At 46.3% G+C, this 143,046-nt stretch overlaps 4 protein-coding genes and 2 long non-coding RNA genes across 9 annotated transcripts; 2 read left to right on the top strand and 4 right to left on the bottom strand.

Moving 5' to 3' along the window:
• Positions 1 to 4,978: 4,978 nt before the first annotated feature.
• LOC120737860 lies at positions 4,979 to 19,903 on the bottom strand. Of its 2 annotated transcripts, XR_005696856.1 has the most exons (6): positions 16,447 to 19,903; positions 15,112 to 15,240; positions 13,617 to 13,730; positions 9,612 to 10,171; positions 6,143 to 6,203; positions 4,979 to 5,022 (listed from the first exon to the last, which is right to left on the bottom strand). It is a non-coding gene; the product is annotated as an uncharacterized LOC120737860 (long non-coding RNA). The 2 variants fall into 2 exon arrangements; XR_005696855.1 differs by lacking the exon at positions 4,979 to 5,022 and having other exon boundaries at positions 5,563 to 6,203; positions 16,447 to 19,902.
• Positions 19,904 to 26,917: 7,014 nt separating this feature from the next.
• On the bottom strand, positions 26,918 to 43,220 carry LOC120737861 (CHRNA7-FAM7A fusion protein-like). The gene is made up of 4 exons (XM_040038763.1): positions 42,855 to 43,220; positions 39,560 to 39,646; positions 38,799 to 38,908; positions 26,918 to 27,949 (listed from the first exon to the last, which is right to left on the bottom strand). Exons 1-4 carry the CDS (start codon positions 43,156 to 43,158, stop codon positions 27,365 to 27,367), a joined length of 1,086 nt encoding a protein of 361 aa, XP_039894697.1. The 5' UTR covers positions 43,159 to 43,220; the 3' UTR covers positions 26,918 to 27,364.
• Positions 43,221 to 43,823: 603 nt separating this feature from the next.
• LOC120737862 (neuronal acetylcholine receptor subunit alpha-7-like) lies at positions 43,824 to 67,235 on the bottom strand. Its single transcript, XM_040038764.1, has 3 exons — positions 65,599 to 67,235; positions 56,544 to 56,683; positions 43,824 to 45,536 (listed from the first exon to the last, which is right to left on the bottom strand). The coding sequence occupies exons 1-3, from the start codon at positions 65,654 to 65,656 to the stop codon at positions 45,459 to 45,461; spliced, it is 276 nt and encodes a 91-aa protein (XP_039894698.1). The 5' UTR covers positions 65,657 to 67,235; the 3' UTR covers positions 43,824 to 45,458.
• Positions 67,236 to 72,862: 5,627 nt separating this feature from the next.
• On the bottom strand, positions 72,863 to 92,154 carry spg11 (SPG11 vesicle trafficking associated, spatacsin). The gene is made up of 40 exons (XM_040038749.1): positions 91,785 to 92,154; positions 91,107 to 91,294; positions 90,802 to 91,032; positions 90,025 to 90,235; positions 89,546 to 89,683; positions 89,010 to 89,416; positions 88,571 to 88,716; positions 88,265 to 88,397; positions 87,794 to 87,949; positions 87,536 to 87,711; positions 87,251 to 87,427; positions 86,781 to 86,852; positions 86,539 to 86,666; positions 84,275 to 84,483; positions 84,011 to 84,206; positions 83,567 to 83,770; positions 83,235 to 83,341; positions 82,989 to 83,134; positions 82,713 to 82,877; positions 82,559 to 82,625; positions 81,946 to 82,108; positions 81,628 to 81,836; positions 81,260 to 81,368; positions 80,870 to 81,029; positions 80,445 to 80,726; positions 79,947 to 80,147; positions 79,725 to 79,832; positions 79,246 to 79,411; positions 78,945 to 79,159; positions 77,934 to 78,669; positions 76,964 to 77,109; positions 76,646 to 76,850; positions 76,424 to 76,564; positions 75,866 to 75,999; positions 75,424 to 75,543; positions 74,237 to 74,405; positions 74,054 to 74,130; positions 73,735 to 73,890; positions 73,357 to 73,508; positions 72,863 to 73,275 (listed from the first exon to the last, which is right to left on the bottom strand). The coding sequence occupies exons 1-40, from the start codon at positions 91,997 to 91,999 to the stop codon at positions 73,101 to 73,103; spliced, it is 7,296 nt and encodes a 2,431-aa protein (XP_039894683.1). The 5' UTR covers positions 92,000 to 92,154; the 3' UTR covers positions 72,863 to 73,100.
• Positions 92,155 to 92,325: 171 nt separating this feature from the next.
• Positions 92,326 to 100,405, top strand: ciao2a (cytosolic iron-sulfur assembly component 2A). 3 transcript variants are annotated; one of them, XM_040038750.1, is made up of 5 exons: positions 92,326 to 92,577; positions 94,138 to 94,302; positions 96,563 to 96,612; positions 99,130 to 99,175; positions 100,071 to 100,405. In XM_040038750.1, exons 1-5 carry the CDS (start codon positions 92,454 to 92,456, stop codon positions 100,169 to 100,171), a joined length of 486 nt encoding a protein of 161 aa, XP_039894684.1. In that variant the 5' UTR covers positions 92,326 to 92,453; the 3' UTR covers positions 100,172 to 100,405. The 3 variants fall into 3 exon arrangements, with proteins under 3 accessions (XP_039894684.1, XP_039894686.1, XP_039894685.1); XM_040038752.1 differs by lacking the exon at positions 99,130 to 99,175; XM_040038751.1 differs by lacking the exons at positions 99,130 to 99,175; positions 100,071 to 100,405 and adding an exon at positions 96,978 to 99,121.
• Positions 100,406 to 108,161: 7,756 nt separating this feature from the next.
• LOC120737871 lies at positions 108,162 to 118,361 on the top strand. Its single transcript, XR_005696859.1, has 3 exons — positions 108,162 to 108,171; positions 111,075 to 111,080; positions 118,177 to 118,361. It is a non-coding gene; the product is annotated as an uncharacterized LOC120737871 (long non-coding RNA).
• Positions 118,362 to 143,046: the final 24,685 nt, after the last annotated feature.

Below are 143,046 nucleotides of genomic sequence, written 5' to 3'. Positions count from 1 at the left end.
TTTTAGGTTTTTCAGTTCAAGCCAATTAAATAAAATCCAAAAATTCAGCCCCAACAATCAAATGATCCCCTATGAGCAAGCACTCTGGCAACGGTGGAGAGGAAAAACTCCCTTTTAACAGGAAGAAACCTCTGGCAGAACCAGGCTCAGGGAGGGGCAGTCTTCTGCCATGACTGGTTGGGAGGTGAGGGGCAAAATTAAATCAAACATAAAGGAGAGCACAGCGTATTTATGACAGGTCAGTGGACTGTGGCTCGGGTTCAAAAGATGCTCGAATCCCGCCTGAGGTGGTATGGACAAAATCAGGGAAGACATTAAGACCATCAACGCGTCACCTGAGGACGCCTTGGACAGAACCAAACGGAGAAACCTTTGCTGAGGAGCGGACCCTGCACCAGCGGGAACAACGCCAGGATGAAGGTGGACTGTGGCTGGAAAAGATCATTACTGTTTTTAAAGGGTAACTGGTCCACATCCACAATGACAGTAGAGCTGTCATTGTGGATGTGGACCACAATCCACAATTGTCGATGGGACGTGCGCATGCAAGCATACGCAAGCGAATGTCCCGCTCTGTGGGGTCATGACAATAATCATGACCCCACAGAGCGGGACATTCGCTTCAGCCGAAAATCTTAGAGGCGACCCAGAAAGCTGCAGGAAGCGCAATGACACATCCGGCAACAGTTAAACCTACTTTAAGTAGGTTTACACCCCACGAACCAGGCGATTCTCTTTCTGTTGTCTGTTGTTCATGTACCGCTGGGCGCTGAAGATTTTCCACACTTTGTCTGAGTTCTGCGATCTCTTGCCTCAATTGTGCGTATGCTTGCCCGAATTGTGCGTTTGCTTGCCCGAGTTGTGCGTTTTCTTGACTGAGTTGTGCATTTTCTTCCCTGAGTTGTGCGTTCCCTTCGATGAGTTGTGCGTTTTCTTCCCTGAGTTGTGAGTTTTGTCCACTGAGTCGTGCGTTTCTTCGACTGACTAGTGTGATATGTTGACTGAATTCTATGCACGTTTCAGTGAGTTGTGCGTTTTCTTCCCTGAGCTGTGTGTTTTCATTCCTGAGTTCATCTCTCGTACGCTGCAGGGGGTCTGACGGATCTCCTCTTGCCTGTGACATTTTTGTAAAGGTTTAAAGCTCAAAAGTTAAATCTCTGAATGATTTGAATGCAAAGGGTAGCTGTGTCTCAAACAACTGTCTCTTTCTGAAGTAAACTGCTGAACGAGCTCCTATTTAAGGACTCGGTGGGTGTGGCAGAGAATCTGACGTCGCTGTGACATAACAATGATCGTTCGAGAAGCTCAAAGGAGCGCTGTGGATCATTCTGCGCATGCTCAGATGAATGAACGGGAGAACTATTTGTAAATACTTTGCTAGCTAACAAAGATGCTTTTAGCAACAGCTGGTGGTGATTCATCGTTATCAACCCTTAAACTCGTGAACTGGCTCTCTAGCTTTTCGATTGCTACTGTTGTCTATCACATATGTATTATTTGGAACCCAGCTTACCTGTAAAAACAGACAAACAGCAGGTAACAGGAACTACTCTGTGCGCCAGCTCGGCACCACTAGGCTGTGTCCCAATTCAGGGTCTGCACGCTTGAAGTACGCGCACTACGCACGGTTCGTACTATAAGTATGAGAAGTGCGGAAGTGAGAGGCTTGTGAAATGGGACGGTCTTGCCTTCGTCGCGCTGGTCAGGTTGCCTAGCAACCATGATACTAACCGCGAGAAACGTTTCATACAGCTTTGTGTGACAGAAACGAAGGAGAACAGATTTTGTTCATTTGAGACCAAAGGACCGTAAAACATGATTGTTGGGCTTCATTTCTGTGCTGAACAGTCATTTAAGATTAGCTAGTAAATAACAATTAGCTAATGTTGGTCATGAGACTAAAGTCATCTCACTGTGGTAATGTAAATATAATATGGCCAATATTAAAGTTATTGTCAGATTATTATGACATATTACAGCAGTGAGCTTGAACTCTTGCAGTTGTTTATATGTCCTATCACCTTAAATCTTCACTCAAAGACGAGTATCTGTGACAGTGTGAATACAGATGTATTATATATAAGAGACAAATATTGTTCGTTTAATATGTTGGCATTATTACATTTGGCTCAATGCTTGCATACAGTGGGGCAAAAAAGTATTTAGTCAGCCACCGATTGTGCAAGTTCCCCCACTTAAAATGATGACAGAGGTCAGTAATTTGCACCAGAGGTACACTTCAACTGTGAGAGACGCATAATGTGAAAAAAAAATCCATGAATCCACATGGTAGGATTTGTGTAAAGATTATATTCGTAATATCAGGGTGGAAAAAAGTATATTGGTCCCCTCACACAAGTAGCTAATTGGCTCTGGCGATCTTCTCCGCAGATGTTTTGGGGCTGTCCGAACACGGACTTTCAACTCCCGCCACAGATTTCTATGGGGTTGAGGTCTGGAGACTGGCTAGGCCACTCCAGGACTTTCAAATGCTTCTTACGGAGCCACTCCTTTGTTGCCCGGGCGGTGTGTTTTGGATCATTGTCATGTTGGAAGACCCAGCCTCGTTTCATCTTCAAAGTTCTCACTGATGGAAGGAGGTTTTGGCTCAAAATCTCACGATACATGGCCCCATTCATTCTGTCCTTAACACGGATCAGTCGTCCTGTCCCCTTGGCAGAAAAACAGCCCCATAGCATGATGTTTCCACCCCCATGCTTCACAGTAGGTATGGTGTTCTTGGGATGCAACTCAGTATTCTTCTTCCTCCAAACACGACGAGTTGAGTTTATACCAAAAAGTTCTACTTTGGTTTCATCTGACCACATGACATTCTCCCAATCCTCTGCTGTATCATCCATGTGCTCTCTGGCAAACTTCAGACGGGCCTGGACATGCACTGGCTTCAGCAGCGGAACACGTCTGGCACTGCGGGATTTGATTCCCTGCCGTTGTAGTGTGTTACTGATGGTGACCTTTGTTACTTTGGTCCCAGCTCTCTGCAGGTCATTCACCAGGTCCCCCCGTGTGGTTCTGGGATCTTTGCTCACCGTTCTCATGATCATTTTGACCCCACGGGATGAGATCTTGCGTGGAGCCCCAGATCGAGGGAGATTATCAGTGGTCTTGTATGTCTTCCATTTTCTGATGATTGCTCCCACAGTTGATTTTTTCACACCAAGCTGCTTGCCTATTGTAGATTCACTCTTCCCAGTCTGGTGCAGGTCTACAATACTTTTCCTGGTGTCCTTCGAAAGCTCTTTGGTCTTGGCCATGGCGGCGTTTGGAGTCTGACTGTTTGAGGCTGTGGACAGGTGTCTTTTATACAGATGATGAGTTCAAACAGGTGCCATTCATACAGGTAACGAGTGGGGGACAGAAAAGCTTCTTACAGAAGACGTTACAGGTCTGTGAGAGCCAGAGATTTTCCATGTTTGAGGTGACCAAATACTTATTTTCCACCCTGATTTACGAATAATTTTCTTTACAAATCCTACCATGTGAATTCATGGATTTTTTTTTCACATTCTGTCTCTCACAGTTGAAGTGTACCTCTGGTGCAAATTACTGACCTCTGTCATCATTTTAGGTGGGGGAACTTGCACAATCGGTGGCTGACTAAATACTTTTTTGCCCCACTGTATATGTGTAAAAAGCAAATGTACGAGCTGTGATAACTGTGTCTGACAGAATGAAGAGTAGACTGATATATGAAATATTCCTTTATTGGGTGAGAAAATCAGACCATGTCATAACTGCTTTAAGTAACACAGAATAGATATCAGAGCCTTAAACAGGCTGACGTCTGCTAAATGGGTCAAACTGGGCAGAAAGTCTACAAACACATAACATCCTTATAGAATATGATGTAACACTATAGATCAACTTAGCTCAGAATATATAAAGCATATAAACAGTTACAGCAATATGATGCAACAAACACAGCAGCTACTGATCCAAAATACTCAAAGCTTCATAGAACTGAAACCAACATTTATTTTAGCTCCATTCTGCTGCTGATACATACTTTAGGTTTCTGAACATTAAACTTGTTGCTGCCTTTCATAGTGTGTAGCTTGAAGGCCCTGAGTACTTTCTCCCACACTGGAAACACTGGGATGATAACATTATTTGAACATTACCTAATAAGACTGATTCAGCACAGACAGTTATGTTAAACTTTCCTAGCAGTCCTTCATCAGACCACATCAGACCACATCAGTCCAGCTGTGAGGTCTTTACACTGGCTGCCTGTCCGTCAGAGGATAGACTTTAAAGTTCTGATGCTGGTCTATAAAGCTCTGAATGGTTTAGGACCAAAATACATCAGTGACCTCCTGACCCAGTATGAACCTTCCAGATCCCTCAGGTCATCTGGATCCGGTCTTTTATCAGTTCCCAGAGTCAGAACCAGACACGGAGAAGCTGCATTCAGCTTTTATGCTCCTAATATCTGGAACAAACTCCCAGAAAGCCTCAGATCAGCTGAAACACTCAGTTTATTTAAATCCAGGTTGAAGACTCACCTGTTCTCAGCTGCATTTGAATAAAGCACCAAATCCACACTTTTAAGCTTAAATTTCAAAACTTACATTTAACTACTGATTTTATCTACTGTTCTGATTTTATCTGTTTTGATTTTATATACTGTTTTGTTTGTTTGTTTGTTAATTAGTTGGTTAGTTTATTTGCTTGTTTTAATCAATTTTAAATCATGCTTTTTATTTGTTCTAATGTCTCTGTAAAGCACTTTGAATCACCTTGTTGTTGAATTGTGCCATACAAATAAACTTGCCTTGCCTTGCCTTGCCTTCACAAACAGGGAACAGTCTGTCTATTCTCTCCATCTGTCAGCTGCTGCTGGCTCTTCCTCCTCCTCTTCCTCACACACTGCTGAGTTTGTCCTGGTGGATCATCAGGGCTGCAAAGCCTCACAGATGATGTGCAGCAGTGGGTCCCTCAGTCTGTCCTCACTCTGGACACTTGCAGTCGTCAACACATGGAAATCAAATGTGTGATAAGCTGCAGGATTCAAACACAAGTGTAACTTATAAACACATGTTCATACTTTTATTCCACACTCAGAGAGAAAGAAACAGAGAGAGAGTGCAGGACAGACAGACAGGTGACAGTCTCAGGTGTACACACTGCTACACAACAGCACCAGAGAAGCAGGATTTAGTGTTTGTGTTATTACGAGTGCTAAACAAGAAGAGTTCCAGATGGTGCAGTGGACACATGTGTGACTGCTGTGATTAAAGCATCTTTCTTTCAGCTTAACGAGTGAACCGTCAGCTCGTTCAAACACACGTTAAAGTCCGTTTGGCTCGACACCACCGAACAGAGGCAGCAATGTAACATAGCTCACATTAACAGTGCAGTGGATCCTGCTTGTGCCGTGATGTTCAGGACTGCAAACCGAGCAGCATCACTGACTTTCAGCTTGTTGTGTTTGTGGATATATGACTGACTTTAATTATCCATGAAATCATCACATTCTCTGCAAGATTAAGGTCGACGATATATATATTTATATATGGGGCGATCGTGGCGCATTTGAAGTACACTTCGAATTGGGACATCCGTCATTGTGTGGCGGTGACGTAATCTCACTCAAAACGCATACTTCAAGTGTGCGGTCTCTTAATTGGGACACAGCCCCACAATTATAAAATCAGCACCACCATGTTTGGAGAAAGACCAACGAGTGACACCACAAACGTCTCTCAGATTTCTGTAATACCAGAGGCGTCGCCCCCTGCTGGCCACTAGAAAGAGTGCAGGTTTTAAAGTAATTTCCTGGATCGACTGCACTGATCAGACTCACGAGTTAAGAATAAATTAGGTTTTTAAGTTCATTCACAGCTTCTAAGTATTTTTATCCAGCTGTGTGATAAAACTGTCTCAGTTTAATGTTGGCTTACGAACCAAAGTTCACATCAGCGTAGGCGGCGCTGCCACAGCCAAGCGAACTTTCGCTTTACCTCGACGTCTCCGCTTCGGCTCTTAAAGTCGAAGTGTCGTCATTAAAAAGAAGTAGACTCTGCTCTACTTCAGCGCTCCCACAGAGACTTTTGGCACACTCGAAACAACTTTTTTCCTGAAGTGTTCGTGGCTGCTCGGTGAAACTCGGCTGCCGTACCTTCAGAGTGTAGGACACCTTCTCCTTCTCGGAGCAGATGCGCAGCAGCTCTCGCACCGACCTGAGAGAAACATACTCGTGTTAGTGCCGGCTCGTAGCGCTCAGCAGGTAACGAGAGAGCGTGAGGAGGCTGGGACGGGTTTGTCCTGCTGGTCTCTGTCTCCTCTCTGACGGGAAACTCGACCTCTGTCCGCACTGAGTTGCAGCTTCTCCTCATGAGAGAGGAGGAAGAAGAGGAGTTTCAGTGTGGTGAGGTTCGGCCAACGTCTGGGTCTGTTGGCGGTAATATGGGGGCTAGCGGCAGCATCAGTCTTAGTGACCAAGTGTTTCTTTCGGAGCCAGAAGACTTTCAGAATGGGTTTTATGTCAACAGCGGAGCAGGGGTGCTTACTGGGAAACAGCAGAGTCAGAACTCTGCAGCCAGGGAACAAGACCAAGAGTCTCTCAGTGTGGGGAAACTAAGTGACAAAAGTAGCGCAAGTGAACTCTCTCTGGGTGAGGACTCAATGCGGGATCGAACCAGCCTGAAATCAGCTGACAGCAGCCAGGACCTGAAACACACCAGTGAAGGAGAGGAGGGAGGAGAGCTGGAGGAAGATGAGGGGCCAGATGCTTGTGAGGATAAAGAGGGGACAAATGACCCAGAAGTCTTCAACCTTGAGCTTACTCTTTCTGGTTGCACAGAAGCTTCAGGTGCCACAGTTGCCATTTTAGAGGGTGAGTTTGTGAATGGGATGACACTGGAAGAGACAGAGAAAGAGATTGTGGAAGGACAAGACAAAGAGGATGACCATGATCCGTCAGAAGAATCTGAGGGAAAAGAGCACAAAATTCTTCTTGATACAGTCTGCAAAACAGTTAGATGGCTGTCAGCGAAACTTGGACCAACAGTGACATCTCGATATGTAGCCAGAAATTTGCTGCGATTGCTCACAAATTGTTACATTGGACATTGGACCTCATCAAACATGGATGCACGGCTGTCAGGAGGCACAGGTTTGTCTCAATGGGCCCACACAGCAGATCATGTTCCAGGGAGGTAGACGAGGGTATTCACAAAGTTTATTCCCAGCTATGTAGACAACCCTGTACTAAATTCAGCTTTGAGGATCAGCTTCTGAAAACATTTAAACTCTTCCAGTTTATGCTCCCTTGACTGTCTTTCAGATGGAATTTTAAATTTGAGTCTTTCTTTGTACAACATTCACACTCAAGAGCAACTTGGGGTCAGTATCTTGCCCAAGGATATTTGGCATGCACGCTGGGGGAGCCATCGATCAAACTACCAACCTCCCGATCCGTAGAAGACCTCTACTGGTTCTACCTCCTGAACTACAGCCACTAGGTAGCATGTCAGAGTCTCCTCCGTTATCAAAATTAACCAAACAAATCGCACCACCAGTTAAGAACGGCCATGCACCACCACCCACTATTAAGTCAGCTGTAAGCTGGTGGTGTATGCAGTGTTTTGGGGGGTTTACGCCTCAGGATACTCCAGCACGCAGGCTGAAGGAACCCGGGGTTGAACCACCGACCTTCTGATTCGGTTTTAGTTTTGGTGACTGTAAATGGCTTCAGAGAAGAGTCGATTGGAACGTGTCTGATAATAAGTTTCTCGTATTGGTTTTCAGCGTTCAAGAGAAGATGAGTTAAACTCCACGGTGTTGCACGGCCTTACGCGACGAAGGAAGAAAAGAAACATTACTGAAACATTGATGAAGCCTCTGTTCAGCACGAGCCTGTGTCTGTATGCCAGCAGGTGCAGAGGAGGCTGAAACACTTCATTTATTATATATCAGCGCAGGCTTTCCCCAAACAGGTAACCCTCCTGCAGCCTGAAGCAGCCGAAACAATAGACGCCTATTAATTATGCAATCTATTCTCTATGCTCTGTGAAATATTGATATAAATATTTGATTCAGTACAGGTGTATTGATTTGATGATGGCAAGGGAGATGATCTTATTCCAGGTGGGGGGATAACACCAGCAGCTTACAGTGTGGACCATAAATATTTGGACACGCAGACATTTCAGGGTTTGTTTAATATCAAACACTTTCTGTCTTTCACCGTCTTTGCACCGATACTAACGCTGACTGTACTGTTCAATTCTGCAAAAAGCACCGTTAACTCGAGCAGGTCTGCATAAATGTTAAACACGTCATGCCTCAGACGGTTAGCAGCCACCCAAAGTCTTTCACCGTCTTTGTCCTCTCTGGTGCTGCTTCAGTGCAGACATCTCAGCCTTTGTTGGGTCTTTTTGTCACCATGAGGTTTCGGACTGTTCTCCAGCGAGTTTTCGTGAATTTATCTGACTGACCACACAGAACAGTCCTGTTTTATGCTGCTTTTATCGAATCCTCTGAGGTTCTGTTCAAACTCTTAAATACGCTCGTTTACATCTTGCTCGGCAGATTATTTTTAAACCTTTGAACAGGTTCTAACGGCCATGCTTCACATGCAGATCTGTAAATGAACCTTCTCAGGTTACAGCTGCGTTTTGGTGCTTTGTTCTAAGATCTTATAGAGAACCTGAAGCACTAAACTGGATGTATGTACCTAATGTTCCTACTGAGAACGGATGACCTGATGTTGCCCATCATGGTGTACGTCTTCCCTGAGCCCATCTGTCCATACGCCAAAATACAGACGTTATATCCATCCACACAGGAAGTTATCACAGGCAGAGTTCCTGCAAACACGACTTCCTGCAGAGAGCAGGGACAAAATCTGCAGATAATTAGTGCTGGCTAGAAAAAAAACAGCATGACGGGCATTCGACCATCTGAGGTTTGCTGCTTGGATTTTTTGGGCATGTTCTGGTTTTCTGGATGCAGATCCACGCTCCCCACAGGATCGTCAAATGAAGCCTCATGCCAATTTGTTTATGAGGCATTAAACAAAAATTACAAACCAATCAACGTTAATAAGCTGAGTGCTGCGAAGGCCAAGCGCTCGTTAGTGCCCGGGCTTCATTAAAATCTAGAGCAAATTAACGATCAAAAACAAACCTTCCCGGTGGGAAAATTAATGACAGAGCTGTGGTATTTAATAATATGCAGGATTGCTTTTAACTGCTAAGTTTTCTGTTAATTAACACAGACACTGTAATATAATCCAACCTCTTAACCTCCCCCAGATCACCAGCAAGCAATCTAAAGTAAGAGTTTGTGTTCAGAGAGCATCCGTCTCTTTGTATCGAATGTTCAGCTACCTGCAAACAGAAAAGCTCGTAAAGGAATGAAACTGCTGTGCCAAAAAAACGAGTCTTCATCTGAAAGGTTTCATCTTCTACTTTTTGAGCATTTATCTTTAAGATGTGGTTAAAATGGGCTTCCAGTTGAGTGTCGGTAGGCCAACCACTGGCTGCTTCTGTATTGTTTAAAAATAGGCATGACTGAGGGAGGAGCTCCTGTCTGAAATCGTAAGTTTGTGTGTTCAGAATTGTGGAAGAAGTCTAAGCCTTTACCTGTGTGCTGCTGGGAGAGTAGACTTTGTCAAACTGGAACTTCTTTCTACTTCCTTTCTGGATGACGACCACCTCCTGGTCATCCAAGCAGCTGGAGGCCGAGCTTTTCCTGCAGCGGCAGAGCACCCGGGTGTTCCCCTGCAGCTCGAGCAGCTTGTTGTACAGGCTCTTCCTCTCCACCGCCTCCTTCCTGTCGAGGGATCGTAGCTTCTCCACCTCACTGGTTGCCTCCTGTTCCGCTTGAGCCAACTTCCCCAGAGGACAATCGAACTGCCCCAGGTGGCTCTTAATGTCAGCGAGTGCCAGGTGAACTACGGAGCGAAGGTGCTTGTTTGAGACGTTCGGCTCCCGGGTCAGCCGGCGCAGTTAGCCGATGTCCACAGCAGGCTTGATGACGGGTTTGGCAGGTGGGACGGGAGAAGCTCGGCGGTTCAGGAGGGATCAGATCTTCTCCTGGAGCTCCTGCTTGTCAGCCTCGAGCTCGGCGAGCTTCTGATTCAGGTGCTGAACAACATCAGTCAGATAGCAGACTTCCCTCACTCTCTCTCTCCAGGAGGGCTCTGTAGGGTTAAAGCAGCATGTTTGATCACATGGTGCTCAGATATCTGATAAAAATAAAGATAATATAACGTCTTCTGACTCAAATGTTCCCAAAAAGCACCACTATAGCTTTGGATTTGTATGATTTTCGTTCCACTTCTCACGTGTGCACCACTTTGTGTTGGTCTTTCACGTGGAATTCCAATAAGATTGATTCATGTTTGTGGCTGTAATGTGACAAAATGTGGGAAAGTTCAAGGGGGCCGAATACTTTTGCATCCACTGTAGATAGCTCTACAGAAGTAGCATAAAGGAAGTAATGTTTATTAATAGAATAGAATAGAATTCAACTTTATTGTCATTGCACATGCACAGGTACAGGGCAACGAAATGCAGTTTGCATCCATCCAGAAGTGCTTTAGTGATATAGATATATTACAATATATATTAGCAATAATTATGGGTCTATTATGGTATGTTATAATGTACACGGTATGAAGTATGTTGTGAATATTCTATAACTATAAGTATGTACAGGCTGTAGTGAGTACAAGCTATGTACAGGCTATGAACAGGATATAAATATGAAAAACTATACAGAATATGAAATAAATAACTTTACAGAATCTGAGATATACAGCTATACAGAAATGGGAACTATGCAAGTTGTAAACAGTTGTAGGATTAAAGATTATCGAATGTACAGAATTATTTACACAGAGCTATACAGTAGTGCAGTTAAGATAAGTGAGGGTGTGGATAATTTCTACAGAGGCTATATAAAGTGCTGGTGGTTGTGAGTGGTGGTTCAGTCCATGTTATTATTGTGTGTTTGAGGGTACAGTTGTCCATTGTGGGTGTGTGTATGTTCAGTCCATGAGTTAACGTGGGTCAGATGTCAGGAGGCAGAGTTCAGGAGTCTGACAGCTGTGGGGAAGAAGCTGTTCCTGGTACCTGGTGGTCTTAGTCCGGAGGCTCCTGTAGCGCCTCCCAGAGGGCAGGAGGGTGAAGAGTCCATGTGATGGGTGACTGGGGTCTTTGATGATTTTCCCAGCCCTTTTCAGACACCGCTTCCTGTAGATGTCTTTTATGGCAGGAAGTGGTGCTCCGGCGATGCGCTGGGCAGTTTTCACAACCCTCTGCAACGCCTTCAGGTCCAAGGCAGAGCAGTTCCCAGTACCAGACTGTTGTACAGTTGGTCAGGATGCTCTCGATGGTGCAGCGATAGAAGTTCACCAGGATGTCTGAGGACAGGTGGTTCTTCCTCAGAGTCCTCAAGAAGAAGAGGCGCTGGTGAGCCTTCTTGACCAGCTTGGAGCAGTTGGTCGTCCAGGTGAGATCCTCGGAGATGTGGACTCCCAGGAACTTGAAGCTGCTCACACGCTCCACAGCCGTCCCCTTAATGTGGATGGGTGGATGTGGGTCAGCATTCCTCCTGTAGTCCACGATGAGCTCCTTGGTCTTCTCGGTGTTAAGCAGCAGGTTGTTCATGTCGCACCACTCAGCCAGACGATCCACCTCTTCCCTGTAGGCGGCCTCATCGTTGTCACTGATGAGGCCAATCACCGTGGTGTCATCTGCAAACTTAATGATGGTGTTGGAACCATCAGCAGGTCTGCAGTCGTGGGTGAAGAGGGAGTAGAGGAAAGGGCTCATCACACAGCCTTGTGGTACACCGGTGTTCATCGTGATTGTAGATGAGCAGCGGTTATCCAGCCGGACATGTTGGGGGCGGTTGGTCAGGAAGTCCAGTAACCATTTGCAGATGAGGGAACTGATGCCCAGGTCTGTCAGTTTCCTGATGAGTTGTGAGGGGTGGATTGTATTGAATGCTGAACTGAAGTCTATAAACAGCATTCTGGCGTAGGTGTTGTTGTTGTCCAGGTGTGAGAGGACAGAGTGCAGTGCGATGGAGACTGCATCCTCTGTGCTCCTGTTCTGGCGGTATGCGAATTGGTGGGGGTCCAGGGTGGGGGGGAGACAGGATTTGAAGTGTGCTAGGACCAGCTGCTCTAAGCACTTAGTGATGATGGGGGTGAGTGCTACTGGGCGGTAGTCATTGAGGCAAGATGGGTTGGAGTTTTTGGGTATCGGGACGATGGAGGTGGATTTGAAGCAGGCCGGTACCACAGCGTGGGCCAAGGACAGGTTGAATATGTCTGTCAGCACTCCTGCAAGCTCCCCAGAACACGCTCTGAGAACACGCCCGGGGATGCCATCAGGACCTGCAGCCTTGTGGACATTGATCCTGCTCAGCACCGCTCCTACGTCGGTGGGGGAGAGAGTCAGAGGTTGGTGGTCTGGCGTCATGTCTGCTTTGGTTGTGGTTGTGGGGTTCCCTCGCTCAAAACGAGCATAAAAGTTGTTGAGCTCGTTGAGGAAGGAGACATCAGAGGATGTGGGGGAGGGTTTGGTGGTCCTGTAGTCTGTGATGGTCTGGAGTCCTTGCCACATGCGTCAGGGGTTGGAGTTGGAGAAGTGTTCTTCTACCTTCTTTTTGTAATGGTGTTTGGCTTTTTTGATGCCCTTCTTTAAGTGTCAGCTCATCTGAAATGCAGCGTTTCTAACAGCTCGACAAACATCAGCAAACACACAAACTGTGTGTGTCACAGTGTGTTGCAGCTAAAGGCCCAGCTGGTGTATCTGACAGGGAGAGAAAAGACAGAGAGCCAAGTTCACTCAGAGATGGAGACAGAAATTATTGTGAGTTGTGGCAAAGTCCATCTCTACAAGCAACAGAAAATAGTTATTAAAATTTAGACTGAAATAAAGTTTGTATTCGTTAGCTTTGCATACTTATAGGCGATAATAATGTTCTTTAAGGAGCTACTTTTACTTTAAATACATTTCAGAGTCGGTACTTTTTCACACAGAAGCACCACCTTTCTCCAAAGGAACATGAGCATCATTTGGTGTCCAAGTGGGATTGCTCCACAAACTGAGCACAGCATTTGTTTGCAGGCCAAGAAGCCAAACTCTGCCATGGCCCGGTAGATTAGCCGATCTCAGAGGCACCCGAAGGCTGATGATAAGCTCATCTAAGAGGTGCTTTGTGAGCTTCTTTGGCTCACAGACGAGATTATCAACAATCCAGATTATTCTTTCATAATATATCTGACAGCCAGTCAATGTCATCTATGTTGTCACTGATGCCTGCTTAGGGATATGAACATCCATCTTCCATCCCGGTGACACTGGCCGGTTGGGCTACACCTTGGGCAGGTCAGCAGTCCATCACAGGCAGACTGACAATGCTCACAACCAGTTTAGATTATTTAACCCAACATGCACGTCTTTGGACTGCGTGAAGAAACCGATGCAGGCCAGTGGAGAACAAGGAAAGTCCAGATAGAAAAGAAGACCACTGCGCCACCATGTCATCATTTACAAACACAATCTGATGTTAGGGTAACTCTAATAAGCAGCCGCCCACGTGGTTACATCTCCATGCACCATGTTCCTCACCGTGACTCGTTGGACTGGAGCTTTGCCGAACTCGGCGTTCTTCTCCCACTGAAGCGGCAGCAGCAGCCAGAGGCCCGACTCGGGATCCCAGAACCTGCAGATATTCCCCCTCTCCTGCACGGAAACAGCAGAACCAACAGGATTCTCTAAAGACAAACTCACATGCTTCTGAAACTGCAGAGCTAACGATAAGTGAACGCAGCAGTCGAGAGTAGGCTGGTGCACAGTTTACACAGCATCGCACAGTAAGTGGCTACTCCTGCAGTGCAGACTGGACTGTCTCAGCAGCAGGTTCACTCACAGACTTTAATCTGTCATCATGACTTTTCTGCATCAACATTTGTAAAGGCTTTTGTAAGTGCAGGCACAGCAGTGCTTTTTTTTTTTTTAGATGCTGCCGGTGCGGTCGTCCTCCCAGGCCGTCGGCTGGCTGCTGCCGTGAGCCTGCAGCTGACCGGAGCCCTGGAGGAAAGAGCGTGTCCTGTCATCACTCCCGTTTTCATGGAGGAAACTCTCGAAGTGCAGAGACACTTCTTCCCCCTCTGCCGCAGTTTCCTGGTATTAACACAAAAGCCACTCACTGCTCAACACTGTCAAACCCACTTTGGTGCAAATACACTGGAAGTGACAGTCGCTGAGAATCATCACAGCCTGCCAGAGGACAGCAGCTGGAGTGCTGGATGTGTGCGTGCTGTTCTGGTCGATCACAGAATATTATCAGCACTGTTACCGTTTACATGCTTTATGCCTCATTTCCAGCAGAGAAAGACTCTAATCATGATGGAAAATGTGAAGGAGGGCATCGATTTTCAGCTCGTCCTGCTGGTAAAGACCTCCCACATCGTCATTCCTACTAAACCGAAGTAATTCAGTAATAGGCAAACAGCTAAACAACCAAACAAACAAAAATTCTTCCCTGTTTTGTTTTGTTGGTAGTTTTTTGTTGTTTTTCCCCCCACATTTTAAATTAAGAACATTTCTATGAATTAACATAAACTTTCTGTAACTGCAGGACAGTCTGAGCAAAACCTTTTTTTATTTTACACATTCATTTCTTATAATTTTCTCAGATTGTCCCACAAATCGAGACCTGCTGTTGAAATGACACAGTTTTTCCTAATGTTGTGATATCTCAGGACTAAAGATGCAGTTAAATTAGTTTGCACTGACAGAAAGAGCAGTTTGGTCTGGTCGCACCTTAAAAGCTGGCTGTGAATAATTAGCAAGTAATTAGGGAGCATTGCAGGCCCCTGATTACTCCTGCAGAGGTCACACCCACTCACAGATACTGGAGGACCAGCAAGTCCTGCCATGAATAGTATAACAGAGCCCTGACCTTCATCTGTCTGTGTCTCAGGTAACTGTGACAGTTATGTTTTGTCAGCTGAGGCTGGGAGAGGACCATCAGACATCACAGAGGATCAGTGATGACATCATAACAGCAGCTCTGAGTCAAATGATCAGGACAGATGTTTAATGTTAAAAAGCTGCTCACGGTCACAGCTGGATCCACCACCGGCTGGGATGCGTCCTCCTCCTCCTCTTTGCTGGTTCCTCCATCACTCTTTACACAATGGACGTCCACAGTGTGACTCTCAGCTTTGCCTTCCCTCAAATCTGCCTGCTAACACACACACACACACACACACACACACACACACACACACACACACACAACCCCGTTCAGCTATCTTAGTGAGGACCTTCATTGACATAATGGTTTCCCTAGCCCAGGGGTCACAACCTTTAACACCCAAAGAGCCATTTGGAGCCGGTTTCCACGCAAAAGAAAACACTGGGAGCCGCAAATACTTTGTGACATCTAAAATGAAGATAACACTGTACATATTGTTTTTTACCTTTATGCTTTGTGTGAACAACTAAGGTGTGCTGCTTATGACATCCATAAAGTGCTACAGAGAAAATTACATTTTATTTATGTAATTAACACATTTTGAACTCTTAAAGAAATATAACAAAAGCAAAGCTGAACTAAAATGATCCAGCAAACAAAAACTGTTATATCGCCTTTGGGCTTTTGGAGCTTTGACCTGACTTATAAAAATAACTGAAAAAAAGCACTTTGCTGCTAAAGAAATGAAAAATAGATATTTACAAAATTCTGCCTAAATATGTATTTTACCTGGTTAATGTGTGTGGCGGGGCGTGGTCTGCAGCGCCGCTGCAGGGGAAGAGGACGCACCTGAGCGGGACCCGCAAACATGCCTCGCCGCCTTAACGTCTGTGCGATCTATGCTGTTGTGTTGGTGTGTGTCGGGCTGTGAGCTGCAAAGCTACAGCCGGCTGTGTGCGTCAGCAACTGTGTGTGAAAAGTGGTCAATAAAGAGAAGCTGAAAAACGTGTTCATGCAAACATCGTGGGGTCTGCTGTGATATGTTTACAACGGGACTTCTGCTCCTGAACCTCTGCGCACAGCGTCTGCAGGTCGGGGCTGTACGAAGTCACTTTCATCTTTACAGGACTGTAAACTGTCGTCTGTGAGGCGTGAGCGTGTTTGTTTGTAACATAGTTCACGGTGGAGCTGCTGACATAATGTGGATCCGAAGATCCATAATTGGCCTACCTGGGGTTGAAAGTCTCGATAAATGCAGGCGTTTCGGCGGCTACACCGGCTTCCACGCGTGTGACGCTTATTTTGAGCGATGAACAAAATAATAGAATATTGTGGTGGACCACTGGAGGGCTCTACTCACACCCAGTTCTCAGGAAGTGTTGTTGCTGTGTTTTGGAGTGAAAAGTATTCAGTTGTGTGGTGATGAGTAATAAACGAGGAGTGTTAATCGAGAGCTCTCGTGTCGTCTGTGTTTACCTCCACATTGGTGACCCCTGACTCGAACATGCTGCAGTGCGATGGTGGCACCGACTCCGCTCTGGATGCATCAGCAGCCGCCAGCCCTCTGCCTCCGGCTGCAGCTACGTTTGCTGTGGCGCTCGAGCTGCCGGACTTTTGGCTTCACGATCCCCCGTCGTGGTTCGTGCACGTGGAGGCTCAGTTCGCCCTTTGTGGCATCTCGGCTGACGACACGAAATATCACCATGTGGTGGCCTCTCTCGACCCGCCAACCACCCGTCATGCGTTGACTCTCCTCCGGGACCCACCCACCCGAGGGAAATACGCCGCCCTTAAGGAGCTGCTTCTTCGGCACTATGCCCTCTCCGACGCAGAGCGAGCCGAGAAGCTCCTCTCCCTCTCAGGCCTGGGTGGCGGTACGGCTCTCGAACTGATGGAGCACATGCTATCCTTTCTCGGACCAGACGACGGGGGAGATTCCTCTTCTCCCACATCTTCCTCCGACAGTTGCCAGCGGCCGTGAGAGCCGGCCTTGCCAACTCTCCACTTCTGGGCGCGAAGGATTATCGCTCCCTGGCTGAGGAAGCGGATCGTATTCCGCGTTTTGGCGCCGGAGCGCGCCGCTGCCTGCTGCCTTGCGCTTATCCGACCCTGGGACACGGGCCCTGCCAGCGTGCAGTAGCGGCCGCGACCGCTGCTGAAAAAAGAAAAACTGCTCTTCATAGAAGACTCGCGCTCCGGGAGACGTTTCCTGGTCGACTCCGGCTCCCAGAAGAGCCTCCTTCCCCCAGACCGGCGCCAACAGTTTAGCAACGGGCTGCGGACCGCAGCTTATTGCGGCTTATGTCTTGCGCGGGCTGCCTTTCGTCTTCGTGTACCTTGACGATATATTGGCGGCCAGCTGTTCTGAGAGTCAGCACGCGTCCCATCTGCGTCAGGTTTTCCAGCACTTGGCGGCACACGGCCTGATCATCAACCCTTCCAAGTGACAGTTCGGGTTGCCGGTTCTGGATTCCTTGGGCCACCACATTTCCGCTGACGGTGTGGTTCCGTTGCCGGACAAGGTCCAGGCCGTTTCAGCTTTTCCGCGTCCGACGTCCGTTAAAGTGCCGCAAGAGTTCTTGGGGATAATCATTTTCTACAACCGCTTTCTCCCCAGAGCCGTTTTTGACAGGGAGTTGCTGTGCAGTGATGTGCTGTTAACTCAGCGGTACAGTTCTCCTGCATCTTTACTCGCATCCTGCGGACTAGTCCGCTTTTTTCACCGCACAGCACCGGCGCTCCATCTGTTGTAAGTCCAACAAGTTTGTCCCAGGGCAGTTTCACGTCGTTACACTTTGCCATGCGTTTTTAAAAATGCCTTTTCCTGTCGTTGTCCCGTGCATCGATTTAATGTCCAATATTTCCTCTCCACGGATGAAGCTGCTCAGCTGTGCAGTGTCCATCATGTCTGTACTTTCATCCACAGCCGAGTATGCAGTGAAGTTTTTGCTTCTTTCACACAGCTGTGTTCTTAAATCAGTGACCATCTCACAAACCGATCAGCAATCGTATTTCTGCTCAGGCTCACATTTGCTAAACTCTGCGTTTTGTCTGGACACAAGACGTCGCACAGCTTCATCCTGCAGCTCTTGTGTGGTACCGGGCTGATTTGGCTCCTCTGCTACGATAAAACTTGCTTTCACAACAGCTTCACTTTGTGGTTTTGCTCTGGTGACGAACGTCTGCTGAAACGTCAGATTCTTCTTTAGCTCTTCTACTTCCTGTAGTTTCTGCGTTTCGGTTTTTCACCTTATCCTGACGTTTTGTCTCGTAGTGCCGTCTTAAACTAAATTCCTTCATTACAGCCACATTAGCTCCACTAATAAGACGCACGGTTTACCAGCATGTCTGTAAACATATATTCAGCCTCCCACCGGCGCTGAAAGGCTCTGCTTTCAGAGTCAACTTTTCTCTCCACCATCGTGAGCGGCTAGCTTGACGCGGGAATGTTCCCAGTTAGCCTAGCGCTCAGCAAGGAGGCTGCAGCGCTGCATCATGGGATCTGTAGTTTGTATATTACTAGCGCCTCATATCGCCGGGCCATGCATAACAATAATAATACATCTATATAAAATGATCTCGCGGGCAGGATGTGGCCCGCGGGCCTTGACTTTGACACATGTGCCCTAACCCTAACCATTAAAAATGAATGCCTAGCCCTAACCCTGACCCTAAACCTAACCATAACCTAATTGTAACCCTGACACTAAAACCACATTTTGAGCCTCAAAAAGGACTTCAAACTTGTGAGGACCGGTGAGTGTGTCCTCACGAGTGACTGTTGGTTCTCACAAGTATAGTAGGATGCAGATTTCGGTTCTCACAAAGCTAGCTAGACAGGAACATGCGCGCACACACACACACTCCTTCCCAGACTCCAGTGGATACAAACAGTGTGGAGGAAACATTACCTGCAAGGTGCCGTTGCTCCCTCCTGCAGGTGTGGAGGCCTCCAGGCTCCGCCTCTCGGGCTTCTAGCGTGCCCAGCTGAGGCTCCTCACTGACAGACGCTCCGCTGCCCATCACGACATCCACAGACTCAGAAGCATCCAGAGAAAAGGAGACAGAGAGGGAGCTGGCAGTGATGTCAGCCTGACAGGTGAGAACAGGTAATCCGACACACGGGAGTGTCTCCTGTCACCTCTGAGGATGACTTAAAGGGGTTTCCCTTCTCATGAGGTCTTGTTAATGGTTTTTTATGAATGATTTAAATGTGATTTCAGTATTTATCATGTGACAAACTGCTGGTTTATCAACCTGCTGTTGGTCATTTACAAACTCATTTCTCCAAGAAGCTGCTGTGAAGAGAAGATCTCCAAAGTTTTACCCTCAGTGTTCCTGCTCTGCACTGCTGAAGATCAACACTAGAGGGCAGCATCTACACACTAAGACACTGCAGGGAACACGACTCCTGTTACTCATCCTGGAGAAGGTCGATGGTGTTGATACAGGAACACTTTAGACTGCAGAGCAAACTCACCTGTTCAGCCTTTCATGACCTGCCCACTGAGGCCCTGACCGTCCGACAGCTCTCCTTTCTTCTGCTTTGTTCAACACCAGTATCGGTCATTTAACCTTGCTTTAGGGTTAATCTCACTGTCGTGACCTCAGTCAGCAGTTTGCATCCTTCACTGTTGCCCAGGGGCGTGTCTAGAAGTGGGCGTGAGGTGGCGCCTGCCCTCCCTGAAATCTGATTGGCCCCTTGGGACCACGCTGGGCTGGAACACTGCTCCTCTTTTAGCCCCCACCATGTTGGATGAGACAGGAACATTTACTCAGGTTTTATGTACTTTTTCTTCATTGAAGTATTTCCACACACTTTATATTTTGAGTGAAATCACTGCATGATCGATCTGCTAAACAATATATTAGTGATTAAAACCATCATCAGCTGGAACATTAAAGATATACACATCAGTAAATCTATAATTATAGCCCAGTAACATCATCATATATTTGAATACACAACCACTCAGCTATTAGGCTACTTAAAAAGATTATAACTTTTAATTAAGTAAAAAATTTTAATACTTTTTTGCACTTTGCAGAACACAAAAAACAAAAGCAAACACAAAAGAGTAGAGCATGTCTGCATGCATGCTGATTCAGCAGGGGTAATATTAAAGAAGGAAAGCAGAGAATATTTATTTGAAAGTGAAAGAGGATTCCTGAGAGCCTGACGACAGGAAGTTACTGATGCTCAGACTGCCGTGCCTGCTTACCAGGTCCCCACAATACTAGAGCCAAAGCCACACTTATCAGAGGGTGAACAGGCACGTCCACGCCAGTTCACCCCAAATCACACGTGCAGAGCATCAAGCTGTGAAGACGGTTTGAAATCCGCTCGTGTGCAGCAGATTTACCACAGTGGAGAGGTGGGAGTGCTCAAAATGTGCACAAAAACAAAAGTGTGCCTGTGTGAGTGGAACGAGCGTGCTGGAGTTGTGCTGCAGGGCTGACAGTTTAAGGTGTTTTAGCCCCGCCTCCTGCTACACCTGAAATGAAGCCTGAGCTTCTGGCTCACATGGATTATGTGCACAGGTGACCTCGTTATCAGAACTGTGGCCATGTTTAATGCGAACATCCACCACGGCAGCAGGATGCAGAGGAATAAATATATGTGAAAGGTTTACCCTCTTTTGTGAACTCTGGCTGATGCACTTTCTCTTCTTCAGTGTTCGGCTGCTTTGGATGTGTCATGAAATGTGTTCCCAGAACTCGCTTCAGGCCAGACAAAGTGAGAGCAGCTGGTGATCCCAGCAGATATATTGTATCCCAGTCTGTGAGCCATGGAGCAGTAAAATCCTCGCTGATTGCTCCTTTTAAAAGAGGTGGACGCGTTTCTGCTCCCGGAGGAGCTGCCGGCTGTTCTGGCAGCAGAGCGGCGGGTCGAGCGGTGAATAACAGCAGGACTCATTGTGCCTCGGCTCGGGCTCCACACCGCAGGCCAAATTAAAAATGACACGCAATGAAAGAGCAAAGGAAACGAGTTTCCCCCAGAGAACAATCTGGAAAATTACCCTCCATTCACACAGACAGGGAGAGTATTGACAGAGTGTCACACTCGCTCACAGCCAATCAGCTTTTGTTGCTTTCTATCAGAGCGGACTCAGAACATCTGCTGCTCCTCAAACGCAGCGCCTGTGTCTGCGTGGAGCTGAGACGCCTTACTGGAACAGGTGCTGAAGCGCGTCAGGTGACCTAAAGCAGCACTGCAGGACAGGAGGAGCAAACCCACAGCATGTTTGTCCTCGTGTAGCTCTACACAGGTAATGAAGTCACAGCAGCCATATTATTGTTCAGGTAATTGCGTTAAAAATTATCCAACAGGCTCCAGCAGCACAAACACAGTCCAGATGTTCAGACAGCTAGCAGTTACAACCGCCTGTGTCGCCATCCACCTGTCAGTCAAAGAGGCCATGCCCCTAATAATGCAGAGGTCAGTTATCAGCAGTGTTGGGTAAGTTACTTTAAAATAGTAACGTAGTTACATTACTAGTTACTTCTCTCAAAAGTAACTCAGTTACTTCAAGTTACTCGTTACTTTCAAAGTAACTAGTTACTAGGGAAAGTAACTTTGGTTTTACTCAGAATTCTCTTGTTAATGTGTTGCTTCCATAACTTTGCCAGTCTTCTAGCTTGCTTACTTGCCACAAGTGCACTGTGCCACCTACCAATAGAAAGGAAAAGATAATGTGCATATTTCCACGAGAGAAATCCCACGCCTGGACCGTCATTGACTGCTGCCATGATTCTAGCCTACGTCACAGCGTCATGTGCGCCTTTTACATCCAACACAAAAACTGCAGTCGTGGTGCTTTCGATTGTACTCAGAACTCGGAAATTCTGCCTTCTGAATAGGAAGATGTAGGCAACACCAGACTGCAGATGAGCTGCTTACAGGGCTGGACTGGGACAGAAAATCATCCCGGGCATTTTGACTAGAGACGGGCCCACCATTATAGGAAAAATCATAAAGCCTTTGAATGAAAACAAACGCTGTTGTGACAGTGATGTACACTGTTTTGATGGTATATATGTATCAATCTATCAATCGTTTGTTGTAAGATTCAGATAATTATTTATTAAAAGCTAGACATTTTAAATGAGAATAAGAAAGAAAAGTATTTCTTTGTGCCCCCCTCTCCCTGTTAATGCCCTACCTGCCCCCCTGGCAACACTTTGCTAGACCCGCCCCTGCACAGTTACCAGCTGTCAGCTACGTAGAAAAGGATCCTGGTGTTATTTGTCTCTCAGAAACAGTTCATAACTTCCCTTCAACTCATTCATGTCACCTAAAAGGTAAACCTGTTTCTCCATCACCTGTTCAGCTCTGATGATTCAGTAAGGACATCTCCTGGTTTCATCTTCATGTTTCCCTCTCACCAGATAACCAAACCATATCATGACCAGCAGCTTTACAGCTGTGGCTCCAGCAAACATCAGCTGATACTAGAAATTAATATTGAATAAATTCTAACAACAGCTGATCAAGCTTAAACGTGCTGCTGTTGTTTAGCGCGACATCCGCTGGTTTCCTCTTTCGGCGCAAAGTGGGCGATAAACAAACAAGAGAGCTGATCAGCTGATCATTGATCAGTTTCATGATTGAAGTAGAAACAGGAGAGGCAGGGGGAGAGAATGAAAGAAGAAGAGGCAGCTGTGCAGCAAAGACAGAATAACTCCAGCTTTGTGCCTTTTTCATTGTAGCTGAATTACAGGACAAACTGTTCCTTTTCACCTCAATAAGAAACGCGTAATATTTTCTCTGAATACCAGACGGGACGGTTGGCAACTCTAATAACTTATGAACAAAATAAAGTTCAACATCAGTAACATAGCACCCACCCAGCTGTATAGAAACTCCGTCATGCTAGCTAGCACGCAGTATGGAAAAGTCAGCATAACGAAAATAAACTCCACCTAAACTTGGTTCATATCTGACCCAGAGAGACTGCAGGTCATAACTTCTTACCTGAAGTTCAGTTCACACTTGGACCGGCGGCCGCCTCGGGTCTCTTTTCCTTCTGTGTCCCCTTTCTCTCATCCACCTGCTGGCCTCCACCACTTGCTAATGTTACTGAATCTGTGGAAGCTCCGCGATAGCCACCACACGAAGTAACGAGTAACGACCCTATCTAAATCCCAGTAACGACTAACGCGTTCCTGATTTTGGCATAATAACTAGTTACCGTGCTCGTTACCACAATAATAACGTAGTTACTGTAACGCGTTACTTAATAACGCGTTAGTCCCAACACTGGTTATCAGTTATAAAGAGAAATAGACTTTTAAGAGCAAAACAGTTTATCAGGCTGTAAACATGTTTATTTCTGCTGTAAAGTTTTCATTTGGGATGCGGAAAACGTCTCTATCGCCCCCTGGTGTCTGGCTGCAGTATAGGTCATAAACCCCGCCCCCTACATGTTAGCGGATGGGGCTGGGGTCAGACAAAAAAGTAATAATTCTCCTCAGATAAATTTTTTCCAAAGATTCTTTCTTTTGTTTTCAATAGTTCTCATCACGCTGATTTATGTCCAATGAGTCTCCTCTCTCATAAGTCTGATTCTAATTCCTACCGCGGTGATGTTAAATTGGGGTGAAACGTCATCATAGCAGCTTTGACTGGCAGCTGCCGTCACGGAGAAACTTGCGTATCTCTGTTCGGGAATAGCAGATAGAGCGTAGGCTCTGAGAGGAGGGCCAGCGTTTACGCTACGAAGACACGACCGATTGTTTTAACCTGACAGCCTGAGGTGTTCTTCAGTAAACTGGACTACCCGAGGCTGTTGGGGAAACTCATTTTGTAAAGTTTGTTTAGCTTCTTTTCTACAGTCACTGGGACCGACCTGCTGGAGCCTCTGCTGGACGTTAGAGGAACTGCAGTTTTTTGTCATTTCCTGCATGTTTTCCCTGAAGCGCTGACGTTTGGATCCGCTCAGAGTTCTAAAATCCCGCACAGGCTTCTTTCTGTATGAGGCCTTTTTCCAAACAGCTGCTTGTTGCTTGAAGAAAACATTTTCTTACTTACTAAATATTTTGCAGAAAGATCTAAACGTGAACACACCTTTTTTTTAAGAATGTGGTGAAAGAAGCATGCAGTGCTTTTTCTTTGGAGGAAACTGGCGCTTTATTGTTGTGGGTATACACACATCATGTGTTTTACATTCTTTAAAATGCTGTGAGTTTAAATGGCTGCTACCTTGGTCAAGCCTCTCTTCTAAGAGAGACGTGATATATAAAAATAAATAATGGGAAGCACAGTTTGAAAGGATCGCTTCTGGCTGCTATAAAAGGGAAGAACCTGGCAGCACGTATTCGTGGCGTTGTATACAAGGAGCATCATTTCTACATATTTTAAGCTTTTCTCACGTCTCTCTCTGGGACTGAGGAAGCAGAGATGGGGAGATGCAGAGTTCCTTCTGATACAAATGACTCACTGAAGGAATAAACTGTCCTTCGTACCGGCACTAAAATAAGTGAACTGGAAAGGATTGGAAAGGTTTGCAATTCATATATACTTACATGTTTGTTGTTGCATGCTGTTTTCCTTCCTGAAACTTAGTGGAAACGATGATCCGTTCAAGGACACTGTCCATTTAATGCCTCTGTGTATATCTATGATGGCACAAAAGACCTCACAAAAACTGCAGACGAACATCGTGTTTGGAGTAAAGACGAACAGGCAGACGCAGTAAAACAATGGTGTCCACTGCTGTACAGAAACGTTATCGCTGTAGGATCATTTTAATGCTTAATGGACTGAAAGAGCACAGATGATACAAGCACAACAGACTGCACATCTCACAGCATCCACCAGGTCACTGGTCAACCATCCAGGGTTGGTTTGTGTTTAATGTTGCGGGGAGGGATAGCTCAGTAGGTAGAGTGGTTGCCCCATGATGGGAAGGTCGGGGGTTCGACTCCACTGAACGGCTACCCTGAGGTACCCCTGAGCAAGGTACCGTCCCCACACACTGCTCTCCGGGCGCTGCATTGGTGGCTGCCCACTGCTTCACTGGGTGAACGGGTTAAATGCAGAGAAAGTAATTTCCCTACTGGGACTAACACCATTATTATTACGTCCATCACACTCAGATAAAGAAATCTCTGAGACTTCATTGGACGTCTAGCCCTGCACCTGGTGACCTGGTGGATGTTGACAGGTTAAACTATGTTTGTGAGAAAGTATTTTCCCCATTCCACATTATTTTGCATATTTGTCATACTTACATGTTTCCAATCAACAAACTATTTTTTAATATTGAACGAAGATAAACCAAGACAAGAGTTATCAAACCCACCTGCCCTGTGTGCGAAAGTAACTGCCCCCTAAATCTGATAACTGGCTGTTCAACCCTCGGCAGCAAGTCCTGCAGTCTCATGTTTGTGATCCATTCAGGGAGTCTTTCACATCACTGTGGAGGAATTTTGTCTTCTTTTCAGGATTATTTGAATTCAGACACACTGGAGGTTTTCCAGCATGAACGCCTGCTGAAGGTCACGCGGACGCACCTCAGTCTGACTGAAGTCCAGACTTTGACTCGGATGCTCTTGGAGTAATTTTGGAAGGTCGGTCACTCCTGGCACGGCTCAGCCCTGTTCCAGGTTTTCTCCATGTGTGGATAACGGCTCTCACTGTGGTTCACTGAACTTCTTTGTAAGTGATTTCTGACTCAGTGTGGCAGTGAAACTCAGCTTTACAGAAATGTGGTTAATCACAGTTACTTCATGATGTATTAGGACAGTTACTTTTTCCACACAGGGAAGGTAGGTTGGGATAACTTTTTTTAAATAAAGTTATCATAAAACAAAGTTGTTTGCTTCAAAGCACAGGCTGCTTGAAACCAAATCAGGAACATCTTTTCAAAAAGTCTTAATTCAGTTCTTCAATCGGGATCCTCAGTTGGTTCTAGAAAAATCCAGATTTCTGTTTCAGTTTGGAGCAAAAGAGACGTCCAAATTTGTGAGTGTGGTTGATTACCGTAATTGTCGGGCTATAAGCCGCTACTTTTTGCACAAGCTTTGAACCCTGCGGCTTTTAGTCAGGTGCGGCTTTTCTATGGATTGTCCATGATTTTTGTGATATCGTAAGAGGATTTGTTTTGTTTGTTCCGCTGTTGTACGGCACTACGTTGCCTGGCGGAAGGGCATGTGATCAGACACACAGTATCGGGGTTCAAGAGTGGTATGTTGGTCACATGTCCGTCCGCCAGGCAACATAGTGCCGTACAAGTAGCGCGAAAAACAAACTTCAAAGTAGCGCTACGCGTTCAGCGGGAGTCGTGGATGACGAGCGGGGATAAACTTGCGAAAAGCAAGTCATGCTCAACTCCACCGGTGGAATCTGACAGCATGGAAAAGTGTGAAAACATCCACGATCACCAGCGGATTTCGAAGGGCTGGACTGCTGCATGATGGAGAGGAGGACACCGCCACGGCCCTTCTGAGGGTGTTCGACTCTGACAACGAGGATTTGTTTGGTTTTGAAAGTGACAACAAAGGAAAGAAGCTGAGAGTGGATGACGAAGCCATCCTGAGCCTGTTCGTATCCGACACTGGAGGAGAGGACTTTGGTGGTTTTAACGTGCAGGAAGAAGAGAAAGATGGTGGTGAATGACTGACTTTTCTTCTTGTTAAAGCCGTGTCACTGCACCTGAGCCTAAAAGGTAGGCCCAATCTATTTTTCTGGTGTGCTGTAGGTTATTGTTATGCACTACATTTGTTACTCATTTATGAAGCACAGTACATGTTTCGTACTTGTAATTACCGCTACTTGTACATATACCTAAAAAGTTATGCAAATATGTACCCATAACTTGTTTTTCAAAATATTAATAAAAGGGGTGTGTCTCCAAACAGCCATCTCTTTCCTGACAATTCGCTTTGTGCATATTCTCTTACATATGATGAGTCAACATTGAAACACCTGCGGCTTTTAGTCAGGTGCAGCTAATGTATGTACAAAACAGGATTTTCCCCTGATTTTAGCTTGTGCGGCTAATATTCAGGTGCGCTTTGTAGTCCGGGAAATACGGTATTTTTCAACAGTTTCTTTAAACCTGGATTTTCTGCTTCTCCAGCGCTGGGAGACCCGCCATCACGAACTAAACTGAAGAGTCTGAAACAACAATGAGGTCTGGAGCGGCTGAACACGTGTTTGATATAAGTGAGTAAATGTCCAAAGGTCACAGTGGGAATCCACAGAGGTTCAGTTTTGAAAAAAGAAAAGTACAGCAATGACATATTTCTTATTTGAAGGATAATTGTTTCTACGAGGACACGATGAGGGTGAAGTCAAAGCGCTGAGACCAAGACGTTGGTTTTCGGTTTGCACGTGAGATTTCTCCATAAATATAAAAATAGAGACACTCGTTCGTCCTGTCTTCCCTCCTTAGCTGAAGAAGTCTTTGGAAATGGCTTCCACAAAGTTGGGGGCGGACATGAGGATCCCGATGGTGCAGAGGATGGTGAAGAGCGAGAACGCCACCAGGCAGAGCCGGTCAATCACCGCTGCGGCGAACTTCCACTCGCTGCAGACCGTCTCCTCCTCGTCTTGGCCGCGGAAACGCCCGGCGATGTATCTCACCTCCTCCAGGATCTGGTTCAGCTCCGTCTCCAAGGCCAAACCCCCAGATGCTCCCCCTGCTCTTCCTCCAGCTCCAATCCCTCCTCCTGCTCTCAGCACGTCTTCCTCAGCACCGACGCCACCTCCAATGAGCCGCGAGCACAGGAGCTCAGGGTCAGCGGGGGATCCGTAGTGGAGTCCTTCCACACCCCTGAAGCCGACGTAGAGGAGGTTGCTGTTATTTACCTGTGGGTTGTGCCGCAGCGAGCCCTGGCTGACGCTGAGCTCCAGGCTGGACAGGCTGCCGCGCCGACGCTTGGCGGCGTTGTGACACGCTGGACGGACCTTCGCTTCGCCGGGGCGCCGCATCCTCAGGAACCAGGCACACCAGTTCAACAAAATCACACGAGTCTAAAGAAGAAAGAGAAGAGAGTCATTATTTCAAAGTAAATTTGATTTATTTTTCTGTTATCAGAGTTCCAGTTTTGCGATTCTGTGTTTTGGTTCCTTGGAACTTATGATTAAGATGTCGCTTTGTGCGTTTGGCTTCTCATTCTCGTCTCCGTGTTTAGTACGAATCCTTCAAGTTGTTTCCTGTTTTATCATTATTATATATTTCTTATATATTTTATCTGGCTTCTTGATTAGGGCTTCCTTCCCCTGTGCGTTCGTCCCCTACAGCTTCAAACCCGTTTGGATAATATTTGGACTTTTTGTTCACCTTTTGGATGTCATGATTTTAAACTTATAAATAACCTCATTATTGGAAACTCCTTTTCTGTTTGCGTTCTCTCTGAGCCTGCTATCTGTTCCCACCTTAAAGATTAAAGGTCATCATAACAAGTGCCTGAGGAAGTTTGTGTTACTTGGTCTGTATCATTTAAATGTTAGCTTAAAAGTGCTTGTATGAAACATGTATGAATGGGTGAATGAGGCTTGTGGTACGAAAGTGGTTCGAGTGCACAGACAGAGTTGAAAAGCACCATTTAGGTGCGAGTCCATTTACCAAGTAGGTGAAAAACATTTTCTTAGGATTTTCTGCAGCCCCGTAAAGAATGCATCCTACGATTCAGTAGCTTGTAGAACTTCCTTCAGCCAGTCAGCGGTCGGAAGGAGCTCAAATCATCATCCCTCCATCACGCTGACAGTTGCCAGGAGGTGTTTGGTTTCCTCCAAACGTGCTGCTGTGCACTATGCTTTGTTCAGATGCAGCTTTGCAAACCTCAGCTGTTCTTTCTGTGTCTCAGGTTTAGTTTCTTAATTGAACCGTTCACAGTATTTTATTGTTCTCTGATCACAGGCATGAGGATGCTCACTAAGAGCACAACCCTGCATGCCCAGTGCGTCAGTTTGTCATTACACCGCCATGAGACTGTGATGGTGAAACAGAGCAGGGCGATATGGCCAAAAATATATATCACGATATATATATTTGAAAATTTGCGATAACGATATAACTGACGATATAATTTCTGCGAGACAAAATACAACTGCACAACTTTACTAGCGCAAAAACCCCCCATCCATTTAACAGTGCAAATGCAAATTCCTCGCTGAAAGTTTAACCAAAAGGCATTTCCAGTAGAAATGGGCTGACATAACCATGTATAATATCCACTGAAGTTAAAAAGAGGAGCTTCAGTGCAGTTTCATGTCGTCATTAAGACGATCAGCATTTAAACCAGGAGGCGACTGCTGTTCATCGCTGGATCGTTGTCTACCGCGCGTTAGTGAAGTCAAGCTACAGCAAGTCTAGTTAAGAGTGTTTTCCTTTGTGCGTCGTACTTAACCCTGTCTCCCTGTCTACAGAGCTTCCTGGATTTTCCCCCGTGTGATTCCCGTGTGTCGGAGTGTGAGCCTGTGATCGTGTGTGTGGATGATCTGAAGAACGCGTGCTTTCCCCCTGGACTTCCCTGGAGACCCCTTCTTCCCTCACTCAGCTGTATATAGCACCCCCCGCACCTTCTTGTATATACACCTGGTGAATTGTAAATAAATCTTTCTTGTGAGCATCAGAACCGGAGTCCTGCGCTTGAGTCCTCCTCCAAACCGTAACATAAGCGAAACAAAGCAGTCAGATAAATCAAACTTTATTCATTCTTCTTGCTTCCTCCACTTCTGTACCATTGATTCATGAATGCTGTATTCTATCACAGCGGCTCTGTTCCCGTGTTGTTGCAGTATATTAATGACTGACCTCGTATTGTGGATGGATGATCTCAGTTGTTCTCCTGACTGAAGTTTGGTGCGTTTACAGCATCCTGCCATGCGACTGTATTTGTCTCTAACCATCAGGAACCTTCACGTTAACTTTTATAAGTGGAAAAGTGTTAGTGTTCATCCTCCAGCTTCGCTGTGTTTATGCTATGCTAACATAGCTGTGTCGCTAGCGATCACATAGCACAGTGGTTCACAAACTTTTTTTGCTGGGCCCCCCTTTGTTTTAAAAATGTAGCCCCCCCCGCGCATGCACACACACATCCTCCAACCACACACATCCATATTTTGCTCCATTGCGGTTTATTTCACACCTCAAACATTTAGTAAACAATCAAGCAAATACAAGTAATCTGCAATAAATTACAGGTAGTAATAAATAAACTACTAACTCTTTTACGCTGCGTCCGCACCTACACGGGTATTTTTGAACACGCAGCTGTTTCGTCCACGTAAACGGTGTTTTGAATCACTGAAAACGGAGATTTTTTTAAAACTCCTTTTTTGCGTTTACATGTGGACGAGGAATACAGAGTTCGTCACGCAACGTCAAAGGTATGTGCCTTTTTTCACGTCACGCTGTGCGCCACGTTATTGTTTACATGAGATGAATTGCAGAATGGCAGATAAACAGTATTTTGTCTCTATCTGCAGTATTTACACGCTTACATACACACACAGCTACTGTCCCTCCATTTACAAAGGCAGAGGCGTCACGGTGGGATTATTTTACGTGTAGTTGTTTTTTCCTGTGTAATAATATTCAACGTTGCTGTCAATGCATTTTTCAAAAAATGCCTCTCTGTGCAAAATGGGTTCAAAAACATAAACAGCTGTGGGATCCTGTTTGTCGGTGATTTGAACTGGGGGATAATCGTGGCAGGATCAGCCTGATGTTATTCGTATCCCGCTGTAACTTTACTGTATAAAGAGCTAGTAGTAGTTAGTAGTTAGTCATTACAACAAGTGTTTGTGAACTAAAGATCAAGAATGTGGGATCCTGTTTGTCTGTGATTTGAACAGCCCAGCGCTGCTCCCGACGAAGGGAAAACCAATCCTGCAGGGAGACCTACCTCAGCACTTGTGCAGGTGAAACCAAAGGGAATGCTTCATCTCCTGCTTTGCGTTTGTGTGGGAGCCCCGACAAAAACCTGTCCATTATGCTAGCAGTGTCCAAGTGTTGTTTTTTTCCCCCCCCTTTTCATACTGCGCCCCCCCTGCAATGGCTCTGCTTTGGGAAGGTCTGACGTAGAACATCATTATATACCACCTAGTCCAACTTCAGTAACCCCACAAACGTCACTGCTGTTTAGTTCTGTCTTCATTCATGCTGGAAGTGATAGCAGAGCTGTACGTTTGAATGTTTTCAGAAATCTCTCAGTCAGAACATGCTATATCATGCTTAGGTAACTAGCAAAACTAGCGAGCTAACTTCCACTAACTTCTAACTCCGTTAAGTGTAATAAATTCTGTTTTCATGGATGCCTGGATGTTAAACTTCATAGTTACACCTGGGAAAGCAGCAACGCTGATCGTTTTATTAAAGATGAAAGAATTTAGACAGTTTTTAACTCTGTGATGTTCGTTTGACTTCGGGACCTAAAAGGACGGAGTTTAGGACCCAGATTACTCCCAGATTTACGAGCACCATAGTCCGACAAATACGGCAATAACGACGGCCGCTTGCATGTTCTACAAAAAAAATGTGCTTTGTTGTGTATCTGACGGACAAACACCAAACCAGTTCAGTTGCACCATTTTTCCAAACCAATTCTGGTTCGTCCGCTTCACTCAACTCTGCTTTCCCCATTCTCATTCTCGGTTACCGCTGCGCTCTTTCGGCACTGCGCATGCACGTTTTATCCATATTCTATCGCGATGTTTCATTTTCTTATCGTTGCCTAGCATTGTACCGGTATAATATGGCCCAGCCCTATGGTGAAACGAGGAAATTTCTTCTTCAGAAGAAAAATGAATTCATTAACAAGCAGATCCTTTATACCAAAATGTTTTTCCTCATTTGTTAATTACTGATCGGTAGTTTTGGATTTATTTGCTTACAGTGTAGAAGAGTTGCATAAATATCTGGGAAATCAGAAGCTCGTTAATATACAAATGCAAGCAGAGAGAAGCTCTGAAGTCTAATCAGATCACCTCCTCCATATGCATGTGTGAAGCGTCACATGTTCACACGTTCAGGAGAAGTCAGAGAGTAAAAGAGTCATGGAGAGGCAGAGTAATTACAGCGTGCTTATCTGGAAGTTGACTTTACAGGGTGCGTAAGTAAGGAAATATTTACGTGATTAAAATTCATTTATGCACAAACGTGTTTATGCGGAACAAATGTGCACGAGTGAGAGAGATACGAGCTCCGTGTGCGACGCAGGAGGAGTGGGCAGATAAAAATAGAGCATGAATAAAGTGGGAGGGGGGGCTGCTCGCCTCTCCGAGGAAATCTTCTCCAGCAGTCCAATATCTCACTGCACACACACACACTCATTAAATATTTAGCTGTCAAACGCAGTGTTGATGGACGGAGTCTGAACATCAGTCGGTCCTCAAACTGCTCAGTCTGAGTCATCCCGAGGAGCACGGACAGCACCTTAAATTACAGCCATTTCATTTCTTTCCTGTCCGCGTCCGTCACAGTCTGCCTGGATTTCCTTTCCTTTCACGTTCTTTAAACTTCTCTTCACTTCCCACAAAAGCACCGAAACCCTCCAGACTCAAACTTCTGCTCTGAAGCCGTTTCCTTCTCCCTGAGACTGATGGTCACAAAAACCTCCACAGCAGCCGCTCACATGGTTTGAATGTCAAACTTTCTGCAGGTTTAAAGAATAATGCAACATCTCGAACACCTCTTCTCGAAATCTGCATTCGTAGTTCTGCAAAAGCTGTATGAAATATTTTATTTCTAAATATCAAATCTGGAGTATTTGATTAAATACGGTGCGTAAATATTTGTTTCTTCCTGATTTCTTATTTTTGTATTTGTCACATTTTCATAAACAAACTTTACGTTTTAGACAAAGATGATCAGAGTCATCATGTTTTCACACTATTAAAAAACTAATATGAATTTTTTCCCGGCAGGAATATATTTAAACCAATTTTACTTCGACTCCTATCATACTGCTGACTGACAGCTGTGTTTGGATTTTAAATTCCTTCAACAGCGTTGGAATTGACCCTCCGGACCCCAGGAAGTGTCCCGGCGATCCCGAGAGGCAGACCGCCACTGCAGCCGTGTATATATGAACCATTTCTGTCCTGACGCCAGCCCTGTGCAGCGACACCAGAGCAAAATGTTAACAAGTCTTAACCCTCAAACGAGTCTTTGAAGAGATGTGAAGAGACAAGTTTTATAAAATGTCATCACTCTGACGGTCTTGCGTTCAGAGACATGATTCCTATAGAGACCTGTACCCTCCTGCGCATATGGGGTCGTGCACAAGTTATGTGACCTGTGCTTTGCTCCCATCTGCTCAGTCCTCGGACCAGTTACAGAACAAGACAAACCAATAACGTCGGGTTTGTTTGTTGGGCTCGGCCTCAGTCCGTATCATAGGTCTGACTGTTACTGATGAGAACCTGAAACCTGTCAAGGATTTGACTTAACCTGGCAGTCCAGTCAGGACAGAGCCCAGCAGGACTACATGCTCAGGCTGAACGAGGCACAGGCTGTTTCTAGAAGGCTCTACTCCACCTGGAAACCAAGCAGGAGACCAAGACAACAGCAGCGCTGCATCCTCCTCTGTGGCTCTGAGTGTTGACCCGTCACCAAGAAGGGCTTCACTGAATATGCGACATCTTCCATTCAGACCAGCGTTCAAAGACTGAGCTGCACAGAAGAACTGTTTGCAGAAACATCACAGCACTTCAGATTGTTCCAGAAGAACATTTGTGAGAACAGACGCTGATGTTGGACAAGAACACCTCAGTCTCCACTCTGATTTAATCTAAATGTGTTCTGTCGGGTTGGGGCCAGGACTCTTCTGCACCAAACTGACTCATGGACCTGGACCTTGCTTTGTGCTCTGGTGTGCAGTCATGTTGGAACAGGAAGGCAGCATCCCCAAACCGTTTCTACTTTCCACTGACTCTGCAGGAAGTTGGCGACCTCTGCGCCTCAGCATCTCCTGACCCCGCTCTGCGATTTACGTGGCCTACAGCCAGTGTTGGGAAGGTTACTTTTAAAATGTATTCCACTACAGATTACAGATTACATGCCCCAAAATGTATATTGTAACGTATTCTGTTATGTTACTCAATGAGAGCAATGTATTCTGAATACTTTGGATTACTTAATATATTATCGTGCTGTTTACAACTACATGAATGTCCTACTGCTGTGTGATTTATTACTGCAGGTTACTCTCCACACCAACACCAACTAGATGTTTAAATCTTAATATAAACTAGAAAGCGAAAATTTCTGAAGAAATTTTAAGTGTGCCTATGCCGCCGCTAATCAGTATGTCAGTTGCATTCAAACGGCGACAGAGCAAAAAACCAGCCGAGCATCCCCTCTCCCCATGAACTATGGTTAAAACACACCACGCCTCGCGCCTAAGTTTAAAATTTACTTACTCACTTTCTGGGTCACAGAAAATAAACTTTAACCCTATTTTCCGGCGAGGAGAAGTAGCTGTTTACATCATAAAATATTGCTCGGGTTTACTCAAGATATCGCATATTTGCCCAAAGCTGCTCGACGTTTCGGAGACGTCTGCTACCCCAACCAGTCGACCACTCAGCGGGGGCCTTCGGGGTTACTGATGCGGCAGCGAACGGCACAACTCCCGGCACATAATTTTCAGATCATCGCGGACTTTCGCTACTCGGGTTAAACGTAATATATAATTCACTTAGTCAACCTACAAATGTTATTGTTGGGCTTTTTTCAGTGTTTTGTTTGTTCGTGAGTAAATCAGTTTGGCTGAGATTAAAGTTATTAGATTAGATTAGATAAAATAAAACTTTATTAATCCCCCTCCTTGGTTTTTACACAGCTGACTAAACGTCAAACAGAAACCTGATTAAACATAAGTATGAGCCAGTCGAGAATTTACGCCAGTGTCCTGTTATATTTTAGATAGCAAGGAGCAGACGGCTGAGTTTATTAAACTCCACCGAGACAGCAGCGACGCTAATCTGAAGGCTAGACCGTCCAATTTCCCCAGTCGTTTACTTCCAGCCTACCCGACCTTCTGAGGAGGATGCAGCCCATGAATTTGGACACGACCAGTGTAACTGATTGTAAAAAGTCAGCACAACAAAAATATACATAACGTCTTACCTGACATTCAGTTCACCGGACAGCTAGCCGGCTAGCTGCCATGCGGCGCTAGCAGTAACATCGTGAGAGAACTAATATGGGACTTCTTGATAAAACGAGCAGATATTTGAAGTTTACACACCTACTTTCTCGCCTGAAAATATCTTAAAAGTTTATTTTGTGACCTAGAAACACGAATAAAAGCACTATAAAATCTAAGTAGTGGCCGCCATTGTTTGACTCCGTAGAGGCGTGCTAGGAATTGTGGGATATAGAGTTTTCCACCAAGCATACACCCTTGCGGTTACCGTAACTATTCAATGGTTCGCGCAACCTTAAAAATTCCAATGGCTCCTTAAAGCAGCGACGCTGTGTGCGCCGTTGATATTGTCGTCATTACGGTAATCCAAATAAGGGTAGACAGGCCGTACTACTGCTGGCATACCACTAGAGTGAGCAACACACCACAAATTAAGTGAGTGAGCCAACACACCACAAATTAAGTTTCACTTTCGTTTTAAGTTAAGTTTCACTTTCCGTCCCATTCATTTCAATGGGAAAAAACTTGCATTAAAATATTCATATTTAAAAGAACTATAGAAGTAATAAACACCAAAAGTCATAGCACACCATTCCTGATCCAGCCGCACAAAATGATATAACATATATGAAGCTTGTGTCAAAACTGTGGGATGAGTTACGCTGTAAAATTTCAGGCGGAAAAAGGAAAATAAGAATAAGAATAATAAATCCGAGCAATAGTAATAAGTGTGCCTTTTGGCATAGGCACACTTAATAATAAATCCGAGCAATAGTAATAAGTGTGCCTTTTGGCATAGGCACACTTAATGAGTAACAGTAGGTGGACATTAGGTAAGGCTGCACTTTTTGCAGCGATCTCGTATAGAAAACAGGTACGCGGCTCCGAACCGTAAAGGGACCTCTGGCTAATACGTCGGGTTCGTGTCGGGCTCGTAGCCGAAAACTAGCTTTACTTTGTTGTCTGGGTCAACTTTGCTAGCAGAGACAGAGAGAGGCGTTGAAAGGCTGCTGCAACGGAGCTTATTGTTTCGGAGGAAAACACGAACACGGTGTACAGTCGCGTCTTAACAGCTTAACTGGGCTCGTCAGGCACTCTTTTTGGCTGCAGTGGTTATTATTATATTTACATGCTTCCAGCTCCCGTTTCTGCTCGGTGACAGCTCGTACTTTTCCTTTCTCTCCCGCCTCGCTCACAGACACATAACGGGTATGACAGTCCATTCTCCCTGCAGCACGGACTACACTGCCCATCAGGCTGCATGCATCAGGGCGATGCCTGTAACTCTCTGCCTGTTTTCATATTAAATCATTTTGTAAATAATAATTTTAAAAAATATTTCTTCACTTCATTATGTGGGGTGTAGTAGAGGTGACATGGGCCACGAGACTGAGACACAGGCCTCTTAATGCGTGTTTTGTTTGGGGCGTGGAATTACCAAAGATAGAGAGACCATAGCCTAACATATGAAACAGGAAAAGACCGCCATGTAATCCATTTATTTCAACAAAGTAACTGTATTCTGAATACCACATTTTAAAAATGTTACTCCAACACTGCCTACAGCTTCATGGCTGGTTGCTGTTGTTCCCAGTCCCTTAATCCCACTAACAGCTGACTGACGAATATTTAGTAGTGAGGACATTTCCTGACTGGACTTGTTGCACAGGCGGCGTCCTATCACGGTACCACACGGCACATGCAGTCTGCTCGCCTAGTTTCTGATTTTATACACCTGTGGCCACGGAGGTGACTGGAACCTGAATTCAGTGATACTTTTGGCAATATTTGAATATTATCTTTGGCATTCATGTCATCTGAGTTTGAGAAACCTGCAGCCAAAACTCTGGCTTTACTTTGAACACACGTTCGGTGAGTTCTATGGGCTCAAAATGTGGTCATAAATATTTTGTACTTGTAAATCGGTTTTGTACTTGTTAAAAAGATTTGTATGTGTTAAAAAGATTTGTATGTGTGTAAAAAAGATTTGTATGTGGACTTAGCCCAAAAAAACCCCTGCAAGTTATAAGTACGAATTTTGACCCTATTTTTCTTCCTTTAAGCTGATTGGCCAATGTCATGTCAATCACAAATTAAACAATCCAATCAGAGAGCAGATGGGTTTGGCTGTCGGAGGGGCGCTTTTTTGAACTGCAGGTCCTTGAAGGGTAATCTCTATATAAATATCCGATAGCAGCTAGGTCCCCTAACTTTCAGCAGCTGTTGAAAGGATAAAGTTGTGGTATGTCAGTGGTTAGAAATACCATTATTACTTTAGGATTAGTGTAACACAAAGTCAGGGCTGACCCGGGACCATGGCTGTGAGTCACAGTGCGCAGCATAAAGGTCCTTTCACATCGGACGCAGGATGTGCTGCTAATGCTAATTGCTAACTAAAAGCAAAGGATCCAGAATTTGTTGCTGGCTGCTGGGCTCTGTGGGTTTTTGCAGCAGCTCTACCTGTACTAGATGCACCTGCTCCTTGTCTTTTCTATCTCTGACTTCATGTCCTCTACAAGAGTTTGTGGGGTTTTTTTTGCTAGTTCTTCAAATGTTCAATAAAAACATGTATGCTAATTCATAACGAAGAAAGCTTTGCAATGAAGACTGTCATTTCCAAAACACTGCCCCCCCCGCGGTCCGCAGCGCTGTTGAAAAGGCTGTGGAAGTCCCTGTATTAAACACGTAGTCCTGTGACACAAAAATCACCAAACTCGGACGACCACAGATTGTTTTCCTTCGTGGTGATGAAGGAAAACGCTGGGCTGGCATGTAAAAGGGCATTTATTCCCTTCAAAGACCTGCAGTTAAAAAAAAAGCGCCCCTCGACAGCCAGACCCATCTGTTCTCTGATTGGATTGTTACATTTGTGATTGACATGACATTCACCAATCAGATGAAAGGAAGAAAAATAGGGTCAAAATTCGTACTTGTAACTTGCAGGGTTTTTTTTGGCTAAGTCCACACACAAATCTTTTTTACACATACAAAACTGATTTACAAGTACAAAATATTTATGACCACATTTTGAGCCCATAGAGTTCATCTGTGCAGCTTTTTGTTTGCCTGTGTGTGACAGCCTGTTCTCAGGTGTCTGTTCTCCTGCACGCTTCATTCATTCAAACTGAAACAAACAAACTGCTGGACTCCTCGTGTGATCGCAGCGGACAGCCTCGTCCTCCTCACAGCTTCTCCTTCACACCTCAGCGGTCATCCCTCCTCTTCCTCAGCAGGAACATTCACATTCATAAGAGGCATCAGAGCGGGACTGTCACCTTCACACACGACCGTGACACACACACACACACACACACACACACACGCACACACACACACACACACACACAGGTAAGAGTTCTGACCTTCAAACTAAATTCTGCTTTAATGGAATCTTGTTCAGAGCCCCAAGTGTGTGTGTGTATGTGTGTGTGTGCATGTGCGCGCGTGTGTGTGCTGTGTGTGTGTGTGTAGTCGTTCTTTCTGAAGTTTCTGAAGGAAGCTGCTGTAAAATAAATAGGGTCTGTATTAATAGTCAATCAGTTCTTGGAGCGAAGCCTCTTCTTGTTCAGAGCTCGTTAAAGCACAGACCTCGTTAAGGACCTGCAGCTCATTAAAGCTGACTCGGCACAACGTAGAAACCAAACTGGACTCCTCGCTGAGAAATCAGCGCATGCTGGAGCTACATAATTAAAATGCAGAAGAAGAAAAGAAGTGGAGTGACTGACCCACTGTGGCATGTGTCCTCCGTCGGGGTCGTGGTGGTGATACTGCAGAACCAGGACCGTAGCGATGACCGACAGACCCACAATCACCATGGTAGTGGCAAAGTACTGCGCTGAAAGACAGACGTCCAGAGGACACTCAGTGCTGCTCAGCTTTTACATCTGCGACATCCTCTACGCTTACGTTTGTCTTATTCGTGTGTTGGTTACTCGTCGTTTTTAATCTCCCATAAATGTGATAATTGGCAGAATTATCAGTGGAGCTGGTCCTGCAGGCTGCAGCGAGCCCTTTCTGTTCATTTTAGGAGCCAAGTGGGGTAGTGTTGGACCAAAAACACCCAGCCCAGAAGATTTTAAGCTTAATTTGGAACTATTTTTAGGTTTTCATATATATATATATATATATATATATATATATAGTCCTGGGAACAGCTAAGATACTGCACAGGACCCTCAAGCTCCCAGGCCTCTGGTAGAGGACCCGAGCTTGAAGGATAAACCGCCCGCAGGGGCGAGCTGGGTGTTTATATATATATATATATTGTCCAGCATGAGTAAAATACATCATGGCTGTACTGGGAAACCGAAAGTAATGATGGAGAGTAAGTTTTCCTCAGCCTACAGCTCAGGATGGATTTTATATGGTGATTATGAGCAGCCAGCAACAGATTTCCTGTGCTGGCTTCCAATTATAACTCCATCACAGGAAGAGATGAGATGATGGAGGGATTAAGGATGAGCAGCATAATCTGAGTGAGGCTCACCTATGAGCGGAACGGAGTCCGAGGTTGCCGGCATGATCTCGGCCACGAGCAGCATGAAGACGGTCAGAGAGAGCAGCACGGTGATACCTGCAGGCACAAACCTGTCATCAGCTTCGTGTTTTTAGTGCGCTCATCAATTTCACAGTGTTCTGACATCTTTTATAATTGTATATTGAATACAAGCTTATTCGTTTTATTTTGTTTCGAACCGTTTTGGAAATGTGGAGGATCTAATGTGCTGGTTTCCATTAACGAGGCTCCAGGTTAGCATCTCTGTCAGACTCATCCACAGCTCAAATTCATCACTATTTGCTGCTCATTCATATAAGAAACGACTTTAAAGCTCGAGTAAGTGAAATCCATCATTACCTTTTCATGCCTTTCTGTTCTCACTTATGATGATGGGTTTGGATTGCAGCGATGGGCACAGATTATGACAAAGCGAATGAATCCCCTTGTAGCTCGGCCGCTGCTTTGAGAGGCTAAAACGATCTGCCGTGTCTCGCATGAATATTGTGAGAATTCTGTTTGGATCCTTGTTTCTTCTTATTAAACTCGGCCTCGCGCCGTTTCCTCCCAGGTGGAGTCCTTCCTACAGTCTGCTTTTGCAGAGACGATGTGTGAACGGTCCTGTTCAGGCTCGGTCGGATGAACTTTGGGAGATGTGAAGAGTGATGGCCCTCTTGACATTCAAGTTTGATTAAGAGCGTAAATTAAAGTTCCAGTGGAAGATGCCGTGTCTGCCGTCAGTAGCTGGAGGCCTGCTGGCACCTCCAACTCCCTGTTCCAATACGTTTTATGGCTGATGAATATCGACTCTGAGACATCAGTCATGTCAGGTTCAGTGGACGAAGCAGGTGTCCAAAACACCCCCGCCATCCCCCTGAGAGACTGAATACTGCTAGGACGGATATTTGTAAGGACCAGCCTGAAAAAATGACAGAAACATATTTTCTTATTCTTCCAGCTGTTCAGAAATCTCTCGTTTCTGCTCTGATGTGAGGCCTTCAGAAAGCTTCACCTGAACACCATCATCTCACACCTGCAGAGCACTTTACTGCTCTTTGTGATTTTCTCTTGGAGTCATACCGTGTTTGCTGTCGTCCCTCTGTGATGGCTGCTGGATCTCCTTCTGTGAGTGTTTTTCATGGCGGTGGTGACTGAAGGTCGTGTTAGTGTGATAGAAACCCCCCGGCCCTTTCAGGCGTCTCCCTTAGATGCCGCGGGACATTACAGGAGAACTCCACAGCGACAGTCTCTCTCTGGGGGATAAATCCATGGTACACGACCTTGTGGATGTCAGGAAAAACGAAGCGCACGCTTCTGGTTTCATTTGTCAGTTCAAGTGCTGCTTTCAACAGAAAGCTTTAAAAGATGCGCAGAGACGCAGCCCTCGTCAGCGATGACCCTCCGGTTCGGTTCACACCAACGAGGCAAACTGGAACTGATGACATACATCGCTTCACGTGTTTCATGTCCTCCTGTGCTGACATCCTCTCTCCTGCATCCTTCTTTCCTTATCGTTCAATCAATGATTTAACGCGCAGATTTCCAGGGAGCGATTTACAGAGAGAAGCTCAGGTATGATTTTTGTCCCTTAACCCTTTAAGACCTACCATAGAATCAAGTCTGCCAGAGCTTGTATTATATTTTTACATGCTGTGGAGCCATTTTTGGGAGCATTTCAAGTTGCTATACATCAATACAACCATTATAGCCCATATTTTAATAATATGTCTGCATTAAGTGCATAGAAATTACATAAATTGCAAGAAAGTGCAACAAACTACAAAAAAATTGAAAATTGTTTTTGTTTTTTTAACATGTATTTCTAGTTAGAGAAATTTAAGAGGCTTATCCCTCAAAACTGTAAATACAAAAAAGTTGCACAAAATAGTTTCCCACCACAGGAAATTTATTTTGAGTGTCTTCATAGTTTTATTTTTGAAATACACCAATTTTTATACACTGCAGGAAAAACAAAAATAAATATTATACTGCAAATTTGCAAAAAAGCAGCATATGCTTTAAAATAAACTATTTCCAGCAGTGCAATATGAGTCCTCAGCATCCCAGAAACGACACAGAAAGTCATAAAGTCAAAGATAACTTTTAAAAACACCAGTATAAGCTCATGAGGCCCTGATGGTAAAAAACTACATTTCAGTGAAAATGACGTCACTTCCGGTTTCAGGCAGGTAATGGCGGACAAGCGAAAGTTCGCGCTGACGTCTATTCCAACCTAGGAAGTGTTATTAACAGCTGATCGGAGCGGCAAAGCGTGTTTCTGGAATATTATGTTTTTGTTGCTGCAAGCGCTTTTTATGCAGTTTTTGCAAAGCTATATGTGGAAGGAAACCGTGACCGAGGACAAGCTGATGGCATAAGATGTAAGTACAACTCCTCCGGTTTCATATGCAAAAAAAATTATTGCGCTAGCTCACGTGGTTGCAGAGCTACCAGGATTTAAAAGTAGTTGCGCAAAACGGAGCGTGCCCGCTCCGACCGGCTTTAAAGGGTTAACTTTACTCATAAACAATCCTCCAGTCTCCAGTTATAGTTCTAGTGTTGGGACTGAGCGGCGTCTGTCTTTAAAGAAAGGTCCATGCAACATGTTCACAACAGAAGAAGGTGAATATCAGGTGGATGTGAACAGAATTAGCGGGCGACTCTCTTTTGTCAGGTAATCGCTGTTCCAGATGGGCGAGGGCCACTTCAGCGAGAGTATAATGGACCCGACTGTGCTAAAGTTATATTTGTAGAATATGTGCAGCCTCGGGTTATTTCACAGAGTTTATTTTTCTACACAGGATGTTTAATTGTGACATCGTTTTCTGACTGGTGCAAATTTCAGCAAAACGTCGAACTGAAGCTCAAACAGGAGAAGCAGAACATCTTACAGTTAACGACCTCGAATGAAAACATGTTCCATCTATATTCCAGTAATGTATTCTTTCAGATCAGAGCACATTTCTGTGCCTTTGTGTGACTCGATGTTTTGGGCTTTTCTCCATCCTGCTTTGTTTCCTTCGTTTTGGACTGTTCCTGCTGCTCTGCTCACAATAAGGTGGAAGCATTGAGTCTGTTTCTGCTTCTTCCTGTTTAAAAGGACTTTTCCTCCCTGCTGCCGCCGGGCGCTGCTCATTTGGTTTTTCTCTGTAATCTTGTGCCTTTGCCTCTGTTCACACTGAACACTCTCACAGTGTGTGAATTTTACTAGTCTGGAAAGTCTTTGAGGAAGTACTTTAAGAATCGGAGTAACTGTCATCACCGATAAAGAGAGCTGAGCGCTCACCCAGGGAGATCTTCTCTCCGGAGTCGGCGGGCAGCAGGAAGACGAGGAGGGCGAGGGTGGAGATGAGGACACAGGGGATGAGGAGGTTGAGCCCGTAGTAGAGCGTCCTCCTCCTCATCACCACGGTGAAGGTCACGTCAGGGTACGGCTCCTTACAGCAGTCGTAGAAACGCTCGTTCCTCCGCCCAGGAACCTCTGCGCACAAACAGGAAAACACCGACGGTGACGTCAAAGAAACCATAAACCTCGTTCCTCTGAGGGGAAAATGATCTGCTGCCCCTCTAACATCAACATATCTCAGCATGTCTTTGAATTTAAACCCATGACAAAAATATTCAACTGGAAATGATAAAATAACTTGTTTTCTATAATCATGAAGCCAAACGTTTAATGATTACACTTAGCAGTTTAATGCTAAAACTAAATCATTTTTGTATCCACGTTTTTTAAAATGTACCTTTTTACAAAGAAGCAGAAAAATTCAAGTGCTTTGATGATGTATGTTTTTACAGAATAAGAAACATCATTAAAACAGTTTCTCACAGGCTTCAGAGATATTAGTGTTTTCTTGTTTTTATCCCAGGTGATCTAATAAATGTGTTACAGTTTTTCTCAAATGTTAAAACACAAAAGCCAACCCTGTAACCCAAATGACCAGTAGTCTAAACACATTTACTAAATGTAGCCACCATATTCCAGTACCATAAACACATGTGTCACATGAAGACACAATTCACAAAACACAACCCTCTGTACTCATAAATCTAAACACATTTTTCCTTGCTAAAACACATGTTGCAAAACAACTCTGCTCATATTCTCAAATGAAAGCCCATGTGATGCAAAATGCTTGCCACAGTCACCAATCTTTGAACACAGGGAACACACCTGGCGTCAGTCACTACACACAACGACTCAAAATTGAAGACACTTGTTGCTAATGCTGTACCCACATGTAAAAGCCAGCCTTTCATGGCTGAGGGATAAAAAGTATAAAAAATACTGGAGCTGAAAATAAATCTCAAAACCAAAAACCCCAAAATTCAACTTTAACCTGAGGGCCAAAGACCATCACAGCTAATGTGTTTAAGGCGGTAAATATCCTCACTGCTCATTTGCTTTGTTCATTAATGAAAAATCATTTTAAGTGGAGTAACAGTTAAAGTACAGCGTCATTTTTCTGTGTTTACGCTCCTTTATGCTGCTCTGAGTCTGTGCGTCTGGGTACAAACAGCTTGTAAATGAGACGAATGCTCAACAAAATCATTGCAGAATAAACGTGAAAGCTCTTTCCGAGCCCCTGAAGGAAGAAATGTGATCCAGGAGGCAGTTTTTACTCTCACGGTGAGTCAAAGTTTCTCGTCTGCCAGGAGGAAACGAACAAAAGCTGCAGGAACACTGACATTAAAAAGCCTCCCAGCTCCCGCTGCAGAAATGTTTCTCCTCGCTTAAAGACATTCTTCCTCTTCACAATAAAACCCTGAACAATGACTCCAGCAGCAGCAGAGGAGGAGGAAGAGGAGCTGAAGCCAAATTAAATTAAGCCAAAACAGTCATTGGTCCTGGGAGAGCCTCTGGGGAGGAACCAACCTTTCCATCCGAGAGGAGCAGATTAGGCCGGATTAGTGCAGCGCCACCGTACAAACACACATTCCACAGGCCCTGATATGAAACCTAATTAAATTTGGACAGCTGTGTGAAATGGGCTTAAGGAGCTCTCTTAATGGATTCCTGCGCTCGCCATTAGCTTTGACATTCACACCAGAGTCAGCCCTGCCCGAGGAAAACAAAGAAAACTGGCTTTCCTCCGAGCGAGACCGGCTCAAAGCGAACGGAGAAGATGTAAAGCGTCAAAGAGCAGGAGGTGGCGAGGCTCACGGAGCATTCGTAGAAACAGAGAGGCGGCGCTGGCGCTGCTTTTTGGAGTTTTTCTCCAGCACAGCAAACTCACTGTATCTGGGTCAAGTGGCAGAGCTGGAGTTCATCCTCTGTGGAAGGATGGGGCGGCGTGGCTGCAGGCTTTTACTCATCGTCAGTGTTTCCTCGCTTTATTTTGCCAACAGTCAGTTTGCTCGCCATCCCGACTGCCACCGAGACTCCCGCCTGCGACGGCTGATGGACACCCTGCTTTAACTCTCTGTAGGTGACGGCAGGGGGAGGCTGGGTGGAGGGCTAGCTCATATCTTGAACTAATCCTCCGGCAGTGAGTTATGGATCATTACACTAAACTCCCCCCAAAAAGGGACGTCCATTCCTAAATGCCAAAGCTGGCACAAACATACCCTCAAGATAAAGTTTGACATGTTGGCAAATACACGGATTCTCACTGAGGCGTAGAACGCGCTCAGCCTCGGCTGCAAATGTAAAAACATATAAAAAAGACAGAAAAGAGGAAAAAGACTCGAAACTACGTCTCCTGGAAACCGCTGATGTTTCCAGCGTGCCTGACAGGTAAAGGCGGCTCACCTGAGCACCACAAGCACGAGCTCAGAACAACATTAACAGATGTAATATTCATGTGCATCTTTATACAGTCAGTGGGTTGAAGGTGTGAAAACGAATGTTTACAGTTGGTGTAAGAACCATCTGGACCCTTTTCTACGATCATCTTAATCTTTTACCAGAAAGAAAACTCACCAGCTGTAGCCAGATGTTGGTGGTCAGCACCTGGTTCTTCTCGTCCTGAAACAGAAAAAGAAGAAAGGCGATCAACGCCTCGGTTACAATGAACGGTCCATCTGAGAGGTTAGGATTGCTTTTCTACAGGTACAGTTGCAGAAACCAGGATAGAGCGCGCATCATGGTGTGAAGAGGACAAACCAACAAAATGACTCTGAAGATGTTGAAGGAAAGCTTATCTGCTCATGATGTCATTCTTTGGGCTTTGGGGTGGTGACCCCCACCTCACACTGGGGCAGTTAAATGAGCCTGTGAAGTGGGGTGAAGGAGAATTATCACCCTCCAGTCTGAGGTGGGGGAAGTGGACCCACCCTGGACCAGCGTTTAGGTGTCTCAGCGTCCTGCGAACTGACAGCAGGTTTGATGTGGCGCCGGGTGTGATATAAACGCTGCACCGCTCCGCTGCGCTGGTGAGAAGTTAATGAGAAGCTGTCGATTTACCACCTGTGCCACGAGCTCTGAGTAGTGACAGAAAGAACAGTTTAATGGACGCAGGTGGTGGAAATAAGCTTCTTTGACGCGACGCCTCTCCCTTAGACACAAGGTGATCCTTCATTACGGAGCGACTCGGAGTAAAGCTGCTACTTTGTTGACGTGGTTCAGGTGTGTGACTAGGACGAGACGAACATCTGGGCCTCTCTGCCTGGAACAACGCCCCCCCGACCTGGACCGAAATAAGAGTTGTGCTACTGGAACACCAAAAATGTGCCTTTGGTGATTAAAGTTAGGATTTAATTTTACAATAAAACCAATTCTGCTCTGTTGCACTTTGAATACGTTCCTTTCCCCGACTCCTGTGAGAGAAGCTTCACAGCTCAGTTTCATCAGCAGAGATGCCCGACGGCAAACACGTTACAGACATTTGTCTGGATCCAAAGAAAGACACCCTCACAGTGTAGACTGCAACGTGGCCACTCACTGAGACGTTATTCAGACGAGTCATAACAGGTTTCTGCCCATCAAGCTGATGTTCTTATGCACCAGCTGCAGCAATGCTGTCTTCTGACAGATAATAGTCACATGTTAGTCACATAAATGTGGATAAGCCGCAGGTTTACATGCCGGAGACGTTGGTTTGTGTCCTGCTGGTGCTTTTATGTGTCCCGCTCCCCTCCTCCACACGGATGTGTTTTCACTCACTGGTTATTAGTAGATGCTAGCAGCACTCTGAAGCAGGGGAAATGTTGGTGCTGGAATAACAGCGGTGGCCACAGAGCTGTTTCCTCAGTGCTCTGAACCAGAACAACTTCTGCATAAAGAAGCCGGCTGCAGAGAGGCATAACTAACAAGTTCACAACAACTTTGCAGACGCACATGAGGATCCTGCTGCTGGCGACTCAGAAACTCAGCTGAGTAGGATCAATCTCTGCTTCAGTGGGGGGGTTATGACATTTTCACAAAAAATACGCAAAAAACAAACTCTGGGTTTGAGTTGCGCGAGAGGCTCGGTGGTGAATCTGGAGTCACGTGCGCTTCATGAGCGAGGGTTGGCTGATTGTTCAGTGAAAATTTACCCAAACAGTTCATAAACTTTGCTGTTCATAAAAACAGGAGGGACATGAAATGAAGACTGAACACATGGACTCATATGTATTGGTGAGTTCAGCTGCTCTGAGCTGCTGATGTTAGGAAGCAGGTGTTGATCGCTGATCATCTCTAACTCGGGTTCATAAGGGCTTTGATGGATTGTGCGGTCATCTTGGCCAAAGATGTTTTTGGGTTAAAGGAGCTTCTGTTGTTTGCATATGACTGAACACTCCTCTGCAGTCACGGTTAAAAGACAGTCTATTCTCCAGTGTTTCCTTCGTCCCTGTAAATTAATCTTAAACATGTGGAGCGCCGGCAGAGGGGAGGATGAATGCGAATAATGTCACTTTGATGAATGTCCAGCCTGTTAATACATTCTCAGGCAGCCGAGCGTACTGAAAGAATTAAAAGATGAGGATGTAAGCAAGTGGCCGGCACGTTGGAGGAGGGAGAGTCCACAGAGGAAAGAATATTAAAAGTTTAAGGACTGACCTCCAGTTACTAACGAGTATTATCTGTATGCTAAGCTGACTGCAGCCACATGAAAAACAAAGAGTATGCTTGAACGAATAAACCTCTTTGAAAGAACGCCTACATTTAAAGGTCAGACAAGTTCTTTTATGCACCAGGAAACCATATATTAGAGCAGGAAATTCACCTGGAGAGCAGATTGTTTGAGATGAAAAGAAGCCAAAACTTCCTCCCAGGATCTGCAGGACGCCTGCAGTGGTTACACAATCGCTCTCACTATGCTCCTGCTGAAAAGCCTGCAGCAATGATCCAAGAAAACTAGAAAACTTATGTAATTTATTGCTAAACGTAGAAGTTATCTGCCATTAAACTATGAAATGATAACGTTTATAACTGGTTGATAACTGATTTCTAAGAAAACTGCTTGTTCAGTTATTGCTAAGCTAGTTGTTTGGTTTGGATTAGGAAAAGCTCGTGTTTGGTTACAGTTACAGTTGTAAATGTAATCGCAGGTATTTGTCCGTAGAGTGCAGATTGCAGTCAAACGTATCCTGTTTGCTTACTCCAGCTGTATAATCCTCGCTACGATGGCAGTCATAGAACAAACCTCTGTTTACCTCGACTCCATTTACTCTGGATGAGGCTGTAAAGTGCCCGTGGCGTCGTCTCTTTCCTTTGGGTTTTCATTTCTTTGATGCTGAGAACAGTTTCTCTGACGATAAAACACAGGAACATGGTAGCTTCAATAAACTGCAAACCCACTCGTATGTCTTTTTAATAGGTTAATTATACGTTTTTAAAAATCCATCAATCTGTGCTGATGTCACCTGGACCCACAACACCATCGCCCTGGTAACGAAGGCCCAGCAGCTGCTGCACTTCCTCCGTCTCCTGAGGAAGAGTAACATCTACAGCTCCTCAGTGGAGAGCGTGCTCTCCTCCTGCCTGGAGTTTGTACTCAGGGGCCACGACCGAGAGCAGGAAGGCTGCACAGAGGGTCATTAACACCACCCAAAACACTGACTTTGCCCCCCCCCCGGAGGCTCCAGGTGGGGCACATAGGACACTCACACAGACTCTGTCCAGTCCTTTTGCGCTTCTTTCAAGCACTTTGAAACTGCTCTCTAATGTGCACCTCTCTCTTATGTTTGTCTATATATCCTGTTTTCCTGCTGTCTACTCTTTATATTTAATTCCAGCCCAGTGGGTGTGGTCACCCACCATTTCATTGTACATGTACAATGAAAATAAAGTGCTATTCTATAAAAGAAAACCAGGTACTCTCATACAGTAAGGAGAAAAGCCACAGTGGCAGCAGCCTGACGGAGAAACCAGGGTTGCCCTTTTCTCAGCCTCAATCTCACCTGTGACTCACAGACCAGACCGACCAGTCAGCCAGAAGGAAAACCCACCGGTGTGGATATAAAACTCGGGAGCAATGGGGCAAAACGGCAGCAGCTGTGAAATGGTGCTCAGCAGCTGATGAGATGATACGAGCTGATGAAGCCCAAAAATCACAGTGGAGGGGGGGGGGGAGGGGTGGGGGGATGAGAGAGGATCACGAGCCGAAGACGTACATAGTATTATATATATTATACAGCTAAATGATAAACTTAACCATCAGGTCATCAGAAAACAGTCCATCCTGTAATCCTGGACAGTAAAGTAAGTACTGAGGCTGGCTGCTTTAGCTCCTCCCACTCCTCTGATAGGCTGCCCCTCACATATAAAATATTTAAACAGCAGGTAGGATGGCACTTTATCCCATCGCCCAGAACCAAGAGTTGAAAAGACTGAATGAAAACGAGTTTTTATAGAGATTACTGCTCTTACTGTGTGTGAATGTTGATGTCAGGAAGATGGAGGCAGGTGGAGGTCCTGCTGGTATCCAACAAAAAGATTCAGCAGAGTACAGACGATAAACGAACAACCCGATATCCAACCCTGCAGCATCTTAAATCTGTAAAAAGGCTGCAGGAGATCAAAAGCTGCTCCTGTACTCAGCTGAATCTGATACTGTGTCGTTATCTCGTATTAATAAGTGGTGATGAATGAGCGCTGAGAAAGGATCCTAATGTTACGAACGAAACCGCGTTTCCCAGAGGAAAGATGAAGTCTTTTAAAAATGGATGCAGACTGATCAGGCGAGCTCAGATGGGCTGAGACGGAGAAAAGTGTCTGATGAATGGTACCACGAAGAAATAAATGATGTTAGGAGTAGATGAGGACTGGAGTCGAGGAGAAACCAGCAGATAAAGCAACAGATGAACACAGAGATACTTTAGTGGGTGATTAAAGTAAAAATGGTGTTTTGCCGCAAATAGCAAAATTGGAATGGCCTGGATCTGGCCCACACAATGTGCTTACACATGGCCCACATACCGCAAAGAATGACGGCCCTTTGGTGGCCCAGATCTGGCCCACACATGGGTCAGCACAAGGCCCTGTGTTGGCCCAGAACAGTTTCAGCTCTGGCCCCAGATGTCAGCTTGATATGTACCTTAATCAAGCCATGTAATAACAACATGCGCCGGGACATAATACAGGGAGTGCAGAATTATTAGGCAAATGAGTATTTTGTCCACATCATCCTCTTCATGCATGTTGTCTTACTCCAAGCTGTATAGGCTCGAAAGCCTACTACCAATTAAGCATATTAGGTGATGTGCATCTCTGTAATGAGAAGGGGTGTGGTCTAATGACATCAACACCCTATATCAGGTGTGCATAATTATTAGGCAGCGTCCTTTCCTTTGGCAAAATGGGTCAAAAGAAGGACTTGACAGGCTCAGAAAAGTCAAAAATAGTGAGATATCTTGCAGACGGATGCAGCAGTCTCAAAATTGCAAAGCTTCTGAAGCGTGATCATCGAACAATCAAGCGTTTCATTCAAAATAGTCAACAGGGTCGCAAGAAGCGTGTGGAAAAACCAAGGCGCAAAATAACTGCCCATGAACTGAGAAAAGTCAAGCGTGCAGCTGCCAAGATGCCACTTGCCACCAGTTTGGCCATATTTCAGAGCTGCAACATCACTGGAGTGCCCAAAAGCACAAGGTGTGCAATACTCAGAGACATGGCCAAGGTAAGAAAGGCTGAAAGACGACCACCACTGAACAAGACACACAAGCTGAAACGTCAAGACTGGGCCAAGAAATATCTCAAGACTGGTTTTTCTAAGGTTTTATGGACTGATGAAATGAGAGTGAGTCTTGATGGGCCAGATGGATGGGCCCGTGGCTGGATTGGTAAAGGGCAGAGAGCTCCAGTCCCGACTCAGACGCCAGCAAGGTGGAGGTGGAGTACTGGTTTGGGCTGGTATCATCAAAGATGAGCTTGTGGGGCCTTTTCGGGTTGAGGATGGAGTCAAGCTCAACTCCCAGTCCTACTGCCAGTTTCTGGAAGACACCTTCTTCAAGCAGTGGTACAGGAAGAAGTCTGCATCCTTCAAGAAAAACATGATTTCATGCAGGACAATGCTCCATCACACGCGTCCAAGTACTCCACAGCGTGGCTGGCAAGAAAGGGTATAAAAGAAGAAAAACTAATGACATGGCCTCCTTGTTCACCTGATCTGAACCCCATTGAGAACCTGTGGTCCATCATCAAATGTGAGATTTACAAGGAGGGAAAACAGTACACCTCTCTGAACAGTGTCTGGGAGGCTGTGGTTGCTGCTGCACGCAATGTTGATGGTGAACAGATCAAAACACTGACAGAATCCATGGATGGCAGGCTTTTGAGTGTCCTTGCAAAGAAAGGTGGCTATATTGGTCGCTGATTTGTTTTTGTTTTGTTTTTGAATGTCAGAAATGTATATTTGTGAATGTGGAGATGTTATATTGGTTTCACTGGTAAAAATAAATAATTGAAATGGGTATATATTTGTTTTTTGTTAAGTTGCCTAATAATTATGCACAGTAATAGTCACCTGCACACACAGATATCCCCCTAAAATAGCTAAAACTAAAAACAAACTAAAAACTACTTCCAAAAACATTCAGCTTTGATATTAATGAGTTTTTTGGGTTCATTGAGAACATGGTTGTTGTTCAATAATAACATTATTCCTCAAATATACAACTTGCCTAATAATTCTGCACTCCCTGTAGTGCAGAAGTAACATGACGAAACTCAGACACTGATTCTTATACAGCACTTTTCTTCTCTCCCGGGTTACAACATGCCACATTCACACACTTTCTCTAAGCTGAGTGCTTTCTAACTACATTCATACACATTCTCACTCTTGACATGCAGCCAGGGATCGAACCACTAACCTTCCGATCAGCAGGTGACCTGCTCTACCTCCCGAGCTAACAGCCACCCAGTGGCAAAGATGAATAAACCGTCACTAGGTTTTGGGTAAAGTGTACACTCACAAACCTGTCAAACCTGCATTTGAAACGTTGGCTACCACAGCAGTACAGTATTGCAACATGGCATTTGGGTCTTCTAACTAAAATAGGAAAATAGGAACATAAACAGTGCCATCATTGCCAGACCTGGCCCACATCTGGTTGACATAGACTCTGCCATGACACCAGTCAGTCAGAAGTGCCAGCTTGATGTCGGACCCGAACCAGACCTGTTTTCTATGAGCCTGGGCCACATAAACCAAACCACAATCAGGCCAGATGCAGCATACCATCACATAAACAGTAGGGGTGCAACGATACACAAAATTCACGGTTCGGTTCGGTTCGATACTTTGGTGTCACGGTTCGATATTTTTTCGATACAAAAAAAATGTTCATGCCTTTTTAATTTGTCATTTATTAAAATTATAAATATATATTTTAACTCAAAAGTACAGTTTTTAAATTTAACCCTAACCCTTGTGCGTGTTTTTTTATTTTGACAGCGAATGCGCACCTGCGGACCACTTATGTGCAGCCCTGGTTATTTAGCTCATCATATTGCAGCCACAGAAATTCTTTTGTCCATGAAACCATAAAGCTGCACTTTCTTTTTGCCTTATAGTCTGATTTGTCATAACTTCTCCGTTTTGTGGTAAGCTTTTCTTTGGCTGTCACTTCTTCACCCTGACCTGTCTTATTTGGCTCAGCAGAACTAAAATATATCCTGCTGCTTTTACACACGCACTCACATAAGCTCAGCGATTCTCTGCGTGATCAACCTCTCACATGTTTAAGCTGCGGGAGATTTCACTTGTCATGTTTGCATAGTAAGCTAATGATTAATAAGACGATGTCAGAGGAATTGGTGCACAAATTATCATCACTCACAGATCAGTGCTGTCGCTCTCTATACACAGTTCGCACGATTGCAAAGTGAAAGCAAAAAAACAAGCGCAAATTCAAACGCGACTTCAATATGTCACATATTGACAGTGGCTCACCGATGCCAATGACATAATTACCCAGCTACATTTCTGAAAGAATGCAAAAGCATTGACATATATTTTTCCTTCCTACAATAGCCCGACGGGCAGGGAAGAGATAGATTTTGGTAGCCCGACTGAAAAAATTGCTAGCCCCAGGACGTCGGGCTAGCGATATTGCAAGCCCTGTATCTGATTGAGGAATCACTCATCTTTGGAAAAAGAGAGTTTATTACAGAGAAATGGCTCTTTCCAAAATAAAAGCTATACTATCCGCTTCTTCTGGGCTATATTCTCAGCAGCATAAGGAGAATCATGTGCTAACAGCTGTCTAAATGACTCGGCTAAAGTTAGTAGCATGCTTGTTGTTTTTGTCTTTGCACTAGGATGATGTCGGCGTAAATGTGCAGTCATATTCGTCGTGTTCCCACTAGTGCTTTCAGGTTAATCTCGTTGAAATGACCTTAATGCCACAACACGGCAAATCTCCGTTAACGAGCTACCGCGGATGGCCTCATGCGTGGGGCTAGACGGCCAACACGTTAACGAGCTAACTGCGCTAACACACTAGTTCCCACCCATGTAATTGAGCATTGCGTGGCACATCCAACATACTGTTTTACTTTAGTCCATGACTCGCTTACCTTCAGGGTCATACGTCACATGAAAACCAAAATAATTCCAAACGCCAGATCTGAATGAGGGTGGGGGAGGTCCATGTTGCAAGTAGAGCTTAACTTCTGTCTCGCTAGCTTGCCCTGCGCTCTTCCTTCTGACTATGCTGTCTGTGTTGAGCGCTCAGTGGATCTGCGCTCGACAGTGCAGCCTAGGCGGAGTAGTCGAATGCAGATTCACTGAGCGCTCAACACAGACAGCATCGTCAGAAGGAAAGTTGATAAAATAAATTACAAATGTTGTATTGTTCGATACATATGCGTACCGAACCGAAAGCACTGTATCAAACGGTTCAATATCGATACGAATATCGTTGCACCCCTAATAAACAGTGCCATCTACACCAGGCCTGGCCCATATCTAAGTGACATACCACTTACCATGACACTAGTCAGCCAGCAGTGCCGGCTTGACACCAGATCTGGGCCAGACCAACTTGCTATGTGGGGCAGTGAATGTTGAGCTGTCTACGTGATGAGACTGCTGGGTCCATATTTCGGTTACATCCTGGTGCTATGGGGAGATCAAGAACCCAAAAACAAGTTCAAACTTAGGATTTTGGATGTTTTCCTGTTAAACTTGAGTCAAACCCTCAAGTCTGTAACTTTCTATCAAACACGTCGCCAAGGGAAACGGCACCTTTCACCTTTGGGGTGGAAAAGCACCGTGCCGGGATGGTTGCTGCCGGGATGGTTGCTGCCAGCGATGCAGCGGCGCGCAGACAGAAGTGATGCTGGAAAATCCTCCTAACAAAACCAAAGCAGATATTTGAAACGACAGATTCGCTTCAGATGAAGCTGCAGAAGTGAGAAATCATGACATCAGGTAATTAAACGCTCGGCTTCCTGCCAACTTCACGCTGAGTCATTTATATTGATTAAGAACCTCATCAAGCCCACGCAAAAATACGTTTCCCTCGCCGTGTGCTGTGGAACGCCTTCGTCACCCCTTTAGCTAATTAGCATGTTCCTGCTAACGGCGAGCTGTTTGTGAACTCTTGCTACTTTTGAACGTTTACGTGCTGTTAGACTCAGATTTAAACAGTATTTCCTACATTTGTTCCTTATTCAGATCCACATCACTTGTTACCATGGCAACAGCTATTCTTCCTGAAGTAAAGAAAATAGAAAACATTAAAGAAGCAATACATCAAAATGAAAACAAGTAGCTCCTTCAACAACAACAATCGTTAAAGATGATAAAAAACTAAAATATTACGACTGGTTCGATTCCTGAAACGAGCCGGCTGCTTTCTCCCTCCTCACCCGACCGCCCCCCCACTCTGTCCGAGCCTCTGCTGGCACTCCCTGCTCCAAAACCCACACTGACAGGAAGTGAATTTAAAGTTCATGTAAATACCAACGTTGTGTAAAAATAAGCTATACTTTGTCACGGTGAGAGATTTAGGTCCGATTCAGGTTTCATGAGTAACTTGTTTCTCCGTGGGACTGTGGCGCCCCCATAAATTCAGAGAGAAGGAGGCGGGAGCGATGAGAGACACTGTGGGGGGCGCTCTCCACAATCACTCAATCCAAAACCCTCACACATGCAGAACAGCACCGAGGCCACGCCTGGGTCCATATGAAGGTGGAGCTGCTGCACGTGGAGCACGATCGCATCTCCTCTGTGTGCACAAACACACACAGACACGAGTGCAGACCCATGAAACACACACTCACTGCACATCGGAGACAAAAGGCAGTTTTAGAAAGAGTGTGTGTGTGTGTGTGTGCGCGCGCTTGTTGTCACATGCCATGATAGATGAAAGATGAAAGTTGCCTCCTGCTGTGGCTGCTAGCAGGGTGCAGAGCGAGTGTTTGTTAAACTGGCTGTAAGATGTGCGTGAGGTAGAAACGAATGAGCTGAGCTCGTTTAGTTCCTCACAGCATCCGTTTGTTTGAGTTTATGTCTCAGCCTCACGGTCGGGCCGCGCAGCAGGAAAGTTCATCCCTGAAGTCGGGCTAATTGGAGCAAACGTCCACTCTGAGCCCGCAGAAACAGACGAGGACTGGGAGCTTCTAAAGTTTGTTTGTGTGAAAAGCAGAAAAGCAGTAATCTGAGGTGCGTCTCAGATGCAGCTCCACCAAAATTATTGTGGCTGTGGACAACAAGGTTCAGCCAGTCTGCCACTGAGTGGAGTCAAGTTGGCAGTTATATGCAATCTGTTTGTGATAATACACAATTAACTGTAATAAATCTGCAAAAATTGGATTTTTCTTCTCAGCAAAAGCAGAAATTCACTTTAAATTCCTCCACGGTGACGTAGCTGCTGCAGGACGGTCAGCTGGGAACAAGCTGCTGCAAAGAGCACTGCAGCGGAGCTGCTCGTCTGTGCAGCCTGCAGCGTGTCGGCGACCCGTCTGAGTTTATTCATTCAACTCTACACAGCAAAACATTCAGTGCAAACACAGATGTTATCTGGATATTTCTGCTCCTGCTTTCCCTCCTTCCCTCCCTCATATCCTGGTTAAAGTGTTCATGATAGCGTTAGAAGATCACAATACCAGATCTTCACTGCATGGTTATCATATGATATGTCATATGTTGCCCTTAGTCACAATCATCCTTCATTTATTTGATTTATTTAACTTTATGAATTCACACTGGTTCCCAGTAAGACCTGCAGTCATAGTTACAGTGAGGAGGCACCTGTGAAGTTTATCTAACGCAGCTCAGATGCTACAATACAAACAAGAAGCAACAGACGACGAGGAAGCTGTGATTACACTGATGTTTACATATCAGTTAATGTTATTATTGGTACAACATGTGCACCAGTGCATGCACCAGTACATGCACCAGTAGCTCACACTCTTCTAAAGATCCCCTTTAAGCATTTCTTTCTTGGTCCAGTATGAAGTCATCTAGTCTCTGATCTCACACACAGATGCCGTAATAACAGGGATATATAATAACAAGGATATATAATAACAGGGATATATAATAACAGGGATTATTAACAGTAATAATGTTCATACTGAAGCAACAGTTCTTACCACGTCCATGATCTGCAGCAGGCTGAAGCTGAAGTGGACGGTCAGGCTGTGGGAGTCATTGCTGACCGGCCGCTCTAACGGGTTGTAGTTCTTCATCAGCTCCTTGTAGAGACGCCGCTGGTACACGCCCTGCAGAGAGCCTGGAGGGAAACAGGAACGACTGTCGTCAGCACGCATGACCGCTCCAACAGTTTAACTGAGGTGGAGCCGGTTAAACCACTGACGCTAACACAGGCTTTCTCTCCCAGTTTAGCAGCTGAGAACCACTAAAGTATTCTGTGGAGCTGCCCAGACTCTCCTCCATCCCCATCCTGCCAGTCCAGAGTTTCCTCCTGGACTCAGAGGTTGCTTTGACTACATCGCTCACTCTGTTCCAGGTTTTTGTATAATATAAAAATGAGTTTGATGATCTGAGACATGAAAGTCTGACAAATATGTGAGAAATGTGAGAAATCAGGAAAAAGGCAGAGAACTTTCCCAGCACTACATTTGTTCTGTTCATTATCTGTTTTGTACGACTGAAGTGCTGTAACGCTGGGAGTGTTGGCAGGTCGTTAGCGGTGCCTCTTGATTGGCCGATGCAACTGAGCGGCTGCTTGAAGTGTGCAGAGCTCTGAATCTGCCATCGAGTGAGATCTGTGACCCACGTCTGGTCTGACAAACATCGATTTCACCGCATTTCTCTTCCTTTTGTCACCTTTCATCTGAGGCAGCCCAGAGTCGCTCAGAGACCGGGGGTCTTGAAGGCTTCGAGGAGACGGATTACATCAGCCTTGGTGGAGATGAAAGCTCATCCGGATGACTGACAGGTGCTCGGTGAGACCTTGGCCGAGCGTGGGGGGAGGGGCTGACTGTCAGGAAATGAGCTCCAGATAACAGAAATATTTTCTGTTCCTTTGTCTGCGTTTCGTGCTCTGACTGCTCAACTAAAAAACCCAAACGCTGGTAGAAGTCAACAAATGAAGGGATCTGAATTTCTGAATGAACGTAAGTGAAAATGAAATTATTTTATTTACTGTCAACATGAAGAACTGCAGAGCTGTGACTGTTACAGTGATGCTGCAGCTTCTGCAGGCAAACGTTTTACTTTTATCTGGACTTCTGATCCTCGGGTGTATTATAAGTTTTAGTCTGTAGTCCAGTCTGTGACTTCAGTCCTGCATTTGAAGCTGTTTCTGTGTGTCAGTGGTTTCTATTAATAGAACTGTTGTTTCTATTTCCCCCGCACTTTCACGCCTGCTCTATCTTCTAATATAATTTCTCTTCATGGTTTATATTCTCATCTTGTTGTTTGAGTCTTTTGTTCTCGGTTGTAGTTACTGTTGCCAACGCTGTGTTTTTGTCTGTGATGTCTCCTGTGTCACGTTAATCTTGTTTATCCTCATTCAGTTGTGTCTTACTTCCTGTTTTACTTTGATAGCGGCTGTTATCAATGCCTCATGTGAAGTTAAACGTTCCCCGTGTCTCTTTATGTTGTCTCCACCTGACCCGTGGAGGCACGGACCCTGCGGCTCTGATGGAAAGGTGTCCGTTTGTCCAGCACGTGATTCTGGGGAATCTGGAGGCCAAGTCAACACCTCAAACTGGTTGTTGTGCTCCTCAAACCATTCTGGAAACATTCCTGCTTCCAGTGCATTATCCTGCTGAAAGAGACCACAGCCATCAGGGAGCACTGTTTCCATCGCCCAAAGCATCACGCTGCTGCTTCCTCTGGCTCACCGTCTTCCCATAATGCATCCTATTGTCGAGTGTTCCCCAGAAAAGCGGCGCACACGCATCCATCCAGCCTTGGTGAAGTAAAAAACGTGATTCGGACCAGGCCACCTTCTTCCATTGTTCTGTGCTTTAGTTCTGATGGTCAGCACGCCCACCCTGACTGGTCTGCAGCCCCATATGCATTAAACTGGTGCTCTGTGCATCCTGACACCTTTCCATCAGAACCACCTGACATCGACAGTTTGAGCTACAGCAGTTCGTTTGTTGGACTCGTGCAGACTGGAGACAAATCTGCAGTTTTCTACATGTTCTGACCCAAACTGTCACACTGACCCATTTCTCCTGCTTCTCCCATCATTTTACAGGTTCTTGTTCCCTGACATGTCCCACCCACTAACAGGTGCCAGGATGCAGATCGGTGTCATTCACTCCACCCGTCAGCGTGTTAAGGCTGATCGGTGTATCGCTCTCTGATTTTGCATTCCCAGCCTCGCTCTTTGTGTCTTGAGCTTTTGTACGTTCTCCTCATTAACCTGCATTAAACGCTCACTTTGAGCTCGATTCCTGCTGCCCGAGTCAGCGACACAGCTAACTCTGACACTCATAAACACGTGAAACACAAATATGGACTCTAACCGGTCACGTGACTGATGTAATGTTGTGTAGGAGAGCTGATGTGAGTGAAGCTGATATGTAAATGTGTCAGACTGCTCCAATAAAAGCCTTTCATGCTGTTCCAGCGGTGGCAGCCCAACCCTGCACGCTGCATGTACCAAACCAGTTCTTTTCCTTTGTTTTTTGGCATATTTCTCCTGTTCCAGGTGTGCATGTTCATATCAAACATGACCAAAGCTTCAGATGATGAGCTCAGTGTCTGTACAGTGAGCCAAAAGCTGCAGACTGCTGTAAAAACACCGCTTTTTCACCCTTTTATCTGAAGTATGTTCTGATTGGGGCATTTCCTTAAGTGCTCTGATGTAAGGGAGGCGTCCTCCATCAGTCTGCTCGGGGTACTGGAGGGTGGGGCACGTGTTGAGAGACAGGGGTGGTTTTCAGAAATCTGCATATCACAGCTGACCTGCAGCATGTGTAAATGCAGAATGCGTGAAGAGTCGGTGCATTCAGGAAGCTAATGCTGCTGCGCCGCATGCATTCATTAAAGACAAAGGAAGGAATCTGAGTCTCAGCCAGCTGTGAACAACAAACAGAGATTCTGCAAAATCCCAGATTATGATATAGGAAGCGAGTCTGTGGAGGAGATGGAAGGAGTACTGAGCAGCTCATGAATAGAAAATGAGAGTGAGAGGAGGACGGGTGGAGGAGTAATAAAGATGAAGAGAGGGCAGCTATGACGAGTGGGACGGCGGTGACATACATGTGGAGGTGTGGAGATGTCCAGGAGAGGGGGCGGTGGACTTTAACCAGACTGTTAACGATGATTTTGGAGAGTTGAGGAAAGCAGGGGCATGATTACGTGTGTGGTAGGAGAGACAGGTGGGTTGAAGGTGGGAGTACATCAGGGATCTGCTCTGAGCTCCTTCCTGTTTGCAGCGCTGACAGATGAGGTCGAGAAAGAGAAGCAGGTGGAGGAGAGCCTGGAGAGGTGGAGGTATGCTGGGGAGAGAAGAGGAATGAAAGTCCGTAAAAGGAAAACGGACCATGTGTGAATGAGAGGTGGAGAGGTGCAACACAGAGATAGTGTCGCTGCAGGAGTTTAATGCCTGGAGTCAACCATCCAGATAGGGATGAAGAAGTGAGTGCAGGCAGGGTGGAGCAGGTGGAGATGAGTGTCAGGGCTGATTTGTAACAGAAGGAGAGCAGCAGGAGAGAAAGGGGAGGTTTCAGGATGGTGGTGAGAGCTGCTGTGATGAGTGGAGATCAGATTTAAAGGGAGAAGCAGAAGCTGCTCAGTGACTCCACGTGCTGTGAAATAAACACTGTAAAAACACCACCCACTCTGAGTGTGTTGGTGTCTGAGTCAAACCGAACACTTCTGTGAAGACGTGAAGCTTCTGGGCTCTTTGCGTGTTTCACACTGATCTCAGAGCTGTGACTGCCTGCACGATAATCCTCGAACCTTCAAACGTCTTTAAGAGAAGGTGGGAGACACGGTTCACCAGTGAGGCGCCGCAAGGACGCCCCACAGACGCTCACTAACGGGAACAAAAGATGTTTTATTAGCTTTAAAAAATGCTTATTCTTCTTAGGGAACGACCAAGAAAACATGATTTAATTGGCTGAGTTATTTGAACAGCTGTGAAAGGTCAACATTTCCTTTGGGGAAATAACATTTCAAAAGATTTAAAGCGGCAGCTGCTGAAGAAGACGTCTTTGAACCTTAAACTGAACCTCAGAGCTGATTTCACAGAAATACCAGAATCAGCACAGAGACGTGAAGTAGTTCAAAACGTCTTTTTCTAAGAAGACATTTATGACCCCGGTTTTATGCAAACGAGCTCCTCCAGCAGCGAATAATCTGAAGCCTGAAACCTGCAGCAGGCTGAAGACGTCCACAGACGGTGTGAACAGACGATGTTCATAATAAAGATCTGTGATAATATGCAGGCTAATAGAGAAACTGTAAACCTGAAAGAGTTGATACAAACAATCCAGATATGAACTGGTGACTTTCTTAATTTCATCTACGAGATTACATTAAAAATAATCCCACAGAAAAAATACGTTGACAGATAAGTGAACACTGCTACCACAGGCCAGCTCGTTTCACTCAGATTTAATCTGACATGAATCATGAAAACCTGATAACACGGCCCCATTTAATCTCCACTGGACCAGTCAAACTTCTGCCTAATAACCAGAGATGGGCAGTAACGCGTTACTGTAATCCGATTACTTTTTTCAAGTAACGAGTAAAGTAAGGGATTACTATTGCAAAAACGGTAATTAGATTACCGTTACTTTCCCGTAGGAACGCTGCGTTACTGCGTTACTAAAACTGTGATTTTTTGCGAGAATGTCTCACTGACAGTGACGTAAGCGAGTGCGACGTTCGTGACAACAGCTGTGTGCAGATCAACAGTGATCATAGTCGTGGAGAGAGAGTATGAGCGTGCAGCGTTTAAAGCGTGGAAGTACTGACCTTACTTTGAGTTTGATTCCATAAAAAGTGACAAAAACATTAGTGTCCGCTGTGCGTGGGAAGAAAACTTCTTTTTACAGCGAAAAAAACCCCTAAACTTCCAACAAGCACCGAGTAGCTACGACGTAATGGGAAACTCACAGAGAAACTGCCGTATCCTTCCACTGACTGCTGCGGCACACCTGCACCAGGGTAACCCTCCGCCTACCTCACTCCTGCTTTACAGGTGAAAATAGAGCAACAGGACCGCTGAGTCTGTGACTTTATTTATTTTCTGCTGTGTTTTACTTGCATCTATTTGAAAGACTGAGTGTAAACACAAAAACTATTTTATTTTATGTGCTGGAATGTGCAGAAAATAGGTTTCAATGTTAAACTAATTTCTTCCAGTCAGAGAATGTTGCAGATAATTAAATTTTTGCTTGATGCATAAAGTTAAAAGATTAAAACTAATAAAACAAGTTTTAAAAAGAGACTTTTCCATTTGATTACATTTTGTATGATGGATTATGCAGAAAAAGTAGAATTGGACTGAAAGATCTATCGCTTTATCACCTCTTCAGGTTGTAAATCGTGTTTTTAAAAAGTAACTAAGTAATTAATTACTTTTGAAAATAAGTAATCAGTAAAGTAATGGGATTACTTTTTTGAGGAAGTAATCAGTAATTAGTTACTGATTACTTTTTTCAAGTAACTTGACCAACACTGCTAATAACCCAGTTAGATCATCATCAGATCACCGCTCCATCCTGCTCCTGCCCGCCTACAGGCAGAAGCTGAAACAGGAAGCTCCAACCCGGAGGGCGGTGCACTGTTGGACGGACCAATCGGAGTCTGCGCTGCGGGACTGTTTTGATCACGCGGACTGGGAAATGTTTCACGTGGCTGCTAGGGACATTGATGAATACACAGACTCAGTCTGCGGATTTATCAGGAAATGCGTGGAAGATGTCGTCCCATCCAGAACAGTTAAATCCTTCCCAAATCAAAAACCCTGGATTAACGGAGATGTTCGCGCGGCACTGGCGGCACGGAGCACCGCCTTTGCCTCCGTGAACACATCGGACTACAAACACGCACATTACCAACTCCGGAAGACGATCAAAGCAGCCAAACGTGAGTACAGGGACAGGGTGGAGCAACAGTTTGACAACCCTCGGAGTATGTGGCAGGGACTAAACACGATCACAGACTTTAGAGGGAAAACCAGCACACCGCAGACCACGGCCTCTCTGTGTGAGGATCTAAACGTATTCTACGCTAGATTCGACGCAGCGAACACCACGAGACCGGACAGTGTGCGCACCGCGGATGACGTCAGTGCGCACACTGTGTCTGAGGAGGATGTGCGGAAGTGCTTCAGGAAGGTGAACGCACGCAAAGCTACTGGTCCGGACGGGATTCCCGGCCGCGTCCTCAAGTCATGCGCGGCTCAGCTGGCTGGAGTGTTCACGCACATCTTCAACCTTTCCCTCTCTCTGTCTGTAGTCCCAGCCTGCTTCAAAATGGCCACCGTCGTCCCTGTACCCAAATCCTCCACCATCTCCTCATTGAACGACTGCCGACCTGTAGCTCTGACCCCCATCGTAAGCAAATGCTTCGAGAAGCTGGTCAGGGACTTCATCTGCTCTGCACTACCCGACTCACTGGACCCTCTACAGTTCGCATACCGCCACAACAGGTCCACTGATGATGCCATAGCCCTGACACTACACACTGCCCTGTCACACCTGGAGAAGAGAGACACGTATGTGAGGATGCTGTTTGTAGATTACAGCTCAGCATTCAATACCATCGTTCCCTCGAAGCTGGACAGGAAACTGCAGGATCTAGGACTGAGCAGCTCCCTCTGCAGCTGGATCCTTAGCTTCCTGTCTGACAGACGCCAGGTGGTCAGACTGGGCAGCATCACCTCATCCCCCGTCACACTGAACACTGGTGCTCCACAGGGGTGTGTACTGAGCCCTCTCCTGTACTCACTCTACACCTACGACTGCACAGCCACTAACAACTCCAACATCATTGTGAAGTTTGCGGACGACACTACAGTGGTGGGTCTTATCACCAACGGTGATGAGACGGCTTACAGGGAGGAGGTCAGCGCCCTGACCCACTGGTGTCAAGACAACCATCTCACCCTCAACGTCGCAAAGACAAAGGAGTTGATAGTGGACTTCCGGAGGTGCAGAGAAGTACACACCCCCATCACCATCAGCGGCGCTGCTGTGGAGAGAGTGAGCAGCTTCCGCTTCCTTGGTAGTACATCTGGCTGAGGATCTTACGTGGTCAGTACACACAAACAAAACAGTGAAGAAGGCGCAGCAGCGCCTCTTCTTTCTCAGGAGACTGAAAAGATTCGGCATGAGCCCCCGCATCCTCAGGACCTTCTATCACTGTGCCATTGAGAGCATCCTCACTGGATGCATCACCACCTGGTATGGCAACAGCACCGCCTACAACTGCAAAGCTCTCCAGCGAGTAGTGCGGTGCTCTGAACGGATAACTGGAGGTGAGCTTCCCTCCCTCCAAGACATCTACAGGAAGCGGTGCCTGAGGAAAGCGGGGAGGATCATCAAGGACCCCAGTCACCCCAGCCATAAACTGTTCAGACTACTTCCATCAGGAAGGAGGTTCTGCAGCATCCGGTCCCGTACCAGCAGACTGAGAGACAGCTTCTTCCATCAGGCCATCAGACTGCTGAACACGTCATAGACACCTCAGCTTCACTACTGGAACTTCAACATTATGCACTCCACACTGTACAGTAACGCCACTGTTTTGCACATATTCAACTCTGTATATTTTATTTTATATATTTTATTTATTGTTTACTCTATTTAATTTGTAAAATATGTGTACACACACACACACACACACACACACACACACACACACACACACACACACACACGTAGAAAAATATTTAGTATACACATCCAGAAATGCATATACTATTATATATTGTACATATATTTATTAGTTTCAGATGTAGCCATTCTTGTATTTTGCTTGTTTACATTATTGTATTTTGCACAACTCTGTTGCTTGTGAAGCTCGCACACAAGAATTTCACTCACATGTGCTGTACCAATGTACCTGCACATGTGACGTGACAATAAAAGTGATTTGATTTGATTTGATTTGAGTTAAAAACAAAACATCCTTACTCTGAGTGCATAAAAGTTTAACTGCACATTTAATCCTTGAGATGTCTGATAAGAAAAAAGATTGCAGCGACACTGGAGACGGGGGCGGGGTTTAACAACAGGCGAGTCGTTTATTAGGCTGGGGGAAGGTACAAACAAAGACTACTAAAGCTAAACTGAACTGGAACGAAACTGGGAGAAAATAGATACTAAACGGGACAAAGAACATGAAAAAGACCTGAACACAGGAAACACGTACGCTGGGAAACAAACACAACAGAAGACCCGACAACGACTGACAGAAAACTCCCACACTAAATCCACAGAGAGGAGACGAGGGGAGCGGAAACACAGCCGACTCAAATGAATGTGACTAAACACAACCCACAAGCATCGCAGAAAATCTACTGTTTCTTCCTGTGTGAACCCAGGAAAACTCTGCTGCACTGTACTGTGACACGTGGCTGAGCGTGGATGGTGTCAGGAAGAGGAACATAAATCTGATGAAGATACAGTGAGAGGTCCAGCTTTGCACCCTTCTCCTGTGAAATGTTCCCAAAGACTCGCGGTGGCCCAGACTGGACCCTTTGACGGCCTGGTTCTGGCCCGCGGGTTGCATGTTTGACACACCCACCCGTGGAAATGTTAATGCACAGGTGCAAAATTCTTCTTCTTCCTTTTTCCTCCCTTACACCTGGACTGCACGAGGATCACCTCACACTGATTCTCCCTCAGCAAACAGCAGGACGCCGCACGCGCAGAATCAAACTTCTTATTTAATCTGCAGATTAAAGTTCTGTTTTTGATTCACTCCAAAGACATAAAATGTGACAGAAGCAAAATCTGATCACAGCATTTGTTGTTAAACGTTTATTCTAATCAAATCAACTTCTTATTCACTTTCTGTTTGAAAAACGCATCTTTGAAATGTCTGCATGTGCATCAAGATGCAGTTTAAAGCTGGAGAGCTGGTTTTAGTCCACAGGTTACAATTCTTCATCCAGATAAGTGTCCTCACAGCCATAGACGACCTGTGTGTGTGTGTGTGTGTGTGTGTGTGTGTGTGTGTGTGTGCGTGTGTGTGCGTGCCTACCGTGGATGAAGCTGCACAGCGTCAGGATGAGCGGGGTGAAGACGCGAGCGTCCATCATCAGCAGCGAGTCTCAGAGAAGCTGAGCGGAGTTCCTCCTGAACCGACGGCAAACACGGAGAGAACGAGAATCAACAGAGGGTTCGCTCTGAGAGGAGACGGGGTTGCTCCTCCCCCCAAAAAGCATCCAAAGGAGTAGATTCAGCAGCCGGAGACACCGAGGAGAGAGAGAGAGGTCTGTGAGTGTGTGTGCACATGTGAGGACGGAAACGTAGAAACAGTCATAAAACTGAGCTTTACAGAACAACACACCTTCATCCACTGCTGGATGTTTACCAGTTTGTAGTGTTTTTTTTTCTTTTTGTTATCTGGGATCTGTATGATGTCATCGATTGGAGATACAGTTGTGGCCAGAAGTTTCCATCCCCTCATCTGAGGCATGCATGCTGGTAATGTTGGGCTTTTAATCATGTCTTTGCACTGTTGTTTTCCCAGGGTGGATGCAGGCTCAGATATATGGTTCATATTTGTAGAAATGTCTCTGAGCAGGCTGCACCTCGAGCACAGTGTTGTCGCAGCTATGAACATGAACTCAGGCTGATGTCTGACTGCTCCTCTTGGCAAAACTGGTGGACTTCATTTAAATTGCTTGGTTTCCTGGGATGGACCACATTCAAAGACGCTCTGAAGCTGCGTCGTCCACACCAAAACCAGTTCTGATGTGTGTTTGGACTTTTGCTAATCCACACAAAAGCATCACACGGCTTCATCTACACTCACTCAAATCTTTTAATAACGATTCATTTGTGTGACGGCACTCGTTGGATCGACCGGCACAAAGTCCAACCAACTCAGTGAAGGAGAAGTGCAGATTTACACAACTACAGGTTCTTCTGATGTCGCGTCCCTTTGCCGAGGTCTGGAAGAAGTCCAGCCCTGTCACTGTGAAATGAGAGGAAAGCAGTTATGATGTTCAGGAACCAACCAGGATCAAGCTCGCCATGAACAGGAAACTGCAGGAACACCAGAGACAAGATGCATGTTTGGAGGAGTAAAGGTGAAGCTTTCAAACCTAAAAACACCAACTGTCTGCTCTGTTTGCTGTCAGGGAGTGGACGTTACACTCAGCGATGGAACAATGAGGGACGATGGCTACTTCTCCTCAAATCAGCACATAATAAATAACATTCAGTGTTGTGGCTGAACGGTGCAGCGACACCTCCCAGCCGTGATCTGGACTCTTCATCGCTCAGCTTTCACACCTCACTGAAACCAAGTCTCAGGGACTGACAGCCCGAGGTCACCTGCAGAGTCCATTCACACTTCTGACTGCAGCGCCATCACAGACACGAAAACTGAGAGACGCTTAAAGAGACGCCTGGAGGAACAAAGTCACAGCCGAGTTCAAATATGTTGCAGAAAAGAACACGCTTTCCTTTACTTCCTGTCATAGATCCTGTTCCTGTGGACGATGCTCAGCTTAAATATCGTGAAAGTTTCAAATAAGTGCATCAGGCTACGTACAAGTACTCAAAGTCAGAACCAAAGCTGCAGACCCTCACTTTCTCACAGTTTTTCTCTTTTGGATCTGTGTGATGTCATAAAGAGCCTGGTCCTTTCAGGTACTCGGCAGCGTCACCAAACTGGTGTTCAAATCTTGACCTAAAAGGGGAGGAGCTAAAATTATGGATGTGATTCAAGCAGCCCGCGGTGGCTGACGACCGTGCTGTAAATAAAGATTATTATTGCGGCTGTGTGCAGGGAACTTGGGGTCTCGTTGCCTTGGAAATGGTTCCCTCAAAGACTCGTCTGCAACCACTCACAGTCAGCTGCAGCTCTGGCAACAACACAAACGTCTGCTTTCAGCTTTATATGTTCTCTCTTTATATGTCCTCTCTTTCGAGACGCCGAAAGAGAGGGAAGCGAGCCGGCGCACTCGTGCGTTTGAGGAGACGCGGACTGCGAACCGCTCTTCCTGGGATCTTCCTTTCTAATGTACGATCACTCAGGAATAAGACAGACGAACTGGCCCTGATGAGAAGCATGAACAGAGACTTTGCCTCCTCCTGTGTCTTATGTTTTACGGAGTCGTGGCTCTGTGAGGACATCCCGGACAGCGCGCTCAAGCTGGAGGGCTTCCATCTGCTGCGCGCTGACCGGCAGGCCTCTCTCTCTGGTAAGACCAAAGGTGGAGGTGTCTGCTTCTACATTAATAGTGGCTGGTGCACAGATGTGACAGTGATTGCTCAGCACTGCTCTTCCTCTCTGGAATACCTTTTCATTCACTGCAAACCGTTTTATTCTCCGTGGGAGTTTGCTTCATTCATCCTGGCCGCTGTTTACATCCCGCCAGACGCAGATGCGCAGGCAGCTCAGTGCGCACTCGCGGAGCAGATACTGCACATGGAGCGGACATTCCCGGACTCTCTCATCATTGCTCTTGGGGACTTTAACAAAGCCAATCTGAGCCATGAGCTTCCCAATACAAGCAGTATATTAAATGCCCGACCAGAGAGGAGAGGACATTAGACCACTGTTACAGCACGATCAGCGGGGCCTATCGTGCGGTGCCGCGTGCTTCACTCGGACTCTCTGATCACGTCATGATCCACCTAATCCCCGCGTACAGACAGAGGCTGAAGCTCTACAAACCTGTCGTGAGGACTAAAAAACTGTGGAGCAACGAGGCTGTGGAGGAGCTTCGCACGTGTTTGGAGTCTACAGACTGGGACACAATGAAGGCTGCTTCTAACAGCTTGGACGAGTTTACGGACACTGTCACCTCCTATATCCACTTCTGTGAGGACAGCATTGTGCCATCACGCACCAGGGTGAGTTATAACAATGACAAACCCTGGTTTACTCCTAAACTCAAAAAGCTGTGGCTGGAAAAGAGAAAGGCGTTCAGAAGCGGAGACAGGGACTGCTACAGAGAGGCCAAGTACAGGTTCACTAAAGAAGTGGACATTGCTAAACATCAGCACTCTGAGAAGATGCAGCAGCAGATCTCAGAGAATGACTCGGCCTCTGTGTGGAAAGGTTTTAGGAATATCACCAACTACAAGCCTAAAACCCCCCACTCCACTGATGACTTGCTCTTGGCCAACACCCTCAACGACTTCTACTGCCGTTTGACGAGCCATCAGGCAGCCTTCACACCTCCAACGGCCCCAACAATAGAGACACTTTGGACACTCATTCCCCCACCTCTCCCCCCTCCATAGAGCCATCACCACCTTCAATCACTTCACCTGCAACACCCCCCTCCTCACCCCACACAAAAGAGGATTTCACACCACCTCCTCCCACCACAACTCTTCATATTCATGAAGCAGATGTGAGGAAGCAGTTTAAGAATCTGAATGCTCGGAAAGCTCCCGGCCCAGATGGCGTGTCTCCTGCCACCCTCAGACACTGTGCAAACGAGCTGGCCCCAGTGTTTTCTGGCATTTTCAACTCCTCACTGCAGGCATGTCATGTGCCTGCCTGCTTCAAGTCCTCCACCATAATCCCTGTCCCCAAGAAACCTAGGATCACTGGACTAAATGACTACAGACCCGTGGCTCTGACATCTGTGGTCATGAAGTCATTTGAGCGCCTAGTTCTCTCCCATCTCAAGACCCTCACGGCCCCCCTCCTGGACCCCCTGCAGTTTGCATACAGAGCCAACAGGTCTGTAGATGACGCCATCAACATGGCCCTACACTTCATCCTGCAGCATCTGGACTCCCCAGGAACCTACGCCAGGATCCTGTTTGTGGACTTCAGCTCTGCCTTCAACACCATCCTTCCAGACCATCTCCAAGGCAAGCTTTCCCAGATGAATGTGCCTGATCCCATCTGCCGGTGGATCACTGACTTCCTGACGGACAGGAAGCAGCATGTGAGGCTGGGAAAGAATGTCTCGGACTCCCGGACCATCAGCACCGGCTCCCCTCAGGGCTGTGTTCTTTCTCCTCTGCTCTTCTCCCTGTACACCAACTGCTGCACCTCCACCCACCAGTCTGTCAAGCTAATCAAGTTTGCAGATGACACCACCGTTATCGGACTCATCTCGGACGGGGATGAGTCTGCCTACAGGAGGGAGGTTGAACGTCTGGTGTCCTGGTGCAGCCACAACAACCTGGTGCTGAATGCCCAGAAGACAGTGGAGATTATTGTGGACTTCAGGAAGCACACAGCTCCACTCCCCCCCATCATCCTGACTGACACCCCCATCACCTCTGTGGACTCGTTCCGCTTCCTGGGTACCACCATCACCCAGGACCTGAAGTGGGAGCCCACCATCACTTCCGTCATTAAAAAAGCCCAGCAGAGGATGTACTTCCTGAGGCAGCTGAAGAAATTCAACCTGCCAACACGGACGATGATGCAATTCTACACTGCAATCATCGAGTCCATCCTCACCTCCTCCATCACTGTGTGGTACGCTGGAGCCACTATCAGGGACAAACAGAGACTGCAGCGTGTTGTGCGCTCTGCTGAGAAGGTGATTGGCTGCAGACTCCCATCTCTGCAGGACCTGTACACCTCCAGGACACTGCGGCGTGCAGCTCGGATCTCAGCTGACCCTTCTCACCCTGGACACAGTCTGTTTGACCTGCTCCCCTCAGGCAGGAGGCTCCGGTCCATTCGCACCAGAACCTCTCGCCATAAGAACAGTTTCTTCCCCTCTGCTGTCGGACACATGAACAATAACCATATGACTGTTCCCACCACTAACACATGACCCTACGCTGTGTTCACTGCATCATTCCATGTTTGGCACTGATCACCACCTGCACTCATGTATATATCATGTATATATCTATCCACTTAGCACTTTTAATTCTTATTCTTATTTTTATATTTTTATGACAGTATGTTGCACTGAAGCACCGCAGCAATTTCCTAATGTTGTAAACCTCCTCAACATCTGGCAATAAACCCTTTCTGATTCTGATTCTGATATGAAATCTGTTTGTGATAATACAGTAATTATCTGTGATGAATAAGCAAACAATCTCAAATCTGTTGTTGTCCTTTTATACGGAGATTCACATTAACTGCTCAGACCTAGATTAGAAATCTGCTTTTAAATAGGAAAATCACTAGAAACCAGCTGCCAACCAGTTCAGCCTCTGTTGCAAAGACAGGTTCTGCACACATCTGTGCAGACGGACTCCCACAAAGGTGACATCCACAGGCTGGGGGTGTTGCATGCTGAACTTCTGAACAACCGTCTCCGCCAGTAAAATAAATTCAATGCAATGATTTTTACTTCTCATCTAGTCTAACTGAACCGTAACCTTTGACAGCTGGAGGATGTTAAGATCTTCCATGAGGACTGACGGTGGTGCGGGAGCATCAACTACATCCTGCCAGCTTCTCACATGTAAGCACAAGGTGTCCTTTGTCTGCACTGCATGGCATTAAAGATTACACTCCTCACACAGGGACACGTGTGAAGGACCTCAAACATATTTAAACCCTGAGTTTTACAGCCAGCACCTAGTGGCTGTTAGCGGTACTGCACATGAACTGCCTTTTATTAAAAGTCGTTTTAAATTTCAGCATGTCAACATTTTATTTACTGTCATGGAAACTCTGAATAAAGAGTCGAGTCCCCAGCGTGAAGGCGTTTCTCCGCTCAGCTGAGCGTGATACAAACTCCTGATTAATTTCCTAATGAGGGCTGAATAATTAGCTCGCTTTCTTAATGACTCTCTCCATTAAAGACAGCGGCTGGCACAGAGAGAAGAGCGACGTCTGCCAAACTAAAGCCAAACTGTGCCCAGGATGATTATTGTGAGTCTGTTTGAGTTTAGTCAGCACTGACAGATCCATCGCTGCTGTCACACAACGAGAAGCTTTACGCATGGAGACAAAGACTTAGTCATTCCTCAGGGCTCTGTGATGGGACTTTTTATTATACATGTTTCCCCCAATACTATAATTCATTATTATCAGGATGTCATTCATTGGCTCCCTGTTAAATCCAGAATTCAAAATCCTGCTCCTCACATACAAGGTCTTAAATAATCAGGCCCCATCTTATCTTAATGACCTTGTAGTACCATATCACCCTATTAGAGCACTTCGCTCTCGCTCTGCAGGCCTACTTGTTGTTCCTAGAGTATTTAAAAGTAGAATGGGAGGCAGAGCCTTCAGTTTTCGTTCCCTTTAACACCAGCTCCGTGTTGTAATCTTTGTTTTGATCCCCGTGTCGGGGCTTCGCTCGGTGCAGAGGTGACTCTCCTGTCAGTAATGAACTTCTCTGCTGCTGTTTCTGAACTTTAAATGAAAGAAACCCATTCCTCTTTAAATAATCACCCAGCTGGGCACAGACTGTGAAGATATGAAAGTTTATCATTGGTCTAGGTAAATCCCCTGGATCAAGCTGTATGCAGCCAGTTAATAGTAAGACACTGAAACACTGATTATTGGTAATATTTCTGGTAATATTTGAGTTTTGCGCAGATGTTTTTAATCCCAGCATCCTCAGCTCAGCAGGCTCGGTGCACTCTGCAGCTTATTACCAGCTCTGCCTACAGCAGAGATGAGCACAAATGCTGTAACACATTCAAAGGAAATGACACGAGGAGCTGAAACAGCTGATCATTACACAGGCCTGGACTGCCACCTAGTGGAGGAAGAGAGAACTGCCTCTCACGACCGTTTGCGAGGAGCTGCAGGCAAAAACATCCTGAAATTTCAGGCTGTTTTACTGCCGTGGAGCCAGCTGGGTTCCAGACTTTTCTCATTTCACACTCATTTAACATCCCTGTGACTCTGGGCCTTACTCCACCTGGCCTCACCTGTGCACCACCTCTATTTTCTGTTCCTCTACAGACACATGGTATGCAGTGGGGACTGTGAGATGTCACGCATGTCTCCTTTTTGAAGTTATTCACTCAGTTTCCAGAACTGAAAAATGAAGCCAATGCTAAAGTGCTAAAAGCTGCAGTTCCTCTAATGTCCACTAGGGGCTCCAGCAGCGAGCCAGGCCCCTGGTCGAGACAGCTCTGGCCTCTGTGGGTAGCTCCTCTCTTCATAACTGTACGGTGGTGAGTCAGCGGTCTGAATGGTGTTTATGCTGAAGGTTTGCATTATTAGGGGCGTGGCCTGACAGGTGGATGGTGGCAGAGGAGGCTGTAATGAAATGCACTGCGTTTATGCTGCTGGAGCATTTTTAGTTAAGTGTAGTGAAAGATGTCTGAGTGAAAGTCGAGGATTTATCTGATCTTACTGAACACGGACGCGCTGGAGTTACAGGAAAAACCCAAAGTAGTTGAAAGAGCATGTTTAATGTTCACGTTCATGTGTTTCTACAAAGACTTTGTGCTTATTTAACCACCGATGAGCTTTTGAGCCAGAAAACTAAATCCTGGTCACCCAGTGAGAAAGAAATCATCCATCAGGTGAGAAGGACACACGGCATTTTTCTACTAACACATTCTGTACATCCACAGTGTTTCCTGTCGTTGGCGGTTATTGATCACGACGATGCTGCGGCCAGGCAACGATCAGCTGCCCAGCCTGTCGCTCAGGTAGCTCGACGTCTTGGCGTCCTGCAGCAGCATCTTGGTGATGTCGTGCAGGTTCTGCTGGTACGCCAGCCTGTAGCGGCTGTACACGTCGTCGCAGTAAGTCAGCAGGCGCTTGACGTTGGAGGTGACGCTGCCGGGAGCGCCGTCCAGCCTGAAACACACACACAGTGCAGGTCAGTCTACGTCAAATTTTGGCTGTTGTCAGGTCGTTTTTCTGTGGTAGGAGTCTTACTTTTTGAAAATGTCCTCAAACAGGGTGGAGGTGAGCGGGCGGTGGCGTTTGAGCTCTTCCAAGTAACCGAAGTCTCCGTTCAGGACGACCTTCTGGTACAGAATCTCCGCCCAGTCCGGACTGTAGCCGTACGCCTCCGACACCACGAACACCTGAGACACAGGAAACACCGTCATGGCGGCTCCGCCCATCGTACGCAACATTAGAACCACCTCCCGAGTCCCGGGATCACATGTGGAGAACAAATCAACAGCTTGAACTTTTCTTCAAGTCTTTAAATTTGAAGCGCCCTGCTTCCAACCTTCAGCTTCAAGAAGTGATGGAGTTGCTGCTTCAGACAGGTGGAGGTTTGTGGAAGGAAGGACAACAGGAACCCACCTGGTAGCACCGCGGCAGCGCCATGGCAGCGCTCAGCAGCTCAGCAGGTCGCAGGTTGATGATGCGCAGGTCTGATCCCTGATTCAGGAAGTGGAGCTGAAGAGCGACCAGCTTAGCTGTGCGGATGCAGCGAGTCGCCTGACGCACACACGAATCCTGACACACACACACACACACACACACACACACACACACACACACACACACACACACACACACACACACACACACACACACACACACACACACACAGAGTCAGGTCCCCTCTCCTCAGGACGTTAAAGACAGGAACAGGAAGCTGTGGGAGGAGCTCGGGTACCTTGGAGAAGCTCTCTGCCGCGTCCTTCAGCAGACCCAGCACTTTGACCAATGAGCTCTTCAGCTCCGGCGTGATGACTGAAACACAGGAAGTAAGACTGGGATCAGACCAGAGGAAAGAACCAATCGTGGAGGCTTTGGTGAGTTTTTGGCGATGGCCGGCTCTCGGCGGGCGCTCGCTCACCCCAGGCCTGAGACTCGATCATCTTCAGCTGCGTCCTGGCGGCTATTTCGTGGTTTTCTCCGATCTCCCTCCTCATGGTGAAGCACAGTGCCACCATGTTGTACTTCTCGCTGTCTGCGGGGAGGCAGCGCTTTATGTAGTCCAGCAGAGCCGACTTCAGACTGGAGCTCTGCAGCGAGGGAGCGAGCGTCAGCGTGAGTTCACTCGACTTATGGACATGCTGCAGGATGTTTCCCCATCCAACTGTTCCAGACCAACAACTCTCTGCAGTCCTCTCACATGTACCCAGGTAGAATCATCAGTAATTAGTTATTATAGACCTGTTTCTACTCTTTCCTGTCACCGCCCTTACAGTGAGAGCCAGTCAGGGTTGTCTGTGAAGGTCCTCAGTCGTCCCGCTCATCGTCGTCTGAGGAGCCTGGAGAGAAAAAGCGTCCGGACTTCTTTAAGTTTCCTTCAAGACTTTTTATCCGAGAAGCTTCTTCAGTTCTCAGAGGAACTGTGTCATCTGTGTCCACTGTGAGCGACCATCTTTGAACAGAGGGCGGGGCTTACAACACCAGCTGTCTGCCACTCACATCCTGGGCCTTCTGACCTCAGTGAGTCACATGATGGGGCCAGGTTTCACAATGAGCTCACCTGAAACCCTGGCTGATTGGGACCCACACCTGTTTCACACCTCGGCTCGTGTGATTAGGTAGAGGATCAATAGGGGGTCCGTGACCCTCTTGGGGGGACACTCCCACAGGGCTTAAATCTGGGACGGTTTCTCTGTACAGCTTCTCGGATGAAACGTCTCCAAGGAAACTTAAAGTCCGGACGCTTTTCTTTCCAAGGTCCTTAGACCAGTGAGTCAGAACCAATCAGAGCACAGGAACAGCTCTTACTGAAGTCATCAATGAGCTGAAGCTCAGCAGATTCAGCTGTGCTTCTTCTTGATCTGTGCTGATTTTAATCCTTCGTTGGTTTAACAGGTCAGGTTCTTGATTGGCTCTCACTCGTGTGCCGACTCGCTCGTCTCAGCAGCAAATCTCTGAACTTTCTCTGAGGAACAGGCTGCACGCTGACCTGAGATCAGTTAGAGCTGATCCACATTCAAAAGCAAACTTTTTATTTCCACTCAGTAACTGTGTGTGTGTGTGTGTGTGTGTGTGTGTGTGTGTGTGTGTGTGTGTGTGTGTGTTGACCTGTCCTCTGTCTGTGTCCACCTTCTTCCTCAGCAGCATCTCGAAGCAGTGGTTCTGATGCAGCAGATCGAAGACGTACGTCATCTCGTTATACCTGCCGATACCTGTCAGCAGACGGACCTGCACACACACACACACACACACACACACACACACACACACACACACACACACACACACACACACACACACACACACACACACACAGGAAAACTTACTTTTTTTCGTCTGTAATCCAACTTTGAACCAAGTAACTGAGTAGAAAGTATCCACGGCTGGTTTGTGTAATGATAGTCACTCAAATCACTCAAGCATTTTTTTTTTTCTATCAGCTGGCACGACGTGTACACACCAGGACGCTACGACGCAGTAATTAACATGCGTGCAGCAGCACGAGCATGAAGGGGAACAGCGGGGCGTGGATCTGTGTTTGGGGGCTCACCAGCAGGCTGTAGTGCCCTCCTGGAGCCAGGTAGGTGTGGCTGAGGTGACGGGCGGCTTGGAGCACTCTCACGATCCCCTCCATGTTGCAGGTGAGACTGAAACAGTCGTGCGCCACGATCAGCAGCTCCACAACTACAGGAGACAAAAAGGAAGGGGGCTTTCAGTTCTTTTCAAAATAAGACGCCGAGCCTCGTAAAGCCACCTCCCAGCTGGAAATGGAAGAACTTAAAGCATCCTGATCAGACTCTGAAAGTCCAACCGCACATCTGAATGTGCAAAACTCAGTTTTATTATCACAGTTTGTCATGAAGCTTTTATACTTTGTCACTGTTTATGAGTACGTGTGTAAATGTGCATTTCATACTGTGCATTAGTGTGCATGACAGGACGACGCCATGACAAGGTAAACATTTAAATCAAGAACATTTCATGCTTCTTATTCAGAAACCAACACCGTTCATTTGCTTTGTGGCCTCTTGGGGGCAGCAGAACACAACAAAACAGCTCTTTACACGCGAGGTGTATTTGTGTGTGCGCGCGTGTGTGTTTGTCGTACTGCAGTTCAGGTCCCTCAGAGGAACAGAGTTGAGGTGCTCCAGCAGTTTGAGTCCCACCAGGTTCGGGTCGTCACATAGTTTGATCAGCTGCACCAGCGCGTCCCTGCCCTCCAACGGTCTGAAAATGTGCTTTTCCACCACTAACACACACAGACACACATTACCTGGATGCTGAGGCCTAACATTGGAGAACTTTTCAAACCTGAGACGTGCTCTCTCACCTGGCTGCAGCTCCTGGGTGGAGGCCAGCAGCGCCTGAACCATAGCAGAGGAAATGAGCTCAGCCACGGCGTCTGCAGACAGACCCTGAGCTTTGACGAAGGCCCGAGCCTTCCTGAAGCGCTCCGGCTGCTCGGACAGCAGCAGCTTCTCCAGCACCGAGCAGGGCTCCTCCCTGCAGATGCTGCTGAAGGAGCACTGCAGCTCCTGAGGAGACGGGGTTGGACACTCCGGTAAACTTCACACAGTTTTATAAACGAGCAGAGCAGACGGTTCTGCAGGAACGTTATCAAATCACCCGACGGGAGCCGGTTAGATACCTTGGAGAGCTGGTAGAGGCTGAGGACTTGTTTGCAGTAGTTGTTGCCATGGCGACACTGATCCACCAGTTTCTGGAGCTGGACGGCGACCTCATCTTCGGGGAGGGGGAGCATCACAAAGGAGGACAGGCTGCTGACTGAGGGAGCTGGAAAAGATGGTATTCATACTCATCGATGACGGTTCAGGAAGCAAAACTGTAATTACTGGATTAAAAACAACAGTTTCTGCCCAGCGTGTAAACTGCTGCCCGGATCGAGTCCTACGTGTATTTATAAGCTGCTCTGCCACCGACTCGTCTCAGATTTGAACCCTTGTGGTGTCCTCGGGTCAAATATGACCCCTAGGTGTATGGCAAACAAGTGCATGGGAGTCCCGAGGACAACACAAGGATGGAGAGGATTTCTCATGGCAGTTAAAGGTCAAAGGTCGTTGAGTTCGGTGGCCTCGGGATCTCATCTCTGCCTTTTCTGGATAATGTGGTTCTGCTGGGTTCATGGAGCGATGACCTCCGACTGCACTTCCATGAGCTGAAAGGACGACACCACAGATGGAAGCAGCAGGAAGTGGAGCTGCCGTTCCTCCACAGTAAAAGGAGGCAGCTGAGGTGGTTCGGGGATCTGACCGACATGTGTCCTGGATGAACCTAGGTCAGGTGTTTTTGGGGCATGTCCAACCAGGAGGAGAGCCAGCACAGACCCAGGACAGAAACACAACATTACCAAGCTGGGAGAGGGTCGCGTGGGTGGTTACCGTTACTGCTGACCCCAAAGACAAAGACTTGGACAGATGGGAGAAGATGGACGGATGGATGTTGTCCTATTACACGAGTAGTTGGAATGCAGTTGAGAAAAATAAATATACAGCATCAAAAGCTTCAATATTTTGTGCTTAATAAAAAAAATCTGTTTTCTGGAAGTTCTGCTCGGAGGATATGTGCTTTATGTGAACTGAAGGTCAGAGGTCACTTACAGCTCGTGATGCTTGCCCTCGCGGGAGCTTCACAGTCGTCCTCCGGCGGTTCGTCGCTCAGCTCTCCGGACGCCAGGCCTCGGCAGCGCAGCACCAGCCACACGTCCGGGTGGTACAGGGAGAAATAACGGCACACCCGGCTGGCTTCATGGATGCTGCCGTCGTCTAACAGCTGACCAATCAGAGCGGCCAGAACGCTCCTCTCCTCTGGACTCAGCGCCGACTCAGCATTAGGCTCCTCCTGCTCGTCGGAGGGGTCGGGCAGTCCCTCCAGCCCGAGGTACCCCTCGGTGTTCAGCTGAGTTATGTTGGAGAAGGAGAACTCCTTCATCAGCGCCTTGTGCGTGTTCATTTCAGGGTTGACGGCCGGCGGCGGCAGGTTAAAGACGCTCTCCTTCTCCATGGCGACGGTAAGGATGCGTTTGCGGATCCGGCTGAGCCACTGCTCTTTCTCCAGGCTCTCCAGCTTGTCCACGGGAGCCGGGGTGATCCGGGAGAGCCAGTGGGCGGCGAGCCCGAGCAGCAGGCAGTGCTCCTGGATGTCCAGCAGGTCCTCCGGAGCCTCCAGAGACCCTGGAGCGCCGGCCTCAGCCTGCGACAGGAAGAACCGGGAGGCGGGGTCTGGATCGGTGCCGTCGGCCTCCAGCTGCTCGTGACATTTCTTCCAGAAGCCGACGCGGGTCTCGAATCTGCCCCACTGCCGCTTGGACCTCTGAGAGCTCACCTCCTGAAGGAGCTGAAGGAGAACCGAAGGAAGCTGCTGTTAACTTTAAAGGGAAGCGTCTCAGATTCCTCACCCACACAGCACAAAGACTTTATACTGGGTAAACTGGGCCCCATTTACAACAAACCAAACAGAGGAAATAGAGCTCGACTCTCAGTGGTGTGCAGGACCTCTCGTCTTCTGTGTCAGTAAATCAGTTTTTAAGACGTCACAGATAAATGATAGATTTTAAAGCATGCACGAAGAAGACCGAGTGTGGAACCCGGCCGTGTGCAGGTGGGTCGCACCTGGCTGAGCAGCAGACGGTGCACGGGCAGGCCGGCCAGCTGGGCCACCTGTCGCGCCTGGCTGTAGCACCCCCTCGCTTGCAGAGCGTCTACGGTCGCCTGGAACTCCTCCTGCTGGACGGAGGGAGAACTGCTCTGCAGGAGCCTGGGAGATATGCTGACCTCTGACCCCTGAAGCAACTGACTCAGCTGGTTCAGCTTCCTGAAATCTGGACCTTCAAATGAAAGAGAAAATGAGAAACTCAGGTTCTTCCAGAGAGTTGATGAAGCGGGTAGCTGCAGACCGTCGGGCACAGCTCACCGTTGGATTTGAGGAGTTTGTCGACGTCGGCAAGGAGCTGCAGCAGCCGGTGGATGTCGTACTGCGAGGAGCAGCGCTGCAGCATCGTGAGGAGCAGCACCGAGGCCTGGCTCTCAACCCACTGCAGGGGGAGGCCACCAGGGGGCGCAGGACCACCGTTTCTCAGCTACATAAGGAGAGAGGCAGATTAGAGACCCTTTGTTTAAAAAGCTGCTGGGTCGGGCTTCTGTCCCTGAATGACCCATCTGTTCAGAGCAATAATCACCAGCATCTACTGGAACAGCAGCAAGTGTGAGAAATCAGTTTGTAAGTAGCTGACAAATGTGAAATAGACAGAGTGAAAGTCTGTTTTCCGCTTGAGTTAAAAACAGATGATGAGGAAAAACATGCGTTCAGGTAAACTAAAGGACGGATGGACTGATGAGGAAGGCCTGTCTTTGTCTTTTGTGTCGGGCACTGGAGCAGTCGGCCGGACTCACAGCGATGAGGGTCCGTTGGAAGTCCAGCAGCTTCGACTTGGCCTCAGCGAAGTTTCTGTAGTCGCAGCACAGCTCAAACATCCTGAGCACCAACACCAGAGGACAGTCCTGAGAGTCAGACGGAAAAACAACAAGTTTGTGTTTCAAGCTGATGCGACGAAGTGTTGAACGTTGACCACAACTGCAGCGGTCAGACGAATGGTGACTGAGGCGTGTTTTTACCTTCTGGAAGAGCTCGAAGCCTCGCAGGAGGGGCCTCACGAGGCTCCGGCCCAGGAGCGTCTTCCAGATGATGGAAAGGTCGTGCACGGTCCATTCGTGATGCTGCGGCGCCTGAGCCAGGTGGGAGGTGGCTTCCTTGGCGGTGACATCATCGACAGAGGTCAGCACCCACACACAAAGGCACGGCAGCAGCTCTGCTCCCTGAAAACATCAGGTTTCGAACATGTTTGTACTGCGGTACATGCATCACAGAGGAGCCTGTACAGGTGAAGGTGCAAACAGCACTCTCTCTGAGCACTTGCTCAAGTTTTACACAACTTGTTTTCCACTGTTCATGCTCCAGTGGATGCATCAGAGAGTAACTTGCTCCGATGTATCTTAGCACAGATCAAACCACCAACCTACCGATTAGCAAACGGCCTGCTCTACCTCCTGAGCTGAGCCCTGTAACTTTGATAATGACTGGAAAGGATAGCTGGGTGTGTTTCGCTCCCTTACCTGCATGCAGGCAGCCAGTACCGCCAGCGTCGGGCAGCGCTGCACCAGCGCCTCCTGCAGGAGGTATCTGCAGGGTGCCGGCTCCTCCTGGCTCTGCAGGAGCACCTGGAACATCTCCCCAGGACGCTCCGGGCTCCCTGAGACCGCCTCCTCAGTTCTCAGAACCGAATGCTGCTCATCAGAGTCGCAGCTCTTCCGCTTACAGTAAACCTGCAGGTCCTGAAACGCCAAGCTCAGGTGGGCCTGGAGGGTGGGGCCAAACTGAGCTGCCAGCGACCTCACCTGGAGGAAGAGCCAGACGTAGATATTTGAGAGAGATTAATGTTTATGAACCTGCAGGGCCAGGCTGACCGTGCAGAGGGTACTGCTGTGTGTGTGTGTGTGTGTGTGTGTGTGTGTGTGTGTGTGTGTGTGTGTGTGTGTACCTGCTGAGGCGGGAAGTTGTGCAGTTGGACAAATAACAGGAAGTGGATGAACTGTCCGTCATGGGCACAGTGGGCGGGGTAAACGGAGCTCAGCTGCAGGTTGTGGAGCTGACAGAACTGAACGGCCAGCGCCCACTCCTGAGCCGCCTCATACGACGACCTGACACACACACACACACACACACACACACACACACACACACACACACAGAAACCTCAGCCTGTGTTTAAGGTATATGAAGTGCCCATTCAACCTTTACACAAAAACAGGAAGCAAGCCTTGTACTTCCTGTTTAAAAAAAACTTCAATAACACAATAAAAGTCTATTTCAGACATTTCCGAGCTGCAGAGCACGTCACACTAAAATGCATCAACGAGGCGGGGCTGACCTGCTGATGCCTCTCTGCTCCAAACTGTCTGTTACTGCAGCTTCCAGGTAACCAATCAGCTCCTCTGCTGCTCCAGGCTCCGCCTCCACCAGTTTCACACCTTTAGACACTTAATGAGACAGAGGGGAAATGTAAAAGCAAACACCTGCAGTTCCTCTAATGTCCAGCAGAGGCGCCACAGTGAGTCCATGTTCAAACTACAGCCTGATAGAAAAAGCTCATTTTCCCCTTTACACATTTGAAGGCATCGGCTACTTCCTGTTCGCCTCTCAGTTTCCTTCCTGCTCAGTGAGCATTTTGCAGGTTAAACTCAACTGTGTGTGTGTGTGTGTGTGTGTGTGTGTGTGTGTGTGTGTGTGTGTGTGTACCCAGAGTGTGCAGATGCTGTGTCGGGCTGCTGTGTGTGTTGCGTTGGTTCCAGTGCTGCAGGATTGCGTTCATGGCTCTGATGTCGACCCTCAGCTTGAGGCTGCAGACTCCCAGCAGCTCACAGAAACAAACGGCGGCCGACGCCACAGACGGCGCATTGAAACGCTGCAGGGCCGACCTGGACGCTCGCCGCGAGGCCTCCTGCAGCCTGGGACACATGACGCTGATGCTTAGCAGAAGGACGATGTTCCTGCGTGGTGTCCTCGCACCATTACACTTTCCTCACAGAAGCTCTGAAACGAGCGTGCGGTACTCACGTTAGCCTGACGTCCCCGCTGCCGCTAAGCTGCTGGACGAGGAAGGTGGCGTAGGCGAAAGATGGCCGACCGTGGTGGAGGAAGTAGAGATAGTCCAGATTCTCTTTTAGAGCGAACCTTTGGACCAGGTGAGGGCTGGAGAAGTGAGGCAGCTCTGATGTTTCTGTGGAGAATCATCACAAACAGGAACATTTAAAATCTTACAACATGTCAAACGTCTTCAGCTCATCCTCCGCCGTCTCCAAACCACCACAGCAGGCCTCACCGCCATCTTCAAACCTTCCCTTTCACTCCTGCTGGATCACCCCGACACTCGTCTCCACCTGCACTTTCTTCTTGTCCTCTCTTGTCTGACCCCAGGCACATGCACCGCCTTCACGACCTCTGCTCCTTGCAGCTTCACCTTTCCACCTGTCTCCCTTCCTCTACAGCACCTCCCCCTCTGCAGGGTATCTTTTACCTGCTTCCTACTCTCACCACAGATCACAGTCACACTCAATTTAAAGAAAACATTGTTTTCTGCTTCTCAGTTTCCAAAGTTCAGAGGTTTTTGGGGGTGGGGCTTCCTGTCACCACCTGAGCCGTGACCTTCGTGCTGGCTTTCGGGTCTTACCTGTGGAGTTGAGGGTGTTTGCTGCCTGCCAGCCAAACAGCCTGGACGGGTCCAGAGGGTGGAGGGACTGGAAGGAAACACCAACGGGCCGTCAGAATACCGACAATAACGAGGTGAATACTAATGAGCTGGCAGGTGACGGGTGGGCGTTTACCTGCAGCAGGTGGTACACGGAGATGTCGGAGGGCGGGCCGTTTCCTCGGGGGACGGCAGGGAACAGGGCGGCCCTCAGTTTGGGATGTGGGGCCAGCGCCATCTTCAGCAGCTGTGGGTCGACCGTCCTCTCCGACCTGCCCGACCTTTGACCCTGAGCCATCACCTGAAAGCACGGCGAGGAAACACTTCATCCTCCACCCTTCTTCATGTTTAACACCTGTCAGGGTTTTGTTTCCACACAGAGCAGCAGCTTCCTGACAGGAGCAGAGTTTACCTGGTCAATTCCTCCGGGGGCGAACATGATGGCGGCCAGCGTCAGCAGACTGTGACCCTCTAACAGCAGACTGCTGAGAGACGCCTGGCTGCCAGGTAATAACACCTGAGCACTGGTTAGACTGGCCTGGAACACCAGTCCTGGATCTGCAGCAGAGAACGAGGACAAAGCACGATGAAGAAAGGATTGAGGAGCGAGGAGGACGAGGAACGCGCTCAAACTGAGAGCGCAGAGTTCGGTTCCCACCTGACAGATCTCTGGTGATCTCCTGGATCCGCACCAGCATCTCGAACCAGGGCTGCCGCTCAGAGAGGCTCTGACTGCTCAGGAGGGAGCAGTTTCTGGGGGTCAGTCTGTGGACAGGAGGCCAGAGCTCATAATGGTGTCACCATAAGGTCGACCCAACAATAACACATACGGAGACAAACCCAGCAGTCATGTGACCCCCTATGAGTTTGGCAACAGTGAGAAGGAAAAACTCCCTTTTAACAGGAAGAAGCCTCAGACAGAAGCAGGCTCAGGGAGGGGCGGGGCCATCATCAGCACCTAATCCACTTACATCACATCATATCACACACCTGTAGTGCTCCAGGTAGGTGTAGAGCAGGTACTGAAGGTTGTGCTCCAGACAGAAGGTGATAAAGACGCCGTGGAGGTCGAGCCCGAGGGGGGAGCGGTACTGAGGGATGGGAGGAGAAGAAGACATCACGCCTCCACCCTGAGCCAACCTCCACAGCAGCTGCTCCAGGTGTGCCAGCTCGTCCGGGATGAACACGCCTCTCCTGCAGGAAATAAAACCCTGTGGTTATTTTCTTGCACCGTGCCAGCTGCACAGCTGATATGCTGGTCGATATCAGGCTAAACTGGAGATGGTGGGCGTGCGGTGTCCCGGTGTACACGGGAGCTTCTGGTCACGTCTGTGTCGTCAGAGTTTGGTCTTTTGGATGCAGGTGACCTCATCGCTGCTCACAGTGGAGCTGTGATGAACCAGGACACCTGTGCACAAACGTCTGTGTTTCTACCTGGCCAGCAGGTCCAGGATGTTCTCCCTCATGTAGCTGCTGCAGGCCGTGCTGTCGTTCACCAGTTCTGGGGTTAAGTCCGGCCACCGGGGGGTGCCAGAGGTCTCCGTATTCTGGATCCAGTCGACCACGCGGCGCTGGTCGTGCAGGGCGGTCAGATAACGCCACAGCACTGAAGCGTCGCAGGCTCTGAGCTCTAACGGAGAAAAGGAGGTTAACGCTGAACGGAGACTTATTAGAATCTGACCCCGACCCGGGTTCTACCTGCGTGCTGCAGTCTGGACAGGAGGACGGCTGTCCGGCAGCTCTGGTCCCAGTTCTTCACCCAGTCCAGTCTCAGTATCCTCCAGAGACCCCCCCGCTCCTCCTCCTCGTCTTCCCGAGGCCTCCTCTGCACCTCCAGCTCTTTCAGAACCTCCTCACCGCCTCCCTCCTTACAAGCCATCCGAACAGTCCCGGAAAGTTTTTGGATTCTCAAAGTCAAAAACAAAGAGTTTGTGTTTACTCAGAGGTTTAACGTCTGAAAGAGTCGAGGGGCGGGTTAGAGGAGATAAAGAGAGAATTCAGAGGGTTCAGAGGAGGGCAGGTAACAAAAACAGGAACAGAGCCGAAACAAAGCAGCTGAGAGCAGGATGGGGATGTTTGTAAGATGAAACAGGAGGCTGAGGAGAATTAATGTCTGTTCGTCCTTCATAACCACGGTGGGAGGAAGCAGAGTCAGAGCATTTATAATGCAACTACCTGACCAATAATATGGCTGCTGTGAGGTTACCGTACCAACAGACTGTCCAGTCAAATTATAGCATTGTGATTGGATGTCACAGATTAGCAGGTGTCTGTGTGGTGCTCACAGTCTGCTGGCTCCACAAACAAACATGGCGGTTAAACATGAAGCTTTAAAACCAGCTGATTGCCTGACGGTGAATGTGCCATTGTCCATTTACAGTTTATGCATCTACACGACAGCAAAGACCTCCGAGGAATATTCAGACCTGGTTTTCCATAAACGTGTTCACAGTGTTTGAGATCAAATGTGTAATAATGTAATATTTTACTGCTTTATGATGACTGGTATGATGAAGCCCATCAGCCAACGTGGCTGTTTTTACTGATGGAAGCTGATAGAGCAGAAACTTTATGTATTTTTCAGTTAGAAGTAAACTAGGCTTTCAGCGTGACCACAGTCACATCACAGACTGTGGAAAAGTCTGAAATTCCTCACATTAGTCCCACCTGTAGGATGGAGCCCTTACACATCTTACCCAGGTGTCACCTATGACTAGGGCTGCCACGATTAGTCGACTAGTCACGACTACGTCGACTATCAGAATCGTCGACGACTGATTTAATAGTCGACGCGTCGTTCGAAGCTTTGTAAGATCACAAAAGACGCAGGAATAAGTAGCAGGATTTAAGAGTGTAATAACGGACTGAAACAGAAGATGGCAGCACTGCCTGTACAAGGATGCCAGCTGCCCTTAAACCCCGAAGAAGAAGAAGAAGCAGCTGTGTCCCAGAATTCATAGTGCAGCCCAGCTCAGTTTCCAGCAATGGCGGCAGCTAGTTAGTTTTAATATTACTCTTATTATTCTTTCTGGGTCACAAAATAAACGTTTAACATATTTTCAGGCGAGAATGTAGCTGTGTAAACCTCAAATATCTGCTCAGTTTATCAGGACACCACATATTTTCAAAAGCGCTCCGACGTTTTCGGAGACGTCTGTTACCCACTAGCTCGATAGCTAGCCGGGGGCAAGGCTCACTAGAGCCGTGAGAACACCGGACTCCCGGCAAATCGTTTTTAAACCCACCGCCGTCTTTCGCTACTCAGGTTAAACATGATATATAAGTCACTTAGATAAATTAAAAATGTTATTGTTTGGCTTTTTTCAGTGTTTTATTTGTTCCTGAGTAAATCGGTTTGGCTGAGATTAAAGTTATAGTTTTTACACAGCTGAATAAACGTCAAGCAGACAGCTGATTATCAGAAGTGTGAGATGCTGGAGAATTTACTCCGGTGTCCTGTTATATTTTAGATAGCAAGGAGTTTATTAAACTTCACCGAAACAATCTGCAAATGTCATTAAAATTTAACAAACTATCATCTTGTCTTTATTGTTAGTTAGCACATACCTTTAACACTTAAAGCTGTAAGCTAATGATAGTTATATAAGAGCAGATGCTGCTGGTGCAATAAGCTGTACGTTTTATGTCCAATGGATGATGATCTGATTAGTCGACTAATCGCAAAAATAATCGGTGACTAGTCGACTATCAAAATAGTCACAGCCCTACCTATGACCCTGAAAAAGCTCAGGATTTAGCTGTAAGCTGTAACATCTGTGCAGCATACTAACTACTAGGTCGGCTTCCAGAAGCTGACCAATCAGAAAGAAGCAGGTTTTTGGGTGGGCGGTGCATAAAGAGACAGGAGCTAACACGTCCACAACACAGACGTCTGCAGTGTGACAGAGAGCCACTCTGATTGGTGGAACTCTGTGCTGTGGATTCAGCAAGCAGCTGTTTACCCTTGATGCGAGGTACTTCCTGTGCAGCGGACAGCTGGCCGCGACCCCAGCTTCTCCATCTCCCCGATGAACTCGACACTCTCCTTCTCTTCCTCTGGGAAGTAACTCCGACTGGACAGCTCATCCACCTGTGCAACAAGTAAGAACAGTTTAGAGGTCGGACGGGGACGAACGTAAACATTCACAGAAACAAACGGAGAGCATGTTTCAAAGTAAAATACCGGGAAACACGCCACACTCACCATCAGCTCCCTCAGCTCCTTGTCATCCGTGTGGAGGCAGATAAGGTGGAGCTGCTGCTTCACACTGAAACCCTGCAAACCCAAACACAGACCGCTCATCCTCGACGCTCTGTCTCCTTTAAAGAACAGAGCTGCCACATCCATCCCAGCGCTGGCTCACACGCCGAGCTGAAGCTATGTCGAAAAGGATCGACGAATCGGCTCGCAGAGCCGGGGTCCAGGCCCCGCTCCGTTTGAGACTGTGGACTCAGAGTCTCTGTGACATCATACAGATCCCAGAGCAGATAAACTGGCCCACAGGCTTTACTCCTACACCCGCGGCCACATTATTAGAAACGTTGGTCGTGTTTGATGGAACAGGAGGTAAAAAACAATCGGTACTTTTGTCTTTACTTCTCTCCTATGAGGCTCATCTTTGCTCTTTTCCTGATAACCTGTAGTTGAACGTGTGTGATGTCAGCTGCTCTCACCATGTTGGCGAGGAGCGTGTTGGCGGTCTGCAGGTCTCGGCGTCGCAGGCAGGAGGAAACTTGCCGCAGACCCTCCCTCCTCAGAGCCGGCAGGTGACGTTCGGGCCGGTTCTGCCTCCGCAGGACTGCCTGAGCTCTGGGGATCTGATTGGTCAGGATGGACTGATGGACCACTTCCTGCAGCATGAACACAGAACAACACTTTTCAGATTTTCACACATTTTTTTAGCATCACAGGAAGGTTACTGCGGTTATGGGACCAAAGTAAAAACGTCTAAATCTGACCTCTGCTGAGAGCTGCTCCCACTCGTCCCGCTGAGCCTCCTCCTCGGCCGGAGCCGCAGCTCTGGTAGCCGACACATCGGGCCCTGCGGCCCAGGGGAATCTCTTCATGTAGCTCCTCAGCTCGGCGACGTACCGATCCAGAACGTTCATGCAGCTCTGCACGCCCGAGTCCTCGTCTGCAGACGCAGCAGAGCAGCGTCAACTCGGACACCTGTATTAATGCTCTGTGTGTGTGTGTGTGTGTGCTTGTTCTCTTACGGTGTGTGTTGGACAGCACGGAGCGGATCTGCGTGTTCACGAAGCTCAGGGTGATGTTGAGCAGCTGCTCGGAGAACTGTCGGCTCTGAGCTTCGCTGTTCGAGTCTCTGACGGCCGAACACAGCAGGTCTAAGGCGGGACACAGCTCCTGCACTCCTGCAGGGGCGACGGCTCGTTACACACGATATCACAAAAAAATAAGAAATCAGGAAGGGGACAGACATTTGTATCACAGCAGTTTACCTCTAAGATTATGTGTTTTCTGATGTTACAGACTTGTTGTTAAACTGAACGATGCTTTGTGCTGTTGCTTCGTGTAATAAGCACCAACAAACTCTTTCCTGAACTCGTTTCAGGGAAAGTTGTTTTGGAAGATTTGCATTCAACGGCATCCACGTGCATCTGCGAGCAGTTTGCACGCTTCTCTGCCTGTGATCTAAAACGTGTGCTTGTAACATGGCGTGCACGTACTGTCTGTGAGGCTCAGCGTGGAGGCGGCGGGCTGATCAGCAGAGCTGAACGCTGCCGCCGGAGGGCTCAGGACGTTTTCTTTGCTCTTCAGGTAGAAATCGACCGTGTCCAGCTGACGGTTCTTCAGTCCAGTCTGTGCAACAACAAACAAGACAAACTGTTTGATGCAAATGTCATAAACAGTGGAAACAAAGTAGAATTTGTTTTTACTTTTCTTAATGAATAGATAACAGAACCATCAAAGATCTCAAAAATGTTTTCCTGTGATCAGAACGAGGTTTGATTAGATATACAGGTGTTTGCTACCTGCAGGGCGTGGATGGGGATGGAGCAGCGCCCCCAGCTGTTCAGGTGGCAGACTGCGTCCACTGTCGCCGCGCTGCCGAACAACATCAACCGGCTGAGCAAGTCCTGCTGCGATACGGAGAACAGGACCTGGAACACACCGGCCTCTGACACACACACACACACACACACACACACACACACACAGGATGTGAGGTTACTGAAATGGAGGCGGGGTTTGCTGGTTTGATGCGGTCCCTGCCGTCTTTCCTTTCTTTCACAGAAACACGAGCTGTCAGGTGATTGTGCCGCTTCGACACAAACTGCAAGTTTTTGAAAATTACGTGGACAAAAAAACCAAGTTGGATTCATCTGTGCAGAATAACCGTGTGAACCTTTGGCGCCCTGTCGGGCTGCTGAGGCCATCACAGCAACAGTGACCTGGAGCGCGGCGACTTACTCTTCAGCAGCAGCCGATGCTGCCGCTCTCCACAGCGCTGAACCGGCGCTGCCTCGCCCGCCGCCTGGTGGTATCTCACGTTCCCGTACTTCATATCCCACAATGCAACTGTGGACTGTTGGTTTCCCGGGCGGACGAAGGTCAGCAGAGCGGAGAACTCAGAGACGGTGAGCTGAGATGAAGCGGACGATTCGGGGACGGCGAAAGCGACGGTCATCCCCCCCGGAGGCACTCTGCTGTGGGACGAGGATGGAGCCAGGTGGGAGTCCAGGTGGGGGAGGGAGGAGAACCAAGAGGAGGTCCTGGGAGGCTGAGATGAAGAGAAGCAGGAGGAGGAGGAGGAGGAGGAAGGAGCAGTGGCCTGTTTTGCTCTGCTGTACATGGAGTTGAGACGAGCCTCCCAGGAGCTGGAGTTGAGGTCAGAGGTGAAAGGTCAGAGGTGGACCTTTCTCTCTTAAAATAAATAACTATTTTAACAAACAAAAATCAAGAAAGTTTCGGTCACAGCTCATAAATCCAGACGCTCCGCAGCTTACCGGTCGGTGCTGAAGGTCGCTCCCAGGGCCGAGACGCTGAAGCTGGAGCTCGACAGGCTGTCCTGGTCTCTGGGGTGCTGCGGCTGAAGAGGGGGGCGTGACCGAGGGGCGGCGCACAGCAGGTGGTCCGGAAACATCCTGAAAGACAGATCATGACTCTGAAGTTTGCTCTGTGCCGTCTCTGCAGTGCAGAGCGGGATTAGCTCGCAGACGAGTCGGCGCCACTGGATTTTCCCTGTTTGATGCAGTTAATCGGTTTAATATTCCTCCAGCTGAGCCGGGAACCTCACGCACAGGATCAGAGCGCCGCAGACGAATCCACCCCGCCCTCGCCGTTTCTGCTTCTGTCACCATTCTGAGAATCTTTTCAGCACTTTATGGCTTTAATGTGACGCTTTTCACCTGAATCACCACAAACAGACTCTAACACAGACACTACTCATCGAGATGCCTTCTAAGTCATTGCACTGACTTTATACCTGAAGTAGTGGTTGAGGTCGACGGCGATGGCGGCGTGGGACTGAGTGACGGCCACGGCTGTGCTCAGATCAGCCGACACCTGGAGGAGGCAGAAGGAGGGAGAGGAGGAGAAGGGGAAAGAGGTGAGCTCGTCCTCTGCCGGGCTGGAGCTCAGGTAGGCGGGCAGGCTAACGCTGGCCAGCAGAGTGCCATCAGAGACGCTGCACACAGCTGGAGGGGGTGGAGTTAAAGAAAAGGGTGTATGGACAAAAACGAGGCGCTTTATTTCATGCATTCATGAAAGTTACACCGCAAACAATTTGAGAGGAATGTATTTAAATGATTCATAAAAAGGAGAACTCCATCATCGATACACGTCCCTCTTTCCTGTCTCTTAACTAAAGGGACGCTCTCTTGGACGTGTGCAGAGGACGGAGAGTGGATGATGAAGATGGAGCTGCCAGGCAGGAGGAAAACAGGAAGGCCTCAGAAGAGGTTCGTGGATGCAGCAAAGGAGGACGTGGTACTGGGATGGACCATAACAGCAGCAGCTGCAAGAAGAAATCACCCAGCGATGTCTGTTTTCATAAATTATGTTATTGTTGGGGGATCATCTGCAGGACTTCCACCGCCCGTCAGTGCACATTTGCCCTGACTCGTGCTATGATGCACTTACTGGTATTGTGACCTGTATTGTGTTTAGGACGGTGTGTGAGGCATGAGCCATGTTCTCAGTGTCGTATGTCACAGTGTGCTGATTGTAATACTGTGTGTAGCAGTGAGACCGTGAAGGATACATATGAGTCCAGTGGAGCTGAGGGCAAACAGGGTTTCCATGGAGACGCAGTGATGGACAGCAGAGCACGAGGAGACGCTGTCGGCCAGCTGGACTCTGCAGCAGGATAACGTCTGAGGCTCCTCCTCCTCCTGCTGCCACTGTAGCTGCAGCAGCCAATCAGAGTTCAGCAGAGCGCAGCAGCGGGCAGTCACAAAGGACAACACCTGCACCGCCTGCAGCTCGCTCACACCTGGGAGCAAACACTCGGTCAGCTAATGCGACACGTTAATAGCCGCGGGTGGTCTAGACGGTTTTGGTACTCACTGGGGTCCTGGTCTCTGATGGTCTGCAGCAGGCGGTCTGCAGGATACTCACACACACAGAGCACAGAGGTGAAGGCCGACCGCTCAGCCCTGACCTCCAGCAGCTTCAGGTCACCCTGAGATCCCACAGCCAGCAGCCTGAAGCCGCCGACTCCCCGAGAGTGGACGGACACCTCCTCCCACGAAAAACTGTGAGCAGAAAGAAACTTTTAGAAAATCTGCTTGTTTACCTGCAGTCCTGGGCAGCCCTCACTAACCGACACAGCACAGGGAGGACGTCTGCTGACCTCCAGCTGCAGTATCAGCTGTCTTTGGAGGCATTTTACTGGCTTTTTGTCTCCGTTTGTGCAGCTGCACTCCACAGAGAGCCACGCACTGCAGTGCTTCAGCATACAAACACATGTTGGTGTTTTAGTAATACAGGCATTTATTTTCAGCCCATTTTCTTATTGTGTGTGTGTGTCACATTACCCAAACCATGTAGATATTTTAGCAAACATCAAATAGTCAGAAATCACAGTTAAATGTTAACTGGACAGTGCCAGGAGGAGCTCTGTTTGATGGCTTCTAGTTTAAACAGAGGATGTCTCAGATCCAACGCATTTTAATGTTAAACCAGTTACTCGGAGATTATTCAGCTTTATCACAGTCACTATCTGTGCGGTTCCTGCTGACTCACTCTCGGTAGCTGCCCTCCACTGCAGCCGGAGAAGCCTCTCTGTCCGCCGGGTCCCACACCACCAGCTGCCCCCGGACCCCCAGACATCCGAGCAGGGAGCCTCCAGGAGCAAGCTCGGCTTTCCTTACGTCCGCTACATCACCACAGTGCTGATTTTCCGGGATCACAGCTACCTCCGTGGATCCAGCCTGCAGCCGCTGATCCGCTTCCAACATCTTCGCGAGGTGAACCGGGACCGGAGAAACCGGATTAAAGGTCTAACTGTGAGCTATGAAGACATTTTAGTTTCAAAAGAAGAATAAATCTGCTGTCGAAGCTCTTTGGATACTTCCTTTTCTCATGTAAACAGCTGCTCGGTTTCAGTTGTCACGTGTGCTGCCTCTACTGTCAGCTGACCTCCGCGGAAACTCATGCGCAATAACGTCATCGTGGATCGATTGCTTTTCCCTGGACCCAGCTCTAGAAAGCGACACGCTAATTGGCTGAGACTAACACCGCCGATCTGTATACAGTTTAGCAGTTAGCGCTCATGCTAACTGTAGCTGATTGGTTCCATTGTCGCAGATAGAGATCTGCTGAAGGCGCGCTGCTGTACGCTAACGGCTGTCTCTTAGCTTTCCTGCCAAAGTCACCGCGAAAGGTCCCGTTTATTATGGCGTTTTCTAAAACATGGAAGCAGTGTTGAGCCTCGTGTCGTTAACTGTCACGAAGGTTTTACAGTTCTCCGGACTGACGGACAACTGGAATGCCCCGAGGGCCAAAAAGATGGAGGAGAAAGCGTTAGAAGTGTACGGTACGTTCAGCCGGTAATGGAGGCTAATGGAGGCTCTGGTCTCATAAACAGGGCTCTACTGCACTGTCAGCTAACCTGTATACGTACTGTAAGTCTGTAAACCCACTGCCAGGATACTGACAATAAATACCAACGACTGTAAATAATGTTAAATACATGCAGTCAGTGATGACTACCGCCACACTGTAAGAAAAACTATCTGAGTAAGAGTTTTCTGTCAGTTTTGCTCGCAGATGATTAACTCATTCACTGCCAGCCATTGGCAGTGAATGAGTTAAACCCATTGACTCATTCACTGCCATTGACGGCTATAGACGTCAATGGCAGTGAATGAGTTAAATCACGCGCCGAAGTGTCGACCGTGTAATGAGCTTTAGCAGGTGTTATAGATTAGTAGTAAAAACGTAAACTGTTGAAGATTAAGTTAAATGTGAGATTATTGAACTGGAGTTTGGTGCGACGAAAGAAAAGATTTGTCTGGTTAAACATGTGGAAAAGGTTAGAGAATTAAAACTTACCCTCAACATTTGACCTATTTTTAACTGTCCTCCTCAGTAAAACTACATGAAGTTTCCATCCACTCGTCACAGGCTTGAACCTCACAGTCATTTTGGGCTTTTAATGATTTCTTTGAACGGTTCTTCTTCCAGGATGGACAGTTTTAAAAAACAGGATCTGGGTGCTCAAGTCTGAATTGATTTTGATGTTTACGTGCACATGCTGAAAGCTTGTGATAAATGATGTTGGAGGTTCTGTAATGTCTTTAAACTTGGCCGAGGCCTGTTAGCTTCTCATTAGTGATCATGGTTAATTACAGATTCTCTCTGCAGCATAAAAAGGATTTGTTTGACAGCATTCACTGGATTGACCAATACTGGGAACAACGGGAAAGTCCAGCCATCTCAGTGAAGATCTGAAAAGCAGAAGTGCAGATTTACACAAGTTGGGAAAGTCTCTCTGAGCCGTTTCTGAGCAAGGATCCAAGATCACACAAGTTACTCAGATCTGTCCCCACTGAGGTCTGGGAGAGACCCAGACTGTCCCCCTCAGCTCAAATGAGCAGCTAGCCGGGTGAAACGGGGACACAGTCAGGAGTTCCAACAGGACAACGATCTCAAACACATCAGAACTGGTTTTGGAAAAAGCAGGCTAACACTGGGCTTAGCATTGAGCGTTTCAAACCCCTGAAAATTTGTGGACCAGTTTAAACGAACTCGACTGATTCAGCAAAGGAGAGCAGTCAAATATCAGCCAGACGTGCCAGAAGCTGGTTGATGGATACAAAAACATGTGGTTGAGGTGCATCTTGCTAAGAGGCATTTAACCTGACATTCGTGGGGGTGTATGTATATATCTGAGCCTGACAGTCTTGAGACTCACTTCCTTCACAGTCACCTTCCTACAGGTCTGCTCTGCAGCAGGAAAAACTCAGAATTTCTTGGACTCTTCGTATCGTTCTCAGTTTGTTTCAGCTGATCCTCAAACACGAGGCTTTGCCTGTTTTCTCACTTTAATCTCGCCGTCATGTGACTCACGTTTTCTTTTTCTGCCCTCCATCAGATGTGATCAAATCGATCCGTGACCCAGAGAAGCCCAACACCCTGGAGGAGCTGGAGGTGGTGACGGAGAAGTGCGTGGAGGTGCAGGAGCTCGGAGAAGACGAGTACCTCATCATCATCAGGTTCTCCCCCACCGTCCCCCACTGCTCCCTGGCTACGCTGATCGGTGAGTCGATGATTGAACCAGGTCTGAGTTATTTCAGCTCCTGTTAGGAGGACAACTCAAAATATTCCAGATAATCTATTTCTAAGGTTTATGGAAAATCTTTGCAGGAGACGCTTACAGGAGGAGCCGCATTTGAAAAACGAATCTTAGCTTCAACAAAAAGAAACCAGAGTGAAAGATCAACATGAGCCTAAAGACAAGACTGAACACTTAAAAATGAAATCGAGTTAAAAACAATCAGGAACTAAAAAGTTCAAACAACCACCAGTCACACAAGAGTCTGTGATCCACCCCAGAAGCTGTTAGTTGGGATGCCGTGTGCAGTGTAAGTAACACTGCAAACCTCATAAACTCCTGTTTTATCTCCTGGAGCACAGAGACATGTGTCCAGTGTTTAAACTGAGAAAATGAACCACTATGATAAAACAATGAGCTCATTTTGAATCTGATGGCAGGAACGTGTTTCTCACTGCGGCGTCCGCTCGTCTTTTACATCAGCGCATAAATGTCTGTGAGCCAAAGAGAGCAGCTGCTCGACGTAGTTTTGTGCAGATTGTGAACCTCTGCTCGTCTTTCCTTCTCACACTCTTTTTATTCCCAGACATGTTACTGACCTGCTGCCAGTGACCCGATTACCTCGGCCGAGGTGACCCGCTCTGTGTTTGGTGTCATTCTGTCTGTGGACGCGTAGCTGGATACACTGTGTCAGGGCTTCAGGTAGAGCAGGGTCAGGTTAGTTTCCATGATTCTTACAGGTGTGCTGTGTGTTGTCACCATATAGAAAGTACTGTCTACAGATTTCAAAGTATGTAAGTGTCGTCAGGTTGGTCAGAAATATACTGCAGTATAATATTATGTAATACTACTTAGTCCTGCATACAGTTTGTGTAATCAGAGTAAACCTCTGTCACACTGCCCGTATCTGCAAACTTGTTAAAGTAGATTTAATAAGAGCAAAGAAAACAAATGAACATGTAGAAAACAGCCTCGTGCTCAGAGAGCGAGCTGCCCCGCTGCTTCTCCTTCTTACAAAATGTTCCTCTCTTCCATGGAGAACAGTAAAAGTCTCAGTTTAAACATTTGATTTGTTTTCTCTCTTCTGTTGGGAATAAAACATGAATATTTATGAGAGCTGCACATCGCTGAATTCTTGTGCAACGGGGTCGTAACCACCTGATTTATTTTAATTAGAAGTTTGTTTCCCTTTTAATCACAGTCCAGTCTCTCCATCACCTCTGTAAGGCCACAGAGCTCGTACTTATTATTCTGGACGTCCTCACAGCGGCGGCGCTGCAGTGACAGAGTCCGCCCGAGGACGCTCTTCATGTCATGAGCAGCAGGAAATAACCAGCGCCTCGCTTTTAGCTCAAAGCGATCTCGTGTGTGTGTGTGTGTGTGTGTGTGTGTGAGTGTGCGTGCAAAAGCAAATAAAGTTTTAACCAGACAGCGCTGCTGCATCATGGAGAGTCTTTTAACACAGCTGTGGGGGGGTCTGGCCCACAGCTGTGGCTCCATTTTTGGATGTTTTATCGCCCGCTCCAGCTCCTTTTCCTATTTCTATCAAACTGTCGGAGCGACAGAGTGAATCTACTTCAAGACAGACTATATAAAACCCAACATATGCTGTGGCAGCTGAAGACATCACTGTGGGACTATGATTAATTTAGCAGCTAATGGCAGAAGTTGGTTCTTTTTGAATGGGAGGCTGCTCTCACAATGTGTTTATTGTTGTTGGAGTGATTTTGTTAAATGTTGTCACTGTTGTGCTTCAGTTTGTAAACCTTTTCTTAAACGGCATGTTTAGATATTCTTTTGTTCTCCTCCCCGGCCTGTTGAATGGTGGGGGGGCCGTAATGTTTAACTACAGGCACAACTACAGATTTCCTTATCTTGTGAAGGATGTTCAGCCCCGGCCATTTAGGGGCTCCCCTATGCTTGTATATGGTGAACCATTAAAGTTAAGCTGTATACAGGTGTGGGGAGATGACCTTTGGATAACCAGGAAATGTGGTTAAACAGTTGTAAGCATATATTGTGTGGCAGGAAGTCATGTATACAGAGACACACACAGACACATACACATTCATTCACATGCTCACACACACACACAGTGCCTTAGTTTTTATGGCACGTGCTTCTTCTCATGTTTGATGTTCCTGTTTGCTGTTTTCCTCATCAGTAAACTCTGACACACACTCGTCTAATCTGCTGCTAACGTTGCTCTTCGTCAGTGTCTGATGGGCTTCTTCTGTGTCTGCAGGCCTGTGCTTACAAGTCAAGCTCCAGCGATGTTTGCCGTTTAAACACAAGGTGAGTTTCAGCGTGACATAAGTCGCTGCACCCAAACCACAGATGACACATTTTCACCCCGGATTTGAACCTTTGTATTTAGCAATTAGCATCACCTTTTCCCCCGCCCACTTTCTACTTTTGGTCAGGGTTTAGGCGGAGCTCGTCATGGTCTAGGTTAAAATGCGCACCCGCTTCTCAGTGATGCCACAACAAGGTGGTCAGCTGACCTCTGCCAAATGACACCTTTGCTTTCAGCCATTTTCTGTATAGAGCATCTAGCAATATAATTATAGAAGTTTCACCCGGTGCTGTTTTTGTGTGCGTAGACGTTTGAACTGCCTTCCAAACTCAGACGTGACAAAACAAATTGAACGTTCCCACAGAGAACAAAAGGAAGCGGAGGAGTCGAAGCTTCCTGGACAGACACAGCTGTTCTGTCATTAACACATCAATGAGCGGCACTCGGAGAAACGGAGGCAGGAATACCGCTGTCGACGAACCCTCCGCTGGCCTTGGCAGCCCGTTAGCGGTTTATTCATGAGCTCGTTGGAGAGGTTTCAGCATCAGAGATCGAGGAGTTCTTGGACTGCTATCAGACAGACCGGAGAGGGTGCAGGCAGGTGGAGAGCTGCAAGCTTCATCATTAAAGCTGCATTACAAACGAGTCGAGTAGCCTCTTAATTAGAGGAGTGATTTTAATCAGCAGTGCTGGACAAAGCAGCTTCACACTGGCAGAAAAAGTTATCAGGGTAATGAAAAGTTTGTTTAATGGAGCCTGATTTCTGCAGGAAGCTCTCACTGACTGTTTGCATAGCAGTTAATCCAAACCACACAGGAACATTAAAAATACAGTGAGTGATTATTTCAGGTTATTTGCTACAAAAACTCATATTTGTATTATTGGTATTTAATCCTCTTCCTGATTCTCACGAAAAATAAACTCACATTCTGTTAAACGTATAATTAATAGGTAACACATGAAAAGTGCATAAACATGCTCATTTATTCCTGATGTTGTCCTAATTACTTTTTACCGGCAGATTAGACAAGCCTGACGAGCACTGGTTAAATAACAACAACAGCTGGTTATAAGCTAACACTTTTCATGTCTGTTCTTCTCATTATCAGTTTGATTTCATTCTCACATCATGTGAGAGTTTATTCACTTAGTGTTCGAGTCCGAGAAAGTTGCATCCACTTCAAAAAAAGTTTCACTAATGTTGCCTAACAGTGGCTAACGGTGCCCGACAGTGGCTAACAGAGGCTAACAGTGCCCGACGGTGCCCGACAGTGGCTAACAGAGGCTAGCAGTGCCCGACAGTGGCTAACAGAGGCTAGCAGTGCCCGACAGTGTCTGACGGCGCCCGACAGAGGCTAGCGGCGCCCGACAGAGGCTAACAGTGTCTGACGGCGCCCGACAGTGGCTGACGGCGCCCGACAGAGGCTGACGGCGCCCGACAGAGGCTGACGGTGCCCGACAGTGGCTAACAGAGGCTAGCAGTGCCCGACAGTGTCTGACGGCGCCCAACAGAGGCTGACGGCACCCGACAGAGGCTAGCGGCGCCCGACAGAGGCTAACAGAGGCTAGCGGCGCCCGACAGAGGCTGACGGCGCCCGACAGAGGCTGACGGCGCCTGACGGCGCCCGACAGAGGCTAACAGAGGCTGACGGCGCCCGACAGTGGCTAACAGAGGCTAGCGGTGCCCGACAGTGGCTAACAGAGGCTAGCGGTGCCCGACAGTGGCTAACAGAGGCTAGCGGCGCCCGACAGAGGCTAGCGGCGCCCGACAGAGGCTAGCGGCGCCCGACAGAGGCTAACAGAGGCTAGCGGTGCCCGACAATAGCTGACGGTGCCCGACAGTGGCTAACAGAGGGTAGCAGTGCCCGACAGAGGCTAGCAGTGCCCGATAGAGGCTAACAGTGCCTACAGAGGCTAGCAGTGCCCGACAGAGGCTAAAAGAGTTTTTAGATGTGTCCTTGATCCATCACAGCTGATTTAAATGGCTAAATGACCTCCTCAACATGTCCTGAAGTTCTCCAGAGGCCTGGTAATGAAGTCATGTGATTCAGGTGTGTTGACCCAGGGTGAGATCTAAAACCTGCAGGACACCGGCCCCAGATGTTCTCTTGGCCAAAGCTCTGTTAGTTTCCAGCGTTGTCTTCCTGCCACATGATAGCGTTTCTTTGCCCATTGGGGACCAAGTCCTATCACTGAAACCAGTCATCTGAGAGCGGTCTCAGTCATCGAGGGTTCACGCTGTGCACCGTCAGATTTCAGTTTTATCACACTCTGAGCAGCGTTCACGTTTCAAAGTTGAGTTTTAAATGATGAATGGAGTCTGTTGTTCTCTGAGGCGCAGGAATCCTGCTTTATTTCTGCTCTCCGAGTTTCTAATCCTAAACCACCTTCCTCTGTGTTTCTCGCTTTTATGCAGAGCCGGGCTTTCAAATCCTCTGTTAACTGAATAAAAGCTGGATAAATGACTCTGAAACAAGCAGCCCGTTAACAACGCTTCTTTTTCTTTGCCTTCTCAGTTGGAAATTTACATTTCGGAAGGAACACACTCTACTGAAGAAGATAGTAAGTCTGCCTCATTTATTTTTGAAAGGCATTTTCATGGATTGTGTGGAACATGCAGCTAGACGTATTCAGCAAAGACAGCAGGGGTTCAGAAGGATCTGAGCTTTTAGAAACTACAGATTGCCTTTTACCTGAATCTGCTGCTAGAAGCCAAGACGTTCATGGTATTTACTTTACACGTCTGACTTTGCTCCTAACCCTGTCCTACTGTTTTAGTCACATGCTACCCCGGCTCTGCACAGGTTCCTATGGTTACTATTAGTTTGACCGTCTTTAGGTTTAATTTACACAAAACTTAAGAACTATGGGATTAAAGTGCTCAACGTGTAAAGGTATTAGCATGTAGACAGTGCAAGATAAAAAAAAATAAAAAAAAATAATAATAATATCAAGACATTATCTGTACTGACAAGTTACATGAACGACTTTTAAAAAAGGGAGCAAACTGACAAAATACAGCAACAGGTGAGAGTGAAGAGCTAAAAATCCCCACAGAGCAATAAAGTGCGGAGACAAGAGGCTAAAACGCTGCATGAACATTACAGCACAGCCATGAGCAAGTGGTTCAGAGCACATGCTGTCATTAAGCATTAAAACCCTGAATCTGAAACCACAGCACTGATCCCACTGACGCTGATACCTGATCCAGCTCCGAGTTACTCAGAAATGTGGTGAAATCTTTACAAAGACTGAGATAAACCCGAGCTGGGAGCAACAGCAGAGGTCCTAGAATGGAGCCCTGAGGAACACCCCTCAATGAGATGATATGTTGGAGCTAAGCAGCGCTCTCTGAGCTTATTCCAGCTCAAACATTACAGGAGGGGGTGGCACGTGTGCGGGTTTCCGGTGTGGTCCAGTTGTCAGAACGTTTGTGTCGTCTCTGTTTTTGTCTCAGTTAACAAACAGATCAACGACAAGGAGCGAGTGGCGGCCGCCATGGAGAACCCCAACCTGAGAGAGATCGTGGAGCAGTGTGTCACCGAGCCGGACGACTGACTGCTTGGACCGTGTGTGTGCATGTGTGTGTGCGTGTCCATAGTGCCTGAAAATTACACTCAGAGGACTGCTGAACGCTCGCCTAAAGGCGGAGCCTCGTGTTGGCTCGCCGGACCGTGTCGGGGGGATTTGGGGTTTTGTTTTGGAGGCTCCTTACGGGGAACTCTGAGCCATAAAGAGTCAGAGGCTGAAGTCAAACAGCGTGTGCGTGTGTGTGTGTGCGTGTGTGTGTGTGTGTGTGTGTGTGTGTGTGTGTGTGTGTGTGTTCACTTTCTCATCATTCCCTGCTGGAGGGACTCTCCCTGAGCGGCAGCGTTTCCTCGCTGTCGTCTGCTAAAGGCGACGCAAGATGCTGCAGGCGGAAGTGGGTGGGGCAAACAGAGACTGTCCTACTTCCATGTCATCGTGCAGACTGGGTCGTTCTGTGGAGAATCAGAATCTGTGGCTTTACCTCCTTTTATATACAAGAAGAGAGAGACGCACAGATGTTTCCAGCTTCTCTTGTAATGGTTGTTTTTTGGCGCCTGTCCTTTTCTAAATGCACTTATCAAGATTTATCTGAGGGGGTCGTTATTTTTAATGAGTAAGATGTAAAAATCTAATTTAGTAAATAACCAGGCAATAAAATTAGATTAAAAGTGGACCTGTTTTCCTCGTTTTGTTCTTGTTTCCTGTCATAAATCTCCCGTTCCTTCATATTAACTTGATCAAAGTTTGTAATAATGAGCTCAGTGTATGTACAGCCCTGTGAGCCGATGGGTCAGGCTGCACTCACTCATTTTATCAGGCTTTTCTATTCCTGGAACTTTGTGATGTCACAGAGAACGGTGGAGCAGCCAGAACTGAAAGATCTCCCATGTACAGGAGTATTTTTTTTTTTTTAATAGCAGGCATTTTTTTTTTTTTTTTTCCAAGTTCATATTGATAAACATCTCAGTCGTCAACATTCTCTCAAGTGCTGCCGAGAGCACGCCAAAGCAGCGGGTGTCGATATCATCCCAACCAATCAGTCCGTCAGAAACAAACACCAGCCACAAACAAGAACGCGGCGCACATGACGTCCAAAAACAGAGATGAAGGTTTACTTTCACAGTTGCAAGACTAAATTTCCTGGTTTGGGAAAAATCTTCACCTTCACAGGAGTTTCTCAACGACCGCACAGAGGCTCAGTGTGAGCTAAGGGATTATTTTGAACTGCATATCATGCAAAGCTGCTAGTGAAGCACGGAGCAGATGAATCGTTTCATTTACGACTGCAAAGCTACAGCTGAGAGCCGCCGTTACAGACAGGAAGTGCTGGACAACAGCGAGGCTCTAAAGTTGGCTCGTAGGATCGATTCGACCAATAGCGACATCTGAGCCCAACTCCTGTACTAAATATCTCACCCTTATACTGGGCACTGATCCAGCTGCTGTCGGGTACTAATGAGACAACAGCTTTTTCTTTTTTACTGCATAATAATAATAAAAGTAATTGTGCTGAAAAACCACCACTGGCAGCTAAAATCACTGAAAACGCTCCAGAAACTTCTCATAATTACCCTCAAACTGTAACTACAACTCTGGCCACCAGGGGGTGACATGTCGCCAGCAAACTGTTGCAATCTTTCCATCTTCTACTTCAGTTTCCTCAACAGATTTGATCCCAGAAAAAGGGTGTTCTTAATAACCTGGTTAAATAAAGGTTGCACTGGCTCGCTGCACCAGGTTGTGGTACGAATGATGTTACATGAAAGTACAGCCCAGCTGAAGTTCATCCTCAGACAGGTCCACACCTGTCGAAGCTTCAATAAAACCAGATAAATGCACAACTCTTTGTTTCAAACTTGAGCGCCTCCCCTCAGGTGGACCTGCGTGTGAAAACTGTGTTTTTTCCACTGCAGTGATGTTGCATCAGCTGCTGGGGGCGCTGTTGGTCTTGGGTGAAGATCCTGAGAGGATGTAAAATGATAATTATACAGCTGTGTTATTTGAGGACCTCAGATCTGAACAATCAGGGCCGACTGGTCGACGTTTTCATCGCGGCTTTAAACTCCGCTGATGCTCGTTAAGAAGCAGCCCTTTTGACGTCAGAGTGAGTGTGTGGGTTTGTGAGGTCCTCAGGCTGCTCAGGCTCGTTGTTTGGCTGCAGACGGCACTTTCTGAGCTCTGCAGCTGAAGGGCTGACAACAACAACACAGAGGAGGTTTTAGACCTCTTCAAATCCCCTCACACCGACCGCTCACAGCCACCACACTGTTGTTACCAGGACTGAACACCGATTGCTGTTTTTCTCTTCCTCTCAAGAATGGAAAGTTTAGACGATGAGGGGGGAACACAAAGGTGAAAAGAAAGAAACGGTGAAAAGAGGCGATCACACTCAGAATAAAGCCTGAAATGTCATTTTTCTGCAGTCTACTGCCGATGGACTTCTCAGGCATCAATAATGCTTTTGGCTCTTTACCTAAAGCAATAGAGTCATCAGGATAGAGATGGTTAAAATTCCTCTCTTTGCCCCAAAATCAGGTTTTTAAAGCTTCCCTCTGGTTAAGTTGTACTTGTATCTTCCATGTAGCAGAATGATCCCACAGATTGAATTCAGGAGTCTCTGAGTGTCCTCTGTCGCTTTCCTAACGGTGTGTGCAGCTCTTGGCAAGCATGAAGGACTCACCATAATACGACCCCGGCTGCTCAGTGCTGATGCTTCCCAGTGTGCTTTCAGGATTCAAATGGACATTTTATGATGAAGGCATTTTGAGAATCATCACATGAATGTTCAGATGTTCCCGTGTGATCTTCTCGTCCTCCTTTCAAACTTCGTGCACTGCATAAAATGCTTTAAAAGCTAAAAGTCTGCCTCATCAGGGGCATTTCCAGGTTTGTTCTTTTCCAGGACTGACATGGTGGAGTGGGCAGGAAATCCGAAGAGGGGGTTGGAATTAAATACATTTTTGTTGCCTAAAATATGTGTTATAAGGTTAAGACCCTACAACAATATAAGGAAGAAAAAGCCAAACAATATGAGCAAGCACTTTGGCAACAGTGGGGAGGAAGAACTCCCTGTTAACAGGAAGAAGCCTCCGGCAGAAGCAGCAGCATCCACATTTATGAGATTTACAAAACCATCGCAATAATACAAAAAGTTTCTATATGTTTTAAATTGTGAATCTAATTTTGTTTTAGTTTTGATAGTATTTATAAAACATACAAAGTACATAATTACAAAAATATTCTGATGTTTTTTAGAAACTATTTTAAAACAGTTCTGTTTAAAACGATATTTAACGATAGCTACTGATTTTAAATGATGATGAAATTTAAAATGTTCAAAATGGTTAAATTTGTGGATGTCTTCATTGATGTTGTCTTATTATTACTTTTCAGCAAGTTTATCAATTTCTTTGTAGAATTAATTGTCTTTGCACATGTCAGTCTCGTCTCGTCTGGACTATTGTAATTCTTTGTTTACTTGTTTATGTAAAGCCTCTTTGGAGCGTCTGCAAGTTGTTCAGAACGCTGCTGCAAAGCTTCTGACCAAGTCCTCCAAGTTTTCCCATGTCACACCCCTGCTGATTCAGCTGCACTGGCTCCCCGTTAAATTCAGGATCCACTTTAAGGTTTTGACCTTGACTTTCAGGGCCCTGCATGGACAAACACCAACATATATAAGTGAACTTTTGCATCCATACATTCCCAGCAGGTCCCTGAGGTCATGTGACCAGGGCTTGCTTGCTGTCCAACACACGAGGCTGAAAACAAAAGGCGACAAAGCTTTTGGAACTGTGGCCCCCAGATTGTGGAACTCTCTCCCTTTGAGCCTGAGATCTGTGGACTCAGTGGTCGCTTTTAAAAAACAGCTAAAAACCCAAATTTTTAAACTTGCTTTTAGTTGATTTTTATTTTTAGGTTTTAGCTTCCGTGAAGCACTTTGTGATTTTTATCTTGAAAGGTGCTATATAAATAAAGTTTTACTTACTTACTTACAAAATATAGTTTTCAAGATACAGAACTCACGAGTGATATTACTCAGTTTATTTATTTTCAAAATAAACAAAATATTTTATTATTTGCACTTATGACGTGCTGCTGTATCGTTGTTTTCTTTCTTTCTTTTTTCTTTACAGTGAAAACATCCAATAATAACTGATCTTTGCGCGATTACACAACTCAGACCTCTTTCTGTATAATCTTCTCTCAGGGCATCAAATGTTAGATTTTTAGTTACAGCATTAAACTAGAATTTAACATTATTTCTTTTTACATAAAATCACATATGTGTGAAATTATGTCTTTTTTGTGGGAGTTTTCAGTTCAAGTTTATTCACAGTTATGGATTTTTCCTTATTTTGTACGACATTATTTAAAATTACAGGAAAATTCTGTAAAATTACAAATCTTTTTCTCCGCACTGAATCAAACACCGCGTCAGTCGCGCCTGTGAAGGCCAGCTGACTGCTGCGCCCTGATGATGATGGTCCGTCGGTACAAAGGCATTATTTTTGCTTCCATGATAATAACAAACACATATAAGAGTGAAAGTTCTTGAGATCTTTTCGGAGTTTAGATCAATTAAAAATAGATTTTGTCTCAGCCTGAGGCGATTTTCTGTTTGTCCCACGAGGTTTAACACCAAGGTGTCCACTGAGTGTCCAGTTAAGAAACACACCATCACCGTGAAGGTGGTGAAACTGTCCCCGGTGGGCGCAGACGGAGACCACCACGTGGCAGGTAGAACACGCTGAAACAGACCAAACTGAGCCAAGGCTGAGATGATCCATCCACGACACAAGGTGAGTCATTAATCTGCTTCTGTTTGGATTACTGCTCATCCTCAGCTTAATGCCCACGCTCACACCTCGCTCAGCCCGAGAGGGATTCTCGGAGGGGCCGAGAGTGACGTTGAGGGGTTTTTGTGTTAAAAAAGGTGAAAACGAGGCAAAGACAAGACAGATCCCGATTCAAACCCCCGGCTGGTGTCTACCGCCTGCCTCAAGGCTCCAGCGCTCCTCTGTGGCGATCAAAGCCAACCAACACTGGCACATCCGCGGGTCGAGGGTGGCGCACAGCGAGCAGCGCTGCTTCTGCTGTGCTGAATCATCGGCTCGTCTGCCAGCGGAGGCTCAGAGTGCCGCAGGGACGCCTTTGATAACAGGGGAAGGGGAAGAGGTGATTTGCATTCAGTGTCAAAACATAATTTCCAGGACTCCAGCAGCTCAAACACCGCTGCATCGAGCTGTTGGGAAGCACACTGCTATTTTAATTTCACGCTACACATCCTGGACCCAGCTCTCAGAATAGAAGCTTAATGATTTTGTGCTTTACTGCGACACGTTTGTTCTGATCAGCTGGTTCACAGCGAACAGCTTTTACATAACCGGATTATGTAAATGTCACGTTCTTCCTAATATCCAAGATGACTTCAGGGTAAGTGAGTGTGATATTATTCAGTTTGTGAACTTTGCCTTTTCTGTCTTCCATCGCTCTTTGAATTTACAGCATCTTTATGTGAGGAAACATCCCACACGCTCCCCAAACACCTCAGCCCGAGCATCGCAATGCTGAGCAGGAAAGATGGCAGAGGAGAAAAACGCGAGTTTCACCACAAACTAGTTTCCACGTGAAACGAGGGGAAACACGCAACTGCAGGACGCTCAGAGAAAGAGCAAAAACAACAAAGGTCCGTGAAGAACACGAGGGATGTTGGAAGGCCTGGAAACCGAGCTAGATCTGAACAAGAGCCTCACGGCCACTTAGGTACAGCAAGTATCTAATAAGCCAATCACGTGGCAGCATTTAGGCACGCAGACGTGGAGAAGATGACCCGGAGTTCAAGCTGAGCAGCAGATATCAGCGACTTTGACTGATGCGTGGACAAGAGTCGGGCTGGTTGGAACGAGCAGAGCTTCACCGAGCGTGCCGGTAAACGGACACTCACACGTGTGGCGCCTGCTGTGACCGCTTGACTGCTCATTGCTGCACGTGCAGGTTTGTGGCAGTGAATACCTGCGCGCGTGGAATTGTTGGTGAATACGTTTGATCTTGCGCAACATTTAAACAAAACTCTGACTCCATAGTTTTGTCTCTCAGACAGCTCGGACCAAATCTATCTTAGCACTGCTAAGTCTCAGATCTGCATCAAACTTTCATGGTCCACATTTTTGATGTCTGTGCGCGGACAGCTCTGATATTTAGCTTCATATATCCACCATGTATATCCACCCATGTTCATATTTCAGTGTGAAAGTGGGTCGATGGGCCTTTTAAAAAATAAAAAGCTTCACAGCACTCATTATATATGCCCAAACTCTGGACCATAACATTTTTAGCTAAAGCAGAAAATGTGATGATATGGGATGAAATGACCCCTGCAGTGAAAGCTGTATTAATATTGCAGTTTAGTATTATTTTCTGATATTGTCGACGGGGAAGAGAAGAACAGGGAGAGCTGCTGTGTGGTCTGAAGACGTTTGTCCTGATAGAGGACCAGGACACGTCCCAACCAGTTAAAGCTGTCTCAGCACCCACAGGATGAGGATGGAAAACGAGCCTTCGCTACTGTATCAACACATTTGTGAAGGGTGGAGTGAAAAATTGTAGAGGCACTGAGCTTGTTTAATAAAACATGAAAGGACACAGTCACACGGGGACGGTGGCGTTTGGAGCCGCTACAAAGCAAAGCTATTCCAAGGCAGTGTTTCCCAGCTCCCGCAGACAGGAACAGCTAGCTCCGCTAAAACAGACAAAAGGAGGGAGTACCTGCAGCGCGTCGAGGCAGTGACCTGCATGTAAGCACACAGTGCCGTGTTTAGATCATGAAGAACTCGCAGAAAGTCACAATAAAAGCTGTCTCCATAACTTTGTTGGAGCAGTCTGATCTTGTGTCAGAGGGGTGTACACCTCACAACGACATGGCAGAGTGCTGTCCAGGAGAGACTTCAGGATCTACACCACTGTGGCTGACGAGGCCAGAGATGGGAAGCACACATTTACCTCCAGGAGAAGCAGACAACGTGGTGCTGATGTTGTAAGACAAACGACACAGTGTCGGGGGGCTGTGTCCCGGCATGTTTCAGGTTGTGGTGTTTTTGGTAGTTTAGTTTCTATTAGTTACTCTTTGCTTTGATTGGATGCTGTCTCAGCTCGGCGTCTCGTCTCCACCATCTGTAGTGTACGCCCACCATGTCTCGTTCCCTCTTCCCTAGAGCTGGGCGATAGAACGATAACGATATGTATCGCGAAATAACTTTTTCTCGATAGAAAGATTAAACTATTGCGATAGACCTCACCGCTCTTGTCCTCTTAAAAAAAAAAAAGAAGAACAGCCAATCCAAATTAAGTAGCGCAGAGCCGAACCAATCACAGCCGCAGCGTCACGTCACGTGACTTGTTACGTACAGCACAAGTGCCAAGCCGCACATGTGTATTTGTTTGGGAAGCAGCCGGCCGCTGTGTCGCCGGGTAACGGAGGAAATGAGTGTGCCGACTAGAAAAATCAACCGAGAGCGTGACCGAAGGTTACCGAAGAGAAAACAGATGATGGTTCCAACGCCGGAGAGATTGTCGAACGGAAGAGCCATAGAAGCTCCGTAGTGTGAAGGTATTTCGGCTATTTCAAGTCTGACAAAAACAGAGCAGCGTCCACTGTAAATTGTGCCGAAAGCAAGTCTGGAAATACAATAAAGCGGTGCAGCTCAGTCTCTGACTGGAAGCGCTAATTCGTCATTCGGCTTTTGTCAGACTAAAGTAACTGTTAAAACTGTTTGAAAAGCTCAGCTATACAACAAGGAGAGATTGAGAATTTCCTTTTAGTTCTCAGTTTATTTGATATTGACAAAAGTTAGTCAGTTTTGTCTGTTCTTCTGTAAAACAAACTAAGATTTATTTTTAGAATTAATATTTTGTTTCTAAGTGGAACTGACAGTTTAGTCTGTTTTGTTTGTTCTATTTTGAAACTTAAACACTTTAGCGGCTGCCTTTTGTGTAGTTTGCAATATTTGCCTTTATTTATCTGAAAAAGTCTCGTGTTCCTTAAGTACATCTACCCTGTTGAACTTATTATGGGAAATAAATATTTAAATAAAAACAAGCTGCTGATTATTTCACATTTTACTTGTGAGCAACGGCACATTTAAATCTTACAAATATAGTTATTTGGCTGATATCGTGATAGATATCGTTATCGCCTGAAATGAAAAAAACATATCGTGATATGAAAACATCTTATATCGCCCAGCTCTACTCTTCCCTTTCTCTCTCGTTCTCCTCGCTCCCTCTTTCTGTCTTTCGTACCAAGCTTGTGTTTCCCGGTTTACGTCTCTCTGTGTTTCCTGTTTTATTTTGAAAGTCTTGTGTTTCCATGTTCAGCGTGTTTAGTTTTCCTTCCCCTGTGGCGTCATGTTCATTCATGTCAGCTGTGTTTCCACTTCCCTCGTTATTGTGTAGTCCTGTGTCTTCCTGCGCTCAGCGTCAGGTCGTCAGTTTGTGTTTCTTCATGTCTTGCTTTACCTTCAGCAGCTCAGGTCATATTTTAGTTTGCTTTTTGTTCTGTCTCTCGTGTTGTCTGCTCCACAAACACCCGGCGTCCCGGCCGTGACACGCAGCGTCCCACAGTGTTTCTGTTTGAGTGATGAGGGTTAAAACATAAACAAGGATCCAGCTGAATATTAGTTCCCCTGAGACGCTCACTGTGGATCAGTTCAAAGGAAAACGATTGCCCCGAGTCCTTCTCGAACGACCGAGCTGCTCGCCCCATCTCTGAGGGAGAGCCCGGGCACTCTTTGAACGATGTCACAGATGATGTGTTCCTCTGTGAGCTGCACACCAAGCTCAGGAGGACCACAGAGCAAAGCTCCAAAGCTGTGATGTCGGCTGCACACGAGGGACAGATAGATCTGCTTCATCGAGAGAGACGCTGGAGTTATGAGGGAAAGAAGGTTTAAGTGAAACCGCAGCTTAGAGTAGACGGTTTGGATTTTAGGGGGAAATGAACCAGTTTTACATTTATGTGATATGTTATTAATACCATTGCAACTCTAGTTTGAGCTGAGCTCTGCTGGGGTGAAAGGCACACTCCATTATTCATTTTCCAAACAACAACAAAAAAAGTGATGTATTCATGTCTGTCTGAGCCCATCTCACAAACCTCCCCTCCTCCTTACTCCACGCCTCCTGCAGAGGCTTCACTGCTACGAGCTGTGTGAGAATAAACTCAGAGCGAGGTCTGCATCTCTGCTGGAGACCTTCAGACACGCTGAGCCTGACGGGAGGCGATTGTGGCCGGTTAGCTCAGCGTCTTCACCGCGCCATCATCCTCCGCTGTCGCCGTGCTGTTCAGACACTCAGTGCAGCAGCAGCAACGCATCTGTCTGCACAGTCCTCTGGGACATCATCTGACATGGTGTCGACACCTGTGACACCGCCACGTTTCCTCCCAGGAATTCCTGTCCCAGCCGCTTTTAAGGACCTGAAACAGGTCCGTTTGTTTTATAGATTATAGAGACGTGTGATGTACGCCGCAGACAAACTCCACCCCCCTGCTGTCCTGTTCATCAGTCACGTGAAGAAGCAACAAAATCAGACACAGGATGGAGGTGCTGTGTTCCAGACAGCACGGCGAGAGCCGAGGGCTCGCCCGCCTTTACTTTTAGAAAGAACCACAAATAAGCCTGCAGCCTGACAGAGAAGTGCTCTATTAGCATAATATGGAACTGCTGGGATATGATGGGGCCTGATTATGCAGGGCCGTATATGTGAGGAGAACGGTTTGAAATTTAATTCTGGGTTTAACAGAGAGCCGGTGATGAGAAGCCAGCATTTGAGAAATACGATATCTGTTTCTAGCCGTCTCACTAATGTTATTAATGCTCTGCATATGAGGTCACGGAGCACTCTGAGGGCTTCGCATAAACTAAGCAAACAAACTCAGAAATAATTGGACCCATCAGAGATATTCAGGCCTCTCTGATTGGTCCCCAGAGAACTTTCAGGAAGCATCACTGCTGCCAGCGCAGAGACTTCATTTAGATCCTCCAGAGGTTCCTAATCGTTTCCACGTGCTCGCGCCGCTGCATCACAGCACACATACGTGATGTTCATCTCCAGCAGCAGTTCACAGCCATGCAGCAGGTTCGCCCACCTGAGGTCACGTGTTTCAATCCTCAGGACATCTGTGAGGAGGACAGATTTCTAAAACCTACAACGTAAACATTGTTAAACAACTCGTGTTTACGTGAGCGGAGGATAAGTGCGTGTAGTCGTGTTTGTGTCTCAGTGAGCGGGAGCGCTGCTGTAATGCGCGCTAGAAACTGCACTGTTTATAACTTCAAATACATTTTGAGATATTTCGGTCTGGATCAAAGCGGTGGTCTGACGGACTTCGCCGTCCCTGTGAGCCACGCCACTGGCATGGCTTCAAAGGAAGGGTCAGAATCAAAGCAGAGGCCCAGATATCCAGTGGCACAATTGCTTTCCTCTCTGCACTTTCATCCTACTTCATATTCAGTTTCTCTGCATAACTTTGCGGTCACTCAAGTTCATAAACGGAGCCCAAAAGCACCGATGTGAGTGCAAAATACAGCCTTCTGTATTTATGACGGTGAAAACAACGTGCTAACCACCACGTCAGCCTGTGCAACAACCGTCAGCGACTGGCGCAGTCAAACATCCGGCTGCCACAGAAACCAGGAGGCCCGTTTGTGCGTTTGATTGGCTGAAGAGCAAATACAGATACTGAGTACTGTCCAGCTGGTGGGTTGGATCAGACTGAGAAAAATATTACGTAAAGCTACCATACATAAAACTGTGCAGATGAGGTTTTTGTGTCAAAACACGGTTAATTATCTGTTCTTTCACTGAGCTGAAGTGAAATGTCATCTCTGGACAACAAATGCTTCATCTCATCAGCAATGAGCAGTGCGTGCTCTAGCAGCAAGTGATCCTTCATCCCTCCTCCAGACCGGCTGATTATACGCACAAGAAGGGCAACGAGCAGGGCGAAATAAGCCGTGTGAGCAGTGCTTCAGCGGGAATCAGAGCTCCTTTGTGCTGTGACATTTTCACTGGTGTAACGTCAAGACGAAAATGGAACAAACAGAATCCTGAACTCGGTGCCTGCTGGCCATCGTGAACAGGAGACGAGAGGGAGGCGCTTTCTACAAACCGCATTACCTCGGCCTTTCCGACACACCTGAAGGAGCGCAGCCGACGCTCTCATCTGCGTGCGGCCCGGGCTCGCCTTCAGCTCTGAGCCCGCTGGAACAAAAGTTGTGTCACAAGTTTGGAAAGTTTTCATTCCTGCTCCTGTGACAAAAACAAATTAGTTTTTTGGTTCTGCTGTGCCGCTTCATGGTATCAAAGAGGCCCAGGCGGACAGCTCAGAGCTGCGAGATCCAGCATGAGCGCTGGTCTGGAAAGAATCGAGGAATTATTCTTTAAACTTACAGCTGAAGACACATTCGTCACGAGGAGCATACATGTGACACTGGTTGATTTATTTTCTCTACAAACTCGTTGACAAGGATGTTTGTGTGGCGAGAAGCTTTCTTGGCAGTTTGTGAAGCCAGAAAATATCTTTTCCAAGTCCTCTGCATGCTGAACAGTATTTTTAAAGCACTGCAGGAGGTTTAAGTCAAGTAATGCAATATATCAAAGCACACTAGTCAAAAAAAGAAATGCAGGGTTTATGTTATGAAATACATTTTCAATCACTGTTTGAAATCCATCTCAGTACAAACACGTTCAGTGCCGGCCTGTCGGCGTGCTGAACGCCGGCATGCGTGTCGCTGTGCATTTATGAGGAGGTGAGTTAAATCTCTGAGGAAGAGTTCAGGAGAACAAATGGCCTCGTGTTCATTTCGACTGTGACAACGTCTGAAAACTGAATAACAGAGAGCAAAGACGCCCAAATAAACACAGTGCTGTGAAAAGTTTCCCATATTTGCATGTTTCATAGCAAACGTTAGTATTAGAGAAAGATAAACAGAGTGAGTACAACGCAGGTTTGAAACAATGATTTCATTTATTAAAGTTCTATCTATGCTGTCAGCAGTGAGCCACAGTGAGAGCATCACACACATCGCCCTTTGGTTTATGTTATTTGCATATTAATTCAAAAATGCTGATCAAACTTTAAATATTAGACCTAATAAGAGCAAAGAAGCTGTCCAAACCTACCTGTCCTATTAGGAAAACTACCTGTTACAGAGACATTTCTAAGGCTCTGGGACTCCAGTGAACCGCAGTGAGAGTCGTTATCCACACATGGAGAAAACCTGGAACAGTGCTGAACCTTCACAGGAGCGACCGGCCGACCAAAATTACTCCAAGAGTCCATCGACGACTCATCCAGGAGGTCACAGACGAACCCAGAACAACAGGGGTGTCCAAATTCAGGAGCCGCATCCTCCTGAGGCCACATTTGTAGGCCGATTACGTCACAGCGACGCGATGAAGGCTGTCCCAATTCTTAGACTCCTCCAAATGCGTCCTCCGTTTCCCCAGATTTGAAGGATGGGTTGGGTGTATCCTTCGTGGCCCGCCACATCCCAGAATTCATAGCACGGCCCAGCCAATTCCAGTTTCCAACATTTTTCAGTGTTTTATTTGTTCGTGAGTAAATCGGTTTAGCTCAGATTAAAGTTGTTAGATTAGTCAAAATAAAACTTTATTAATCCCCCAGGTGGTTTTCACACAGCTGAATAAACGTCAAACAGAAAATTAAACAGAAGTGTGAGACGGTCGAGAGTTTACGCCAGTGTCCTGTTATATTTTAGACAGCAAGGAGCAGACGGACGAGTTTATTAAACTCCACCGAGACAGCGGTGACGCAGACCTGAAGGCTGGACCGTCACATTTCACAGCCGTTTACTTCCGGCCTACCCAACCTTCTGAGGACCCGGCCCACGTAGACCGCGAAGGCCGGGTCCTCAGGAGGATGCAGCCCATGAATTTGGACACCCCCAACATCTACAGACCTGCAGGCCTCACTCAGATCAGCAAAGGTCAGAGGTCAACGATAACAATGAGACAGAATAAAAATGGCCTCAATGGGAGAGTCCAAGGAGAAAACCACTGCTGAGCAAAAACATCCCAGCATACAGACGACTCGCTGCAACTGACAGAACTGTGGCCTGAAAACCCTGAAGGAGGATGTCCGCCCATCAGTCCGTGCCCTGAAGCTCAAAAGCACTCGGGCAGAAGGACAATGATCCGAAAGCAGCACGTCCACCTCTGATTGGCTCACAGACACAAAATGAAGGTTTCAGAGTGTCCGAGTCAAAGTCTGGACTTAAGTCAGACTGAGATCTTCAGGGTGAACTTAAACATGCTGGAAAACTCCAATGTGTCTGATTTCAAACAACTCTACGAAGAAAAGTGGGCCGAAATTCTTCTACAGTGATGTGAAAGACATGAAATAACTTCATGTAGAGAACCTTTCATGGTGAAAGTTGTGTTGACACTGGGAGACTTTCTAGCAAGCAAAACTTTTAAAGATAAGCTAAGATAAGATAAGATAAGATAAGCTAAGATAAGCTAAGATAAGATAAGATAACTCTTTATTGCCATTGCAGAGTCATACATAGAACAATAGCACAATGAAATTGGAAAATTGTCCCACGTCGTCCCACAACAACACGACACAGTAATGTAACTTTTATTGTTATTATTGCACATTAATTATTATTACACCTTGTTTTTATTATTACAACAACAACATTATTATTGTTGTTGTTGTTGTTACCCCCCCAAAAGTCCAGGCAGGTAGCCAATCAGGTCAGCTGATATCATTGATTAGGGCTCTTGCCCCTCTGTAACAGCTGTCCTTGAGTCTGGTTGTCTTTGACCTCAGCAGCCTGAACCTCCTGCCAGACGGCAGCAGCTCAAACAGCCGGTGTCCTGGGTGTGTGCAGTCCTGTAGGATGCTGCGTGCCCTCTGGAGACAGCGAGTGCTGTGCTGGTCCTTCAGGGAGGGAAGAGGATGTCCAATGATCTTTTGGAGACGCTGTTGGGCCTTCTTCAAAACTGCAGAGGTGTTTGAGCTCCAGGAGGTCTGTGTCTATGTGCACACCCAGGAACTTGAACCTGGACACCGTTTCCACGCACTCCCCGTTGATGCTGATGGGCTCCAGCTCGGACTTCCTCCTTCTGAAGTCGAGTACCAGCTCTGTTGTCTTGCTGGTTTTGAGGTCCAGGTTGCTGTCTACACACCAATCCAACAGCCTCTGAACCTCGGCTCTGTACGCTGTCTCGTCTCCCCCAGAGATGAGCCCCCACACGGTGGTATCATCTGTGAACTTAATGACTGTGTTGTCTGGGTGGGAACTAACACAGTCGTGTGTACAGAGTGTACAGTATGGACTCACACCGCCTTGTGGAGGGCTGGTGTTAAGGCTGAGGATATTAAATTTTTATATTAGGGTTTAAAACAAAAAGCAGCTCAAAGAAAAAAGTAAAAACCTCTGTAACGATCGTTAGCCTCACTTATCAGCATGAGCTCTCCTTCTGTGACAGGTCGATGAGATGAGTCACTCAGGTGTGGCTCACAGTAGAGACGCTGCTTCTCCACATTCAAGGACGTAGCTGAGGTAGTTTAGACGTGATCAGTAGTGGTGTGCGGATCGATACTGAAATATCGATTCTTCCGATACCAGCAATTTATGTTCTAGAATCGATTCTCATATTATAATATCGATATTTTAGTACTCTGGGGTAAATTTGTAGTTCTTCCATTAAAATGAACGCAGTGGAAAGAAACTATACAATTCGGATCGTCTAATTTGGAAGGAACTACTTCCTCTTAGGCCTTTCATAGTCATATGCGGAATACGGCTGTATAAATGTGTCGCAGCCCCTGGCATGCACACTCACAACAATGGCTGAGCGCAAACAGAGTCATGTGTGGACACGTTGTTGTGGCAACACTACTGACCTTGTCAAACACCTCGGAGTAAATCACATCACAGAATATGATAAGCTTATGTTGAGGCGAACAGAAGAGGAGGACAGGGACAGGTGCTGCTAGGGCGAGACAGACGTCTCTCGCAGAGTCCTTTAGTGCTGCAGGCAGGCAACATGCTCAAATAGCGCACAACATCAGTTTTTTTTATTTTATTTCTATATGATTATTCTGCATTATTAAGCAATAAAAACAAGTTGTCTGATGTCCTGTAATCATTATGAAGCAGGAAATCAGTGGTATCGCACATCACTAGTGATCAGGCTCCCTGGAGAGATCACTTTGTGTTCGAGTTCCTCCAGGTTACCTGTTCAGCAACATGAGGGGCTAAAAATGAAGTGAGCGTGCCAAAGCCAGCAGATACAGTGAGGCCCGCATGTAAAATATTTCCCCCATTCACAAAAGGCTTCAAGTTTATATGTATTAGGGGCGTGGCCTCTTTGATTGACAGGTGGATGGTGGCACAGGTGGCAATAGCTGCTTGGAGCCTTTTTAATGACTTTATCTGACCAACAATATCTCTGCTGTGAGGTTACTGCACCAACAGACCCACAAGTCCCAGCTCCGGTTTGGTGAGTGAAATTTAAGGATTTTAGTTGTTGCTCAGGATGAATGCAGCCTGATAAGCAAGCAGGCTAGCGCTCCACACCAAGATCCAGATGTGGTCACTTCTGGATCCTTAAACCCAACAGGCTAAAATCATGAACATGCACTCAGTCACATTTTCCCAAACTTCTAATGAATATTTAAAAACAGATCAATTATTCTGCTCGCAGGACCAGATCGTCCTTGATGCTTTTCTGTTCTCCTCAGCTCTACGCAGAATGTTAAACAAACGGCTGATGGGACATCTCTCCGTGTACGTTATCAGGGGCGTTTCCAGTCGTTCCTTCAGTGCTTCACGTCGCGATGAGGCTCAGAGGACTTTACAAGGACAGGCTGATGTGATCTGATTTAAAACGCAAAATAAATGACTTAGTAATTGATCTGTTTTCCCCAGTAAGCACTGGAGGTGAGTTCAATGTCTCGGCTGTATATCTTAAATCAGCTCGAGAGAGAAAAACATGCTTTAAATACTACGCATAGAGGATGCAGCAGAATGTCTAATGAACTGCATCGGGCTCGTTTTCAAGACAACAACAACAAAAATGACGTCTGTGAAACAGCCTTCACAATAAAAGCACCGTAACATCTGCCTCGCAGCAGGTGGCGCTGATTGAAACACTCCTCTTTAATTGAAATCGTTATGATGAATAATTTGTCATTTTGTGAACGTTCCTAACCAGAGCTTAACTTTTCTGTGGGGTGACAAACGCTCTCACTGCTGCTCTAACAGGTGGAGCTGCTCTCAGGTGGAGCTGTTCTCAGGTGGAGCTGCTCTGACAGGTGGAGCTGCTCTGACAGGTGGAGCTGCTCTCAGGTGGAGCTGATCTCAGGGGAATAAAGAAGGCGTTTAAAGGAGGATATCTGGTGTGAAACATCCATCAGGACTCAGTGAGGAAGGTCAAATGTTAAAAAAATATTTAAAGGTATCAAACAGGAAGGACAGTAACATGGTCTCACAAAGGAAAGCCCAGCAGTCAAACTGTGCCAGTCAACATGTTACATCTGTTAGAGCTACGATGCTGCGTCACTGATCATCAGACCTCTTTTTAAACAATATCACACTTTTATTCAGCAGCAACAACCAGACCGGTGGCAAAGCGTGAGCAACAAAGCAGCCAATGAAATGAACACGTAACAGTAACATCAAAGAAAAGTGGGACTGAACTGAAATGATCAAATCTCCATGACCTGAAATCAGACTTTAGTCTACATGGACACGAATCAGTGGACACAAACGTGTTCATGAAAATGAAGAAAATTCAGGATATTTGAAGGAAAAATGGCAACAACATATTTCCATATACATCAGTAGGTTTAATGAGCTCGGTGAGTACAGCTGTATCGTGTTTGGTTTAGTAGCACCGTGTCAGTCCTTCGTCTGAGGCACCGGTAAGGACAGCAAGAGCTAAACTCTGTGGACCCGTCGTGATAAACACGAGAACCAGTGAACCTCAGAGACACGTGCAAGTCTCACTCCTGTTTTATCCCAGCACAGAATGAGACGGTGAATCTGGGTTCAGACAGGAAATATCCAGGTAAAGAACAAATTGGAGAAATCTTTATTTGTAGTTAATGCTAAATCCATCCACACAACAGGAAACAACAAGGACAGAGGACAAGAGAGCAAGGTCAGGAAACTGGAAATTCACGAGGGAAAGGCCTGATTCTCAGCAGGCTGTTGAGGGTGACAGCAACCTGGCAAAGAGTGCAAGTTTCACTCGGCATTTAGAGCCAGAGATCTGACGAGCAAATAGAAAACAGGTGTCCAAGCTCGCTCAGGAGACACAGCAGACCTGCCCGTGGGCTGAGCAGCGAGCCAGAGCACTGCCCAAACTCCTCCTGACTGTTAGAGCGCCGGCACACAGCCGTTTCATAACACTGACAGGAACAGAGGAAATAGGAAAAAAGGACCCTGACAGTTATATTCACAAGCCTGCCATTATTTCGGTCTCCTCCTGAGTTTGTGCTGAAACACACCAACATTAGACTCCCTTCACACACCCATTTATCCCTGGTTAGATAATAGATGGTATTAATGCTCTTTAGTCTATAGTATATTTGTGAGACCACAGCATGCAGGTGCATTAGCAGGCTAGCCAGTTGGATAGATACAGAGAAATGTCTCTTTCCAAAATTAAAGCTATACTATATGCTTCTTCTGGGCTATATTCTCAGCAGCATATTAAACATGTCAGGTCCCCATAAGGAGAATCATGTGCTAACGGCTGTCTAAATGACTCGGGTAAAGTTTGTAGCATGCGTGCTTGTTGTTTTTGTCTGCTTCCACTTGTCTTTGCACTAGGATGATGTCGGAGTAAATGTGCAGTCATATTCGTTGTGTTCCCACTAGTGCTGTCAGCGTTAATCTCGTTAAAATGACATTAACGCCATAACGCGGCAAATCTCCGTTAACGAGCTACCGCGGATCGCCCCGTGCGTGGGGCTGGACGGCCAACACGTTAACGAGCACCAGAAAAAGTCACGAGATTTGTGGCTAGTCGCTTTTTTAGAAAAAAAGTCGCTAAGGGGCTCTGAAAACTCGCTAAATATAGCAACAAAGTCGCTAACTTGGCAAGGCATCTCCGAAAACGTTAGAGTACTTATGCAAATATGTGATGTCTTGATGAATCGAGCAGATATTTGAAGTTCACACAGCACCATTCTCGCATGAAAATATCTTAAAAGTTTATTTTGTGACCCAGAAAGCGTAATATTTCAAACTCCACCACTCTGTGTTCCTCCGCCACTGCCTCGTTTGAGTTTTGGACGAAATGGATTCTGGGATATTGCATTTCGTCATTTCGAGCTGATTGGAGACCAAAACAGCCAATCAGATATTTTTGCATCCAAGTCTGTGATTGGCTGGTTTTGTGGCACAAATATAACGGTGTAGAGAAAGAGTTGAGCGCGCACGGGCAGAAATGTTGAGAGCGCGAGCAACACATTGTGAGCGAGCACAAGTGCAAAAACTGAGCGAGAGGGGCTGCTGTTGTGTGTGTTTGTGTGTGTGGATGATAGTAAACAAGGAAATACATTTTTTGCACGCAGGAATGAATTTTGTTCACTCAAATTCAGCTTTTCTTCGCTCAAAATAAATTTCTCCTCAAAATACAACACTTGCACCTGCAAACTTTTTTTACGTGTGCTCCAATTTTTTTTTACGTGCGCTCAGAATAGTGGCACAAAAATAACGCCATAGTCGGTGAGTCGGGAACTATCGCCTGGATGCCGAAGCTCCTGGTAGCCAGGAGAATGCAATCTGCTTCTACTGCGAGTGAGTGGTAATCCTTCGAGGCCAGGAGCCAGCTCACACCGTCATCCGTTCCTAGCAAGGACAGCATGCTCTCCATGAGCACGGTACCATCACCCTGGCCTGAGAGAGAGAGGAGTTTCTCGACCCGCTCTGCATCGGAGAGGGAGTAGCGCCGTAGCAGCAGCGCCTTGTATGGGGGGATCCCAGAGGAAGGTCACCACACGGCGGGTAGACAGAGGATCCAGCGAGGCCACCACATGATGGTATTTTGTGTTGTTGGCTGAAACCCCACAAAGAGCAAACTGAGCTTCGACGTGCACGAACCATGAAGGAGGGTCGTGAAGCCAAAGGTCCTGCAGCTTAACCGCCACAGCAAAGATTCAAACGTACAGCTCTGCTGTCACTTCCAACATAAGTGAAGACAGAAAACTAAACAGCAGTGACGTTTGTAGGGTTACTGACGTTTGGCTAGCTGGTATATAATGATGTGCTACGTGACCGCTAGCGACACAGCTATGTTAGCATAGCATAAACACAGTGAAGCTGGAGGATGAACGCTAACTTTTTTCCACTCGATAAAAGTTAACATGAGGGTTCCCGATGGTTAGGGACAGGAAGAACGAGATCCGGGCTATCAACAGCTACGCACTGCATGTGATCAGGAACGCTGCTGGGATAATAAGCCGGCTAAAGGAGGAGATAGAAGCCACTGATATCAAAACACCCTCGTGACCACGCATGGAGGGTTTCACCCAACTCCAGCACCCTGAGGCTTACGCTAAGTGGAAGGAAGGAGGCCGGGGACAGATGAGACAACAAACATCCGTGAGTACATCAGTAAGAGGGGAATAAAAAACACTCAGGAAAAAACAATCTTGACTCAGGTTCTCATGATTCATCCATGAAAGGGTTTTAAAGGGAATCATCTGCTGACAAGCAGAGAAACCAGTTTTATTATTTGACGATTGCATCAGTGCCGGGCTTCGTGGATGACGATGGCGTGCTGACTGATACAAAAGCAACAGCTCCTCCAAACTTTGCTTTTAAAGGCGCTCCAGGTTTGAACAGGCCTGCGAAAAACTGCATAGATAGAAAAACAAGTTTAGGTTCAGATAAAATACTTTGAAACCTCCTGAATTCAACGCCATGCAGTGAAGGACAGACGCAGCCTTTTGTCTTGTTCTCGAGAGGCCGTGGCAATGTTTTGAGTTTGGCTGCTACCCTGGTCAGGCCTCTGCTGGAATACAGATTACCTCTCAGTGGGACTTCCTGATTAAATTAAGGTAAATAAGTAAATATGCATGGAGCTGTTTTGATTTAGCACAGAAGTTTATTCAGAAAGTGAGAAGCTGCACTTTAACCACTTTTCATGTCTTCTCTTTAGTGAGAGATTAAACGACTTCATTTAATAAAGCGGTCATCACAGTGGGAACTAAAAAATCTTTTTTGAGGTGTAATTTAAAACGACAAATAAGATTTCTTACTGACATTTTTCCAGTTCCACTTCCTCTCTGTGTTTCCTAATATGGATTGGGTTAGCTTCTCCATTTAGCCTTTTAGTCTGTGGAGAAAAACCATTGCAAAGTAAAAATGTGGGTTGATATAAGGAGCTCGTTAAATTCTCTGATTGGTTAAAGACACATAAAGCGGCCCCGGATCCTCTGAGTGTGCTAACATGGGTAATTCTAGCATCACTGCACGTAGCCGCACTATCTCACGTTAGCTTGTGAAAATGTTAGCGCCCAGCAACACTAGCTAGTTAGCATTTTTAGTGAGCTAATGTGCTCTTGACAAATAAAGCCCAGTTCCATTTAAATATGTGGTGTGTAAACACAGCTGTTACCACATCACTTCCTGAGTGAGAGAAACAGGTTGATCGAAAGCTTTCGGTCCATCATTCCTTGTATTACTTCCCTCTGGAGATGACGCCACATTTCCGGCCTCTTCAGTATCTGATTGCTCAGATTGTTGAATTTAAACAATGACTGCACATCTCACCATTAGACGTTTGGTAAAGTCAACACTGTGAAGCTTTGTAGGGTCCTGTTAAAATCACGAGTATTACACAGTGTCTGACACATATACTGTTACTTAGAAGCAAACGGGTCATACGAGTTCAGCACTTGTGGATGTATCTCGGTCTCTGCTTGGACCTCTTTTAAGCCGCCTTTCCTTTCTGTGAGCTGAGTGATGGTTTAATCCTGACAAAGAGAGCAACAAACACTCATTAAGAAATCTGTTCCTTTCTGCAGCTGTAATCGAGCAGGCCAATATGTGGGAACAGATAATCAATACCTCAGCTTCAGGTAGATGATTCTTTGAACACTGATGGGGCATTTATGGTCTAACTTCCTGTCAGTATGTCCTCATATAGGATATTACATTCTGGCTTTTCTGCACGAGTCGTCTCTCTCTTTGGCTGTAGCCCAGCAGGTAAACCAGGTGACCTGCTAATCAGAAGGTTGGCGGTTCGATCTTTGGCTGCACCCTTGGGCAAGATACTGAACCCCGAGTTGCTCTCCAATGTGTTCATCTGTGAATGTTAGAAAGAGTGGCTTTATGAATGAAGCATGCTGTATAAAGTGAGTAGAGCGAAACTGATGAAATGTCCCCCGAGTGAGACGCGTTTTGGGATTTCTTTACTTGGATTACTGAGCGTGCATGAAGACAATCTCTTTGTTTTTGCACTAAGCTTTTCTTTTTCCTTTCAAAGCGAGCTGTAGTTTTCAGAATGAAACTCGGAGCATCCATGAAAACATCAGGAAGACGACCACCTGAGATGGTGCTTGCTCATAGGGGGTCATGTGATTGTTGGGTTTTTCTCTGTATGTATTATTGTAGGATCCACCGCCTTGAGGCGGCTGTTGTTGGGATTTGGTGCTGTATAAATAAAATTGAGTTGAACTGAACTGAGAGCGAACAAGAACATCTTCGTATAGACTACAAGTACCGAGGTCCCGATGGGAGACACCACTAGTTCCACACAGACGAGCAGCTGCTGACCACCTGACACAGCTGCAGAGGAGCAGCTGTTGTGACAGATGCAACAATCGCAGCACGGAGCAGAGAAGTACCAGAGGCTGAGGGAGCAGCAGATGTGGAAGGTCCAGGTGTTCCCTGTAGCAACAGGAACGTTAGGAGCTGAAACTGAATGAAAACACTGATTAAGCTACAGGACAGCAGCTGTATGTTGACCTGAAACTACGTGTTCTAACCGTGTCGTTTCAGCAGCTCCAAGGGTCCAAACTTAAAAATACAAAGCTCATCAAATGAAATAAAATAACACGTTTGTATATTTTTAACTGGTAAAAGAAAATCTGAGCATAGGACTCTGGTTCTGGCCTCCTTACACTGGCTTCCAATTGAATTTAGGATGTATTTTAAAATCCTTTTACTGGTTTTTAAATCCTGAAATGGTCTGGCGCCGTGTCCCCCTCGCTCGCTCAGCTGAGCAGTTGTTGCTCTCAGTCCCTCGATCACGGCTGAAACTTGGAGCGAGCGTTCTCTACTGTGACCCCGACGCTTTGGACGCTCTTCCTCTGCCTGTTAGCTTTTCTCATTTTTATTCACTGGCCTTTGGCTCAGTGGGTAACTGACAGTTATTTTATTGTATTTATTATTCTTTTTGTATTTTTTATATTTCTGCTGTACAGCACTTTGGTTGGCCTTGTGTTTTTTTTTAAAGTGCTATATAAATAAATTATGGCTATGATATTTTCCTGCTGGACAGATGGTCCAGCTCCTTTCCTCCCCTTAGTTTAGGATTCCTGTGACAGCAGTAAATTCCCTCCATCCATCACATTCACTTAACACATAAAAAGGCCAGTTTCTGACTGGGAGGAGACACAAACCCATCTTCAGGGTGGAGGCTGCCCTGCAGCTGCGTGTGCACTCCTGTTTGGCCCTAAATATCATTAGAGTACAGTTATGCTGCATTTTTGGAACTTTCTGCTGCCTCTCGGCCAAATCGCTTCAGTAAAGGATGTTTTTAATCTCAGAGAGATGTTTTTACCTGGATGAATGCAAACGTCTCTCTGATCTGACAGCAATATTCTGTCTTCAAAATGACTCGATATCTTTCATGAGCCATATGTTTGGCATGTTTCACAGATTATAGGCTAATATATAATTTACTATGAGTTCCTCTTTGGTCACAGCCCGGATAAATGGGAGGGTTGTGCCAGGAAGGACATCAGGTGTGAAGTCTGTGCCAAATCGAGCACGTGGGATTCATCTCTGCTGAAAGCACTTCTTCTTCATGCCTATCTGAGTAAAGACTAATTCATTGGTGGGAAAACGAACAGGAGCAAAACTTTAATCCTTTTAATTTAGCTCCTAATCTTGATTTGGAGACTTTCTGTAAAGCTGCTGCACAGATGCTCACAGCTGTGCAACTTAGGTGTTGAAAACAATGGAAAGCGCACATTTAGCTGATCTGCACCGTTCTATCACACACGTGGAAGGTTGGGTGGTGCCATGCTGTGGATGCATGAATCCATGAAGCTCCCTCCATCCTTTATCCTTTTAAGGAGGTGATAAAGGTTCTCTGATGCTCCTCTTTTTCATATTCAGACCATTCAAAGAGATCCACTCATTTCACTCAGTTTGACTGCGTTCAGAGATCCAGCTGGAACCTGTGAGGTGTGCGAGGACTATAAGGGACGTGGTTGTGACCGATCATTCGTCATAGTTTATTTAGATCAGTGTGATTCACCCGTGGCCTCCCTGCCCTCCATTCTGAAGAATAACCGGCCAAATACATTCACATCCTTTAAAGATAAATGAGGCGCACACACATCTCAGCAGAGACTCATCAGTATTCACAAGTTCTTCTGAATCCAGTCCACTTCCCTGCAGGCTGTACTAATATATTCCTGTTAAATGTGAAGTATTCCACTTCATTAGCTCAAAGATACCAAGTGACTCGCTTCCAAATGTCACCCTCATTGCCGTGCCGATAACAGCTGCTTATTATTGAGCTGCGAGGCTTTTCAGCACGACTACCCACGCAGCCGACAGAGATTACTCGCGTGCTGTTTGTCTCGCTCTCCGCAGCAGTTAGCGTGCATCTGTTCGTTTCCAGCCTGCAGTTTTTTAACATGAACGTCTGACGTGGTCAGTGAGACTCGCAGGACCGCTACTCCTGCACGCGTGTCTGGCTCAGATACTTCCCATCGATCCGGTCAGCGCCGGCCGCCCTCTTCAGGTCAGCGCTGATTGTTCCTCAGAGCACGTCCTGCTGATTGTGCATCTGGGCTCTTGTCACATCCTGTAAATCCATCGTCCACGCTCTGTCACACGCAGGGACAAGCAAACACAGACATACCTGTTTGTTTGGGCTCATTTCCCTCCGGCCTCATACCTGGATGGTTGGCGGTGCCCTGGCCTCTTTGTTTATGTCTGCAGCTCCAGCAGGTGTCACAGCAGCTGGAAGACACAGTATAAAGTCTGCTGCAGGCTCTGTAAATGAAGCCACATGGGATACAGTTCTGGGGGATTAAAGCCCCCTCACGTCTTAAATGTCTTTGGTTTTCAGTGTGCACAGTCAGGCTTTACTCCCATGCATGAGGCTGACTTTAAATCTCAGGCTCAGGGATGGGGGGCCAAGGGTGCTCCAATGGGCAACATGTAAGAGATGGATGTCTGTGCACATTGTGACCATGCCATGTTTGGAGCCACAACAAAGTACAAGAGGATTGTTCCAGGTTCGATCGGTCGGGTGAGGATCAATAACCAAAGGCTCATAGAACCTGTCAAAAGTTATAGGAGCTGGGAGCAGAGACCCGCTCCTCTCTGTGGTCCCGACACGTTTGTTCATTCTGTGTGTTTGCTTGAGCAGCAGATGTGTCACTGCTGAATTGCAGTAATCAATTATTGATTCCCGCCTGGGCTGCAGGGAGTAATTTCATGTCGAGCGTTCAGGTACAGATAAGATGCTCAGACCGAGTGACTGGGAAAAACAGGAGGACAGAAAAACACTGAAGCTCCGTGTTCTGCAGGTTATAGTATGTGTTCACGTGACGTAATTATCACTGAGGGTTGAAACTGGTGCAGAAGCATGCTGCAGTGGGGCGCATTCACATAACTGAGCCTGTATGTGTGCTCGTGTGGATCAGAGAAAGCTCAAAATACATTCACACCTGTTCTTGCTTTGATGATTTCATGATTACATCATATCCCACCTGTCTGTTTGGCTCATCGTGATTGGTCAATAAAAGCTGGATGAAAAATGTCCAAAAATCGTGTCTCTTAAATCCAAAATCTCAGAGTTCGTGAGCAGACTGAGATCATGGACTATAAGATATCACTCACCCTATACTTCACCTTTATTGTTGTGACAGCTGTTTATTTCACAGTCTAAGGAGCTTGGAAACAAAAGTGTCAGGACTTCTTTAACTTTCCTTGAGAAGCTTCTTCAGTTCTTAGAGCGACTGGTGGAGAGTCCCAGATTTAATCCCTGTGGGAGTGTCCCCCCAAGAGGGTCATGGACCCCCTAATGATCCTCTACCTAATCACACGAGCCAAGGTGTGAAAACAGGTGTGGGTCACAATCAGCCAGAGTTTCAGGTGAGCTCATTGTGAAACCTAGCCCCACCCTATCACGTGATTTCCTGAGGTCAGATGGCCCAGGATGTGAGTGGGCGTTAAAGCGTCTGGGAAGGATCTCAGAACTGGATTATAGATGGCAGACAGCTGGTGTGGTAAGCCCCGCCCTCTGTTCTGAAAGATGCTTCTTTCACTCCTCTTTCAAACCATCTGTCTTCTCTGTCCAACACATGAACATTGGTGTCCTGAAAGAGTGACCTTTGACCTACAGATGCAGATGGACAGAGGTGGCTCTTGAATGTTGTGTCGAGTGTTTATGAAGTGGCTGTTTGGTCTGATCATGTCCATCTGGGACTTTCCACCAGTCGCTCTTAGAACTGAAGAAGCTTCTCAGATGAAACGTCTTCAAGGCAACTTAAAGGAGTCCAGATGCTTTTCTTTACGAGCTCCTTGGACTACGATGAGCTGCATGACTGAGAACCTTCACAGAGACATTTACTTCACAAATAAATAAAAAACTGTCCAAACATGACCAGGGAGCACTCCCTTTGCTGGACTGTAAACCTGAGACAGGCTCCATGGTGGCTGTTAAACTCTGTTACGTGTAAAAGAACACAATGAGAACAAAACCAGGCAGTAGAAATGTTGGAAGCTGCAAGTATGGGAATGAAAAACCAAGCGAAACATGCAGGGTGTGATTAATGGCAGCAACAGCACATTGTCAGTGTGTGTCTGTAATGAGATTAGTGCCTGCAGACACACGCTTCAGTTTGCCACACATTCTTCTCTGTCGCACCGACTTTTCCAAACATAATCAAGTCTTTAATTCAGGGGTTAAAATGTCAACACGAGCTATTCTTTTATTCTTTTTATTTTAGCTGAGATGAGAATAAAGCTGTTATATAACAGGATGGCAAATACGAGGAGTATTTTTACCACCTATTTTAAAGTGGATCAACTCTGGTCCTTTCAAGCTTGATACTTTTATTTTACCCTCCTAGAGTAGCTGTGCATGATTCATGGTTTAAAATAATCTTTTGTTATGTTTTTCTGAGACCGAAACAAGCCGTTTTAGCATCCCACACTTTCTTCTGATTGGCTGGGCCTCAAAAACATGCTGGTGCGAGGCTCCAGTGTCACATAGACATGTCCTGACTGTGGATTAGATCAAACAAATATTCTCTCTGGATCGTGAATGTCTCTGCAAGCGTCCAGCTGCTTGGCTGAAGGCGGGATCACAGGAAACACTTGGTGAACAGTCATCTCTGTTCTGTGGGCACTTTGAATGTTTACAGCTGAGCCAAGAGAAGAAGCCAAGTGCAGCAGAAACTGCAGTTCCTCTAGTGTCCACCAGAGGCTCCAGCAGGGACTTGTTTGCAGCAGAAATAAACATGTTCACAGCCACAGAACTATTCTCCCCTTCACAACACCTGTACAGAGGAAGAAGATTGTTATAACTCACCTTATTAGGTTTGCATTATTAGGAGCGTGGCCGCTTTGACTGACAGGTGGATGGTGTAGCTGCTACGCTCTGGGTGACCTCAGTCCCTGACCTGAGTCCACTCATGTTTGCAGGATTGTTTGAATTCAGACACATTGGAGGTTTTTTTTCAGCATTAAGGTCACGCTGATGCATCTCAGTCTGATTTAAGTCCAGACTTTGACTGAAGAATAATGACCTCTGACCTTTACTGAGCCAAGTGAGGCCTGCAGGTGGTTAGATGTTGTTCTGGGTTCTTCTGTGACTTCCTGGATGATTTGTTGATGCGTTCTTGGAGTAATTTTGGTCAGCCGGTCGCTCCTGTGAACGTTCAGCGCTGTTCCAGGTTTTCTCCATGTGTGGATAACAACTCTCACTGCGGTTCACTGGAGTCTCAAAGCCTTAGAAATTTCTCTTTGACCTTTTTAAAGGTAGTTTTTCTTCATAGGTCAGGTTTTCTCAGTAAACTAGCTCATCATTTAAAAACTGTGTTTGTCTAATATTAAAATAAGTTTGATCTTCACTTTTGGATTAATATGCAAATAATATAAATGAAAGGGCGATGTGGGCCTAAAATCCATATCACGGTATAATTTGAAGCATGTGCGGTAACGATATATGTCGCGATATATTCTTTTCTTCTGTATGACGTATTTTACACACTATAAGGCACACTTAATTTTCTCCTTTAATTTTCTCAAAAATCATCAGTGCGCCTTATGTATGAATTCTGGTTGTGCTTACTGACCTCGAATTGATTTTATGTGGCAAACGGCGCACAGAAATCTATCAAAAAATGTTTTAGTATGACTTTGATAAGCTATGAAGCCGCACCACTTGATGGATTGTCGGAGCATTACGGCTACCGTAGTCAGGAGCCTCACGGAGTAATCTGGGTCCAAAACTCTGTCAGTTTCAGGTCCCAAAGTCAAACAAACACTGCGACATCACTAAGAGTTAAAAACTGTCTAAATTCTTTCATCTTTAATAAAATCATCAGCTTTGCTGCTTTACCAGGTGTAACTATGAAGTTTAACATCCAGGCATCCATGAAAACAGAAGTTAGCAGGAAGTTAGCTCGCTAGCTTCCACCTAAACATGATATAGCATGTTCTGACTGAGAGATTTCTGACAAAATTCAAACGTACAGCTCTGCTACCACTTCCAACATAAATGAAGACAGAAAACTAAAAAGCAGTGACGTTTGTAGGGTTACTGAAGTTGGGCTAGCTGGTGTATAATGATGTGCTACGTGATCGCTAGCGACACAGCTATGTTAGCATAGCATAAACACAGTGAAGCTGGAGGATGAACGCTAACTTTTTTTCCACTCAATAAAAGTTAACGTGAAGGTTCCCGATGGTTAGAGACAAATGTAATCGCATGGCAGGATGCTGTAAACAGACCAAACTTCAGTCAGGAGAACAACTGAGATAATCCATCCACAATACGAGGTTAGTCAATAATATACTGCAACAACATGGGAATAGAGCGGCTCCCAGAGAATTCAACATTAAAACCCTTTAAAGCCGGTCGGAGCGGGCACGCTCCGCTTTGCGTAACTATTTTTAAATCCCGGTAGCACTGCAACCACGTAAGCTAGCGCAATAATTTTTTTTGCATATGAAACTGGAGGAGTTGTACTTACATCTTATGCCATCAGCTTGTCCTCGGTCACAGTTTCCTTCCACATATAGCTTTGCAAAAACTGCATACAAAGCACTTGCAGCAACAAAAACATAATATTCCAGAAATACGCTTTGCTAATCCGATCAGCTGTTCATAACACTTCCTACGTCCATCGGCGCAAACTATCGCATGTCCGCCATGACCTGCCCGAAACCGGAACTGACATCATTTTGTGGAAATGTAGTTTTTTACCATCAGGGCCTTATGAGCCTATACTGGTGTTTTTAAAAGTTATGTTTGACTTTATGACTTTCTGTGTCGTTTCTGGGATGCTTAGGACTCAAATTGCACTGCTGGAAATAGTTTTTTTTTGATGCACATGCTGTTTTTTTGCAAATCTGCAGTATAATATTTATTTTCGTTTTTCCTGCGGTATATAAAAATTGGTGTATTTCAAAAATAAAACTATGAAGACACTCAAAATTAATTTCCTGTGGTGGGAAACTATTTTGTGCAACTTTTTTGTATTTACAGTTTTGAGGGATAAGCCTTTTAAATTTCTCTAACTAGAAATATATGTTAAAAAAAACAACTTGTAGTTGTAGTTTATTGCACTTTTTTTGCAATTTATTTAATTACTATGCACTTAATACAGACATATTATTAAAATTTGGGCTATAATGGTTGTTTTGATGTATATCAACTTGAAATGCTCTCAAAAATGGCTCCACAGCATGTAAAAATATAATATAAGCTCTGGCGGACTTGGTTCTGTGGTAGGTCTTAAAGGGTTAATGAATCAATGGTACGGAAGTGGAGGAAGCGCAGTTTTTGGCTTTGCCCATATTCCAAAATTACTTCGTCTCTTTGTTATGACTGTCGCCTGGCATAATTTGTAGATGATGCTGTTTTTCGACCAAAACAGGCACCGCTTGATGACATCATCAACATGCGCTTTCGCGGTAGAGCGGTATAGTCAAAATCTCTACTGTTTGCCAAATTTATATCGTTTCTATCGTATACCGTTTATACCGCCCACCCCTAGTATGTCCATATTTATACATAATCGATGTTCCAAACTTGTTCTTTGCTTTTTATTCCTGATTCTAGATGAGCTTCCTTTCCTCAGTTTCTGTGAATATTTTGTTTTGTTTGCTTTTCCACATACAGATGAGAGTTTGGCCTAAACATGGTCCACGTGTCATTTCTCCACGGACCGACTTTTAGTTTTTCCAGCAGTTCTGACAAAGCTGAGCTGTAATCACCAGAACGAACCCAGATTCGTCCCAGATGTTCCTTCTGTGTCATTTATTTAAAAACACAAACAACTACAGTGGAACCCCGACTTAGGAAATTAATCCGTTCCAGAGGGTCTTTCGTAAGTCGAACATTTTCGTAAGTCGAAGCACCCATTGCACGTTTTGAGTGAGGCGATGCTGAACGATAGCCTATAAGCTAATTGCTAACTAGAACAACAATACGTCGTTCAAGTGGAACAGCGAAGCGCAAGTACGGAAGCCAAGGGGTTGTCACATGATTCAGAAGGCATTGTGGGCATTGTAGGCTCAGCCAATCAGAGCCAGCGGATTTCGTTACTCGGGCATTTTGCCGTAACACGGGCAGAAGTATTGCCGTTCAGTGCCTTCGTAACTTGAATTATTCGTGAAATGGGGTAATCGTAAGTCGGGGTTCCACTGTATTTAGTGTTTAAACGATAAAATAGCAGCGTGTCCACACCCAACTGTGGCTGAAGATGCACCTGAGTTTAATTTTACGATGACTGAGATTTATAAAAGTGCTGCACACACACACACCTTATACATGGTAGAGAATGAAGGCGTGGGCATCTTTCTACCTGTGTGCACAAAGATTTCACACGTGTGGCTCTCGGAGAGAAGCTGCAGGTGTCGCTTTGATGTCAGTAATCGTGTTGGCAGAGTGGGCGTCAGAACTGCTGGAAAACAGTTTGAATAAGATTAGAAATACTCATCAAGCTCACAGATCCTCCTCGTCTGCAAACCTCCTGTCCTCATTTCATCTCCCCCCTTTCTTACAGTTTTCGTCATCTTAATCAAATATCTCCTGTTTGATGCCTCTTCTTCCTCTAAGCTCTCTCCGCTCCCTCGCTTTATTTTGATACTGCTGCTCTGTCTCCTTTATTGTCCGTTTCCTTGACCCGTTTCTATCCTTTGGTGTGTGGGAGATATTCCTGTGATGCTGTGTGTCAGTTGGTGATGGGTCTGTCTGAGGAGCACTTTAAGACAGCAAATTAGAGCTGAATTTTAAACTGAAATGTTCCGTCTGAAAGATTACCCCCGAGTCTCTAAAACTTTAAAAGCAGCGGTCCAATTAGGCTGAATGTTGGAGGCAGGAAACTCAAACCACCTGGCATCTGAACTCAGTCCAGTTTCTACCATGGTTTCATACAAATACTTTGTTATGTAATATCACTCCAGCCAATACGCTGTGCTTTATCGATTCAGAGAAGCTAAACTTCACTGTCTGAACCAAATTTTCCGCGTCCCGTGCCAGTTTCCTGAATCCATCACTCTCTTGGAAAAACTTTAATCGGTTTTCACTTGGACAAAATTTGCACATCTCATTTGGACCAAACTGAACACATTCTCAGGGACGCAGGTTCCCAGGATGTACGCCCCGTGTGGTGGCACGGAGGGGAACCAAGGACATGGTGGAGGGTGGTCGTGGGAGATGATCAGAAAAACAGAAAAAGAAATACAGTGAAAGAATATCAGATTTGATTTTCCAGCCCGAGTTTGCACCTCGCCAGCCACGTCCTTAGTTCAACCCAAATATCTAATCAGCCAATCACATGACAGTAATCAGTGCATTTAGGTATGTATACACGACGACGACGGCCTGGCGTTCCACGTCTCAGACGCCTCCACGGTCGCAGATCTCAGAGCACCTTCGTGCTGGGATGGGAGATTCTCATCATGGATGCGGCCGACAAACCTGCAGCTGGAGATGATGTCACGATGGTGACATGATGGTGTCATGTCAAACGGACACTATCAGACATGATCGGTTTGACAACCAGACACAGGTGAGACAAACTCAGTGCAGGAGCCACTGACACCAGAGAGACCAGCAGAGTGAGCACAGGTACGGCTCAGCACCCAGAGAGTTACCTCCCACCTCCTATCACCTCACGAGGCCAAGGAGAGGTGAGTCTACACGATGGACTTCATGCCAGCTCTGACTGTGTTGTTTCAGCAGGTCGAATAAACTCACATCAAACATTTGGTGGAAAGTGAAACTGAATTTTTGATGAAGGACAGAAAGCACCAAGTTTGATAAAACACAGATTTTACCATCTTCAGAGATCAGCCATAGCTGGACTGGCCATCGGCCCACCGGGCATTTTTCGATGTTTTGTTTTGTGTTTGTTTTTTGTAACGGTATAAACAATGGCAGGTAGGGAATTGGCCAGACGTTGACAGATGTGTATAAATAACTGGCGGAGCTTCAACAGATTCAGTAACATTAGCAAGTGGTGGAGGTCAGCAGGTGGATTTGTGCTGACTTTTTACAGTACGTACTCGCCGAGAATGCGAGCACAGACTCGCGATGTGTACAATTGGAACACCAGCGTACTTGAGTATGTCACAGGTCCGGAGTTTTTACTTTTTTTACCCCTCTTAATTTAACTGTAATATGTTATGAAGCTTAACTTTAATCACAGCCAAACCGGTTTACTCAGGAACAAATTAAACACTGAAATAAACCAAACATTAACATTTAGAAGTGATCTAAGTGACTTATATATCATGTTTAACCTCAGTAGTAAAATCTCTATTAATAAAAATAGTGTACATGTACATACGTGTACCTACCTTAATAAAAACAAGCAGGTGAGATGTTAGAACGCTTTTGTTTTTGTTTTAGTGGACACTCAATACAACAGTCCGCTGTTCTCGCCGGCTGTAATAATCCTCGACCTCGCTGTCTGCTATGGAGCTGGCGGGTCACAGACGTCTCCGAAAACGTCGGAGCGCGTTTGGAAATTTATGATATCTTGATAAATCGAGCAGATATTTGAAGCTTACACAGCTACATTCTCGCTTGAAAAGAACTTAAAAGTTTATTTTGTGACCCAGAAAGAATAATGTTTAAATGTTTTTAGCCCCTCTCGTCCGCCATTGCCACGTTTGAGTTTTGGACGAAATGCATTCTGGGATATTTAGCTGTACCAAGTCCACACAAGTCACCACCGATGCATGCTCAATAAAACGGGCGGAGCGAGAACACATCCGGGACTTTTTCGCGTTCTCGGCTTGATGCGTACTTCGAATTGGAACAGTACTTGGTCTCCGACTGATGACGTATCATGAGTACACGAGAACGCAAGTACGCACAAGTACGCATATTGAGAAAGGCCCATAGACTTTCACAATAAAACAGGAAACAAGAAAACACTACACAAGGACGCAGACTCGACACTGAGAGACAGACAGAATATAACACATGGAACCTGAACTACACTAAATGTGAGACACAACCGAAGAACAAATCCTTAAACATGAATAAACAGAAACATAGAATTCAAATAATAACCAACAAATCACAAAAGTAACAAAACGATCATTCAAGAATAAACCAAAACATAATAAACTCAGCATGCTGGATCGAACTGACCCAGAACCGTGACGGTTTTGCCTATAATGGTAGGTCCAGCCCTGAGATCAGCTGTTCACATTCGATGGAAACGGAACGGGCCACTTGACAGCCGTTCATTTTTATAAGCAGCTGGATGGTGCGCCTCTATGAATTATTGGTAGGATTGACCTCCTTTCCTTCCATAAATGATGCCTCCGTGTGTTGGTGCTTAATAAGGAAGCACTTAGGGTGTTTTCAGACATGGATGGAGAACGTGGTCCTGCTACAGTCCCAAACAAACGCAGGTTCATTTATGGTGTGAATGTGATTCGACTTTGATCCAAACCTCACAGGTATACGTTACGAGTTTTAGGTAAAAAAAAGTCCCATAGCCTCGCGTGCTTTGTGTTCTCAATGTGGGAGGGTACGCTAGACGTGCACAGGTCTGTACGGGCTGGAGGCTCGCTGTCAAATGAACCTAAATTCTCTGTTAGTCCAGAACGCAGCACCTTCTTCCTGCATTTACTTTTGTTGCTCCCGCCACAAACACATCTGGCCAATGAGAAGACTGAACATTGTCATGTGATTTTTTGTGACTTTCCTCTGTGTGAAAACAAACCAAGTTTACAAACTCATCAGCTGACTGGGACCAGAGGAAACAAGCTGGAGGTGTGAACGCTTTCCCTAGCTCGGATCGTGACTGTCACTAAGACGCTCGCGGGTCCCGTCAGGCAGTTTGGAAACTTTTGAAGTGGAGCCGACAACTCGGCTTCATCCCAGGAATGACAAACGGAGAACAGAGACCCTGAACCACAGACCTGTCCTTCTGTCATCTTGGCTGAAGTGGAACTAAACTGCAAGCAGGTGCGGGTTATTACCCCGATGCACCCAGACACTCCTTCATGTTTAGACCAGCAGCTGCTGATCAGTCAGCCTGACAGCAGCTCCACAGAGCTCCACTGTCCAGAATTCATCAGCAGTCTGTGTGAACGATCAGCCAGCCTCCACTTTGCATCTCTGATGGCCCAGCAGTCGGTAAAAGCAACAGCTGTCTGTTCTCTTCACACTGATTATTTTTCCTGGGAGGGTTTCTCACTCAATCTCTTGAAATAAAAAAGTAGACGTCTCAGTTCTTCCCCCAAATTTCAAGTGTGTGCATTAACCCTTTAAGTTTGCTGGAGCTGTTTGAGATGCACATGTAGGTCAGCAGAGACTTTCCTCCCAAACCTCTCAGGTTTCTGCTCGTGTTAAGCAGCTCTGATGTGCTGTGCTGTAAATCCTCTCCTGCAGTTATTTGTTATTTGTGTGGGATTATAACAGCTGCAGGGCTCAGCCTCATCGAACCAAAACACGCCCATCTCAAACCTCTGCCCTCGGACGAGCACTCTCAGTGCGTCATCAGCTCCCGGCCATTACTGCAGCCATGCTGGAGTCATTTCTTTTCCCCTCGTCTCTGCTCCAAACCTCTCCAAGCTGCTGTTAGAGGACTCACATTACGCCCAGAATAGTGTTTTGTGCAGCAAACCCTGGTTTTCTCTTCAGACCACTTTAGGTTTCACAAAACTTTACTGTGTCGATTTCGTTTGCAAGTGAAAAAGTGTTTTCCAGTCTGCACTAAATGACCACCATGATGAACGCATATAATAATAATAAACAGTAGCAGTCATCACCATCATCTGATAATATCTGTGATTACAGTAGGAGCCACTCATAGCATCATTTAGTGAAGCATCACATGTCATGTGAAAACCTCTTGCCAGCCAGTGTTGTTTATTAAAATAAGCTAGCATTAACACTTTGAGCCCACTACAATAAGGAATCAATTCTGAAACTCAATATAGTGCATGATGTCGTCCCCGCCCCCTCATTAAAAAAAGGTTTAGCCCATATTTCTTGTTGTCACCTGTGATTCGAGTCAACACCATGGGTATCTGACATCTCAGCACAGGTGCATGAATGAAGGTGAGTGTCAGCGGGGTCGATGGAGGCGCCGGCGTTGTGCCGAGGCATCTATTGTTTCGTCTGCATCAAGAGCATTCGCCGGGCAGGGAGAGCGGATCCACTTGACTCTGCCTCCATTACAACCAAGTAGACCTGGAAGTAGTGACGTGTTACAGTTAGCGTGTTACACCCTGGAGCCCAGAGGGTTAACGCCAGAGGTGTGGACTTGAGTCACATGACTTGGACTCGAGTCAGACTCGAGTCATTAATTTTATGACTTTAGACTTGACTTGAAAAAATGTTCTAAGACTTGTGACTTGACTTGGACTTTTACACCAATGACCTGGGACTTGAATTGGACTTGAACCGGTTTACTTGAAAAGACTTGATATTTCACCCCAAATATAAAATTTAACATGCATATTATATAGAGATTGAAAATGTGACGTCATTCACGGGTAGAACCGCAAAGGATTCTGGGAACTCGTGGCAAGCGGTACTAGCGCATGCAGGCTTTCAATTAAAATCAGTTATACAGCGATAAAAAGAAACACAAAAATGTCAAGAAGCTGTTGTATTATTATTAACTGCAATAGCCGGTCACATGACAGCCACGGGAAGCCGACGGGTAAAGAGATCGGTTGTTATCGGATTACGTCGTTGAAGAGAAATTGTTCGAGCCATGTTTCCGAAGTAACAAAGAGGCGACTGGATTGCAGCCATTCAAAGACCAAATATAACGTCCCAGAACACTCCAGCTCACAGGTTAGTCTGCTCCAAGCATTTACACACAGGTCAGTCTGCTGTTGTAGTTAATGCGTCATTTTTCTTAACATAATTGGTGATATAGGTTACAAGCAAGTCTGGCGCTGAACAGAAATTGTCGCGCTATGCTTCTTTGTTTATTGTGCATAAATAGTGAATTGTCCTGACACAATATTGTGTTTAGCTTCTGTTATTATGGTACACTGACAAAAACATATACTTTTATTCACAGGGTAAAACAGTTGTTTTGTATCACTAATTGCCCAGTACGATTACAGCATACAGTATTATTGTCACTGCTACATTTCTGTGATGCTACCAGAAATTATTTCCACTGCTAATTAATTACCGTTGAGCTCAAAGGTCCTATTAATAAACGGTTAACGAATGTGTATTTATGACGACGATTTGTGAGACTGGTAAACTTATGATACGTACGATGGTCTTTACTTTCTACACGGTGCATTTCAAGGTCCTGCACCCATCCGTCGGTAAACTGTACCTGGGCTTGTTGTAGTGACCGGAAGTTACTAAACTTCATGAGTGTATGCGCTCACTCCAAGAAGCGTATAATTATAAATATGCATATAAATATGCTACGATGAGATAGCTGACTTCATCTAACTAGCAAATGTTGTCCAGGCTACGTTGGTGATGCAGTTTTTTTTAATGTGTATGATATTTTTGTCATGCGATTTTAAAGCCGGTTCTACAACCGCATCCAAGAATAACATGCAGCTTATCTCAGAACTATTGGTGAAAATTATTCTTGGAGCTAAGTTTAATTGAGCTGCATTTTAAAGAGGTGCAATTTCACAATTTGTGTATATTTTCTAAGTTCACTATTTTGTCATGTGTTGAGAAAAACACAGATTTAAAAATTACATGGTCTAATATTTACATTTAGCATAACTGCAACATGCTTTTTTTCGGGGTTTTTTTAAAGACTTGAAAGGACTTGAAATTCAAAATTTCAGACTTGTGACTTTACTTGGACTTTTACACCAGTGACTTGAGACTCGACTCTGACTTGCCTGACATTACTTGAGACTTGACTTGAGACTTGAGGATAAAGACTTGAGACTTACTTGAGACTTGCAAAACAATGACTTGGTCCCACCTCTGGTTAACGCAGGAAATCCTGAAAGATGTGTTCATGATACTTAGTGTCTATTTAAACATGTAACAATGTAGTTATTTATAAAAAGAGGTAAAAAGTTAGACTTGTATTTGTAACTGATCCTCCTCATGTTGTGTAGCTTTCTGGATTATCCAGGCCTATTGAACATCTCCTGCTGTGGTTAAAAGGTAAAGGGCCGCTCGCTGACGTGCAGCCTCTTCAGCGCCGTCGTGGCCTTTGAGCTGTTGTCGAGTTCTTTTTCTGGCCCGTCAGCACAGAGGATGCAGTCTGGCAGCTCCATTCAGCCTTTTGTATGTGTGTTTCCCAACAGAGGCTGCTGTGAAGCCTCCTGGGTGTCTGACTGCTTCTCCCGTCTGTGCTGAAGAGCTCTGAAGCTCACCTCCCTGAACTTCATTTTTTCAACATTATACTTTTAAATAATAACAAACTAGAAAGTAAGAGATGAAAAAAGGAACACTGCATGGTTCACAGCAAGCAGTTATTCTGAAAATCACGTCCAAATATTTCAGAACCTTTCCAACAGAACCAGTGTGTCACATCCAGTGAAACTTTAACGTAAGGTTAATTCATCGTTGTTCATTTTCAGTTCAATTTGATGTATATAAGGACAATCCTCTCCCAGTCCTGGGTCGTTTCAGCCAGACTTTTATGCTTTCTTATAGTTTGATGTTTATGTTTAAGTTCATTTACTTATCTGAAGCTCTATTTTGCCCAGGTTACCATTATAGTTCATTAGATTGCCCTTGTGTTTTCGCCTCCGTGTCCCCCCCATGTCCCCCCCCGTCATGTTCTGTTTGTCCTTAGTTCTGTCCGTGTCTCAGCTCCCCTTTTCCCTCCGTATATATTTATAGTGTGCGTGTTCCTCGTTGGTTCATCATGTTAAGTCTGTGTTTCTTAATCTGTCATGTTTCATGTCTGCGTTTCATTATGTTTCCTGTTTTATTTTGAAGAGGTCTGGTGTCATTATGTTCATTCATATCAGCTGTTTCCCCCTGTGTTTCCACTTCCCCTGATCACTTCCTGTCTGTATTTAGTCTGTGAGTTTTCACAGACTTGTCCGTTCGTCCTGTTATGTCATGCTGTGTTTCCAGGTCCATGAATTCATGCCAAGGATTTGTGTTTCAGGTTTTCCACGTCAGATCTCCACATTTATGTTCATGTTCTAGGTTTGTTATGTTTAGCTCACCCAGTTTAGATTGTCGCTCAGTTTCACCGTTTGCCTTTTTTTTTTTTTTGTATGGTTTTACCAGCCTTCAATAAACGGCTCGCCCTTTGTTAAAATCAAGTCTAGTTTTGGTGTGTCTTCACTTCACACCTTCTTACTCCACTCTGTCAGGGCTCTGTGTGCGGGCAGGCGGAGGTGAGGATCCAAACGCAGGACTCTGAGACTGAGTTGAAACTGAAAACCTTAGCTTTATTGCTGGTGATAAACAAAAACATGAACTGAACACTGACAGCTGAAACACACAGGCATAATTCTGAGGGTACGACGCGACACCGAGCACGGGAAAACACAGGGCTAATATACACAGTAATGAGGGAATGGGCAACAGGAGGGAGACACAGCTGGGAGAGATCAGGGCTGACGAGACAGGGGGAGCAAAGCTGCACACACTAACATAAGACAAAGACTTTCATAATAAAACAGGAAACATGAATCACTACTCAAAGACACGGACTCAACACAGAGAGGCAGACAGAAAATAATACATGAAACTCAAACAATACATGAGACAACAAATCCTGACCACGAAGAAACAGAAAGATTCTGGGATTCTAATAATAATCGACAAAGCACAAGAGGAACAAAACGATCATTCAAAAAATAAACCAAAACATAATAATCTCAAAATGCTGGGTCGAACCGACCCCGGACCGTGACACACGCAGTCAGCTTCCCCACTATGACAAAATCACTTTTTGTGATTCTGTCACCTGATTATTAAGCCTCAAGTGCTTAATACTGTAAGGTAAAGACCCTAGAATAACACAGAGAAACCCCAACAATCCGATGCCCTCCTATGAACAAGCACTTTGGCGACAGTGGGAAAGAAAAACGTACTTTTAATGGGAAGAAACCTCCAGCAGAACCAGGCTCATGGAGGGCCGGGTTCAGATGTTAGGTTATAGGTGCTTAGGCATGAAAAAACGCGCTCAGTGAATGGGTGAGTGAGGGTGGTAGTAATCCGGTCTTTAAGTGATGACGTGACGAATCCTACTTCCGAGCCTAAAGTAGTCTGCGTTTAATATGGCTTTTGTGTTGTTAACATGTTTAATGTTTTGTATTTTCTTCTATTTGATCTCAAAAAGCTCCTAAAACAGTCAGTGATCACTGTTGACCTCCCTCGGCTTTTATTACCGCTAATCATTTATTTAAGCTCAGTTTTTAAAACCTTAGGATGTAACTACAGCCCAGCCCATGCAGCAGTATATGAATGACTAACCTCGTATTGTGGATGGATTATCTCAGTTGTTCTCCTGGCTGAAGTTTGGTCCTTTTACAGCATCCTGCCATGCGATTACATTTGTTCCTGACCACCGAGAACACTCACGTTAACTTTTATCGAGTGGAAAAAAAGTTAGCTTGTTTATCTGGACATCTGGACTCACAACTCCAACAGTTTTATCGCCGATCTCCGACTCATCCCAGAGATCTCCAGAACACCGGAGGCTGCCCACTCTCCCCGGCCGGGCGGAAGTGCACGCAGACGGCGCCGAGATCGTAAACAAAGGCGAGGTAGGCGCGGAGGGCTACGGGCTAAGCTAAAGCTAACACCACACCGGCTGCCTTTACCCAGTATTTTTCTCGCCAATGTCCGTTCTCTGGCAAACAAAATGGATGAGATACGGCTCTCCATCACTAACAACAGACGGATTATGGACTCAAATGTCATGTTTTTCACCGAAACATGGCTGAACAACAGCTGCCCGGACAATGCTATCGAGTTAGCAGGACGCCACACACACCGAGCCGACAGGCTAGCAGATGACTCCGGCAAGACCAGAGGTGGAGGTTTGTGCATTTATATTAACAATGCTTGGTGCATGAACTCCACTACTACTGAGAGTCACTGCTCACCTAATGCGGAGTTTTTAATGGTCAAATGCAGACCTTATTATCTCCCCAGAGAACTCACTTCTATCATACTCACTGCCGTGTATATACCCCCCGACGCTAATGCTAGGTTGGCCATGAAAGAACTTTCTGCAGCCATTAACAAACACCAGAATAAACACCCCGAGGCTGCTTTTATTGTTGCTGGCGACTTCAACCACACCAACTTAAAGACAGTCCTCCCCAGATTCCACCAACATGTCTCCTGCCACACCAGAGGAGACAAGACTTTAGACCATGTGTATTCCAACCTGGCTGGAGCCTACAAAGCCACACCCCTCCCCCACATTGGACAATCGGACCATCTCTCCCTGTTCCTCACACCTCGGTATTCACCACTCATCCAACGTGTGAAACCTGCTGTGAGGACAATTAAAGTGTGGCCAGAGGGGACAGACGCAGTGCTCCAGGACAGATTTAAAAACACAGACTGGAATATGTTCACCCACACAGACCTGGACCAGTACGCCTCATCTGTACTGGATTACATCTCCAAAACCACAGACAGTGTCACCACCCAGAAACGGATCACCATGTACCCCAACCAGAAGCCTTGGATGAACCGGGATGTTCGTCTCCTCCTGAAGGCCCGCAACACCGCCTTTAGGTCAGGAGATGCACACGCCTACAGTACAGCCAGGGCTAATCTAAAGAAGGGCATCAAAAAAGCCAAACACCATTACAAAAAGAAGGTAGAAGAACACTTCTCCAACTCCAACCCCCGACGCATGTGGCAAGGACTCCAGACCATCACAGACTACAGGACCACCAAACCCTCCCCCGCATCCTCTGATGTCTCCTTCCTCAACGAGCTCAACAACTTTTATGCTCGTTTTGAGCGAGGGAACCCCACAACCACAACCAAAGCAGACATGACGCCAGACCACCAACCTCTGACTCTCTCCCCCACCGATGTAGGAGCGGTGCTGAGCAGGATCAATGTCCACAAGGCTGCAGGCCCTGATGGCATCCCCGGGCGTGTTCTCAGAGCGTGTTCTGGGGAGCTTGCAGGAGTGCTCACAGACATATTCAATCTGTCCCTGGCCCACGCTGTGGTACCAGCCTGCTTCAAATCCACCTCCATCGTCCCGATACCCAAAAACTCCAACCCATCTTGCCTCAATGATTACCGCCCAGTAGCACTCACCCCCATCATCACTAAGTGCTTAGAGCGACTGGTCCTAGCACACTTCAAATCCTGTCTCCCCCCCACCCTGGACCCCCACCAATTCGCATACCGCCAGAACAGGAGCACAGAGGATGCAGTCTCCATCGCAATGCACTCTGTCCTCTCACACCTGGACAACAACAACACCTACGCCAGAATGCTGTTTATAGACTTCAGTTCAGCATTCAATACAATCCACCCCTCACAACTCATCAGGAAACTGACAGACCTGGGCATCAGTTCCCTCATCTGCAAATGGTTACTGGACTTCCTGACCAACCGCCCCCAACATGTCCGGCTGGATAACCACTGTTCATCTACAATCACAATGAACACCGGTGTACCACAAGGCTGTGTGATGAGCCCTTTCCTCTACTCCCTCTTCACCCACGACTGCAGACCTGCTGATGGTTCCAACACCATCATTAAGTTTGCAGATGACACCACGGTGATTGGCCTCATCAGTGACAACGATGAGGCCGCCTACAGGGAAGAGGTGGATCGTCTGGCTGAGTGGTGCGACACAAACAACCTGCTGCTTAACACCGAGAAGACCAAGGAGCTCATCGTGGACTACAGGAGGAATGCTGACCCACATCCACCCATCCACATTAAGGGGACGGCTGTGGAGCGTGTGAGCAGCTTCAAGTTCCTGGGAGTCCACATCTCCGAGGATCTCACCTGGACGACCAACTGCTCCAAGCTGGTCAAGAAGGCTCACCAGCGCCTCTTCTTCTTGAGGACTCTGAGGAAGAACCACCTGTCCTCAGACATCCTGGTGAACTTCTACCGCTGCACCATCGAGAGCATCCTGACCAACTGTATAACAGTCTGGTACGGGAACTGCTCTGCCTCGGACCGGAAGGCGTTGCAGAGGGTCGTGAAAACTGCCCAGCGCATCGCCGGAGCACCACTTCCTGCCATAAAAGACATCTACAGGAAGTGGTGTCTGAAAAGGGCTGGGAAAATCATCAAAGACCCCAGTCACCCATCACATGGACTCTTCACCCTCCTGCCCTCTGGGAGGCGCCACAGGAGCCTCCGGACTAAGACCACCAGGTACCGGAACAGCTTCTTCCCCACAGCTGTCAGACTCCTGAACTCTGCCTCCTGACATCTGACCCACGTTAACACATGGATTGAACATACCCACAATGGACAACTGTACCCTCAAACACACAATAATAACATGGACTGAACCACCACTCACAACCACTAGCACTTTATATAGCCTCTGTAGAAACTATCTACACCCTCACTTATCTTAACTGCACTACTGTATAGCTCTGTGTAAATAATCATTCTGTACATTCGATAATCTTTAATCCTACAACTGTTTACAACTTGCATAGTTCCCATTTCTGTATAGCTGTATATCTCAGATTCTGTAAAGTTATTTATTTCATATTCTGTATAGTTTTTCATATTTATATCCTGTTCATAGCCTGTACATAGCTTGTACTCACTACAGCCTGTACATACTTATAGTTATAGAATATTCACAACATACTTCATACCGTGTACATTATAACATACCATAATAGACCCATTTCTGTAATATACTCACATATCTATATTATTGCTAATATATATTGTAATATATCTATATCACTAAAGCACTTCTGGATGGATGCAAACTGCATTTCGTTGCCCTGTACCTGTGCATGTGCAATGACAATAAA

This window comes from Simochromis diagramma, unplaced genomic scaffold, assembly GCF_900408965.1.
Source record: "Simochromis diagramma unplaced genomic scaffold, fSimDia1.1 OVJJ01000366.1, whole genome shotgun sequence".
Lineage (NCBI taxonomy): Eukaryota > Metazoa > Chordata > Actinopteri > Cichliformes > Cichlidae > Simochromis > Simochromis diagramma.
The sequence above is the reverse complement of the archived record's forward strand: the minus strand, read 5'-3'. Positions and strand labels throughout refer to the sequence as shown.

Coding starts and splice junctions, on each gene's coding strand:
- ciao2a (XM_040038750.1), top strand. CDS start 92,454: ATGGAAGCAGTGTTGAGCCTCGTGTCGTTAACTGTCACGAAGGTTTTA. Junction 92,578..94,137: donor GAAAGCGTTAGAAGTGTACG/GTACGTTCAGCC, acceptor GCCCTCCATCAG/ATGTGATCAAATCGATCCGT. Junction 99,176..100,070: donor ACACTCTACTGAAGAAGATA/GTAAGTCTGCCT, acceptor TTTTTGTCTCAG/TTAACAAACAGATCAACGAC.
- spg11 (XM_040038749.1), bottom strand. CDS start 91,999: ATGTTGGAAGCGGATCAGCGGCTGCAGGCTGGATCCACGGAGGTAGCT. Junction 81,837..81,945: donor AGCGGGGACGTCAGGCTAAC/GTGAGTACCGCA, acceptor CATGTGTCCCAG/GCTGCAGGAGGCCTCGCGGC. Junction 74,406..75,423: donor TGGACACAGACAGAGGACAG/GTCAACACACAC, acceptor CCCTCGCTGCAG/AGCTCCAGTCTGAAGTCGGC.
- LOC120737862 (XM_040038764.1), bottom strand. CDS start 65,656: ATGATGGACGCTCGCGTCTTCACCCCGCTCATCCTGACGCTGTGCAGC. Junction 56,684..65,598: donor GCTGTGCAGCTTCATCCACG/GTAGGCACGCAC, acceptor GTTTCCCTCCAG/GCTCTCTGCAGGGCGTGTAC. Junction 45,537..56,543: donor TGCTGCAGATCATGGACGTG/GTAAGAACTGTT, acceptor TTTCTGTTTCAG/GACGAGAAGAACCAGGTGCT.
- LOC120737861 (XM_040038763.1), bottom strand. CDS start 43,158: ATGCTGAGATATGTTGATGTTAGAGGGGCAGCAGATCATTTTCCCCTC. Junction 39,647..42,854: donor CGGAGAGAAGATCTCCCTGG/GTGAGCGCTCAG, acceptor TTGTGCCTGCAG/GTATCACCGTGCTGCTCTCT. Junction 27,950..38,798: donor GAGGACACATGCCACAGTGG/GTCAGTCACTCC, acceptor TTTCTTCTTTAG/ACTCGTGTGATTTTGTTGAA.